Genomic DNA, 144,179 nt, shown 5'->3' on the forward strand with positions numbered 1-144,179 from the left:
GGATCGTTATTTGCGTAGGTTCTTACGGAGAAGAATACCCGGTTGTCTCAAGAGCTGGAGGAGTGCAAAGCTCAGCTACGGGCCGCAGTTGCCGCAATGAAGGAGTCCAAGAAGGCCCCATCTGGTAACACTTGTTCCTATCGAAAATAATGACATATACCAATTAGTATTCGGTATGCATGCAAATCTAACAATAGATTCTGTAGATGATCCCGGAGTGAATCCAAAGGTCGTACGGGGGGATGAGCAGCATGCTCAACAACAGCTAGAGGCTGGCGAGAGCGTGCTTATGCAGGTTAGGCGGGAGAAAAATGATCTCCAAGATGCCAATACTCGGCTGGCCGTTGAACTGAAAGATGTTCGGGCCCAGCTTGCTGACTCCGTGAAGAAGAATAAGAGGCTTCGACGCGGCATTTTTAGTAAGTGCTTGAATGAACTTTTGTAGAGTTCGGCGAAGAAACCGGCTAACAGAGTTATATCTGTAGGTATGCTGACGGGTCGTCCCGCAGAGGAGATGCCCGGATCTGCGGGCGATCTTCTGCAAGAGCTCTCACAACTGCACAAAAAAGTTCGGCAGGTGATGCAGGGCATTGCCTAGGCCTTGTGGCCATCCGCCTCCCTGCCAGGAGGCATGGCGGAGCTCGTAGAGATGCTCAAGGGAGCGCAGCGACGCTTCTGATTATGGAATATATTGGACTGCCGACAAGGTGCAAGCGAAGCCTGGGCCATGGTGAAGACGCGATATACCAAGGCTGACCCGAACCACATGGCCGAGGTCGGACCTGTAGGGTCTGATGGGAAAGAGATTCCCGTTAGTCTGGTATATGACCAGGTAAAATTAGCCGCAAAGTATTCCCAACAGGATTGTAGGCTAGACAGCCTGTTGGATGGTATAGAAGAAGAATTTAGTCAGTCTAAGTGACTGTGTACTTCGAATGACATATTTTGTCCCTAGCCAGATTGTGAATCATTTGTCATGGCGGACCTTTTCGCTTCAACCTCCGGACCCGACAGTCCGGAGTGTATCCGAATACCTGCTCAGTTATGTAAAAACCGGGGTACGCATGGAAACCAGGCGTAGGGGTCATAAGTGCTTGAACAGACAAGTACCCAACTAGCTATGTTATATTACATGGATAGTAAGAAACATCTTTCAGGGAGAATAGTTCCGTTAAGGGTTCCTTTCCCTGGGTACGCATGCATTAATGTGCATGTCCGAACTGTGAAAAGAGACGCAGGATATAAACATCTGGGGGCATGTATTGCAATAAGTAAAAGTCATCTTTTGTTCACCGACCGAATATTCCCTTAAGAACGCTTGCTTTCGGCTTCACCCAGTCTGAGGTACACATCCGGCTGACCCGGCAGTAACAATCGCAGAGGTGCTCCCCTTATGCCCTAGCCGAATTAACGGGAACATAGGGCATAAACACAAGAGCCAGGCAACCCAGCTTGGCCAAAACTTAAGTCACATCGATGCATATAATGGCGAAGAAAAAGGTACATGTGGAAAAGTAACACATGTGCAGGGGACAAAAAGCCCGGAATATAATTATATTAAGCTTCTGTATAAGAAGCCCCCAGGTATAATGAGCATGCATGGCGCGTCAAGATTGTGTAGTCAAGACACATTTTAACCTTTCAAGGCCGTGAAGAAAAAGGGAAGAAAGAAAGAAAGACAGATAGTGGATATATATATATATAAGGGACAGAGGTAAGGAGACGAACACAGAGTCCGGCACTAGGCGTAGAACCTTCAGAGTCTGGCCGCGTTCCATGGGTTTGGATCGAGTCGATTGTCCGATGCATCCCGCAGACGGTACGCTTCACCGGTTAGAACTTTGTCAATAACGAAGGGACCTTCCCATTTGGGCTTGAGCTTGTCCTTTTTCTTCTCTGGTAGGCGTAGAACGAGTTCGCCAACGTTATAAGTTTTGGCCCGTACTTCTCTGCTTTGATACCGTCGAGCCTGTTGCTGATATAATGCGGAGCGGGCTTTTGCCACATCACGCTCCTCCTCCAGGGCGTCCAAACTATCCTACCGATCAAGCTCGGCTTCTTTCTCTTCGTACATGCGCACTCGAGGTGAGTCATGAATAATTTCGCAGGGCAGTACCACCTCTGCGCTGTACACCATAAAAAACGGTGTGTATCCGGTAGTGCGATTCGGCGTGGTCCGCAGCCCCCATAGTACGGAGTCGAGCTCCTCAACCCAGTGCGTATCTGATTCCTTCAAGGATCGCACTAATCTGGGTTTAATGCCGCTCATAATAAGATCATTTGCTCGCTCGACTTGACCGTTTGTTTGGGGTGATAGACGGAGGCATAATCGAGCTTAATGCCCATGTTGCCGCACCAAGTTTTTACCTCGTCGGCTATAAAGTTTGAGCCGTTATCGGTGATGATGCTGTGGGGGACATCATAACGGTGTACAACCTCGGATATGAAGTCTATCACTGGTCTGGACTCGGCCGTTTTAACTGGTTGGCTTCTATCCATTTGGTGAATTTATCCACCATGACCAATAGGTACTTTTTCTTATGGCTTCTGCCTTTAAGGGGTCCGACCATATCAAGCCCCCAGACCGCAAAGGGCCAAGTAATGGGGATTGTTTGGAGAGCGGTAGGTGGCAGATGGCTTTGGTTTGCAAAAAGCTGGCAACCGGTGCAACGTTGGACGAGGTCCTATGCGTCTGCTCGGGCCGTCAGCCAGTAAAAAACCTGTACGGAAGGCCTTGCTTACAAGAGCCCGAGCTGCGGCATGGTGGCCTCCGAGTCCAGCATGATTTTCTGTCAAAAGTTGTCGTCCTTCCTCTTCGGAGATGCACCTTTGAAGTAATCCGGTAGCGCTTTTCTTATAAAGGTCTCCATCGTGGACCTTGTAGGCTTTAGACCGCCGCACAATGCAACGTGCCTCGTTTGGGTCCTCAGGGAGTTCTTGCCTAGTTAGGTAAGCCAAGAAGGGTTCTCTCCACGGGGCGATGATAGCCATAATCACGTGGGCCGAAGGTGTTACTTCGGTGGTAGAGCCTCCGATTACGCCAGAGTGTTCGGGATCTGGCGTTGTGGCCGGATCCGGACTGTTGTTGCCGGTCTCCCCTTTCCACACCACGGATGGCTTAAACAGCCTTTCCAAGAAGATATTAGGTGGGACAGGGTCGCGCTTAGCACCGACGTGGGTGAGGATATCCGCCGCTTGATTGTTTTCTCGGACCACATGGTGGATTTTGATCCCCTCGAACCGAGCTGACATTTTGAGGATGGCGTTGCGGTAAGCCACTATTTTTGGGTCCTTAGCGTCAAAGTCTCCATTTATTTGAGATATTGCGAGGTTCGAATCCCCACGCACCTCTAGGCATTGAATTCCCATGGAGACTGCCATCTGGAGACCATGCAATAGGGCCTCATATTCTGCTGCATTGTTGGAGTCTGTGTATAATATTTGGAGTACGTATTGGACTGTATCTCCGGTGGGGGATGTCAGGACGACGCCTGCCCCCAGACCAGCCAGCATCTTAGAGCCGTCAAAGTGCATGATCCAATTGGAGTACGCGCCGTACTCTTTAGGGAGTTCGACTTCTGTCCATTCGGCGACGAAATCAGCCAGTACTTGTGACTTAATGGCTCGCCGTGGTTTGTATGTTATGTCGAACGGGAGGAGCTCAATAGCCCATTTAGCAATCCGGCCCGTGGCATCGCGGTTATTTATTATGTCGTTGAGTGGTACTTCAGAGGCCACCGTAATTGAACACTCTTGAAAGTAGTGCCATAGTTTCCGGGATGCCATGAAGACCGCGTATGCTATCTTTTGATAATGTGGGTACCGTGATTTGCATGGAGTGAGGACAGTGGATACGTAGTATACCGACTTTTGAAGCGGGAACTTATGTCCGTTTGTCTCTCGTTCAACGACGAGCACTGCGCTTACAACTTGGTGTGTTGCCGCTATATATAACATCATTGGTTCTTCGATATTTGGCGTGTCCAAGATTGGGTTGCTGGCCAAGACGGCTTTCATTTCTTCCAATCCGGCCGTGACCGCATCCGTCCACTCGAAGTGTTCGGTGCGTCGAAGAAGGCGATAAAGAGGTAGTGCCTTTTCTCCCAATCGGGAGATAAAGCGGCTTAAGGCAGCCACGCATCCAGTTAATTTCTGGATTTGCTCGAGGTCTGTTGGGATAGCCAACTGTGACAGAGCTCAGATTTTAGCCGGATTTGCTTCAATTCCTCTATTGGAAACGATGAAGCCCAAGAGCTTTCCGGCGGGCACGCCGAAAACGCATTTTCCGGATTGAGCTTGATGTCATATGTTCAGAGATTGTTGAAGATGAGCCTCAAGTCGTCTATTAATATAAGGATTCGACGTGTCTGGTTTTAATGACCACATCGTCTACGTATGCCTCCACTGTTTTGCCGATTTGTGTTTCCAGGCATGTCTGGATCATGCGTTGATAGGTTGCACCGGCGTTTTTGAGCCCGAAAGGCATGGTGTTAAAACAGAAGGGGCCGTATGGAGTGATGAATGCCGTTGCGGCTTGATCGGATTCCGCCATCTTAATTTGATGGTATCCGGAGTATGCGTCGAGGAAACACAATGAGTCGTGTCCTGCGGTAGCGTCGATAATTTGATCGATGCAGGGGAGGGGGAAGGGATCCTTGGGGCAAGCCTTGTTAAGGTCCTTGAAATCGACACATAGGCGCCGGGATTTGTCCTTATTTGGTACCATTACCAGGTTTGCTAGCCAGTCCGGATGTTTTATTTCTCTAATGAATACGTCCTCGAGTAACTTGGCTAGCTCCTCTCCCATGGCTTGTCGCTTAGGCTCTGAGAAACGCCGAAGAGTCTGCTTGACCGGCTTGTATCCCTTGAGAATGTTTAGGCTATGCTCGGCCAGCCTGTGTGGGATTCCTGGCATGTCTGAAGGATGCCAGGCGAAGATAATTCTCGCGCAAGAACTCCCGCAGTGCGGCGTCTGTTGCGGGGTTCAGCTGTGCCCCGATGGATGCTGTTTTTGTAGGGTCCGTTGGGTGGACCTGGAATTTGACTATTTCGTCTGCTGGTTTAAAAGAGGTGGACTTGGGTCTTTTGTCGAGTATCACGTCGTCCATGTCCACTATGGAGCGCAACACAGTTAGTTCTTAGGCCGCAAGGGCTTCAGATAACGCCTCGAGGGCCAGTGCGGCGGTTTTATTTTCGGCGCGGAGTGCTATGTCCGGATCACTAGCTAGAGTGATGATTCCATTGGGCCCGGGCATTCTGAGCTTCATGTACCCGTAATGGGGTATAGCTTGGAAGATCGTGAATGCCTCCCTCCCTAAAAGGGCGTGGTATCCGCTACTGAACGGGGCCACTTGGAATGTGATTTCTTCGGACCTATAATTCTCCGGCGTGTCAAATACCACATCTAGTGAGATTTTTCCCGGACATCGTGCCTCCCGACTAGGGATGATTCCTCTGAAGGTCGTGCTGCTTTGCTCAATGCGGCTCTTGTCTATTTCCATTTCGCTAAGAGTCTCCTCGTAGATGAGGTTTAATCCGCTGCCACCGTCCATGAGCACTTTAGTAAGACGGAAGCCGTCCACAATTGGACTAAGGACCAAAGCGGCTGGTGCTCGGGCTGTTCAGAATTGAGGTTCGTCACTGGCATTTAAGGTTATGGCCGTATTGTTCCATGGATTTACTACTGCAACGTGGCAAACTTCGGCAAGGCTGCGGAGTGCTCGCTTGCGCCTATTATTTGAGGCGAAGGTTTCGAAGAATGTCAATACTGTATTGTTATTTTCCACGGGATGGTGCTCTGTGGTATTGTTGATGAGGAGATCCTCGCCGCTCTTGGCCACCTGCCGGAGTATCCAACATGCTCTAAGGCTGTGTGTTGGCATGGTATCCGATGTACTGTGAATTTTGCATGGCCCACTGAGCCATCCCTCCAACACATTTCCACGCCCTGTAGGGGCTTTGGTTTCTTTGTAATTGGATCGGGTGACTTACGAGAGTACACCCTTTTAGTTCGGACGGGGGGGTTTAGTGAGAGCCGGAGGATCCCAAAATTTTGTTTGGGTTTTCCAGGCTCTTTCCATCGCACAGTACTTCTGTACTATGGCCGCCAAGTTAGCGAAGTGTGCTATGTCATGGCGACTTATGGCATTGAGGATTCCCTTGTCCGTGCAATTTTTGCAAAAGAATGAAATTGCGTCTTCCTCGCGACAGTCCTTGACCTTGCTCATTACAAGGAGGAATCTGGCCCAATAGTGATGTACTGTCTCTTGGGGCTCTTGTCTAATGTGGGAAAGATCACTTATGTCTGGGTGAGTGGGTAGATTTAGGTCCAAACCCTGATCCGATCTGAGACCCAGGGGCGGAGGAGTTTCCGAGCTTGGCAGTTCGGGCTCCGAGATGTTGCCCAATAGTTCTGGCCCACTGTCTGATTCTAGGTTCGAAGCTTGGGCCATGTCCTCCCGTAGACAGGTATCCGGCTCGGAGAGCTTGGGAATTCGGACATAGTTTGTCCTCAAAATAGAGGAAGAATCGCTACATTGCTCCTCCACCACCGCTATCTGATGGGTGACCGGCGGAGAGTTAATCTCCCTTTGGTCGGGTTTAAGCCCGATCTTATCATAGTCCGTAGCGACTCCCAGGGCGGCGGTGCGATCCAAGAGCTCGTTCAAGGAAGAGAGCTCCATTGGATTCATCTGCTCGGCGAATCCCGAGCCGGCGTGGAGGTTGTTTTTGATGACGCGCGAAGTCATCGTCGGCACGACGGCCGAACGGGCAGTCATGACGAAGCCGCCTAGTCGGAGAGTTTGGCCTACAGCCAGGGCTCCCCCAGAGGTAATGTTGTCCTTGACAACAAGACGAGCCATCAAGCCTTATCGTGACGGCACAGTGGAACTCTCAATGAAAGCACCAATGTCGGTGTCAAAACCGGCGGATCTCGGGTAGGGGGTCCCGAACTGTGCGTCTAAGGTGGATGGTAATAGGAGGCGGGGGACACAATGTTTACCCAGGTTCGAGCCCTCTCGATGGAGGTAATACCCTACTTCCTGCTTGATTGATCTTGATGATATGAGTATTACAAGAGTTGATCTATCACGAGATCGTTGAGGCTAAACCCTAGAAGCTAGCCTATGATTATGATTGTTGTTGTCCTACGGACTAAACCCCCCGGTTTATATAGAACCGGAGGGGGCTAGGGTTACACAGAGTCGGTTACAAGGGAGGAGATCTACATATCCGAATTGCCAAGCTTGCCTTCCACGCAGAGTCTGACACGTCTCCAACGTATCTATAATTTTTGATTGCTCCATGCTATATTATCTACTGTTTTGGACTATATTGGGCTTTATTTTCCACTTCTATATTATTTTTGGGACTAACCTATTAACCGGAGGCCCAGCCCAGAATTGCTGTTTTTTGCCTATTTCAGTGTTTCGAAGAAACGGAATATCAAACGGAGTCCAAATGGAATGAAACCTTTGGGAACGTGATTTTCTCACCGAATATGATCTAGGAGACTTGGACCCCACGTCAAGAAAGAAGGGAGGTGGCCACGAGGGTGGAGGGCGCGCCCCCTACCTTGTGGACCCCCCTTTGCTCCACCGACGTACTCATTCCTCCTATATATACCTACGTACCCCCAAACAATCAGATACGGAGCCAAAAACCTAATTCCACCGCCGCAACTTTCTGTATCCACGAGATCCCATCTTGGGGCCTGTTCCGGAGCTCCGCCAGAAGGGGAATCCAGCATGGAGGGCTTCTACATCAACATCATAGCCCCTCCGATGAAGTGTGAGTAATTTACCTCAGACCTTTGGGTCCATAGTTAGTAGCTAGATGGCTTCTTCTCTCTTTTTGGATCTCAATACAATGTTCTCCCCCTCTCTCGTGGAGATCTATTCAATGTAATCTTCTTTTTGCGGTGTGTTTGTTGAGACCGATGAATTGTGGGTTTATGATCAAGATTATCTATGAACAATATTTGAATCTTCTCTGAATTCTTTTATGTATGATTGGTTATCTTTGCAAGTCTCTTCGAATTATCAGTTTGTTTTGGCCTACTAGATTGGTTTTTCTTGCAATGGGAGAAGTGCTTAGCTTTGGGTTCAATCTTGCAGTGTCCTTTCCCAGCGACAGTAGGGGCAGCAAGACACGTATTGTATTGTTGCCATCGAGGATAACAAGATGGGGTTTTTATCATATTGCATGAATTTATCCCTCTACATCATGTCATCTTGCTTAAGGCGTTACTCTGTTTTCTTGAACTTAATACTCTAGATGCATGCTGGATAGCAGTCGATGAGTGGAGTAATAGTAGTAGATGCCGGCAGGAGTCGGTCTACTTGTCTCGGACGTGATGCCTATATACATGATCATACCTAGATATTATCATAACTATGCTCAATTCTGTCAATTGCTCAACAGTAATTCGTTCACCCACCGTAACATACTTATGCTCTTGAGAGAAGCCACTAGTGAAATCTATGGCCCCCGGGTCTATCTTTATCATATTAATCTCCCAAAACTTTATTATTGCTTTTGCTTTTTTACTTTACCTTTTATTTTACTTTGCATCTCTATACCAAAAATACCAAAAACATTATCTATCATCTCTATCAGATCTCACTCTCGTAAGTGACCGTGAAGGGATTGACAACCCCTAATCGCGTTGGTTGCGTGGAGCTATTTGTTTTGTGTAGGTACGAGGGACTCGCGCGTAGCCTCCTACTGGATTGATACCTTGGTTCTCAAAAACTGAGGGAAATACTTACTCTACTCTGCTGCATCACTCTTTCCTCTTCAAGGAAATCCAACGCAATGCTCAAGAGGTAGCAGAGTCCCACCCGGACACGGGACAAAGTCTTCAATCTTGTATCTTCATAGTCCAACAGTCCGGCTGTCCGAGGACCCCCTAATCCAGGACTCCCTCAGCGGATTCTACTATTAAAAAGCCTATGGGAAGAATTAACGATGTTCTTATTCTTGCAAATAGGAATTATGTGCCCATAGATTTTATTGTTTTTGATATTGATAGTAATCTGTCTTGTCCAATTATTCTTGGTAGACCATTTTTACGTACTATTGGTGGAGTGATTGATATGAAAGAAGGCAATATTCAATTTTAATTTTCACTAAGGAAGGGTATGGAACACTTCCCTAGAACAAGAATTAGGCCACCATATGAATCAATCATGAGGGCATCTTATGGATCTAGAAACAAAGATGACAATACGTAGATCCTTGCTTTATGCCTAGTTAGGGGCGTAACACGATATTGCTTGTTGGGAGGCAACCCAATGAATAAAATTGATTTTGTCTTTTGCTTTCTGTTTTTGAGTGGTTGCCAAATTATGCTACTGTTATGATTGTGTTTTAATTAGTGTTTGTGCCAAGTAAAGCCTTTAGGATCTTGTTGGGTGATAGTTGATTTGATCTTGCTGAAAAATAGAAACTTTTGCGCTCACGAAAATAATTATCATTTTTAACAGGAGCATGATAGAATACCAATTCTTTTTGTAGAAGATTAATATACAAATTGCTCACATGGTCCTAATATTCCAAAATTTTGGAGTTACAGACGTATTCGAAATATCCAGATTGCTACAGACTATTCTGTTTTTGACAGATTCTGTTTTCTTTGCGTTGTGTGCTTGTTTTGATGATTCTATGGTTTTCTTTGAAGAGTTTTGCCATAGAAAGTTGGAATACAGTAGATATAATACAAGAATAAAATATGAATGAGTTTGCAACAGTACTTATAGTAGTGATTTGCTTTCTTATACTAACAGATCTCATGAAGGTTTTGTTGAGTTTTGTGTGATTGAAGTTTTCAAGTTTTGGGTGATGTTACGATGGATGAAGGAATAAGGAGTAAGAAGAGCCTAATCAGCAGAATAAATGCAATTTACATGATATGCGCTTTTCACTTGTGTTTTTTTCAGCAACAGAAATCACAACTTTTGATGATGGAAAGAACGTGAATATCTGACGAAGAGCTTACCAGGAGCAGAAGGCCTATCTTTGGTGTAGTTTATACTTATTTTTTTAGTGAGACCATCTGCAGTGTAGCAAAGTATATGAATGTGGGTTTGTTCGAATCTATTTTTTATGTGTCCTTTTACGCGTTTGTTGTTTGTGTCTTAGCGAGAACCATACTGATACACAAAAGTTGTTTTTTAGCACTCGTGAGTTACTACTACTTCTACCTGCTTCTAAAATGAGTTTTATGTTTTGCTAGTATATGCTTCATGCACAGGAAGTTGCATGAGTTTTAGTACTAGAGTTGCCCTGTTCTTACACCTCATAGAGGCAACTCTAGACTTTTTGCACAGCCACGATGCACAAAGTTGTGGAATGGTCCTGCACATTGTATAGCTCTTTTTTATCTACACAGAGTTGTTTTAATGCATACAATATAGTTGCTTGTTGTTTAGAGAATTAGGTTTTGGGGGACTGCCTGGTTTTTGTACCCTTTGTTTGCTAAACAATACATGAGTTCCCCAATTTTGGTACTAGAGTTGCCCTAGTCTTTACACTGATGTTGCTTTTTGTTTTACTAGAGTTGCACATCAAGGTAAACATTTGCATTGTACCCAGTTGCTCCATGCATACCATATATAGGGTTGGCTCAAAGCAGTCGACCATGCATACCATAGGGTTGCCTTTTTTGTCTGATAAACAGCACATGAGTTGACCAAAACCTAGAGTTGCCCTATTTTTGCACTAGAGTTGCCCTATTTTTGTACTCGTGTTGCTTTTGTTTTACTAGAGTTGCACACGAAGTTAAACTGTACATTATACCAAGTTGCTCCATGGGTACCATGTATAGGGTTGGCTCAAGTTGACAAAGTTGCTCTTGTTTTTCACCAAATCAAAGAACGAACTAAAAACTACTCCCTCTGTCCCAAAATATAAGAACGTTTTTAACACTAGTGTAGTGTTAAAAACATTCTTATATTATGGGACGGAGGGAGTAATTGATGTTCAAACAGGCAGGCTGGGGTGGTTGAGTAGGGAGCAGTTGATCGAACAACAAGGAGGGAGAGAGGGCCGGGGGAGGTGATGCTTACCTTTTTGGGGGGGGGGGGGTAGGTTGTCCTTTGTTCTCCAGATCTGATTTGGAGGAAGAAAGGAGGAGGAAGGGGGGCCCTGCGTGGGCCTGTCTTTCAAGGAAAAGGGAGGAGGGGTTCGCGTGATGTGCGTGAGGGCACTGTGGATAGGAGCGACGAGCTGCGGGGACAGGCAGGGGGGTGGGCGGGGTGGGGGAAGGGGGAGACCGACGATAGGAATGCGTGATCAACTCGATCAGGTGGAGCGACGAGGCGTGGGGCGTGCATTTTCCTTTTTTGATATCCTCTTGTGCGCGGGGTGGTCATTTCTTTATATGGGAGAGCGCTCGCACGAGCGAACGGGCGCTTGGGCGCCAGCTAGTCGGGTCCAGAAATTTTGTCCGGCTTTATGCGGCAGCATTTGAAGCGTGCAAACTGTAAACCGCACTTGGTTCCGATGAGTGGCACCGAATGCCAGGAACGCTTCAACACAGGAGTAGCAAAGCTGTGGTGCTGGCTGTGCCTGGTACATCCGAGGCAGCCTTGGACTGCAACCAAAAATTAAAAGGGGGCCTTTTCTGTTCGTCGGCTAGTGCCTAGTGGCTGCACCAAAGCAAAGACGTTTGAGGAGGCTTGAGGTGTTTGATGGTGTTCTTTTACCATCTTTTTGCGGTGGCAGTTTGAGCAGAGCAGAGCAGGTCGGCCTCGGGGCGGGAGGCACAGGAGCGGTCCAGTCATGGAGATGGGAAAGAGCTGCGCTGTGCCAAAACATCCCGTGATTCACCGGTGGAATGATCACGCAAAGAGATCTCTCGGACAAACGTGTCGATCATGTATTCGCCACAATTCTGCCTTGCTGCAGGTTTTTCAGTCTACTCGATCTTTTTGTTTGACGGCTTGTTACACACCCCAAGGAAAAAAGGTCTACCTCAGAAAAAAGATCGACACAACCTCTCTCCATGCTCCCGCAAAAAAACATGGGTAGGACAGTTGAAAAAACTTTTGTCTTACAACATTATCAAACAAATCACCAGCTGTGGGTAGGACAGTTGAAAAACATGGCATTTTCCCCGCAAAAAAAAACATGGCATGGAAAAAATGAGTCTATATATGATTGTCTTTGATCTTGCCGAGATGGAAAAATACAAATCCCTACATTCTATAGGGTTTAGTGAGCAAATGTTCACATAACTCATGTTTCCGTCGCATACTTCTGCCTGTCACTTGTTCCGCATCAATCATTCAGAGTGTAGTAACAGCACATCGGAAGCAAGTCTTTCAGACCATAAATATTTCATATTTCAGGATGCAGGTGTCAAACTGATACTATATCATCAGTATTAATTCCTACTATATTCAAAAGCTAGTAGCATGGTACCACTAGCAATCCACCCTCCTGGAGTCACTGGGTTAGCCGTTAGCAAAAGATTCTACTCCGTATGTACAGTTGAGCAATGTGCTGCATGCGTTGGGGAATATACTGTATCTAGATTGTCCATCACCAGCGCAGCAGACCGGTAGGCACACAACGACTGCGACAAAAAAGGGCCCATTTACATTTGTGGATCACAACTTCGAATCGGTTCATTTCAACAGCTTGACATGCTTGTCATGGTTTACAGAAGCAGCCAGACCAGGGTGCCGAGGCCAAGGCAGAGATTAGCGCCATGCACAGCGACACAGCTCAACAGACTGCAGCATGTAATACAGAACACTTGTAAGTGTACGGATGTTACAAGCGTCAACCTAGGAGGAAAAATGAATTATCCTGTCTACTCTTAATCATCAATATCAACGGCAGCAATATTTTGAGATAATTTTCCTATCACAAAGTATAATATGTAATGGCGCGTGTATTAAAATATGTGAACTTGGAAATCAGAGCTAAAAAAATTTGAGTTGTGATGACCGTAACCAAATTTATAGATCTTCGCAATTTACTTTTGGGCATAACAGTGATTGTAAACCACCGCTACATGGTAAAAAACACTTGCCATTTACTCGTACAACCAATGATATGCAATGATGGATATGACGGGTGGCAAGCACATGAATGAAACTTGCTCCCGCTGCAGGTTGAGTTCATGCACGCAGTTTTTATTCTCAGAATTCAAAGACCATACCTTTACTGCATCCTCCTCAATGGTAGATACAATACATTCCCAGATGAGTCCCAACACAGTGAACCCTTGGTGTGACCCTGCAAAATTACCAAGAAAAGAGCAATGGTTTAAAATTCTCTTCTCATACGGGTCAAAAAAAAAAAATCTTCTCATAACCTAGGACTTTCTCAATGACTGCTTAGAAAATTTAATCCTAATTACAACAGCCATCTGATAAGTTTATAAAATATTTAGGTACCAGCATTTTTTCATAACTAAAGACGAGCCTCACAAAATTGACTGTAAACAGTTAAACAAATAGGTAAGTACCAAGAGGACACTATATACTAGGAGCTCATATACTAGACCCGTCCCGTACAAACCTCAAATCTCCTCACACAAGCTTGCAGTTTCACATCATTCTCTGAAGCTGCTGCAAGATGTCCACCAGGACGTGGCTGAAATCTCAGATGTCTCGAACCTCCCTACACAGGCATTGGAAGTAAGTAAATTAAGAAACAGATGATCCTACGAGTAATCATCTCATTTGAAACTATCTTCTGATCCATCTACTACTTGTGCTGGTGGCAACTCCCTATTTTTGTAATAAACCAACCATTAGTGGGGTGGGGTAAAGAATTGATTGCATCAATTAAACAAGCAGGGACGATATGATGTATATAATATCTTCAACCGACAGCCATTTAGCATGCACATTATTTTTATATACATATTTTACAGCACGGATATGTGTTCACAACAAAGCAGGGCAATTACAGATTGACAGAATGTTCAATAAGCAAAGTTCAGTAACCTTGAAATTTTGGACAATTCCTCCGTTGTTGATACTCCAGAATATTATCTCACTATACCCATCACAAGAACACATTACGTCAACCTTGATAGCGTAAAAATCCAATGACATAACATATGCTGAGTGCCTGGTGATCGTACAAATTGAATAACCTTGCTGAAAAAAAGAACATTACAGGGATAGAATCTTAACAACGATGCTACTGAAAACAGATAATACAGTCAAACACAGACATACTTTGTTGCATTCAGAACCGCGAGAAAACAAGGATAGACATCTCCAAGCATCCAAATATTTAGAAAATTAGAACTATCATGCATTATCACCTAAAGAATAAACAGGGCCCACTTTCTACACAGAGAATTCATGCCATGTGAAGAAATCTAAGAGCTGACGTTTTGTATGATGGGCCTTTCATGACAGACAGTCTTGCCATGGACATTGCTTACTGCATTCTTCCTAAGTTCACAGCCTAACTAACTACTATTCAATGCAGTTTCAGCACAAAAGGTAACTGACAGGGCACTACTACAGAGTTAAAAGTAAAAATTAGCAATACGATATATATTAATAAATTTTACTTGACAGAGTCATGCGATGCATGCATCATATCCAAAGTAATTTAACTGACAGACGGAAATATCACAGAGGAAAAACAAATGGTAAGGAAAACCTGGAATGTCGACAAATCAAACAGGTTTACATTATCGACGTCCCAAACCCTATTTTATTTTTGTCAAATGGTAACGTAGCAAAATGTAGAATGCTTGGACTGAACCATACATCAGTAATCAGAAGAGAATGCTTATCCAATATTGATCGCTCTCTTAAAGTTTCAGCATGCCACAAATCCGCCTGCATTGAAATATAGTTATGCACCTTTTCTTTTTAACTGATTTATACACTTCAGTATCAACACCAACTTTAGATGCAGGACTCCACAACTCATACAATATCCATTTGACTGGCGTACTCTCAAAAAAAAAAACATCAGGCTGAGTAGTGTAATTCCCCGCAAAAAAAAAAAAAGAGTAGTGTAATTAGTATGAACATGCATGTTTACCTTCTTAGCATGACCCCCAGTAGCAAGTAGCTTTCCATCTGATGAGAACTAAAAGGATGCAAATTTGTTTGCGCTTGCTCGAACTGAAGAAATCTCTCGGAAGACAAATCCTAAGTAAACCACACAAAATTAAATACAGATCAAACTTATGATACAATTTTCCAGTAAATGGTGTAAATATAACACACTGAACCAACATAATTTAACTCGACACATGTTAGGTAATTCCCGTTTGTAAAGGGCTGAAGGTCCACACAACAATTGGTTTTCATGCAAACTTCAACCTAGTTGAGTTTATCCGATTGGGGCATGTTTAATAAACATTGACGCATTATGATACCATACACTGCACCAAAGTATCAAACCTTTAGTAGAAGCCATACAATGACTTCGAGGATCTCTCGAACCTTCAGCATCATCACGTGACAAGAACGAATCCACCTTATCTTCCAAACAGTCATTCTCCAGAAAATTATCCATGTCAACCTACAGAAGTCAAGGCATAATTAGATCAACCAATTTAACGGCGATATTCCCAGCTATCTCACGAACATCAATGTTGACTAATAATAGCTGTTCGTCCAAATACTTTTGAATTAGTAAACAACAACTTACAATGTAGTTTGTTGGCGATTCCCTAGTCCCTAGGGCATCAGCACCAGAAACAGCTAAGTGATACGATATACTGGCATTATGATGCATCAATGACATTGATATGTTGTCTCCTGGAGTATCTGTGGAAGGGGTTGAGGATGCCAAGCTGGGGAAGGGGCCAGTAGTATTCGTAGTATGAAAGCTATTAGCTGGACCAGATGATGATATTTTCTGTTTGTGCTTTCGTCCCTTTTGGTTCTTGGAGACCCGCAAAACCATATTGGAATTGGGGTTTACGAATTTATGAAAACTGGAAGATTTTTCAAAAAGACAGACAAAATGAGATACTAGAAGCATGCACAAGTGGTTGAAATCAAGACAATTGTTATGCCATTTCCAAAATCTTGGGTCAACAGACTTACTATTCGTACAGTAGGATCACATATGCAGAGAGCATACTGTCTTGGATGAACAGCACAAGAGTGAACAGTGGTCTCTGTTCACAAGGGCAGAGTGCAAGTTCTTTATGCTATTTGGGTAAGAAGAACCATCAGCTGTATTGAAGAGAAAATAATCGCATACCAGATGGAACATTATCTGGTGCATCAGCTTGTAAGATTTCCATGTGGTAATTTCTTTGATCAATGATGATCGTTGAAAGCTCCCGCTGAACCATATTATGGTAAGCCTGCATTGTCAAATTCTGTTTAGACTTCCACAAAACGAAGAGTTTTCAAGTAAGTGATATAGCACAACCTTTATAACTTGATTAAGCTTGGCACTCAATACTTGGCTAAATTGAGATCCGCTCACTCCATCCCTGCATATTTATATCATGGAAAGAAAGATGACAAGAGAATTCATCATACTATTAGGTTACTCATTAACACAGAAACATGCAGCTGAAACACATGAAAGAACAAATACAACGTTCTTAGTGATGATATCAACGCATTAGAATGTTTTAACACATAAATGAGCAAATGGCAAGCTAATCTTGGAGTTTGGTATGTTGAGGAAATAATTAGTTTGACGAAGCTGAGTCACTCTATCTGTCCATGCCCACGAGTTAATGAAATTCAGAACTTACAAACCTATATGATTATGTCATCTTGAACGAGCATACATATACAAGAAAAAAACATGAAAGGGAATACTTAATCTTAAAGGCAAAAAGCAACCCCTCTAGAGCAAAGTCAATAGTCAATCCTGCAATGCAAACTGACAGCTTCATCATCTAACATAAACATAGGAGTCGTCGCAGAAATATAGACAATAGTATAGGAGAACTTCAATAAAATGCAAATGGCCCAGTAGCTCCAGATATAGTACATAATCTTGAGAAACCCTTTTTCTGTACCTAGCTAATTTAAAGGGGGCTGGCATTTTCTATGTGGTTTAGGACCGATGAAGCATTGCAGATGATACATCTCTACTTTACCCCCTATTGTTTCTTTTCCCCATTTAAGGAAGTGAATTAGGGCAAAAGGAAACTCCCAACATCTTATTTTTCCGATAATCAGAAATATATCTTGGGGAAAACTAAACAGATCATGAAGGCATCGGTATAACTATCATAATGTATGAAAAGATTCCAAAGCATCCATGAAACAGATAATTTGCTAAACTAGCAAGTAGACAACAATAGACCTGAAAATAAATATTTGTGACGGCTTTCTTTACGGACTAGTTTGGTCGAAATCTAGAAGAACCTTGTAATGCAAAGTAACTAAAAATGGTCAACAGGCTTAGAACACCAAGAGATATAAATAACTAACATGGAGTACGACTAAAGGAACATCAGGTGCAAAACAGAAATAATACAGAGAAGAAGATTAGTTTAGAACACCTTCTGTTTATGATAGCATCATCACTTCCATCACCCAGTTGCTTAAAAACAGAATTGATCCTCTCTACCTTCGGAAACTGAGTCGAGATAGATGCCATGTACCTTGGTATCATTGGCCAACATCTGGACCTAACATGCTGTACCAAAAGCAGATTTTATTAACAGTATCACATTGAAGGAAAATACAAATCTCATATTTCCCAAAATGAAAGAATTTCTATCACACACCCTAAGTAAATAAGATACCAAAAATAGAACCTTGGAACTCATGGAATTTGGTATTTGTTCCTTAGGAGTGGTGCACAGACTACTTGCGCTAGCTATTCAAATGTACTGCACAACTGCTTATAAGAGTACTCAAAGGACATCAAACACTATATCTTAACTTAATGCAAATAATGCAGAGAGAACAAAACACACCACGACACTTGATGGTATATCTGCTCAGCCTGGAGAGCCATGTGATAAATCCTTTCCCAATATCAAATATGTGTATCCCATTGACAACTGGAATCATCTTGCGATGCTCCAGTGCCAGTTTAGAGTTCAATCCACCAAGATAATAAACATAAATAAGCATATTATAAAAGAAAGTAACATGTGTCTGAATAAGACAGTTGGATCAAATTATAAGTGGAACAATTAGATGGAGACATTTATATGTACCTTATCACTGATCTTGAGAAGAACATTGGTAAAATACAGACCATTCATCTTATTACTAGGAACAAAACCCATCTCATGAAGTTTCTTCTTCCTCCATGGCCCTTCAATGCAGATAACAAAGTTGGTTATGTCAAGAATCTATGATGCGCAGAAGACAATACTTGTGTAACATATTTTACCATAAATATCACAGTTCCTCCTCTGTGTTAAAACACAAAAGAGAAATACAGGGAGAGCACCTTTGAGTTCTTTTAACATCCTTTCAGCCTTTACAACAAGTGCACATCTGCCGGTTTGGACATCCTCATTCAGTACCTGGAAATGACAAATCAGAGCAATTGAAAACTCATGTTCATCAAACATAAAAAGGGAAAATTGCATACGAAAGATTAGGTTGGTACCGCTGGTGCAGTTGGAGCCCAACCATCAACACGAGTGACTTGTCTCTCTGTTTCAATGGCACAAGAAGAAGAGACTGGATCATCGTCGTATTTGTTACTTTTGCCAGCCTGTAAATTGCATTTTCAGTAACTGAGAAAATAACTCAAAAAGATAATAGTATCAACAGAACCCAGCAAAACCGCAGTAGAAACTACTGCCATAGCCATTCAAGTGCATCTTGACTAATTGATTTCCATCAGATAAATTCACTCAACCATTTCATTGTTAAAAGACCAACCTGGGACAAACTTTGAGTGGGAGAAGTAGAGCTCTGGGCATTATCGCCATCAGGGGCATTGGAGAAGCTCGGCATGTTGTTGACATCAGAGGCAGTACCAGATGAACCCAGGGTATCATCATTATCACCAGGGCCAGCGACCACAAGGTCTGAACTGCCAGAGGGAAGAGGTGGTGGCGGAGCACGGCACTCTAATGTGTAAAAACACCTGATAAGTTGATCGAAATATACTTTACCGACACCTTTCTTCCCAAAACGGTCTCCCTTGGAGTTCAAGAAAGCTACAAACTCTCTTCCGTCTTTGCTGCCGGTACCAACAAATAAAACCATGTGAAAACCAGCTGGCTGTCTTACTATTGTTAGAGTTATAATATAAGTCATGTACCCCTTTGTATTTATCTCGTTGTATGAGGGGTTTCCTGCATATGTTCCACACCTGTACATGTATATATATATCGGCCTATGGCCTCATGGGAATACAAGTTGCATATTCCTAACATGGTATCAGAGCTAAGGTCTTGTGTTCAAGTCCTGGTTTGCGCAATTTATCTAAAAATTGCCGTTGCCCCCCTTTGTGTCCATGTATTGGCCTCTTGAGTCATACGTGAGTTTCGCGCGCCGTCGCTCTCTTCCGATTGCACGTGTTGACTTGTCTTCCCCGTCACACGTGAGAGGGCCATTGCTCGCAACTCAGCCTCGGCACTCGAACGGGAAACTGCAAGCTGTTTCTTCGTCTTCCAGGCAATGAGAGAACCACCAAGAAAAACACAGTAAGCAGAAAGTGAACGGCGATCGGAAGGATCACTAGCCCACGTAGCATCCGAATAGGCCTGGAGCTGTAAAGAACTGGAGCGAGGAAAGAATAGACGATGAGAGATCGTGCCTCGAAGATATCGAAGAACACGAAGGAGATGACTATAGTGAACCGAGGTGGGGGCAGAGACAAACTGACTCAGAATATGAACCGGATAAGAGATGTCCGGACGAGTGACAGCTAGATAGACAAGACTGCCAACGAGATGACGATAACGCGTCGGATCAGGAAGAGGATCACCATCAGTAGCACGGAGGTGAACATTGAGCTCCATAGGAGTCTCAACAACGCGCTCGTCAGTAAGAGCAGCACGAGCAAGAAGATCCTGGATATACTTTTCCTGGGATATAAAAAAGCCATCAGAGGTAGAAGAGACTTCAATCCCAAGAAAGTAGCGAAGAGGTCCAAGATCAGACATAAGAAACTGCTCACTAAGATGAGCCTTTACAAAGGCAATATACTCGGGGTCATCCCCCGTGATGATCATGTCATCAACATAAAGAAGAAGAAGAGTCCGACCACGAGGAGAAAGGTGAATAAACAATGCGGGATCATGAGCACTTGCTAAAAAACCAGCAGCAGTGATCACAGAGGCAAAGCGCTCAAACCAGGCGCGGGGGGCTTGCTTAAGGCCATAGAGAGAGCGACGAAGACGACATACCATGCCATCAGGAACAGAATACCCAGGTGGTGGCTGCATGTACACCTCCTCACGCAGCTCACCATTAAGAAAGGCATTCTTAACATCAAGCTGAGATATAGACCAGTGGCGTGCAGAGGCAATGGCAAGAAGGGTACGAACAGTGGTCATATGAGCCACAGGAGCAAAAGTCTCATCATAATCACGACCATGCTCCTGCTGAAAACCACGAGCCACAAGACGAGCTTTGTGACGCTCAAGAGAACCATCAGAGCGAGTCTTAACCTTGTAGACCCACTTACAAGTGATCGGACGGACTCCGGGAGGAAGAGAAACAAGATCCCAAGTACCAGTGCGTTCAAGAGCAGCAATCTCCTCTGCCATCGCAAACTGCCATTCAGGATGAACAACAGCCTGACGGTAAGAAGTCGGCTCAAGAACAGCAGCACCAGCGGTGGGAAATCCAAAGCGATCAACAGGCGGACGAGGACGAGAACGCAAGCCATAAGTAGGCTGAGAGGAAGATGACGACCCATCCACAGAGGCATCAACTGGTCGTGGACGACGAGTGTAATGCTGAGGAAGAGATGGAATAATAGAAGGAGGAATCGGCAAGGTAGAATCAGAGGGTGACGACGAAGAAGTCACCGGAGATGAAGGTGTAGAATCCGGTGACAAACTGGGAGAGGAAGTCACCGGAGATGAAGGTGGAGAATCCGGCGACATGCTAGGCGAGGAGACCGGGGAGGATGGTGGCTGCAAGTCAACAAGATGTGGAGAAGGAGAGGAAGTGGAACGGAGAGGTACAGTGTCGGCGGGGGTGATAGGTGAGTCAGGAAAAGTGAGGAAAGAGATATCCTGCACTGAAAAAGTCGAAGATGGGCGTGGGTAGAAGGGACGAGACTCTTCAAAAGTCACATCTCGAGAGATACGTATCCGACGACCAATAGGATCCCAACAACGATAGCCCTTATGCTCATCACTGTAACCTAAGAAAACACACTCAACAGACTGAGCGGTCAGTTTGGTGCGTTCGCAAGGGGCAAGAAGAACATAGCAAACACAACCAAACAAGCGAAACATCGAATAATCGGGAGAACGATCAAAAAGTCGCTCGAAAGGAACACCACCCTGTAGAGCAGCGGAAGGCTGTAGATTGATAAGATAGGTGGACGTGGAGACGGCCTCAGCCCAAAAATGAGGCGGGAGAGAGGCAGCAATCATCAATGCACGAGCCGTCTCAAGAAGATGTCGATGCTTTCGCTCAGCCACACCATTCTGAGCATGAGCACCAGGACAAGAGAATTGAGAGAGAGTCCCGTGCTCAGCAAGAACACCACGCAACATCTTAGAGATATACTCGCCAGTGGAGTCAGCACGAAAAACACGAATGAGTGAAGAGAACTGAGTATGAACCATGGCAGCAAAACGCTTATAAATAGACAACACCTCAGAACGAGAAGTCATGAAATAAAGCCATGTGTAACGAGAGAAATCATCGATGAAAATAATATAGTATTTATGACCACCTTTCGAAGCGAAAGGGGCCGGACCCCATACATCAGAATGGACTAAATCGAAAGGACGCTTAGACACTGACTCACTATGTGAATATGGTAACTGAATCTTCTTGCCAAGACGACAACCCTGACACTCTAAAGAGACATCTCCTGAGACAGACCCCAGAAGGCCTCGACGAACTAAAGAAGACAACCGAGAACCACACGGATGACCAAGTCGATGATGCCACTGCTGGAAGGAACCAGTGACGGAGGCAACAGAAGTGGAAGAACTGGCGATGGTGGTGGCAGCAGAAGGAACATGAAGCCAGTCCAACTCCCAAAGACCCTGAGAATCATGGCGGCGAGGGCCAGCCCCAACCAGAGTGTGCGTGTGACGGTCCTGGACAGAACAAGAGTCAACGTCGAGGATGACGCGACAACCAGAATCCGTAAGTTGACCAGCAGAAAACAAATTCATGGTAAGTCGAGGAATATGAGCAACATCAGGAACAGAATAAGAAGGAGTAGTAAGATTGCCTCTACTAGCAACAGAAAGTGGAGTACCATCAGCAGTGAAGACATGAATAGGAGAATCCAGTGATCGAAGAGAGGACAAAGTGGAGGAATGAGAAGACATATGAAAAGAAGCTCCAGAGTCCAGAACCCATGGGGATGTACCTGACTGTGTAGAGGGTGATTGCTCAGTGCGGGAAGCATCAGTCACAGAACCGGCAGTACCCGTCGAGGAAGAACCTGAAGCCGCGAGCAGACGCTTAAGTCTCAGAATATCCTGCTCAGTCAAAGCAATGGCTGAAGCTATCGAGGTAGATGACGAAGTCCCTGAAGATGATGATCGAGCCTTGCGTAGGTGTTTCTTCTTCGTGTAGCACTGAGACTCAAGATGACCATCATTGTTGCAATAGGCGCAGTGTGGACGGGGGCGACCTGAGCCTCCAGAAGGAGTGGGCAAGAGCGGCGGAGCACTAGAGCGAGAAGTGGTCGATGGAGCACGAGTAGCAAGCACAGAGGGAACCTCCAGCAAACCAGCACCACGTAAGCGAGTCTCCTCTGCACGAATCTCAGAAAGCGCCTCCATGAGAGAAATACGGCCACGAGCAAACAACTGAGCACGCCGGGGCTCAAACTCCTTACGGAGCCGAGACAAGAACTCATAGACGCGATGAAACTCCAAATTGGCCTGGACAGCCTGGCAACAGGGGCAGGTACGACACCCAGCACTACGGAGAGAATCAAGCTGACGCCAGATAGCAGAACTCTGTGCATAGAAGTCATCAACAGTAGAGTCACCCTGCTGAAGAGCATGCTCCTGACGGATCACAGAGAGGTATAGGGCATCACCAGAGGGCTGATAGCGCTCACGAAGATGGGTCCACATCTCAAAGACAGTAGAAAGACCCAGAAATTCAGAAGCAAACTGAGGCAGAACACTAGCAGTGAGAACAGCTGCAGCACGAGCATCATCATCAAGCCACTGGGTGTAAGCAGACAGAGCACCATGATACAACTGAAGAGCCTCCTCATAAGCCAAAACCCTCTCATCATAAGCACGATCAGCAGCCTCATCAGCAACCTTAGCCGCATCCTTGGCGGCCTGATTAGCATCCGTAGGAAGAACCGATGGAGTTGGCGGAGTAGGGGCCACCGGAGGAACTGGACGTGGCGGACAGCAGACCTCGCCAGAAAGAACACCCCAAAGACGAATGCCACACATGTGAATGCGCATGAAGCCAGTGAACTCGGTGTAGTTAGTACCATCAAAGATCACCGGACAGCGAGGGACAACAATGTTAGAGTTATAATATAAGTCATGTACCCCTTTGTATTTATCTCGTTGTATGAGGGGTTTCCTGCATATGTTCCACACCTGTACATGTATATATATATATCGGCCTATGGCCTCATGGGAATACAAGTTGCATATTCCTAACATGGTATTAGAGCTAGGTTAATTTTTTCGCATGCTGCAACTCGTGCGATCGATCCCTCCTCTCCAGATCTTTGCTGCCGCTCTCGATCGAAGCAGAGTACCTAGCCAGATCGAAGCAGCCGGCCGCAGGGGGCGATCTCCCTCCTCTCCCGATCAGACTCCATCGATCTCCCGCGGACGCCCGTCGCTTCCAGCCGACTGGTTCCGCTCGTGACCGAGCCAGCTGCCAAGATCCTGTAGCCGGGTCCCGATCGACGGGCCGGCCTCGATCTCCCAGTGCTTCCTCTCCCGCGGACGCCCGTCGCTCGCGTCCTCTCCAGTGGACGCCCGATCCGGCGCCGGCCCGCCCCGCTCAGTTCGCTGGTGGTCTCGCCTCGCTTGCCCCCGCCCGCCTCTCTCTCCCACTCGAGGCTGCTCCATAGCCAGCGCCTGATCCGCCGGCCTCGATCTCCCAGCAGCGCTGCTCTCCCACTCGAAAGATGCTCCATAGCCAGCGCCTGATCCTGATCTGGTTGTTCTCATCGGATCTACAAAAAAAATGTCTGCTGCATTGGGTTTTGTTGCTGTCCCTCGCTGTCCGGTGATCTTTGATGGTACTAACTACACCGAGTTCACTGGCTTCATGCGCATTCACATGCGTGGCATTCGTCTTTGGGGTGTTCTTTCTGGCGAGGTCTGCTGTCCGCCACGTCCAGTTCCTCCGGTGGCCCCTACTCCGCCAAATCCATCGGTTCTTCCTACGGATGCTAATCAGGCCGCCAAGGATGCGGCTAAGGTTGCTGATGAGGCTGCTGATCGTGCTTATGATGAGAGGGTTTTGGCTTATGAGGAGGCTCTTCAGTTGTATCATGGTGCTCTATCTGCTTACACCTAGTGGCTTGATGATGATGCTCGTGCTGCAGCTGTTCTCACTGCTAGTGTTCTGCCTCAGTTTGCTTCTGAATTTCTGGGTCTTTCTACTGTCTTTGAGATGTGGACCCGTCTTCGTGAGCGCTATCAGCCCTCTGGTGATGCCCTATACCTCTCTGTGATCCGTCAGGAGCATGCTCTTCAGCAGGGTGACTCTACTGTTGATGACTTCTATGCACAGAGTTCTGCTATCTGGCGTCAGCTTGATTCTCTCCGTAGTGCTGGGTGTCGTACCTGCCCCTGTTGCCAAGCTGTCCAGGCCAATTTGGAGTTTCATCGCGTCTATGAGTTCTTGTCTCGGCTCCGTAAGGAGTTTGAGCCCCGGCGTGCTCAGTTGTTTGCTCGTGGCCGTATTTCTCTCATGGAGGCGCTTTCTGAGATTCGTGCAGAGGAGACTCGCTTACGTGGTGCTGGTTTGCTGGAGGTTCCCTCTGTGCTTGCTACTCGTGCTCCATCGACCACTTCTCGCTCTAGTGCTCCGCCGCTCTTGCCCACTCCTTCTGGAGGCTCAGGTCGCCCCCGTCCACACTGCGCCTATTGCAACAATGATGGTCATCTTGAGTCTCAGTGCTACATGAAGAAGAAACACCTACGCAAGGCTCGATCATCATCTTCAGGGACTTCGTCGTCTACCTCGACAGCTTCAGCCATTGCTTTGACTGAGCAGGATATTCTGAGACTTAAGCGTCTGCTCGCGGCTTCAGGTTCTTCCTCGACGGGTACTGCCGGTTCTGTGACTGATGCTTCCCGCACTGAGCAATCACCCTCTACACAGTCAGGTACATCCCCATGGGTTCTGGACTCTGGAGCTTCTTTTCATATGTCTTCTTCTTCTTTATGTTGATGACATGATCATCACGGGGGATGACCCCGAGTATATTGCCTTTGTAAAGGCTCGTCTTAGTGAGCAGTTTCTTATGTCTAATCTTGGACCTCTTCGCTACTTTCTTGGGATTGAAGTCTCTTCTACCTCTGATGGCTTTTTTATATCCCAGGAAAAGTATATCCAGGATCTTCTTGCTCGTGCTGCTCTTACTGACGAGCGCGTTGTTGAGACTCCTATGGAGCTCAATGTTCACCTCCGTGCTACTGATGGTGATCCTCTTCCTGATCCGACGCGTTATCGTCATCTCGTTGGCAGTCTTGTCTATCTAGCTGTCACTCGTCCGGACATCTCTTATCTGGTTCATATTCTGAGTCAGTTTGTCTCCGCCCCCACCTCGGTTCACTATAGTCATCTCCTTCGTGTTCTTCGATATCTTCGAGGCATGATCTCTCACCGTCTATTCTTTCCTCGCTCCAGTTCTTTACAGCTCCAGGCCTATTCGGATGCTACGTGGGCTAGTGATCCTTCCGATCGCCGTTCACTTTCTGCTTACTGTGTTTTTCTTGGTGGTTCTCTCATTGCCTGGAAGACGAAGAAACAGCTTGCAGTTTCCCGTTCGAGTGCCGAGGCTGAGTTGCGAGCAATGGATCTTTTGACGGCAGAGGTGACTTGGTTACGGTGGTTACTTCAGGATTTTGGTGTTTCTATCACTACACCGACTCAGCTTCTATCTGACAGTACAGGTGCTATCAGCATTGCACGTGATCCTGTGAAGGATGAGCTCACCAAGCATATTGGTGTTGATGCTTTCTATGTGCGTGCTGCTGTGCAGGATCAGGTTATTGCTCTTCAGTATGTGCCTTCCGAGTTACAGTTGGTGGATTTCATGACAAAGGCTCAGACTAGAGCACAACATGGCTTTTATCTCTCCAAACTCAGTGTTGTTCATCCACCATGAGTTTGAGGGGGGGTGTTAGAGTTATAATATAAGTCATGTACCCCTTTGTATTTATCTCGTTGTATGAGGGGTTTCCTGCATATGTTCCACACCTGTACATGTATATATATATCGGCCTATGGCCTCATGGAAATACAAGTTGCATATTCCTAACAACTATATGGACTGGGCTGAATTCATAGATTTCTTCCGGGCCTAGATTCTCGAACTCATCACCAATCGGGAAACCACCAACAATTGGACGGCCATTGGCTATAATATTCTCGAAGTCACGAAATGTCAGATATGTATACCACCTGACATTTGAGATCTTAATCATCTTCCCACCAGACCATTCTCTTGACCTGGAGTATGCCCTCACTCCATCTCTCTGGAAGATGTTTAGTAACCGTACCGGCCTGTCTTGTATGCTGGAGAAGGCTTCCCTACCATATTCAGCACCTACATCGATCTCATACTGAACTTGATATGTGTCACAATCAAAATAGATGTTTGGCTGCCGGTCGGGCTCTTCGAGAGCTAAGTTTCTGAGGATGTCTTGCTCGGCAGCACTTAGAATGGCACAGAGAGAACATGTTCTTCGGTATTGAGAGCGAACTGAGGCCATAATGTCAACATTGCGGTTGCTGTCTACGAACAAGCATATATGCCATCCGAACTCGTAATTGGGCAAAAGAAGACCTGCCTGTTACAAATTGAAAAAATGGGTGAGTTTGGTAGAAAATTTTCCAAACAGCAACAAGTAACCAAAATATTAAAAAGAGACACAGTACAAAGTACAGATAGGCCCTGAAAACCAAACAAAACACCGACCGTAGAAACCCCTAGGTAAGATAAAACGACAGTTGCTCGCCATAGCCCATTGACGAGCACCTACTCTAGTCTGTTCAATGACTTGTTGGATAGGATTGAAGACATTGTGAAAAACGCTTCTGTTTCTTTCCTGCCAAGTGGATCAGATCAGATATAATCATCATGGAATCCAAAGCCTCCCTTTTGTGCCTTGTAGTCTATTTCTGGTAGAGATCCACCAATCCCTCAAAGCCAGCTTTAAGGAAGGAACGGCCTAATAATGCTGCAAATTATGTTAACGACCAGGATAATTTTGCTATGTTAACCACCTAATGCTCCAAATTATGCTCAAACCAAACACCGTAAGACATGCCTAAACCCCTAAACCCTACAAAACCCCAATAAAACACCATCAAAGGGCACTAAATCTAGCATATGAAGAAAATGATTCTCACCCAAGATGAAGAACTAGCGACCCCTCGATTTCCCTTCGCTTCAACCGCTTCCGCTGCTTGCTCAGGGTTCGCGTCGGGCGAGGGTGAAGGGGAACCATCTCTGATCATCCCCCTTCGCCTCTTCCCCTCCCTCTCCTCCTCGATCATCTCCCGTCGCCTCTTCCCCTCCCTCTCCTCCTCGCCGTTGCCAGCCATTGGACGCGGGGCGCCTCTTCCGCTCGCTGACCTCGCCGGCGTGTGGTGTGGAGGTGAGGGGAATTCGCTCGGCTTCAAGCAAAATGGTGGCGAGCAGGCGAGGGGGGAAATTGTGGAACGACTAGGGGCCGCAGTGCAAAACAGCTGGAACTAGCCTTTTTACCGCTGCAGTTGCACAGGACTGTTTGACTGGTCACTGTGAGGTACCGGTGCCAGAAAATGTGGAAGCGTGTTTCGAACGTAACATGAACTTGTGCTTGTTTGTTTCGCGCAGGCTGTTTTGCCTCTATGTATGGTTTAAATCGGGGGAGACTTTTAGGTGAGATCTTAGGATCAATCCCAAATTTCACATTTGGAGAACACAAAATTTCTGAATCTTTTTGACAACATTTCTATGGGGTATGTCTACAACTCCATGATCAGGACGATAGGGCGATGTCTGGTGCGTCCCGGGCGGCACCCGCGGCGTCCGCCGCGATCCGACCAGCGGGGTGCATGGACAGCGGAGGTAGGCAGATCGGTGGCCGGTTCTGGATCCTCACGGGGTCGGATGAGGACGACGACGCCGGCGAGGCGCCGGAGGATTACTCGCACACGCCGTCAGATGTGATATGCGAGGCATTTCACCCAGGGTATTCGGAGGAGGAGGTGGCCACGATCGTTGACGGTGTCGTGCCATTGGACGATTCCGCGCGACAAGGACTGCATTCTGAAGAGAGAGTGGAGGTGGTACGCCGGATCATCCACCGGAGGACGACGGCGGTGGCCGCGGGTCGGTCATGGAAAGGCCCCCTTTCGAAGGTATGTCTCAAACCCATTACATTAGCTGATTTTTCGATTCGGATTCGTGGACTCGCGTAGTACGTAAGAAGAAGAAGGGGAAGGGCAGGATCAACGTGCCGCCGCCGGCGCCGGTGACCACCTCCGTGGCTGAGATCCGGGCGCCGAGAGCAGCGTGTTTGAACGTGATCCTGGGCCAGCTTGGGCCGGAGTTGGAGCAGGCTGGTTCTGGACGGGTGGCCCAACATGGGGATGCGCAGGTTGGGCCGACTGCAGCCGTAATTGCTGGGTATGAGGCCCAGGCAATTAGCAATGCGGGTACTGTTGATCCCGTCGAGTGCGTAGCGACGAGTCTACGTGATTCTTCGCTGCCGCCGACTAGGGTTCTTCGTTTTGCCATGCCTGGTTTTCCTTCGTGTGGGATTGGTCAGGCGGTACGCGTTCCTCCTCTTGGCATGGCGGGGGGTCGTGGTGTCGGCCTTCCTGGCCCGAGGCCCTCGGGGGCTGCCGCGGCTGCGCAGGCCGGGCGAGGTGCAGCCCCGCCTGCGGGTCAGCGACCTCCGGTGCCGGCTGGATTGATCGGCCGGGGTGCTGGGGTCGCGCCAGGCCAGCGCCCGACAGGGTTTGGGATAGGGCCGCATTCGGCGTCGGGAGGATCTACTTCGACGGGACCGCGACCGGCGGCGCCCCTCGGGATAGCTATGGCGGGTCGGGAGCTGCACCGGTTGGGCAGCGGCCACCTGCGCCCGGCGCTGCTGTCGGCATGCAGCGCAAGCAGCCTCCGGCGCAAGGGCAATAGCCAAGGGCACCGCCCCCTCATGTGGCTGCTAGGCCACCTCAGATACGTTCCGGGCCGGTGCAGACCACGACGGCGCAGCAAGGGGGAGGTGTTGGCGCGGGACTCAACTGTGCTCATACTGCGGTGCCCCGGGGTTAGTGGGGCGATGATGGCATCGACGCGTATGGTGAGGGTCAGCATCGCGGCTCTTCCTCGGCTGGCGGTGGGCGAGGCTATGCCTGGCAGAGTGATGGAATGGCTGAAAGACCGTTTCTTGGACCTCCAGGTGGCTTCGTCGAGGGCGCTTCTGGCCCGGATCACCGGCCGAGAGGTGGTTTCCGAGGACATCGCGGTGGTCGCGGTGGGAGGAACCGGTTCCGACAACCTCCTCCATCGACGGTCATGGCAGAGCCCACGGCCTCTTCTGAGATGACTGCGACTGGAGAGACGGCTGTTCTGTCCGGTCAGGCTATGGAGGTGGTGACGGCACTGGCCGCTGCTGAGATTCCGGTGTCTGAGCCAGTAGTGGCGACTGCTTCTCATGCTCCTGACCAGTCTGAGGGTGAGAGAGCTTCTAAGTGGGCTCGGAAAAAAGAAAAGATGATGTGTTATCGGTGTGGTGAGCGAGGCCATTTTATTGCTGAGTGTGTTACTGAGCTTTGTGACACTTGCCTCAGACCAGCGCACGGCACGGGAGAGTGCCCGATACTGAGAGATCAGATGCCGAGTATCACAATTTATGGTGTCTGTTGTGCCGAGCTGATGTTCTTTGAGTCTCCCTGTGCGGAGGAGGTCCCTGAGGAGGCTCAGAGCTTGACTACGGGTGTGGTCAAAGCCACGAAAGGTGAAGTTTCTGAGGCTCAGATAATTAAGCGACTCAGGGAGTTGGCTCCGGGGGACTTTCAGTGGGAGCTTATTCGCCTTGAGGACAACAACTATAAGGTTGAGTTTCCGACTACAGAGGACTTGGAGCGTCTTCTCAGTTTTGGGCTATGCAGAGTTCCCAGAACTGAGTGCATTCTTGAGTTTCTTGAGTGGAAGAAGGTGGAGCCGCAGGGAATGCCACTCACTCAGGTTTGGTTGAGGTTCTCGGGAGTCCCATCTAAGTTGATTCGGGATGTTCGGGTTGCTGCAAGTTTGGGGATTCTGGTTGGCAGACCTGAGAGAGTTGATATGCCCTTTACTCGGGCCAACGGGGTGGCTAGGGTGTTGGTGAGTGTGTTGGATATAGAGTTCGTTCCTGATGTCGTCAAGTGGACGCATAAGGGCCTCGTGTATAACATTGATATTGAGTTTGAGGATTCTGAGTTCTTCGCTGAGGCTTTGGCTGGGATGGATGTGGATAGGCATGATAAGAACGATGGCTCAGGTAACTTGGAGGCTCGACAGGGGGATGATGGGCATGAGTTGCCCAATGGCCCGGTGCTGAACCTCAGACGCCCGGAAATGGAGAGGCTCCTTCTATGACTGTACCTATGAGTACCTTGAGATTCAGTTCTTTTCCGTCTGCTTCCGTGCCACTGTAACATCCCAAATTTTCAATTTGGAATGTTATGCATTAGATCATCATTGCATATCATATTCTATTGCATTTTGGTTGATCCTAGAAATTCTAAGCAACTCAAGGACCCACGGAGAGAGTTGGGGATTTCGTTATTTTCATATTTGAGTTTTTCTTGAATTATGAAAAGAGGATCGTTTGATTCATTTTTATTTCTCTGAAATATTTCTATTATTAAAAATAAAAGAGAGGGGATAAAATGACTTCCTCAAAATAAAGAAATATCATAGATTTAATATTAAAATCAAATAATATTTTATTTGGAGTTTTATCGCTATTTTATTTTGAATTAGGAAAAATATGCGTTTTTCAAAATTATTTTAGGCCCGAATAAATGTTCATCTTGTCCGGCTTATTTTTAGAGGACGGGGAAAATTTATTTCAGGATTTTTGGAGTCCGTTTAGTATTTCTTTTCTTTCTTTTTCTGCACGTCCTAATTGTTTAAAAAAACGTGAACCGACCTAACCGGGCCGTGTCCGTCTAGGACTCTCGGCCCGGCCGGCCTTATAAGTCGGGGGAGCCGCCCCTCAGCCCACCCCGAAACCCTAGCCGCCGCACGCCGTCGCCGCTGCCGGTAACCGCCGCCGCCGCTGTCGGTTTTCTACGGAAAAACCGATCGGTTTTTCTTTAGAACCCGTGGTTTTATTTTTTTTAGTAAATTGGATTATTTTTTTCCGGTTTAGTTAATTAGCGGACGTTCATCCGTACGTTCGTTTTTACGAATGGTTTTCACCGTTTAGCCGCAGACAGCGAACGTTCGTTCGTTAGCCTGTTCGTCAGTTTTTCTTTTTCTCGGATTTTCTGTGATTATTTTTGATCGCAATTTCTGATCCGATTTTCGTTTTAGTATAGCTTTTTGCTCGTTTTTCGGAATCAGGCGATTCAAGCACATAGAGTTTCGTCTCGAAACCCTCTTTCCCGTTTAACCAACTTAAAAAAGTTTTTGATACTGTAAAATTTGACTTTAGTCCAGAATAGTAAATGAAGCTTGTTTCTTTCGCCATTTGAGTTTTGTTGCTTCGTTTGATTTGCTTCTTTTTGCAAACCGGAGTTCTTAAGTTGAACTTTCTGGTTAGATCTCTTATTTGATTTTTACCCGTGCCCTTGCTTGATTGCTTATTGTATGCTTGTTTGTTTGCGATAGAGTACCCGGAGTGTGAAGCGTGCTACTACGAGTCTCTAGGTTTCGCGGATCATCAGCAAGGCAAGTAACACTTTGATCATACCTCTTACTACCCAGTTTAATTGCATTAGATCAACCCTCAAACAATTGCATGGTTAGGATCTGAATTAAATTGTGGGTTGGAAGTAGTTGAGGTAGTACCTATTCACCTGTTATTACCAAACCTTGGGAGTTACTTCTACGTTATGCTTATATTGCCATGCTATGCTCGTAGACGTGGATTGGGTTTGAGTGTATTTCATGACAGATGTGAGATTGTTAATTAATGATTCAACTTAAGGTGGCAACTTTAATACACATCTGGGTGGATTGAGGCACCTGGGTTTTCCAGTGATTGCCTGTATTTTTGGAAATCCCGGGGTACCGTGTGATTCTCCTATGGACCGCCACCCAGGCTCAAAGGGATCATAAGATTATTCATACTGGAAACTTCCTTGTGCAGCCACAAGCTATTATGGGCTCTAGCATAGTTGATTAAGTTGTGTGAACTCTTACAATGGTAGACTAGCAGATGTAGGGGAATGTAGGTGTACCGGTCTACCCATCGTAAGGTGCTAACGCTTCTGAAAGACTGTGTCTCGGTCATTCGTTTCTCAAACACCATGTAGTGCGAGAAATCCAACGGAGGAGATCGAGTCTTGTGGGGAAAAGTGCACAAACCTCTGGAGAGTGTACAAACTAATCATGATTAGCCGTGTCCCCGGTTATGGACATCTTGAGTATCTAGTCTTTGGATTATCATGTGGATCTCATCACTCTTAATTTAATTGGATGGGTTATTGTTAATTACTTTTAATTGGGATTGAGAGGGGGTTTACCTTCTCAATGTTTATCAACCACCATGATAGTTAAATAAAACATAGTCCTTTGCAGTAGGGAAAAATTGGCTTTTCGCAAAACATATTAACCCTACAGCCTCCACCAGCCATGTATGCATGTAGTGATAGCATTATTCTGTTCATTACTCTTTCGTGTTACATTGCCAGCATATTCCATGTGCTGACCCATTTTCGGGCTGCAACGTATCATGTTGCAGACTTTTCATACGACGAGTAAGGAGCCTTAGGTCGTGGTCTTTCACTCAGTGATGCTGTTGGAGTTGATGGACTCACTTTATCTTCCAAGCCTTCCGCTGTTATCGTATTAGATGGCCTTAAGCCATATTTATTGTAATAAGTTCTCTTTTGAGACATTCAATGTAATAAGTGTGTGATTGCTACTCTGTTATAAATCTTTCGAGTACTGTGTGTGTCAGCATTACCGATCCAGGGATGACACTTATGCACAGAGATCAGACGGTTTGAGGTCTGGTCGCTACAAAGATGGTATCAGAGCACACGCTGACTGTAGGACACGACCACTAAGCTAAAGTCCTAGACCACTACTCTCTTCTCATTTCTAACTCCTCTCCATTTTCTACCCTTTAGGATGGCGGATCCAAGGATCAAATTCATGCAACCGGATGAAGACACCCCTTTTGGACGCCACTTGAAGGAAGTTACTAGGTACCTGAACATTGGAATACCAAGCTTCACCGGGACCTACAATGCCACCTTACCAGAAGAGGAGCGCTGGATGATTCAAGTTCAAGTTCCAGGAAGGACATTCATGCCAGTCACTGAACCCATAGAGTTTTCTTTTGATGCACCCACCTGGAGTCTAGGAAAGAGTATGGCAGCTCACATCACCATGGACGCATTGGTGAAGTCTACCACAATGATCTTAAGGACACTATCTACCACATTTGTGGGCGCCAAGATGAGCAATGGGAGTTGATCAGCACCAGGAAGGATAGATCGATTGCCTCTTTCATCCAGGACTTAAACCAGCATATTCGTCGCCAGGAGAACCAGATGTGCGCAGGCATGATGGATTTGAAGAAAGCAATGACAAGAATCTCAGAACTGGAGGAAGAACTCAAGGCTACACACGAGGATTATATGGAGGAAATCGTCGCACTAGTGGAGAAGAATGACGACCTGACCAGGAAGCTAGGAGTTTTCATTGGAGACCCTGCGCCAGGAGGAGAAGATGACAGTTCGACTTGCCCGGAGAACTACATCATCATCGACGACACCGACTCAGACCCTGACGATAGCGATGATGATTTTGTTGATGAAGCTGGAGCAGATATCATGGAGTCTTCGACCGAGCAATTTTTCTAGTAGACCACCAGATCAGTAGTAGTATTCCACCATGTATATAGCATAGTCCAAGCACTTTTGTGACGATAGTTCTAGACCGATTGTATGCTTTGTTTGATTGATTGAGTGATATGTTTGTGTTTGTCTCATGTGCATATGGGTAGTGTTTTCCCTCTAGAACTCATTCTATTCTGTCTTCTCATCTTTTCTAAAGACCCAGCAAATGTCTCCGAGACGCGACAATGGATTTGCTTTTTCACCGGAGCTCACTCAGTTGATCGAGCAGCAGAATGCATTGATGCAGATACTAGTCCAGAATCAGAACCAAGGGAACAACAACAACAACCCACCACCACCACCAGTTGACCACTTAGCCCGTTTTCTTAGGCTGAATCCGCTAGTGTTCTCCAGTAGCACCAAGCCGATTGTTGCAGATGATTGGCTCCGCAAGATTGAGAGGGAGTTGACTACTGCAGGATGCACAGATGCTGAGAGAGTGCGTTTTGCCGCACATCAGCTTGATGGACCCGCATCATCTTGGTGGGAGAATTTTATAGTCACTTACACTATTGACACTTTGACATGGGACCAGTTTCAGCAGGCTTTTTGCACTGACCATGTTTCAGCAGGAGCTATGGCCATGAAGAAGCATGAGTTTCGCAACTTACGCCAAGGAGGGCGCACTGTTGGCCAATATGTGGATGAGTTTAGTAAGTTAGCACGTTATGCCCCAGATGATGTTGCTACAGATGCTGCTAAGAAGGAGAAATTTTTGGAGGGACTGAATGATGAGCTGAGCATGCAGTTGATGGTGGCAAATTTCAATAACTACCAGGAGTTGGTAGATAGAGCTCTCATGCTTGAAGGGAAGCAACAGCAGATTGACAACCGCAAGAGGAAGTATGGACAGGGGAAGTATAATTCTGGAGCCCAGCAGAGACCCCGTTATACCCCAAACTCGGGAGGACTTGTTCATAACCATGGAGGCCACACTCATAATGGAGGAAGTTCGCACAACCATAGTGGCCCCAAGAATGGAAATGGTAATGGAGGAAGTAGCGGATAGAACCGTTCCAACCCGGCAACACCTGCCAAGAAGGATCTAAGCCACGTGACTTGCTACAAGTGCTAGAAGACCGGACATTACGCTAATGAATGTCCTGAAGCTAAGAATGGAAATGGCAATGGAAGCTCTGGGAAGAAGCCCAACCCTTTCAACAGGGGATAGGTGAACCACATTAACGTGGAGGAGGTTGAATCACAACCAGATGCAGTAATATGTAAGTTTTTGGTTAAGTCATTTACTGCAGTTGTACTTTTCGATACTGGTGCATCACATTCATACATATCAAGGGGATTCGTGGATAAGTCTAAACTACCAACCCAAGCCCTTAGGTCACCCATGTTAGTAACCTCGCCAGGAGCAGAGTATATGGCTAGCCTATGGTGTGATCGGTTACCATTAAGGATTGGTAACTACTTGTTCCCCTCAGACCTAATAGTATTGGATTCACAAGGATTGGATGTGATATTAGGCATGGATTGGCTATCAAAGTATGAAGGGAACATTGATTGCGCTAGTAAGTCGATTTTGCTCACCACCCCAGAGGGAAGAAGGATCAAGTATGTATCCCGGCATGTGCCGAATAGGACTCAAGTAAATTCCTTATCAGGAGTTGTACAGGAGGAAGTACCGGTGGTAAAGGATTTTCCGGATGTATTTCCAGAAGAGTTTCCTGGCATGCCACCTGATAGAGACATCGAGCTTTTGATTGAGCTTTTGCCAGGCACAGGGCCAATATCTAAGAGACCGTACAGGATGCCTGCAAAGGATTTGGAAGAGATTAAGAAGCAGATGCGTACACCTAGGTGCATTAAGCTCCAATGCCCGTGCCGGCGCTGGAGACACGAATACCGCCTCCGCCAGAGACACCAATGGCGCCACCGCCAGAGACACCAATGGCGTCGCCTGCGCGCTATGCGAGTTGCTGGCCGTGAAGCTGGGAACCGGGGGAGGCCCCTGTTGGCCGCCCGCAATCCACGTCGTCAGCCCATGAATCAACGTAGGCACCATGGCGTTGAGCGTCGTTCCAAGTTGTTGTTGCACTTGCTCTTGGACAAGCTCCGGAATCCGCGCCACTTGTGCCTTGAGTTCTTCAACCTCGCGCGTCTGGCTTTCCGAGCTGGTCTTTTTCTCCTTCCGCACACCAGCGGTATAGTATGACCCCCATTTTGTGGACAAGCCTTTGTCGGCCACACGACCAGCTGACGTCGGCTTAGTGAGCTTATCCTTGTTTTTCATTATGTTCAACGCCCTATTTAAAGGGGTGTCGAAAGGGGAGCTCTTAGACGACCCCACGCTACTGCTTTCAGTGTCCTGCGAAAGGAACGTGAACCATTTAGAAATATTGGGGATTAATTAGAGTGCAACCATATGGAGCTAATTACGCGGGGGTGTATTCCTTACCAGAAGAAGCTCAAGCGCCCTGGTCTTCGGATCCGTGGTAAGCTCCTTTGTTATTAGGTCCTCCTTGTACCGGGCCCTGACATAGTTCCTGGTCTGCTTGTCACCGCTGTATTTCTCAAAGCGGGGCGGTAGGCCTTGCTCGGCACGCTCCGCGTCCTCCTTGTCCCATATAGGCTCCGCCACTCTGTAACCGCCGGGACCGAGTTTGTGTTCCCCTAAGTTCAACTCCCGCATTTCTTTCCCCCACTGACTTGATTCGGAGGTTGCACTGCTCTCGCACTTGATCTTGAACTCCTTGTACTCATCTTCGCCCATCAAAGGATATTTTGCCTTGATCTTCTCATAACTATCACCTTTATCAATCATTCTCTTCACCGCGCTTTTCCAAGTAGACAGGGCCGTGCTCATCTTCGTGAGGGCGGCACTGTTCACTTTATTCCCTGAGAGGCGTGTGTTTTCAAATTCGGCGGGGAACTTGTATCGTTCGTGCAGCTTCGTGAAGAGGAGGTTGTGCAAATTCCCTCGGTCCTTATGCCTAAGGTTCTCGGTGTTGATCGAGATGGTGCTCCGGAGAATGCACCCGAGCTGAACCGAGTACCCCTTGACTATATGTTTGGGCTCCGTTGGATTCCCGTCGGAGTCCACTTGAGTGAATTCCTCCTTGAGGGTGCGGAGCGCATTCGGGCGCCGGTCCTTCCTTTGCTTCTTCGGTTGGCTGCCATCTGTGTGTGCGCCGCCATCATCAGTGGTGGCATCCTCGGCGGCACCATCAGTGGTTTCATCCCCGACGCCACTAGGGGTTGTGTAATCAGGATCGGTGTCTTCCGCGGCGTCCTCATAGCGTTGAGGTTGTTCCTCCATCTCCTGGGACAGCTCCCAGAATTGCTTGCCGCCCGAACCACCGGCCTCATCGTTGTGGGCCATGTTTCGCTCTAAATAGGAAAAAAGTTTGGTCAAAAAGTTGGTTATTGTCAAGGAACAAGATCATGGTCTCATCATTTAGGGTTTGTCGACACCGAGGCACCCTAAAAGCCTAAGCTTTCATCATTTAGGGTTTGTCGACGCCGAGGCACCCTAAAAGCCTAAGCGTACATCATTTAGGTTCTCATCGACACCGAGGCATCCGGGGCAGCCAAGTTAGGTTTCATCATTTAGGGTTTATCGATGCCGAGGCACCCTAGGTTGGGCCTAATCACTTGGCACTAATCAGTTGGCTCTATTGCCACCTATGTTGGGTTTATCATCTAGGGTTTATCGATGCTGAGGAGAATTTCTAAGTTGGGCCTAATCACTTGGCTCTATTGCCACATGTGGTTTAATGCAGCAAGAATAAAGGGGCAGTTGATCCTACTTAATTAAGTACTAAGATACCCCGGCCCATGCATTAGTAGCAAGTACCTCATATGTCCGATTTTTACAAAGTCATGCTAAAATTCACGGAAAATTTCAGCATGACCTTTGCTGAAAATAGGACATATAGAGTACCCGAATTTGCCGGAACGGAAGTTAATCGACATTCCGGCAAACTCAAGGGCCTCTCGGGGTACCTGCAAAATCATCACGACACGAAGGGCCTCTCAAGGGCCTCAAGCAGCAGCGGCGTCTCCCAGGACCCCATTTTTTGCTAAATTTCTTTGAGCAACAATCAGAGCAGAAAATTCAGCATTAGTCAGACAGAGCTGAGCCTTTCACCACTATATAATATTTCCATATAACAACACATGTTCACTGGGTGCCAATATGCCAAAATATAAAAAAGAGGCATACAAGAGACCCATCAAAGACAACACATGACTAATGTTGTACTAAGACCAGTGACATAAACAAAGCACAGCTGATGTGGTGCTAAACCGGATACTAACAAAGTTGCGAGGATGTGATGCTACACTACATTCTAATAAAGTTGGCAAGAGCACAACACTTGTAAGTGATACCCTGCTTCATCACTATGTAAGAAACAAGTACATTGTAAGCATTGTATCAAAGCAATAACCAGAAGATACCACTGATGTATTAGCATTGTAGTTTGTAAGCCAACAAAGTTATATAGGAAGTACAAGTACACAGGGAACTAAATACAAGACTCTCCACAGGCAATGAATAGCATCCTAAAGCACAAACTAGAATGTAAAACAGTGCCAGTTGTAGTGCAGTGAAATGGCCAGCATGAATAAGCTACAATCATTACTGTAAACAGACAAGAAAAATAGTCATAGAATGTCTACATTACTGATCACTAACAAACAAGGCCTAGGAGAATAAACAAGCAAGAACCAGAACACCACCAGAGCTAGATAGATTATACCAAAATCAGTACACTAGCTAGTCGACAGACAGACTAATAGAGATGCGTAATTCACCAACCCTAGAACACGGGGGAAGAGGGCTGTGGTACTCGTGGGAGGTAGCCTAGGGAGGAGGAGGGGAAGGGGGGAGAGGTGAGGAATCACCTGTGGGATAACGGCAGGCTGCCGTAGGAGGGCGCCGGCGTCGAGGAGGCGGCGGGCGGCGGCGCATCGAGGAGGAGGCGGCGCGTCGAGGAGGAGGCGCGTCGAGGAGGAGGCGGCGCGTCGAGGAGGCGGCGTGTCGACCTTGCCACCCACCTTGGAGCCGGAACCCTAGGGCGTGCAGGTGCGGTGGACGGAGGGGACGGAGGGGGCGGCGCTCGCGGGGGAGGCGGGGCTCGGGGGGAGGCGGTGCTCGAGGGGGAGGAAGGGGAGAGGGAGGCGGCGGGGGCGCGTGGGCGGCTGCGGCGGACAGAGGCGGCGGATGGCGGGGGCGCGTGGGCGGCTGCGGCGGTGGCGGATGGCGGTGGTCGATCGAGGGGAATCTGGCGAGGGAGGGAGGGAGGACACAGTGCGAGGGCAGTAGGTGGAGTGGGGGGAGGGTTCTAATGGCGCACCACCCCCTCTTGCGCCATAAGTACGACTATTCTAATGGCGCACCACCCCTCGGTGCGCCATTAGAATTTTGTTTTAATCTAGCCCACTAGCCCTATCTACAACCTAACCCTATCTACAATAGAACCCCCCCACTAGCCCGACTGGTCAGCACGCAACACTCACACACTAGGAGGTCCTGGGTTCGATTCCCAGGCTCCCCAATATTTTTTTATGCATTTTAAATGCTGTTTGATATTTATTTGTGTTTAAATATGTTCAAACTTGTTTAAATCATCACAGTAATATTTTTTTATAAAAACAATAATAATTTTTTTAAAAATATGTTCAAATTTGTTACTTGAAAATATCATCGGCGGCGGCGGTGGAACGGGGGAGGGTGCGGGGGGTGCCCGTTGGCGGCGGTGGAGCGGGGGAGGGTGCGGGGGGCCAGGTGCTCGTCGGCGGCGGTGGAGCGGGGGAGGGTTGCGGTGGGTCGTCGGCGGCGGTGGAGCTAGCGGGGGAGGGTGCGGGTGGGATCGAGATGGAGGGGGATCGAGATCGAGATGGAGGGGAAATCGAGATCGAGATGGAGGGGGATCGAGATCAAGTGTCCTCATGAATTCAAAAAGTGCCCATGAAATTTAAAAATATTCATGATATCAAAAAGTGCCCATGAAATACAATCGAGAAATGAAGACTACGATTTAAATACAATCGATCTTAGCTAGCTATCTGTTCACAATCTTCTTGCCCTTCTTTTTCGCAAATGGAGTTCTTCTATGGAACGGACGTCCTTTAGGTAGGGTGGTCCTGCTTCTTCTTGTGGTGTGTGCTGCTACTTCATCGTCATCGTCATGTTCGATCTTCGGGTCGCCGTACTTGTCGAAGTCTTGCTCATTGGCTACTCCATCCATTCCGATGATCTTCCTTTTGCCTCTCCTCACGACAACACGACTGGGCTTTGACGGGTCGGTAATGAAGAAGCATTGGTCCACTTGGGAAGCCAGTACCCATGGCTCATTTTTCGCGGTGACGTTTGCGCCCGCGGTCTTGGATTTGGCTTCGGGTATAACCATGGTGGTGAAATACCGGTCTTCTTTTAGGACGCTCTTGGCCCATCTGACACGGAACATCGGGACCTTCTCTCCAGCGTAGCTCAGCTCCCAGATCTCCTCGATCCTTCTGTAGTATCTGTCCTTGTCGTTACCGGTGTAGGATTCCGTCGTTACCCCGGATTTCTGATAACCATCGCTCTTCATGTCCTTGTCCTCGGTGTAGAATGTGTAGCCGTTGATATCGTACGCCTCATATGTCATCAGGTTGTGCTCGGCGCCCTGTGACAAGGCGAATATGAGTTGTTCTTCCGCGGAAGAATCCTCATGTAAAGGGTAGGACAGAAGCTTCTGCTTGAACCAACACGTGAAACATGAGTTGTGCTCTTTGAGTATATCTCCATCCGTCCTCTGTTGGCCTCGGTCATTGTATGTCTTCTCAATAAAGGTTTTGTGCTCTACCACCCAAGGATCGACCACGTCTATGTGTTGTAGCGCGACTAGGTTTGCTCTTTCAAAGTCGGTGAGTCGACCCTCGAAGTCGACATGCATTTCGCGGCGACCCTCACGGTGACCCCATCCAGCGAGCCTGCCGAGGTGCCTATTGACGGGCAGACCAACGGGGTTCTCGATGCCTAGATAATTCGTGCAGTAGGAGATGCACTCTTCGGTCAGAAAGCCCCTGGCTATACTTCCCTCTGGACGTGACATGTTGTGAACGTATCCTTTGATGACACCATTCATCCTTTCGAACGGCATCATGCTGTGCAGGAACGTCGGCCCGAGTTGGATGATATCCTCCACGATATGGACTAGCAGATGCACCATAACGTCGAAGAATGCGGGCAGGAAGTACATCTCAAGCTCGCATAGTATCACCACGATCTCTTCCTGTAGCCTTCTGAGTTGCCTCACGCCAATCGACTTCCGAGAGATGACGTCGAAAAAGTTGCATAGGCCAAATAGCGTTTCACGGACGTGGACGTCCATGATCCCACAGATTGCAACTGGAAGTATCTGCGTCATCAGCACGTGACAGTCGTGAGACTTCATCCCGCTGAACTTCTGCTTCGCTGGGTCTAGGTATCTTCTTATCTTCCCCGCGTAACCGTAAGGAAGTTTTACTCCTAGGAGGCAGGTGAAAAACTGCTCGATCTCCTCCTGACTTAGAGTGAAGCACGCGGGAGGGTAGTCATTTCCGGTCTTCTTGGCCTTTTTGCCTTTGCGACGACTTTCTGTGTCCTGCTTCGCCTCATCATCATCATCATCATCATCATCATCATCATCATCATTAGCGTGAAGCTCCTGCATGATGCCCATTGATTTCAAGTCTGCCCTTGCTTTCGGCCCATCTTTGGTCCTCTCTGGCATGTTGAGCAGGGTACCAAGCAGACTCTCGCACACGTTCTTCGTGATATGCATGACATCAAGGCTGTGAGGCACACAGTGGATCTTCCAGTATGGCAAGTCCCAGAAAACAGACCTCGTTTTCCATACCTTCAGCAGCGGCTCTGGCGCCTTTCGCTTCTTTCTCGGCTCTGGCGCCTTTTGCTTCTTTCCCAGCAGTGGGCAGTCTTTCCAATTTTTCAATAGCTCGTCTATTTCCTCGCCGCTCCTCGTACACGGGCGTTTTCGGGGTTCGGTTTCACCATCGAACAGATCCTTGTGTTTCCTCCATGGGTCATCATCGCGAAGCCACCTTCGATGTCCCATGAACACAGTTTTCGAAGACCCGGGATCTCTATCTAGCTAGCGATATGTTGTGTCATCCATGCACCTTACGCATCCAGAAAATCCGTGGACTACCTGCCCCGCGAGATATCCGTAACCGAGATAGTCGTGCACCGTCGTGAGCAGTGCGGCTCTCATAGGGAAATATTCTTTCTCTGCGGCGTCCCATGTATTGGCTGGCGTTTTCCACAGCGTGTCTAGCTCCTCCTTCAGCAGCCCCAGATACAGATTGATGTCGTTCCCTGGTTGTTTCGGCCCTTCAATTAGCATACTCATGTGAATGTACTTCCTCTTCATGCACAACCAGGGGGGAAGGTTGTACATCCACACAAACACAGGCCAGGTGCTATGTGTGCTTCTCTGGCTGCCAAACGGATTGACTCCATCGGTGCTCGCGCCCAGCACGATGTTCCTTGGATCCTTCCCAAATTCTGGGTATTCAAAGTTCAACGCTTGCCACTGGCTCGCATCCTTAGGGTGACTCAGCATCTTGTCTTTTTTATTTATCTCCGGATCATTTCCGTCATCTTCCCGCTTCTTCTCCTCCCTATCTGCGTGCCAATGCAGCAGCTTTGCTACCTTAGGGTCCGCGAAATACCGCTGCAGACGAGGAGTGATCGAAAAGTACCACACCGATTTTCGAGGAGCTTTCTTCCTCTTCTTGTATCGAGTGACGCCGCACACCGGACATATGGTAGACTCCACGTGCTCGTCCCGATAAATGATACAATTGTTCATGCACACATGGTATTTCACGTGCGGTAAATCCAGAGGACACACGATTTTCTTCGCCTCCTTGAAACTGGTCGGGCACTTGTTCCCCTTGGGAAGACGTTCGTGCCAGAATGACATGTTCTCATCGAAGCATGCGTCGGTCATTTTGTGTTTTACCTTCATCTCCAGAGCCATGAGCGTTACTTTCAGGTGGGTATCCTCGGGCCTGCATCCTTCATACAATGGAGTAACCGCGTCTATCTCCAGTTGATCCAGCTTGGCTTTCTCTTGGGCGGCAGCTCTTGCGTTATCCGTCTGCTTGAGAAGCAGCTTTTGAATATGAGGGTCCTGCACCCAGCCTCCATCGTCGTCTGCTCCGGCATCTTCATCTTCATGATCATGCCCTTCGTCTTGATCTTCCTCATCATCATGTACGACATCTTCTACATGATGACTGTGTACAGCATCACCGTCGTGATCATGCCCTAGAGATTCTTCGTCTTCTCGCCCGCCCTCGCCGCGGTGGTACTTGTCTTGTTGCCCTTCCTCATTTCTTGCCCGGCCCCCATGGACGACTTCATAGTCATCTTCATCACCTTGCCACCGATAGCCATCTATGAAACCACGCAAGAGCAGGTGGTCCCGCACCTGCCCGGAATCCGGGTCCGCAATAAGGCTCTTCAGCTTGCATCTTCGACACGGACATCTTATCTCCGTCTCGTTCTTTTGAAGCATCTCGGCCTTCGCGGAGCTCAAAGACCTATTCACGATGCCTTCAGTCATCGTGCGGACCATGGTCGCCTGTAGGGTAGAGCAAAACGATATTTTAGAACCAAGAAAAATTTTGGCATGACCTTCCCTAAAAATAGGACCAAAAAGAATGCATAGTGCCAAAATTCTCGCCGAAACGGAAATGAATCAAAACATTCCGGCAAAATATTGGCAACTATCGCATTTCAAATACCGATACCTTCAAACACAAACATATATGCAACACCACAAACACATGCAACACCACAAACATACATAGATCTAGCTAGGCCACAAAAAATGCATGTGCACGTTGTTGGAGCGAGCTAGGGAGAAAAAAAGTAGATCTACATCATGAAGATAGCTTTCCCCTTACTTACCTATCAAAAAAAAAGGTAATTTCACCACTTAATTTTGATGAATCTATGGTGGAAATGAGGTGAGGAGGAGGAGGCAGCCGAAAGCTTGGAGAAGGAGGTGGAGGGAATGAAGTGGGGAAAGTGAGTGGGTAGGTGTGGGGCTGTCCAAAATATCTTGTTGGGGTCCCAGGTTACTAATGGCGCACCACCAGCAAATGCGCCATTAGTAACCCTGGTTACTAATGGCGCACCTACAGGTGGTGCGCCATTAGTAGTTTTGCAAAAAAGTAAAAATAAATAAATATATATACAAATGGCACACCGGGTAATAGTGCGCCATTACTAGTTTAAACTAGTAATGGCGCACTGTGAAACGGTGCGCCATTAGTAGTTTTGCAAAAAAAGAATAATTTTTTTACAGTAATGGCGCACTGTCTGCCTGGTGCGCCATTACTAGTTAGAACTAGTAATGGCGCACTTCGACCTGATGTGCCATTAGTTTGTATGGAAAAATGGAAAAAAAATTAATACTAGTGGCGCACCCTGTTTCTGGTGCGCCACTAGTGTCTTCCACACTAATGGCGCATCACCAACCGGTGCGCCATTAGTATATAGTAGTGGCGCACTGCTTCCATGGTGCGCCATTAGTATCAATCATATCTATAGCCCTTTTCCTAGTAGTGATTAGATCATTCCTCAAACAATTGCATGGTTAGGATCTGAATTAAATTGTGGGTTAGGAAGTAGTTGAGGTAGTACATATTCACCTGTTATTACCACACCTTGGGAGTTACTTCTATGCTATGCTTATATTGCCATGCTATGCTCGTACACGTGGATTGGGTTTGAGTGTATTCCATGACAGATGTGAGATTGTTAATTAATAGTTCAACTTAAGGTGGCAACTTTAATACACATCTGGGTGGATTGAGGCACCTGGGTTTCCAGTGATTGCCTGTATTTTTGGAAATCCCGGGGTACCGTGTGATTCTCCTATGGACCGCCACCCAGGCTCAAAGGGATCATAAGATTATTCATACTGGAAACTTCCGTGTGCAGCCACAAGCTATTATGGGCTCTAGTATATTTGATTAAGTTGTGTGAACTCTTACAGTGGTAGACTAGCAGATGTAGGGGAAAGTAGGTGTACCGGTCTACCCATCGTAAGGTGCTAACGCTTCTGAAAGACTGTGTCTCGGTCATCCGTTTCTCAAACACCATGTAGCGCGAGAAATCCAACGGAGGAGATTGAGTCTTGTGGGGAAAAGTGCACAAACCTCTGCAGAGTGTACAAACTAATCATGATTAGCCGTGTCCCCGGTTATGGACATCTTGAGTATCTAGTCTTTGGATTATCATGTGGATCTCATCACTCTTAGTTTAATTGGATGGGTTATTGTTAATTACTTTTAATTGGGGTTGAGAGGGGGTTTACCTTCTCAATGTTTATCAACCACCATGATAGTTAAATAAAACATATTCCTTTGCAGTAGGGAAAAAATGGCTTTTCGCAAAATATATTAACCCTACAGCCTCCACCCGCCATATATGCATGTAGTGATAGCATTATTCTGTTCATTACTCTTTTGTGTTACATTGCCAGCATATTCCATGTGCTGACCCGTTTTTGGGCTACAACGTATCATGTTGCAGACTTTTCAGACGATGAGTAAGGAGCCTTAGGTCGTGGTCTTTCACTCAGTGATGCCGTTGGAGTTGATGGACTCACTTTATCTTCCAAGCCTTCCGTTGTTATCGTATTAGATGGCCTTAAGCCATATTTATTGTAATAAGTTCTCTTTTGACACATTCGATGTAATAAGTGTGTGATTGCTACTCTGTTATAAATCCTTCAAGTACTGTGTGTGTCAGCATTACCGATCCAGGGATGACACTTATGCACAGAGATCAGACTGTTTGAGGTCTGGTCGCTACAGCCACCTAGGTTGTGGAGCGACAGGGTTGATTCTGAGGATATGTTTGAGCACACATTGCCTTCTCTGGACTTTGCTGAGGCTATGGGCTCTCCGGTTGGGAGGGACGGTCTTCAGCAGGTGACCTCCCCACTGCTGCTGGCTCGCTGCTTGGGAGGACTCCGTCAGGACTGACCGTTGTGGTGGTGGCGTCGCCCTATGGTGATGGGTCTGCTCTGGGAGGGGGGTTCGGGCAGGAGGCCTCGGCTATCTCCCCCTCTGCGATGGTCAGGATGGCCGGACCTGGGGCGTCATCTGACATGCTGACGCAGGCTGGGTTGACGACTCGCCCCGAGTCGAGTCCGACTGTCTGGTTGGGTGGGGCACGGGGGCAGGCAGCCCCTGCTCTCTCTCCTCTGCGTAGGGCGCCTGGTGTGGAGTCTGGGCAGGCGGCCCAGCCCCCACTGGCCCCGCGCTCGCCGGCGGGGGGCGGCGGCTCTCCGACTGCTTTTACTGGGTCGTCCGTTGGAGGTGGGGCAAGTGGCCTTACCACCAACGGGGCAACCAGAGAGGCGGTCATCGCTTTTGGTGGCATACTGGATCCTGTGTCTGAGGGCAGACGGATGAGCTGTCGCCTTCAGGACAAGGCGTATGTTGATGATATACAGCTGAGGTGCGCCATGCGGGCGGCCAAGCTTCGTGACATGGAGGTCACTACTGGTATGTCAGTCAATATGTCCAATTCTATTTTGCATTTTTCTAATGATGAGATCATCCACATTGCAAATGAGTTAGGAGTTTCACTGGGTAGTAATGATAGTGAAATTTCAAAATCTGTTAATGACATTCTCGACCTAGAAGCGGATCGTCCCTTAGAGTTGATCCGTAATTTAGCTGCGATTAAACCTATGAACGATTCTGATATTGATGCTTTGGGAGTCAGGGTGCTCGATTCTTTGTGTGCGGATGTTGCCCCTTCACTCAATGAGACTGAGGAGGATGATGGCTTGTTACCCCTGGAGGAGAGTGCTCCGGTAGAGGGACAAGAGGTTAGGGCCGCGGAGCTCGGTTGTGAGGACCGGGTGGACGAGTATAACAAGCCTAAGCGAAAGTGGAGGCGTAAGATTTATCCAACATCCGCGGTGCGTAGGAGTGCTAGGGTCCGTACTGCCAAAAAATTCCATGACGAACTATGAGAGGCATTTTCTGGAATAGCAGAGATCTGTTGGACTTGGCTAAACGAAGGTTTCTTGCGGATGCTTCCATTGAACATAAACTGGATTTTATTGCACTTTTCGAGACGGGAAGGGACAATTTCTCTCCTTAGTTTTTGAACACTTTGTCCGGCGGTGTAGATTTTGATTGGCACTACCTTCCTCCAAGAGGTAGATCAGGGGGAATCCTTCTTGGGGTGAAGTGTGAGACGCTGGAAGTCCGAACTGTGGTTATGGGTGACTTTGCCGTCAAATTTCGGGTAAGATCCAAAGTCGATGGCTTTAATTGGGCACTGGTTGCGGTGTATGGGGCAGCGCAGCCGGAACTAAAACCAGACTTTTTGGCGGACCTTGTCCGGATTTGCGGATCTGAACAGCTCCCAACTTTTGTTGGAGGAGATTTCAACATTATTAGAAGGAGAGATGAAAAGAACAATGATAATTTCGATGCTAGGTGGTCGTTTATGTTTAATACCATCATCGAAAGCTTGGATCTTAGAGAGATAGAGCTTTCAGGTTGAAAATTCACGTGGGCTAATACTTTGCAAAACCCGACGTATGAGAAGCTAGATAGAGTCCTAGCAAGCGTTGAGTGGGAACAGAAATTCCCCTTGGTTACAGTCCAAGCATTATCTCGCGGTATCTCAGACCACACACCTCTGCTAGTGGATTCTGGGAAGGCAACACATGTGGGCAACAAAAATACTTTCTCTTTTGAACTTGCGTGGTTTGAAAGAGAAGGGTTCCTGGATCTGATAGCCAGAGAATGGGCGAAAGATGCAGGAGGAAGATCTCCTATTGAGAGATGGCAGAATAAGATTAGGAACTTGAGAAGTTTCTTGCGAGGATGGGCTAAACATCTTAGTGGCATTTATAAGATTGAAAAGGAGAGATTCCTTACACTTATTAAGTCCTTAGATGTGAAAGCCGAGTCCACTATTTTGCATTCCTCAGAGCTTCATGCTAAAGTTGATGCGGAGATGAGATTGAAAGAGCTGTTGAGGGAAGAGGAGTTGAAATGGGCATTGCGAGCCAAGGTTTGTAAAGTTGTCCAAGGGGACGCCAATACTCAATTCTTCCATATGATTGCCAATGGCAAGCACATAAAGAAAAGAATATTTCAGCTTGAGCAAGACGAGGGAACGATCATAGGACAAGAGAACCTAAAAATTTATATTACCAATTATTACAAGCAGCTTTTTGGGCCTCCAGAGGATAACTTTGTGTCCTTGGATGAGTCGAGAATTGAGGATGTGCCTCAGTTGACTGCCGATGAGAATGAGGTATTGATTGCACCATTCTCGGAAAAAGAGGTGTTTGATGCGATTGCACAGATGAAGAACAATAAAGCTCCGGGGCCGGATGGATTTCCGGCGGAGTTTTATAAGAGGTGTTGGCATATTATTAAAGGAGATCTGTTACCGATATTCCATGATCTGTTCTCCGGACAGCTTCAGTTGTTTCATTTAAATTTTGGAACAATAACATTACTCCCGAAGAAAATAGAGGCTGTGAGAATTGAGTAGTTCAGGCCTATTTGTCTTCTTAATGTTAGTTTCAAGATTTTTACCAAGGTTGGGACTAATAGACTCACACAGATTGCGCACTCTGTGGTGCAGCCGACCCAAACTGCTTTCATGCCAGGCAGAAACATCCTGGAAGGGGTTGTAGTCCTGCATGAGACGCTCCATGAACTTCATACGAAAAAACTAGATGGGGTTGTTTTCAAAGTGGATTTCGAAAAGGCGTACGATAAAGTTAAATGTCCGTTTCTACAACAGGCTTTGCGCATGAAAGGTTTCGACCCGGCTTGGAGAAACCATGTTGAATCTTTTACGCAAAAAGGGAGTGTTGGGATCAAAGTGAATGATGACATAGGTCACTATTTCCAGACACATAAAGGCCTGAGACAAGGAGATCCGATGTCACCTATTCTGTTCAACATCGTAGTTGACATGTTGACCATTCTAATAGGTAGGGCAAAGGATGCTGGCCAAGTAGGTACCCTCGTACCTCATCTAGTTGATGGAGGGGTGTCTATCCTACAGTACGCTGATGATACTATCCTTTTCATGGAGCATGACTTGGCTAAAGCGCGAAACATGAAGCTGGTGTTATGCTTATTCGAACAATTGACTGGGTTAAAGATTAACTTTCACAAGAGTGAATTGTTCTGCTTTGGCAGAGCCAAAGAAGAACAAGAGGCCTATAAGCAATTGTTCGGTTGTGAAATTGGAAGTTTACCTTTTACGTATTTGGGTATACCAATTCACCATCGTAAGCTAACAAATAGAGAATGGAGTGTATCGAGGATCGATTTGAGAAGAAACTAAGCTGTTGGAAGGGCAAGCTGATGTCATATGGGCCCCCGTTAATTCTTATTAATTCAGTTCTCACGAGCATGCCTATGTTTCTTTTGTCTTTTTTGAGATACCAGTTGGAGTTAGGAAAATACTGGATTTCTATCGATCCCGTTTCTTCTGGCAGAGTGATGATTTAAAAAGGAAGTATCGACTCACTAAATGGGATATTATTTGCCGACCAAAAGACCAAGGGGGTCTAGGGATCGAAAATCTTGAGGTGAAAAACGGATGTCTTCTCAGCAAGTGGCTGTACAAGTTATCTGTAGAGTCGGAGGCCACATGGGTGTAGATTCTGCGTAACAAGTACCTTCAATCCAAAACTTTGTCACAAGTGACAGTGAGGCTGGCGGACTCACCTTTTTGGAAAGGGCTGATGAGAGTTAAATTAGTCTTTTTCAACATAACAAAGTTTATTATCAAAAACGGTACCTCCACGAGATTCTAGGAGGATACATGGCTAGGGGAAACACCTCTCGCGCTACAGTATCCGTCTCTTTATAGCATCGTGCAACGAAGAGACGCTCTGGTTGCAACCATACTTAGGTCCGCTCCCCTCAATATCCAATTTAGGAGAACACTAGCCGGAGCGCGTTGGGAAGCCTGGCTCCATCTGGTGAGAAGACTGATGGATGTGCAGCTTGCTCAACGGCCGGATTCGTTGAGCTGGAAATTAACCAGGAATGGAGAGTTCACGGTTAAATCAATGTACTTAGATGTCATAAATTCTAGCTCTATTCCCTATTCCAAACATGTTTGGAATATCAAAGTCCCTCTGAGGGTTAAAGTGTTTATGTGGTTTGTACATAAACAAGTCATTTTAACAAAGGACAATTTGACAAAGCGTAGTTGGACTGGCTCTAAGAGATGTAGTTTTTGTGATCAAGACGAGACTATCAAACACCTCTTTCTGGATTGTCCCATGGCGAAGGTTCTTTGGCAGACTGTTCACATTGCTTTTAATATTACTCCTCCAAATAATATCAACACGTTATTTGGGACGTGGCTGGATGGGATAGAGACCCAAACAGCTAAACACATTCGTGTAGGAGTATGTGCTTTACTATGGGCAGTCTGGAACTGCAGGAATGATTTGGTTTTTAACAGAACAACAAATACTCATTTTTTGCAGGTCATCTTCCGAGCTACTACGTTGATCCGTATGTGGTCACTACTCACTCAGACAGAGGCCAGGGAGCATTTGGTTACTGGATCTGCCCGGTGGGAGATGGTAGCTCGGGCTATATTCAGCCGGTTTGGATGGCGGCCATGTAATAGGATAGGCAATTAGTTTTCCTATCTTTATTTTGCATGCCGACTGTGGCTTTTATTATCCACTCTTTGTGAGCTGTTTGGGGACTAGTTTGTAACGGAGTTCATGACCTTTGTTGGACCTATTTGCTTTTAATAAATGTGGCTGTATGCATTTTTCTGATGCAGAGGCTGGGGCGGCGCACCTTTTCCAAAAAAAATGTCTACAACTCCACAAAAAATCATCTGAAACTCGATCGACAGTTAGAGATTAAAAAAAGACTATAAATAGTGATAGGTTAATAGTATTTGACACTATTCACATCAGATTTTTATCTTTTTTGGCTCTGTAGTTATAGTTTGAATTAGGAACTCTAACTTTTTTTTCAAGGATACGCCAAGCAAGATGTATCGTGATCATACATAGAAGATGCCAAGATGGCAGATTGTTTACAACCACATTACCCACGGTTGTACGAGCCAAGACTGTAGAGAATGGTTTGGTGCATCGAGAATAATTGATCGTGCACTAGGCACATATATATAGGTACAAGGGGTGTGATCGGTGTCTTGTCTCCCAAGATAAAAGTACATACAGGGGGAGAGAGACACTACAGGTGCGGCATACAAAACCCAGACCTACGTACATGTACACATGTTCCACACACCGCCCCCCCCGCAGTCGAAGTGTCGCCGGTGACGCAGAGACTGGACCGAAAGCCCTCAAACGTCGAGGTGGGTAGTCCCTTCGTCATGACATTGGCGAACTGCTGATCGGTGGGCACATGGCGAACGCAAACACGACCAAGTGCGACGTGCTCCCTGACGAAGTGAATGTCGAGCTCGATATGCTTCGTCCGTAGGTGATGGACATCCCCTTCATTCGGCGCTCCTCCAACCACAAGTATGCCACGAACTTGGGGAAGGAGGGTTCCGGTATGAGGGAGAGGTTGGAGGCGGCGTTACCGAAGTCCTCGTTGAGGCCGACGGTGAGCGTGCTGAGGAGGAGGTCGTCATCAACCTTGGCACCAATGTCACGGAGCTCATCCGCCAACGTCTTCAGGCGGCGGCAGTAGTCGTCGATAGACTGATCATCGTGATGACACTCAAAAAATTCCTGCTGCAAAAAAACACGGCGCTGAAGCTTGTTTTCGGTGAAGAGGCCGTTGAGCTTAACCCATACGGCACGAGCATCATCACCATCGCTCATGACCGTGTGAAACAGGTCCGTCCAGATGGTGGTGAAGAACCACCGGATGAGCGTGGCGTCGATCGCGGTCCACTTAGAGTCGCCCACCATGGCGCGGGAGTCGACGGAGCTGTCAACGTGATCCACGAGGTTGTTCTCGCGGAAGAGCAGTGAGAAGTACGTCTTCCACGCGAAGTACGTGGCGTCGGTGGCATCAAGGACGACGGGGACGCGGTTGTGGATGTTGATGTCGTGGATGTCAGCGGGGTCCGGCCCGGCGAAGGGGTTGGAGGAGGAGGAGCCGGAGGAAGTCATAGTGGTGCGGGAAGGGAGCGGCGCGGCGGTGCGGCGCGGCGCGAGAATGGCAGCGAGGCGATGCAGCGGGAGACGGGGCTGGCTACGTGCGAGTGGGCAGCAGGCGGGTCAGGCGACGTGCGATGTAGCAGGCGGGTCGGGCATAGCGGGCGGCAGGCGATGCAGTGGGCGAGGCGAGGGACTTGGCGATGCAGTGGGCTGGCGACTGGGCGGGCGTAGCGAGCGGGCGAAGCGTAGTGAGCGGGCGGCAGATCGCGGCAGCTAGCGGGATCATGCAGAGGAGTGGGATCGGGGCAGCTAGCGGGGCACAGCGCGCGCGGGAAGGGAGGCGCAACGCAGGGAGGCGGTGGCGACGTGGGGCGACGGCCCGAGGCGGCGGCGGCTAGGGTTAGGCGGAAGTGGGAGAGGATCGACTTGCGAATTGCGATAGATACCATGTAGAGAATAGTTTGGTGCATCGATAATAATTGATCGTGCATTAGGCACATATATATATGTACAAGGGGTGCGACCGGTGTCTTGTCTCCCAAAATATAAGTACATACAGGAGGAGAGAGACACTACATGTGCGGCATACAAAATCCAGACCTACGTACATATACATATGTTCAACAAAGACACCGCAAGCTTACTACTCGCTACTACTCAACCGATCTATCCTAACTGGGAGTGATCGTGCCTCCCGGAACAGAGCCGTTTCCCTCCAATTTTGTCCCTCTGCGTCGATCTGATCAAGCACCGTGTTCGCAGAGGGCAATGCTCCGTTGAAGACAATGTCGTTTCTGTGTTTCCACAGGGTCCAAGCCACGAGAGTGATCACCGTCCATGTTTCCTTTCTCATCTTTGTGTATGTTCAGAGATGTCCACCAGCTCCAGGCAATCTTGTCTTCAATTCCGTCCACTAGCTCCACGTTTCAAAGTCGATCGACCAATCTGAGGAACTCTTGAATTGCTTGGGAGATAGGATTTTCAGCACCCGGGTGCCCCTACACCCTTTATGAACAGTAAATTCAAAACAAACTAAAAAAAATCAAAAAAAATCTGAAACTTTGAAGAGCACTCAAATTCGAAGAGCACTCAAATAAAGAAAAAGTTTTAGCTAAAAATAACATTCGAAGAGAACTCAAATAAAGAAACAAAACCATTGTTCAAAGTTTAAGTACATTTTTGGGCAGTGATTTTGTTTTGTTTTTGGTGAGGGCTCTACGAAGGTTATTTGTTGCTGAAACTTTGCGGGAACATCAAACCTTTGATAATCTTTGATTCCTGAAAGTTTCAGATTTTTTTGATTTTTTTTCAATTTTATATGAATTTACGTTTCATGAGGGTGTAGGGACACCCGGGAGCTGTTAGACATTTCTCATTGCTTGGGCGGCCATGTTGGGTGTCACATCGCGCCACCATTGTCCTAAGATTTCTTTACTCATGTCCTGAACTTTATTATGGTCTTGTTGACCGCACCAAATAGGTTGGGCATGATATCTTGGATGCGCCCCTCCTGAAGCCACCAATCTGTCCAAAATAGAATTGTGGAGCCGCCTCCGACGGTGCACTTGGTGGCTGCTTTGTAGATGGCCATCGAGTCCTATGAGACTTGTAAGTTGAATTCCGCCCATGATCTGCCTGGGTCTGTCCGTGGAAGCCACGGCCATTGCGATCTGAGAGACGTATTGAGTAGGCGCAGGTTCGGCACTCCCAGTCCGCCGTACTCCTTCGGTGAACAGACTTGGTCCCACCCCACCAAGCAATGCCCTCCGTGTACGTCCCGGCGACCCTTCCACATAAACAGAGCTCAAACTTTTTAAGGTTTTACATCATGGATGTGTGTCTATAAATATTTTCAGAGTTTTCAAACATGCTTTGTATCTTCAAAACGATTAATAAGCATGATCATATACTAGTCTTCCGGATTCCAATCTTAGGACTGTAGCAAAATAGGTGACTTTATAAAGATTGATATCATCGGAATGTAATATATATTTTAAATGCATTAGGGCATCTCCAATGCGTACACCTAAAATGGACACTATATTTGCCTGCAGACGTGTCTCAGACAATGATATAAGAGCTGGCCATCCAACCATGTTCGCATACATTTCAAATCGAATTTGCACACCGGACGTTTTTCGTGCAAAGCGAATGATTTTCATTTTAACCAGACCAAATTCATTACACTTTTGACATATTTCAACTAAACAAGAGTGTTTGACACTATTTAAACCTATTCTAAAATATTCATTGGCCATGGAGGCATTTGTGTTCCACGCCCCATCTTCCCCATGTCCGGCAAGCTCACCAGCCATGAGCCCCAGAAAGTGAAACTGTGGGATGGGAAGAATATGATGTGGGACATGAGATGACGCCACATCCATGTCCCACCTTCTACTCTTCATCGCCGGAGTCCACCGTGTGGACATCGCCGACCGTGGATGGGTTAGCCTCATTGTCGTTGCAGCCATGCGTGAACCGCGCGAGTGGCGCGACCGACGCGACCGCAAAGCTGGCGACGCCCATGATCACATGTGTCTACTCTTCGCCCGCCTCCACGTCGATTTCCATGAACATGGTATTTGAATGTGCAATCTTGACCGTACTTTTCTCCCGCCCCTCCGCCACCATGAAGGCCATGGACCAGAGGGGGAACTCTCCTCCCATCTAGGGGGAGGCCAAGGAAGAAGAAGATGGAGGGGGGCTCTCTCCCTCTCTCTCCCGGTGGCGCCGGAGCGCCGTTGGGGAAATCATTGTGACGACGATCTACACCAACAACTTCGACGCCGTCAACACCAACTCTCCCCCCTCTATGCAGCGTTGTAACCTCTCTTCTACCACCTGTAATCTCTACTTAAACATGGTGCTCAACGCTATATATTATTTCCCAATGATCTATGGCTATCTTATGATGCTTGAGTAGATTCGTTTTGTCCTATGGGCTAATCGTGATCTTGGTTGGTGTGAGTGTGTATTTTATTATGGTGCTGTCCTATGGTGCCCTCCGTGTCGCGCAAACATGAGGGGTCCCCGCTGTAGGGTTCTGCAATACGTTCATGGTTCGCTTATGGTGGGTGGCGTGAGTGATAGAAGCATAGACCCGAGTAAGGGGGTCATTACGTATGGAAGTGAAGAGGAGTTGATACTTAATGTTATGGTTGGGATTTACCTTAATGATATTTGGTAGTTGCGGATGCTTGCTAGAGTTCCAATGATAAATGCATATGATCCAGGTAGAGAAAGAATGTTAGCTCATGCCTCTCCCTCATATAAAATTGCAACAATGATTACCTGTTTAGTTATCGATCACCTAGGGACAAATGACTTTCTAGTGTGACAAAATTTATCTACTTTTATTGTCTTGCAATTTTATTCGTAGTTTTATTCTCGCAAAGTACTTCTAGATTTTTTTTTCTTGTTTTAGGTAAAGCAAACGTTAAGTGTGCGTAGAGTTGTATCGGTGGTCGATAGAACTTGAGGGAATATTTGTTCTACCTTTAGCTCCTCTTTGGGTTCGACACTCTTATTTATAGAAAAAGGCTACAAACAATCCCCTATACTTGTGCGTTATCAAGACCTTTTTCTGGCGCCGTTTCCGGGGAGCAATAACGTGGGGTGAATATTCTGTGCTTGTTTGCTTTATCACTAACTAGTTTTATTTTCTGTTCTAAGTTGTTCTTTATATTTAGTTATGGATATGGAACACGAAACACCAAAATAATTAGTTGTACTTGCTACTCATGGAGATGGGGAACCTCCTAAAACCGTTGATGCTCGTTATGTGAAAAATATTAATCACTACTTTGATAATCCTGAGAAAACCCCATTCAACTTGATAATCGGAGACACATTGGATCAATGTGGATACTTAAGGGATTACCGCTTGACTAAAAAAGGGAACCTGTTATGGGATCAAATTCATATGTTGCATTGCTATGCTCGGGATCTATGCTTGAGGAATGATTATACTTGTTGCTCTAGGATGAAGGCTCCCCACCTTCCCTTTTCATGCAAATTTAAAGAATATGAAACCTTAGCTTCTTATGCTAATGGTAGATATGATTACTATGATGTGGAACGAATAGAAGAATTTGTTGCTTTTAAGGGTGCTTATGAGATTGAATCTTTCTTTGAAAAGTATGAAGATTATGATGATGCTGTTTACAGACCTGAAAATTTGCTATACATAAATATTGCTATGATAATTATGAATATAATGCCGATGTTAATGAGTTCATTGAGAAAATCTTCGCTGTCCAAGAAGAGACTAATATTTTGCAGGAGTCTATGGAAGAAGAAATTGATGAAATTGTGAGCTCATTAGATGAAAAAGATGATGAGGAGAGCGAAGAACAAATGGAGGAAGAACGGATTAGCTATCCATGCCCACCTTCTAATGAGATTAACTCTTCAACTCATACATTGTTTAATGTCCCTTCATGTTTACCGAAGGATGAATGATATGATAATTGTCACGATCCTGTTGATTCATTTGAAATATCCCTTTTTGATGAACTTGATGCTTGCTATGCTTGTGGCCATGATGCCAATATGAATTATGCTTATGGAGATGAACTTGCTATAGTTCCTTATGTTAAGAATGAAATTGTTGCTATTGCACCCGCACATTATAGTCCCATTATCTTTTTGAATTCTCCAAACTACACTATATCGGAGAAGTTTGCACTTATTAAGGATTACATTGATGGGTTGCCTTTTACCATTGCACATGATGATTTTGATGAATATAATATGCATGTGCTTTCTGTTCCTAGTTGCAATTATTATGAAAGAGGAACTACATCTCCATCTCTTTATGTTTCCAACACGATAAAATTGCAAGAAATTGCTTATGCTATGTATTGGCCTTTACTTGATGTGCATGAATTGTTCTTGTATGACATGCCGATGCATAGGAACAGAGTTAGACTTCGTCATTGCATGATATATGTTGCTTTGTGCTCACTACTAAATTCTAAATCATTGTTAATTAAAATTGGCTTTGATATACCTTGGGATCTGGGTGGATTCATTACTTGAGCACTTTATGCCTAGCTTAATGGCTTTAAAGAATGCGCTGCTAGGGAGACAACCCGGAAGTTTTAGAAAGTAACTTTATTCTATTGAGTACTTTTATAAAGTTTAAAAACCAAAAAATATAGCAGGGAACCTAAACCTCACAAAAAGAAAAGTGAAAGTGAGAAAGACGAACACCGTTGAAGTGGGGGACGTCCTTGAACTTTGCTCATGCCCATGGAAACTTTGTGAATCTCAATTACATAAACTTTTCAACAAAAATAATTACCCCCTTGTACAAATCCATTGTATTATAAAAATAATGTGCCAAGATTTGCCTTTAGGATGATTAGATTGCTTATTGGTAGGTGCGGTGCAAAAACATAAACTTTGTCCGTAGTGCGTGATTTTACATTTTTTACTGGAACGTCAAAAGTTTCTGAAATTTATACACATTATTGCTATACAAATTTTTTTATTTTGTCCTAATATTTTAGAATTTTTGGAGTTACAGAAGTATGGCCAAAGTTCAGATTACTACACACACTACAAAAAAAGACACATCCGTGACATTTTGGGCCGAACAATTTTTTTTCTGTCATACATATGACACTTCTATGACGATAATGGTGACAAAACCCGGTATCATCATAGATGTGGTGGGCTGCTACTTCTATGACAAAAAATTATGACAGAAAATGGGCTTTTCGTCCTGGGCGGGCCGGAGACGCAACTGCATGACATTCTTTGGGCCGTCCATGACGTAAAAAACCGTGGTAGAAGCGAGGGGGACGAAAATTTTGGGGATTTCCCGGTTACGGTGGGAGGTCGGGGGCCGAGCAATGCGCATTTCTCTCGTACACGTACGTGTGTGTGTGTGCGAGGCGTTGGCTCTAACTGAACCCGAGCGAGGCGTTGGGCTCTAACTGAACCCGAGCGATTGCACTGCCACTACAAGAAATATGTCAACTTGTGACCACCACTATTGGTCACTGAATGGTCACAAATTTCCATTTGTGACCTTTTTGTGACAAAAAACATAAGGTCAAAAGCTGGCCGTCATAAACTGACTATAGCGACCTTTCTTCTGGAATGGTCGAAGACGTTTACGACCAAAATACGTCTACTGTGGTGTTTTGGTCACTAGCAACCTCCCCAGGCCACGTAGGCATCCAGCGTGGCAATTTGACGTGGCACAAGATTCAGCCCGGTCCAATTCGGCGTTTTACATGGGCCGAGCCCATTAATTCAGCCCATTTAATTTATTTTTTCCTTGTGCTTTGATTAGCTAAATAGGCCTGGCCCAACAATCAAGACTTTTTTTCTTCTGAGATGCAGTCTTTTACAATCCATTTTTTTGGGGCCTCAACCCTTTTAGAATCTGAAATTTATATTGCTCTTTTTAGAAACAAGTCCAACATAGTTTGGGCCATGGCCTTTTTAGAGCCCAAGTATTGAGTGCAATATAAATTCTGGACAAGGCCTTTTTACAATCCAATAGTGGGCCAAGCCCTCTTTTATTTACAGCCAATATTCTCAAATCAGTATAGTAACAGTACTTCTTTCCCACAGTAATAACACAAGTATAGAAAACTTTCTCACACAACTTTATCTCGCATAACATTAGACAGACCAACACATATCAATAACTTATCTCCTATGTTCACAAGTACATAACTTTTATCTCACACAACATTATACAGAACTATATCTTGCAGGTTCAAATCACATAAACTTTATCTAACAGGTTCCCCGCAACAAAAGATGATCACCATAATCTCCTAATCAAGATGCAAATAACCTGCACATTCAAAAAGAAAAAGCAATATGTCAAAGAGAGACAAACAAAAAATAGAACAAACAAAAAATAGAGACTTGCATCAAGTTGACCTGATGATGTACAGATAGTAACCAAACTAGCATCTACTTTGCCCGAGAGATAGCATGAAGCAGTTTTGATGCCATTTATGCATTATTTCTGAGACTAGCAGCAAAAAATACATAGGATGCCAAACAGCCAACAGCAGCTAAGATCGGTTAGTTGTTGGCTACCACCGATGGCGAGAACTAAACGAGCAGGTTAGATTCATTGGGCTGGGTTGGATTGGATTGATGCTGACAAAGTGACAACAGGAAGGTAATGAGCACATACAACTAGCTCTAGTATACCGGCATGCATGAGCACTTGTTAATATTTATATTCATCACAGCAACCTATAACCACCTACGCATACAAATCAGAAAGCACACATATATACTGAACAAAAGCAACGACCATGAATAGATGACTTAACAGTTCATGTTTTTTAACAAAACAAGAGTGGACATCTCATAGTGAGTCTAATACAGCTACACTAAGCAGAGAACCACATCAAGACATGAAGAGTAAGCCATCACAGTATAGGAGGATTGGACTGCATACCTAGTCATCCTTGAGGTAGAGGACCATCTTGGTACCCCTGCCGAGCTGCTCCCCAAACGTATCACGAGTGACGGTGAAGGAGCTACCGGCCTGGGACTCCCACATGTACTGCCCGTCATTGTTGTGCTTCATGGTGACGACGACCCTCTCGGCAACAAGGTAGGCGGAGTAGAAGCCAACACCAAACTGCCCAATCATGGACACATCGGCGCCGGCGGCGAGGGCCTCCATCGGCACCGTACTGATCTTGTCCAAGGCCTGCGAAAATCACACCGGCAAACACACCATGTCAGCCCAGGAACAAATCTCGCAGGCCACGAATCAAACTGCGGGTCAACGGATCTGGCTCGGCAGAATCTAAAGCCTGGCGTAAAATGGCCAGTGTAATTAATGGCCAGTGCTGCCAGTATTGAATGTACCACATCGGCAAACATTATATAGTACTACTATGTAATTGATATGCAAAAGAAGATGCATCTCCCATGTTCAGCAATCAGGATCAACCATGAAGTTTCTACTACTCCTACACCATTTTAGCTAATCATTTAAGATGATCATTTAAGATGCTAATATTTACTTGTCAAGTACAGTTATTGTTACTCTAAGATTTTAGCTAAGTAAATATAAAGATAAGAAGACACTTTGCCACCAATATTTTGTGACATCTGTAGAATTCGTACCTCATAAACATGCATGAAATGTCTATCTCAAACAAGTATACATACTGATCATGTTTAATGAGGCCAGTAGCACAAAACAACCAATTGTATCGCCTTATAAGAAGCTATTTGCATAAAGTAGAGAACTACAAAACAAGCTATTAACCATCCTACTGGTAGCAAGGACATAAAGATAATCACTTAATAAGATAAGAAGCAGACATGAATCACATAACTATGTACTTCAATATCCCAACTGAGAGTGAACATGTATTAAACATTTCCTGCATTTCAATACATGCATGACAGATTCACAACATAACTATATATAGCTGTACAAACATGCATGAACAGGAAAGCAGCCAAACTACAAGAACATATAAGGAAACAGAGGGAATCACTATAACCTATGGAGTGACAAGCACATATATGAACTCAAAGTAATGCCCAACTCGCGCATATATGAGTCGTGCCGTCGAGTCCCGCAGCCACCAACTCGCGCCGCTCGCTGCCGCGGTCACCACCTTCGTCGTCGACACGGCGGTGCTGCCAGACCTGCAAAAAACAGAGGAGGCGTGAATGGACATCACACTTGCCAACTAATTAACTATAGCTTGCTACAGAAACATTTCGTTATCAAATTTGATTCAGGAACTAGCTTATTGAGTATGACAAAAATGCTTAGAATAAAAATCATTTCAAGAAATGCTGCAGTAGCTAAAAAACAAATTAAGCTATACCATTTTAGGAAAATGTGTAAGCTGTTCAACTTTTCTCACATTCACTCTAGCTGCTTCCAAACACTAACTAGGTAACAGAATTACTTAAGACTGTAGCCCGGGAATTCGTTATTCATGCTAATATAAAATTCGCTCAAATGGAACCTTGGAAACACCCTTTCCCAAGTAGTCAGATCTACCGTCCCTCAGTTCCAAAGCTTCATAAAGACCTACAGAAGAGGGATGATTCAGACAAGATTAGTTCAACAAAAATAATAAAATAACATTTGGTAAATAATGATACAAATAAGAGTTTGGAACAGGATACATTTTGGTGAAGTGTCTGTCAGGGAGAAGTGATTCAGAGGTTCAAAGTGAAGTTGTTTCTGAATACTAGTAGTGTAATTACTAATTAGCTAGCTAGATGTGTGCATGAAAGCTACTGTTCCTATTGGGTTGCAGCTTGTACTAGTCAGCTAGCTAGCTAAGGACTTGATAGTATTCTTTTTCCAGATAAAGAGCTGATGCTACTAGTCTAATCACACAGTTTTAACCAGATTAGAGGAAAGACAACACGCCAACGGCAGAACCAAGACCAAGTCTCGGCAATCCAATAGGAATCTCTGGAGCTCCATATATCGCCACACACACGGCCACACACCACCTGGCCGCCCCCATCGCAAGTTTGCAGCACACCACCGCACCCGACATTGCAGCAAGCGCGCGCGCTCACGCACATAGCACCGGTGCAAGGTCATGGGGGGCACGCAGGTCATACCTGTGTGGGCATCGGTACTCGTCGCAATAGAGCACGAGCTGGCGATCAAACATAGTGAGCACGAGCTGGCTGTGTGTCGGTGGAAGACGATGGAGGCGTCCACCACAAGCATCACCGTCGCCTCGCCGGCGCATCACATGGAGATCGTGGAGCGCCGGCACCTGACCTGCTCGATCTGGATGCCCCAACACCGAGGGAGATAGGGTGAGCAGAGGGTGGGGCGGATGGATCTAGGAACGCCAGGTACATGAACCACTCGGTGTTCTTGTTCAGATCCGGCGGGGGCACCGCCTGTACGTACCGGCGCGAGCGTGCTGCGGGGCGGTGGCTCCTCCCGTCCGGCTCGGCGTCGCGGGTATGGAGATAGGGCGAGGGGATAGGGGCGGTGGCGGCAAGGTCGCTGGTGATGGAGCACGGCGGCGGTTGTGGGTAGGGTTTGGGGTGGGGAAGAGAGAGCTGTGGGCATGGCGGATCTGACGGCGCCCGCCTCCTCGATCTAGGGGCCCCTCTGTGGGATAGAAGGTGAGGGGAGTTGGAGAGGATCGGGGGCAGAGGGCGGATGTCGCCGGTGGACTGGAGGTAGGCGGCGGCGGGGGATGGGTGGGTGGGTGCGGCGGATGTGGAGGAGAGGAGAGATCCTGGGGTGGGAAAGGAATGGATAGATTAGGTCACGGTTGGTCTAGGGTCGTGGGGTGGCTGGCTCGGGATGGTTGGATGGACGGGTGGATGGACGGATGTACGCCATGTCATCGATCCATGCCTTAGCTGATTCCACCAATTAGAATTAAGGTATGTAAAAAATATATTGTTTTTTCTTATAGTTTTTATCCTCTTTTTCAGGGCAAACATTCAACATATTAACCACTTAGGCCCCGTTTGATACCTCTGCATTTTCTACGTATTTAAAGAATGCTACGGTTTTTTCAAATACCATGGTTTTAGAGAATACTACGGTTTTTAATACTTTGGTTTTTTAGTACTTTACTATCAAACATAGCGTTATAGTTTATTAAAATGAATCAATATAGTGCACATGTGTGTATCTTGGGATGACAAACAATGTTGATTTGGGGGGTTCCATTTTCTTTGCACAAAAAATTCATTTTTCATTTTCCGAGTGCACAAAAAGGGTTTTTTGTGAAGAACCTAACAAATATTTTTTTCCAAAATTGTACCAAATCATTTTTCTAAAAACGGCTGCCTCGTAGTTTGCTTTTTATTTTTTCCAAAAATCATTTATAGGTACATAAGTATCTATTTAATCAGAGAAACATCAAAAGTTTTCCAAGATTCAACCACTAGCTAGGAACGGTCATGCCCCGCCGTTTTGACCGCATTTTGAAATGGGCATAAAAAATTCAAAAAATTGGAAAACCTTCGCATTGTGTCATGATATGTGACCAAGTTTCCAGGAAAAATAATAGACTTGTAATACGACAATTATTTTAAAAAAGTGTTCTCAAAAATGAGCTATCATGCGTGAAGATTCATGGCTTTCAAGCCAAATGATCAATCTTATGGCCACATTCATGGCATAGTTTATTCAAATAATCTCATATTGTGCACAATGGTGCATCTTCGAATTCCAAACAATGTTTCCTAAGGGAGTTTTCATTTTCTTTGCACGGAAAATTCATTTTCTATTTTTCGAGTGCCCGGAAAGAGGTTTTTTTGTGAAGGACCTACCATATATTTATTGCAAAATTGGACCTAATCAATTTTCTAAAATTCTAGGACATATTTAATGCACAATTGACCAAGTGGTTGGGTGTAAAAAGTTTTGATCCACCTCTCGTGAAAAAGACAAATTTCTGCCGATTCAGTAGGAAGCGGGTAAAATTTCAACTACAGTTGCCTCGTAGTTTGCTTATTATTTTTTCAAAAATCATTTCTAGGTACATGAGTATCCATTTAATCATAGAAACACCAAAAAAATTCCAAGATTCAACCACTAGCTAGGAACGGTCATTCCCTCCGTTTTGACCGCATTTTGAAATGGGCATAAAAAATTCAAAAAAAAACAAAAAATTGGAAAACCTTCGGATTGTGTCATCATATGTGACCAAGTTTCCAGGAAAAATAATAAACTTTTAATAAGGAAATTATTTTAAAAAAGTGTTCTAAAAAATGAGCTATTATGCGTGAAGATTCATGGCTTTCAAGCTAAATGATTAATCTTATGGCCACATTCATGGCATAGTTTGCTCAAATGATCTCATATTGTGCACAAGGGTGCATCTTGGAATTCCAAACAATGTTGCCTAAGGGAGTTTTCATTTTCTTTGCACGGAAAATTCATTTTCCATTTTCTGAGTGCTTGAAACGAGTTTTTTTGTGAAGGACCTACCATATATTTGTTGCAAAATTGGACCAAATCAATTTTCTAAAATACTAGGCCATATTTAATGCACAATTGACAAAATGGTTGGGTGTCAAATTTTTTGATCCACCTTTGGTGAAAAAGACAAATTCCCGCCGATTCAGTAGGAAGCGGGTCAAATTTGAACTGCAGCTGCCTCATAGTTTGCTATTTATTTTTTCCAAAAATCATTTCTAGTTACATAAGTACCTATTTAATCATAGAAACACCAAAAAAATTCCAAGATTCAACCACTAGCTAGGAACGGTCATTCCCGCCGTTTTGACCGCATTTTGAAACAGGCATAAAAAATTCAAGAAAAATCAAAAAATTGGGAAACCTTCGCATTGTGTCATTATATGTGGCCAAGTTCCTAGGAAAAATAATAAACTTGTAATACGACAATTATTTTTAAAAAGTGTTCTCAGAAACGAGCTATCACGTGTGGAGATCAATGGCTTTCAAGCCAAATGATCAATCTTATGGCCACATCCATGGCATAGTTTGTTCAAATGATCTCATATTGTGCACAAGGGTGCATATTGGAATGGCAAAAAATGTTGCCTTAGGAAGTTTTCATTTTCGTTGGACGAAAAAACCATTTTCCATTTTTCGAGTGCCTGAAAGGAGTTTTTTTTGTGAAGGAACTACCAAATAATTGTTGCAAAATTGGACCAAATCATTTTTATAAAATAGTAGGCCATATTTAATGCACAATTGACAAAATGGTTGGGTGTAAATTTTTTTGATCCACCTCTCGTGAAAAAGACAAATTTCTGCCGATTCAGTTGGAAGCGGGTCAAATTTGAACTGCAGCTGCCTCATAGTTTGCTATTTATTTTTTCCAAAAATCATTTATAGTTACATAAGGACCTATTTAATCATAAATACATGGTTTGGTGGCGATACGTCGAGGTTTGGGCGGTGGCCGAGGGCCCCAACTCTAGAGCGCGTAAACTCGCATGCGCGTCGCGTGGTCACCGCGTGACCGTAATGTTGCCATGTGTTCTGGGCGGCCTAGGCATGTCTAGTGGGTTGGGCACTCCCCAGGTTGGTGCTAGGAAGAAAATTACACACATGGGCACTCCCCATGTGTTCTGGGCGGCCTAGGCATGTCTAGTGGGTTGGGCACTCCCCAGGCCTAGCCAAAGAATTTATGAGATTTTTTTGGGAATTTTGGGAATGATAGAAATATAGGTTGCTTCACAACCTAGGGCAAAAACTACCACATATGGACATGACACATAGGCAAAACTGATGAGATGGCGCCTAGTCATCACAACCCACCACAATCTACAAGGCTATGACCATCTATATTGGTCATTAACAACTAGAAATAAGGCAGCGGACTAGCACTGTTTGCTTTGTGACCATTTCGTGTAAGGAAATTACGACCTTTCTGACCAAAATGGTCGCAATGGTTTAGGGTTTGGAGCCCCCTGAACAGCTTTTGACCAATTGGTCTAAAATGGTCATAAATTTATGACCAATTCTTCGAGGGTCACTGACAGAAGGTCATAAGTTGACATATTTCTTGTAGTGTGCAGGCTACGCGTTACTGAACCCGAGCGATCGATTGATGGCTGTTAACTGAACCCGATCGAGCGATTCCTTGGCTACTGCTGCTAACTGAAGCCGATCGATACTGCCTCTGGATGAACAGTGAGCGTTGTGGGGGGGGGGGGGAGGGGGGGTTGGATGAATAGTTCCCGGTGGGGGTGGATGAACAGGACCCCGTGGTGTTGCCTCTGGATGAACAGGACCCCGATCGATCGAGCCGGTTGGGGCTGGATGAACAGGACCCCGTGGAGGGCTGGATGAACAGGACCACCCCGTGGAGGGTAGGATGAACAGTAGACCGTGGAGGGGTGCCCGTGGAGGGGTGGTTGAATAGGACCCCGTGGTGTGGAGGGCTGGATGAACAGTAGACGGTGGAGGGGTGGTTGAACAGTAGCGGTGGAGTAGCGCGCGGTGGAGGCTGGATGAACAGGAGCCCGTGGAGGCTGGAGGAGGTCGACGGTGGATGAACAGTAGCTCGTGGAGGCTGGAGGGGGTCGACGGTGGAGATGAACAGTATCCCGTGGAGTCCCGTTTTACGATACGCCACACCCCTCCCGATGAACAGGATCCCAGTTTCGACCGTAGCGCTCCAACACAAGTCCGTTTCCTCCGTTTTGCGGTACGCCACACCCCTCCCGATCAACAGGACCCCCGTTTCGACCGTAGGAGGTTCGTTTCCTCCGTTTTGCGGTACACCACACCCCTCCCGATCAACAGGACCCCCGTTTCGATCGTAGGAGGTCCGTTTCCTCCGTTTTCGGTACGCCACACCCCTCGCAATCAACAGGACCCCCGTTTCGACCGTAGGAGGTCCGTTTCCTCCATTTTGCGGTACGCCACACCCCTCCCGATCAACAGGACCCCCGTTTCAACCGTAGGAGGTCCGTTTCCTCCGTTGTGCGGTACGCCAGGCCTCGTTTCCATCGCCTCTTCTGTCCAAGCCCTCCCGATGAACACGACCACGAATTCTGTTCTGACCCATGAACACGATGATGACGCTGTTTCTCCGTTCTGAACCAGCCATGTACACGAGCCCTCGCCGTACGTATGCGCGAGTAGGCGTTCGAGACCCCACCCGTATGTACACATACGTGGCCGTATTTTCTTTCTTGCACCCTGGCCGCCTCTACTACGACAAGTGCGCACCTCTACATCCACCAGTATATATGTACGTACACGTTCGCGACCAGAATGACAACGCTACATACGCTTCGACCAGGTGGGTCCCGATTGTCAGGCACTTCCTTGCCTGTGAAGATGTAGCTGGTGGGTCGCAGCAGCCAGGGGGCTAAATACGGTGGCCCGTCCGGTGGGTCCCTGCTGTCAGGTGGAGGAATAATTATTTTGCACGTAATAAGGAGGCACTTCCTTGCTGTGGCTGTGGACCCAACTGTCAGCCTCTCCATGTATAGTCCACGTCCGATGGAAGTCGTTCCTTGACCATGTTTACCACGCCGCGCCGAGAGCACCAGGGCGGTGGACGATGGCGAGGCCTAGGAAGGGGACGACGGGGAGCCGGGGAAGACGCGACAGTGGAAGCCCGCGCGCGCGAAGAGGAGTACGAGGGTTCACTGGTTCGGCTGTGGTGTGAGGCTGCCGTCGCCGCAGGGCCTGGCTAGCGGTGGGAATAGTAGGGGGCGGTGAGGCCTCCGTGGCAGCACAGCCGGCCACGGGAGGCAGGAGCATGCGGCACGACCGGCGCTGCTTTGGGCGGCTAGAGCAAGAAGACCAGAGGTTGAAGAAGCACTACGGCCGTTGGATGGATATCGTACGATCAATGGAGCTAGAATCGTGCATATTGACTAAGTTGACAAAGCCCTCCGTCCCCGTCAACTTAGTAGGCCCACAAGTCAGCCTCCCACCAAGGTGGGTCCTAGCTAGCAAGGGGTATTCATTTTTTTGTGCGTAATAAGGAGGCACTTCCGGTGGGTCCGAGCTGACAGCAGGGGGAGTGTTTTTTTCGCGAAATACGGTTGCCCGTCGGGTGGGTCCCAGCAGTCACGGGCAAACGTTTTTTTCGCGATATACTGGTGGGCGTCCGGTGGGTCCCTGCTGTCAGGTGGAGGAATAATTATTTTCCGCGTAATAAGGAGGCACTTCCTTGCGGCTGCCGTGGACCCAGCTGTCAGCCTCTCCATGTACAGTATTCTTCCGATGGAATTCGGTGTTTGACCACATTGACCACGCCGCGCCGACAGCACCACGGCGGTGGACGACGGTGAGGCCTAGGAAGGGGACGATGCGGAGCCGGGGAAGACGCGGCAGTGGATGCCCACGCGGAGAGGAGTAGGAGGGTTCATTGGTTTGGCTGCACTATCGTCGCCGCAGAATAACAGGGGGTGTGGGTGAGTGGAGTGGAGGGATGGCCTGGCCAGCGGTGGGAGTAGTATGGGGGCAGTGAGGCCTCCGCGGCAGCACAGCCGGCCACGGGAGGCAGGAGCAGGCGGCACGACCGGCGCTACTTTGGGCCCCTGGAGCAAGAAGATCAGAGGTTGAAGAAGCACTACGGCCGTTGGATGGACATCGTACGGTCAGTCGAGCTAGAATCGTGCATATTGACTAAGTTGACAAAGCCCTTCATCCCCGTCAACTTAGTAGGCCCACTATACTAGGTCCCAGCTAGCAGGGGAGTATTCATTTTTTTTGTGCGTAATAAGGAGGCACTTCCTTGCATGCGAAGATATAGCTGGTGGGTCCAAGCTGTCAGCGGCGGTAACATTTTTTTCACGAAATACAGAGGCCGTTTCGGTGGGTCCCAGATGTCAGGTGGAGGAAATCATTATTTTGCGTGTAATAAGGAGGCATTTCCTTGCGTGCGGCCGTGGACCCAGCTGTCAGCCTCTCCATGTACAGTCCACTTCAGATGCATGTCGGTTGTTGACCACGCTGACCACGCCACACCGAGAGCACCAGGGCGGTGGACGACGGCAAGGCCTAGGAAGGGAACGACACAGAGGCAGGGAAGACTCGGCCGTTGTTTTTGTTTCCCACGCGGAGGGGAGTACGACTGTACGAGGGTTTACTGGTTCGTCTGCCGTCGCCAGAGAATAATAGCAGGTGTGAGTGAGTAGAGGGATGGCTAGGCCAGCGATGGGAGTACGGTGGGGCGGTGAGGCCTGCGCAGCAGTAGAGCCTGCCGCGGGGAGGAGGGAGCAGGCGGTCCCGCCGGCGCCTGTTTGAGCGGCTGGAGCAGGAAGAGCAGAGATTGAAGAAGCACGACAGCCGTTGGATGGCCACCCAACAGTCACTGCTTGTGCGTCAACCTTTTTTTAGGAAAGCCTCAAATCTATGGAAAACAGCATACGACCCATCTGCCATTATTTCTAATAATTTACAGCCCATTTGCTAATTATTAAGGTTTTTTTGAGCCCATATTCTTTTTGTTAGCATTACAGCCCATATTGTGGCCACGGTTAAAAAATTATACGAAATTTTGCATATTTCGGTGCGGTCCGAACTATTTTTAATCCCGAAATTTCGACTCACATTCAAACTGATTTTAAAAATAAATGTGTATCAATATAAAATCCAACAAATTCTCCATGCATAAAAATTAATGTAATTTCAAATCTCAAAATGAAAAAAAGATATTTGAAACTAATTGCCGGTTTGATGTGTTTTAAAAATGTACAACCCATTTCTCATTACTAATGGGCCATTTTCTCGGCCAGCCAAATGAAAGCTCTCCTCGTCTTGAAAGATTTGCAGACCAACATGCCTGACAAAGCGACTTACTTGGCAAACCACAAAAAAATTGGGCTGTGGCCGTGGACCCAGCTGTCAGCCTCTCCACGTACAGTACTCTTCCAATGGAATGTCGTTAACCATGTTGACCACACCGCGCTGAGAGCACCAAGGCGGTGGACGACGGCGAGGCCTAGGAAGGGGACGACGCGGAGCCGGGGAAGACGCGGCAGTGGATGCCCACGCGGAGAGGAGTACGAGGGTTCACTGGTTCGGCTGCGGTGTGAGGCTGCCGTCGCCGCAGAATAATAGGGGGAGTGGGTGAGTGGAGGGATGGCCTGGCCAGCGGTGGGAGCAGTATGGGGACGGTGAGGCCTCTGCGGCAACACAGCCGGCCATGGGAGGCAGGAGCATGCGGCACGACCGGCGCTGCTTTGGGCGGCTGGGGCAAGAAGACCAGAGGTTGAAGAAGCACTACGGCCGTTGGATGGACATCGTTGACCACGCCGCGCCGAGAGCACCAGGGCGGTGGACGACGGCGAGGCCTATGAAGGGAACGACACGGAGCCAGGGAAGACACGCAGTGGCTGCCCAAGCGGTGGAGAGTACGAGGGTTGACTGGTTCGGCTGCCGTCGCCGGAAAATAACAGGAGGTGTGGGTGAGTAGAGAGATAGACAGGCCAGGGATGCGAGTATGATGGGGCCGTGAGGCCTTCCCGGCAGCACTTCCAGCCATGGGAGGCGGAGCAGGCGGTTCCGACGGCGCTGGTTTGGGCGGCTGGGGCAGGAGGATCAGAAACTAAAGAAGCACGATTGTCATTAGATTGACATCTAGCGGTCTGACGCTGGTAGAGTCGATTGTTGACTAAGTTTCTTTTTTGAGAAACCTTGTGTACGCATGAACTTAGTAGGCCCACAAGTCAGCCTCCAAATCTGTGGCAGACAACATAAAGCCCATTTGCTATTTTCTATAATTTGCAGCCCATTTGCTAATTCTTAAGTAATTTATTACAGCCCATTTTCTGCCTAGGACCACGGTCAAAAAGTCCAACCTTATTCTGCATATTTCGGTGGAGTCCGAACTGTTGTAATCCCGAAATGATAAACATTTTTTAAGAACTTATTGATTTGCCAAAAAATCGTTTTGTTTTTGTAAGCAAATAAGACGTGGGACAAATTTAGTTGGTTTAAGGGAAAACCAGTGGTAAAAAAATTAGCGCTGGGTGGGAAAAAACAACAAAAATAAGGATGTAAATATGAAAAGGGAATTTTATGTGTTTTCAATATAATGATACGTGTATATGAACTAGTAAAACTATAGGTAGAGCTTAGAAAACGGATGTAGGACATGCGTTTCAAGAGGAAAATAGAACTGGGCCGTGTGTTTGATTCGGTAAAAAAAACTGTCTGCGGATGTTGTAAGACAAAATATAACTAACGCTGGCGGGCCAGAGGCCAGTAGATACCTGCTGGATCTTTGTGCCCCGTTTTCATCATGGGCTGGGCCTGTTAAAAACAAAACAACCCTGGGCAATCTACAGCCCAGTTGAAACTTGCTCGACCTGAAAAAACAATATACGTGCTCAATGAACGAGAGAATTCTGCAAGTACATACTGATAACTGGGATGCAGCACGGATATTGTTTTTTTATTGTGATAATAAGTGCATGCACTTGTTTCAAAAAAATTGGAGAACTGGGAATTCGAATGGCGGGTGCTTATGCTACCCATCAAATAAAAATCAGGTGCCTGAAAATTCGTTTTGAAATAAATGATTCACCTTTATATCCACGTCGACCCTCGGCATGATGGTTGGAAGCAAATGCAAGTTCATACCAAAAGATCATTAACAACAATACCTACTTGCGGACGACAAGGTAGTACAACTACCAATACCAAACTAATTTATAATCTTTTTACTCCTGGCCCTAGTGTTCGTCTGGTAGAAAATCTTGCAGAGGACCAGCTCCCGCTCCTTCTCTTGCTCCAGGTCCCCGAGGTGGTACTGGTGCATCACCCAGTTGGTCCTCTGCTGGTCGAAGTTCTTGTTGGTGTGCAGCACCAGAACCTTTTTTGCTGCCCGTCTGCCGGCCATTGACCATCACTGGCAAGGTATTGCCGGTCTTGTGCCACATCGCGTGCATGCCGCACTCCGACTGTATCTTGCGACGCGTCCACGCGCCCCTTTTGAACGCCCTGGAATTGCGCTGGAAGAAATGCTTCCAGCCACTTAGTGTGATACCTGCAGTATTGTGGAATACAGGTTTTAGTGTACCTAGTTGGCATTTTCATAACATCTTTGGCATGTTGCAGTCACTTGTTTCACTTTTTATTAACTGTCAAATTGTAATTGCTTCACCAGGTCTGCGTGTAAAAAGAAACATAGAGCTATAAACAAAGGAATATGTTTGTGCAAGTAGACGGCCGATCGGTGTCTTACCTGGAAGTTTCTCAGGTTGGGTGTAACATATGCCGTGCTCACTGTCGATGGTTGGTATGAACAAATCGACGAGAGACTGAAATCTCGTGCTGTCAGCACTCACTTTGGCCTCAAGGTGCTCGATCACCTCCAGATCCGTGGGATCGAACTTGACGCCAGCCGGCAGCACGGGCCAATCCTTCTTCGACTTGCATCGATAATTCCAGTTATATGGTACTGAATGTATGATCAATCGACTATTTTAAGTGAATGATGAAAGATTTCGACAGATAAGTGCTACTCCAAATCTGAAGTCCAGAGTACCCGAACACGCCGCCGGGATTCTTGTGTCACCTCACGTGCAGCGTGTTGTCACGTCAATTCAATGTGTGGACATGATGAATAATTTGACCGACGTATACTAGTACTGCTACTGTACTACTTACTAGTCGTATTTAGTGTCACAATTTATACATAGGTTTAACTAACAAAGTACGCACTTGAAGCCTAACTGATATATATATATATATATATGGCGTCTACTGCAACAATTCAAATTGGAGACCAAAAGGACAAAAATAAACGATCATGTTTAGAGTATGTGTGGAATTAAGATTATTATAACAGTGACACATATCATAGACAGAGAATTGCAATGCCGTGGTCATAATCATATCCAAGTTAAAAAATAAGCCAATGGCTTTCATATTCTAGCAATATGTCATGGTTTAAACATCATGTAACAATGAGAGGAAAACAGCTATGACAGCGCCTACTCATATTCTACCATAGCACTTACTACTAATGTTCTCATATCAACTCTAAGCAATAACATGCGTTGTTATAAAAATCTTGTAAACAAGAGTAACATATAGCAATCATGATGTTATGCTCATAATATGTATTCTAACAATCATTAGATGCCAATTCTTCTCATATCAACTCTAACAATAACATGTGTGGTCATAAAAATCTAGGAAATGAGAGGAACATATAGCAATGATGTGGTTATAGACATGCTATGCATTATAAATTTGTAACAAATGAACATGCAGTCGTATTCATAAGGTAAAGATGAGATGAGATAGAACAATTACACGACGATAGATTCCACCAGTATAGGTAGCCAATCTGTGCGTTGACCGCGTAAACGATGCCATCGTGCACTATAGCATCAGACAGAAATGTTTCCTCAACAGGATTGATGATGAGCCATAACCATGTATGGCGACCGGATTCTAGATAGACTAATCCCTTGTTGAAAAAGGCAATGAGCTTGTAATCCATGTAGTCTTCTGATGGTGTGGGCACTTCGCAGATTACAACTTTCTGCAAACAGAGGTCGAGCCAAAAGCTTGACGCGTCTCGTGCATAGTAGGCAGGAGTGTCCGGCGGGCCACGAGGCTCGATGGCGGCAGTATCCAAAGATGGAAGGGTGATCTCTCGCTGGGTGTAGATATCCACGAGACGCCATGGACTACCAGATTGGTGGATGAGGACGACCCAGTTGGCCTTCATGCCCGCCAAGTAGTGGCCGCGCATGAAGGGCAGGTGGACGGGTAGTGGTAGCATGTCGAGGGGCACCACGGCAACCCCCGTAGGATCATCAAGTCGGTGTCTGGGCCACCTGCGAGGATCGGGCATCAGCAAGCAGGGTGTCTTGAAAAGAGCCGGCCGGTTGCAGACGAGTAGACGGTACAAAGACACCGAGCATGCGGCCAGACGGACGGTGCTGAGTAGGTCCATATGACTACAGATCTGCTCCAAGAGAACATCGGGGAGGGAATTCCAATCGCGGCTCTACGTGTCAGTCGGTTCTGCCATTGGGGTTTTCGGTGCCTGCGAGCCAGCGGGGAAGTGGATTCGGGCGGGCGAGCGAAGAAGCTTCTCCTCGTGTGGCCGAGCAGTGAGCGGGGGGATATGGTACGCGCGAGCTACCAAGGAAGATGGCGCGGGCGGGCGAGAAGTGAGCGGGGGTAAATGGTGTGCGACCGACGATGGGGAAGAGAGGAGGAAGAAGAAGAGAAGAGGAAGAAGAGTGGAAGACGGGGAAGAAAGTGCATTCAATCTCAATTCTACTAGTACTACTACCAGGATATACCGTCCTTCGGAGTGTAAATAGTTACACCGATGACATGTGGGTCTACCACAACAGGGCCCATATGTCAGTTAATGGAGGACAGAGGTGCGTAGGCGTATTTGCGGAAGCGTGCTCTACTGGCAAACATGATGGCAGTACTGGGTAAGGCCGATTCTTCCCTAAAAAAGGCTGATTTAGTAACACCAACACGCTGGTTCAGCTTATTAATTACGTGTCCCATCTGCTGCAGCGTGTCTTGTCACTTCACTGCGAAGACTAGTTGAATAGTTCTCTCTGACCGAGATGGGGAATAAATGGATCGCGAGGACTTCCTTTCTACAGTATCCCTATGCCTCTACGCTCACTTCACTCATTTTGCTCCGTACCTAGTCACTTGTTGAAATCTGTAGAAAGACAAATACTCCGTATTTGAGAACAGAGGGAGGCTTTTACTCCGTACTACTCCCTCCATTCCAAAATAGATGACCCAACTTTGTACTATATTTGGGAACAGAGGGAGTATCACCATATGGAGGGAACAGAGGAAGCTTGAAATATGAACATGTCAATGGGAGGGAGTAAGCCCCATGCATGCATGCATGCAACATGCAACACTCACACGTACACATGGACGCACGCAACACTCACACACCCATGCGGCACACAGCACACAACGCAACACACACGCTCACGCTCAAGTGCTCAACCTACTCCCTACGTCCGTGAAAGACTGTACATTTAGAGATTTACACCATGACCAGGGCATAATTAACGCCCAGAACTAGCAGACTTATGTGTGCATGCGACCATTGAGATAAGAAGATTAAATGAAGGCCGTTGCATGCTGTAATTAAGGATAGACATGTAGCCATACCTACAACAGAAGTTGGTGCATTAGTCAATCAATATCGATTTAGTAGATTAAAGGCTAAATGCATTGGAAGTGTAGATGTACATCATGTAGTACACTCTTTGTTGGAAGACCGAGGGAGGACACGTGCATGCACTCACATACACAGCCAGGGCGGTCCGCGTGCAAGGGTTGGACTCGTGCCACGCCTGCGTAAAGTTTTGTTTAACTGATTTCTTTGCTCTGCCAACTGACAGGTGGGACCCAGAAACCAGGTGACAATTTAACCAGTCAACAAAGTGCCACGTCGACTATGTGGCCGGTCAGTAGGGTGCAATACGGTGCTCTACGATGAGCTAGTGATCGCATAAGGGCATGTACAATGGTTCTATCTTAGGACTGCCACGTAGGATAAATGATGAGGTGGAGGAGAGAGAAATGATAAGAAAAGGCTTGTCTTCTCTTATTTAACAGAAGACAAGAGATAATCTCTTAGCACAATCTGTATCACCACATTTTTAGGAATAGCTAGTTATTGGAGATAAGGCTAAGAGATGACCCATTATAGACATGTTTTTTGTCATCTCTAAACTACATGCAAGACTTAAGATAAGACTATCTCATTAACCATTGTACATGCCCTAATCGCTGCAAAACTATATATAGTGACCGTAAAGAGCGTACTGTTACATACGTTGACCGCCAGTGTATTTTCTCATTTCAAATTAAGCCATATTATTCGGAAAGGACGCAGTATGGACTACTACTACTAGTACTAGTACTGCTTTGATGTGTCCCGTCAACTCGCCGAACGAGGAGAAGCTTGCTTACTACGCCTCTCCCTCGCCCACGCATGCGGTGGTTCGTAGGACGAGGAGAGGGTTTTGACTATAGCACCCTCTCCCTCTCCCTCGTCCTCGCCGTCGCGGTGGACGTGCAGCAGTTCAATCGGTGTCAGATTGCCAGAAGCATATTGTACTGTAGTATCATCATTGTTGGACCTTCCGAAGAGGCGAAGAGCCAAGTGCAAGGTTCACATGAGTACGGACTGTTGAACCTCCCGAAGAGGCAAAGAGCCAAGCGCAAGGTTTTATAGGAGTTGTTGTCCTAGTAGGAGTGTACTAGTACAACTATAGCGAACGATGCTACTGTATGATGCCGCCACGTCACGTATATCCAAAGCTGTGCCACCTTTTTTCTCAAAGAGCGTGTTGGAGCCCATGCAACAACCACACAAGTTGCACGTAGACATAACACATTTACTAGTAATAAATTCTAAAGGACAAATGCAAGTATGCCACACAAGTTCATCTCCAACTCATGTGATAAATTTGTGCACGACTAGTCTACATATATTCATAGTGCTACCGTTCACAATTACCGTACTCCACTTACACGTTATAGATGGGCTACATGTCCTCCTCCAGGTTCCAGTCCCAGGTGTTCTTCATGGATGGCACGATCCATAGCGGTGGGCAACGGGAATCATTGTCGCAGCTTTCTAGTCCGGTTCCACACGATGGAGACTCATCCAAGCTGAAGCGGCATAAATCAGGGATAGCGTGTCCCAGCATGTCATTCATTCGGCGGTGCGCACTGAAGACACAACCATGCTTCATGAACGGCAGGCCTTCCGTGTCGTGCACGGAAGGTGGCATCCGCTTCACAATGGGGTAGCTGTCCCCGATGAAAAGCGTGTACTCTCCAAGAGTGTTCCTCGGCACCCATGTAGCATCACGGGGGTCGAACTCAGCGCCGTTCATCTGGTACACGCGGCATCCCAGATCTGGACACATGGTCACGTACATAGTCAAGGTCCATGCATAATAATGTTGTGCTCAAATGTGGCGGTCAGTAATACTGTGTAGCAAATAGTACTACTCCAGTATAGAGGAAGTAAAATAACCGGCTTATTATATATAGCAACTCTTGGCTACATGGATGAGATAGTAAGACATGGAAAAACAAAAATGGTGGCAGCTAGTGGGTTCAAGCCTTCAAGGGCCTAGCTAGCTATACGCGTCCTCCAAGGTAAAAAGTACTCCTACTAGTACTATAAAGTATACTACTAGTACAACAATGAAAGAGAAGGCAAGAGGGTTAAAAAATGGAATACCTGGGTAGATGGTGACGGTCCGATCATGGTAGATTATGTGACCATGTTGCACATCAGTGGTACCATGGGTAACGACTACTAAGATAGTTGATCCCAATATGCCAAAGTCAGCTACAAGGTTCCAAGTTAGACCGAATCGCGGATGCAAATGCACATCCAGGATCGACGATCTTATTTTGATCGGGGGATGACTGGTCCCTGCAAAATAATGGAGTACCGTTAGGGATGCAAATGATGGTTTGTGCATTCCGTTTGTAATCTCTCGTACCATAGGATGTCAACCAGATGAAACAAGTCCCCTGGCTTGTCACCGCGAAGATGCGGCCTAGATGGTGCACCGCGTCTTTGAACGTGTAGGGGTACAAATCTGCCGCCGCGAACATGCGCCAGCCTCTGCCGTTACTGCCTCCTGCATTGATGGCAATCCTTATGTCGAACACCGCGATGAGATAGTAATCATCGTAGCCGTGTCGCTTTGTCGGCGGGTCCACAATTGCTATCTTCTTCAATCTCATGTAGGCATCATCATACGTATTCTTGCCCAGCCAGTCCGGAAGGCCGATCCCAATGGTGGAGAAGGGGTCTACCGGAACGGCCACACTGATGTGGATGTTGTGCAAAATCATGGTGGTATCCAGCCGGAGGTATGCAAGCCAATCTTCGTTGGCACCGACCCAGACCTATATATAAGACGTGGGCAGTAGAGAAATTACGGGATGGAAATGGAATAACTAAGTACTGCATGATCAAACTCCATTACTGACCTGCTCATCGGACAAAATCCGACTACCTCTCAACGTCGTCAACTCTAGCAGAGTCAACGTGCAACCATGGCCAGGGAGCGGTGGACTGTTCGAAGAATTGTCCCATAGAAGAACCTTCTCCTTGAGGACGCATGGAAGAACAACAAGCATGGCCTTTTCCCAAGCCTGTTTAAGTAGCGTCTTGAAAAAGTTGGTGCAGGAAGCACCGAGTCTTGCGGCAGTGAGGACGTCGGAGCGGCGTGCGATTTCTCCTAGAGAATCGTCGTCCAAGGTCTCCCAGCCCCGACGAGGAGGAGAACCGCCTGGCGAATCCATGGGAGCAGCGACGAACTGCCTTCTCTTCGAGGGGAGGGGAACTGGCGAGGAGGAGATAAGAGCGTAGTAACCGCAGGGCCTCGTCCCTTCCAACTGTAGATCGTTCCTCAGCGAAGGGGTGAGGCTATTATTTACTACTCTAAATAATAGCACTAGTAAATAATAGCACTAGTAAGAAATTTTTGGCACTAGGTAGTAGTTTTTGGTACCATGGAGTACTAGTACTAGCATTATGGAACGTTATGGGATTGCATTATACTGTAAATAATAGCACTAGTAAGAAATTTTTGGCACTAGGTAGTAGTTTTTGGCATGGATTAAGAAATTTTTGGTATGTTCTTGCCATTTTTTGTACACGCCAACTAGTGTCAAAAAACGTCGTACATTATGTGACGGAGGAGTACGTACTCGTACTGTAGCAGTACTATTACTACTTTTCTCAACTACTCCTCAAAAAAGCACCCAATTAATGCTCTTGTTTTCCTAAAAAAAGTATGTTTACCAATGCATTAATTGCAATGCATGCATGCATAAATTACATTCATTGGTCAATTTTCTCTTAATACTTGCATGCAATGATTTAATGCACCTTGGAATCTGAACATGTGATGGGAAACAACCAAATTGAGCCTTATAAAATGGAAAAACTAAAATTTTGAGATGAGCCCTATAAACCGGAAAGGAGGGAGTACTGTACTTCTAGTCTAGTCTTGTATAGTGCACCGGTTATGAACTCTTGAATCTCAGGGCCAAGGAGCTACAGTTGGAAGTGGAGGGTACTACTGTTCTCTAGAACCATCGCTGTACTATCAATGCAGGGGAAGTACACCTGCGCAGTGGCCTAGTGGGTACTCTCGGTGCTCTATTCAGCCGCTCCTCTCACGTAGCTGGCCTACTCAGCCGCTCCTCTCACGCACACACTAGCAGCTTGTTTATCAGCGATGGTTACTGCGGGGGCAGAACATTTGAGTTATTTGATACAGCGAGACTAGGCTTTTCGCTTCCATTTGTGGAGGTGTAATGGATCTCGTCGAACTTTGTTAGTAGTTCCTTCTTTATGAATGAGATGAAGCAAAGCTTTTGCCTCCGTTTAAAAAAAACACGTCAAGAGGAATTTCTTTTATAGTAGAGCCGATAATGGAGTGAATTCCATGCATGCAACGCCACAAGCTACAGAGTAGTAGTAGAGCACTTTACGTACAGAGCCATATTGCATAGTTCCCAATCCCCCGCCAGGCTTTTCCGGCTCCTCGGGCTTAATTGGGAGGCGCTATTTGAAATATGCTACTAGCTGGAAGCTGCAAGCGAGGTGCGGCTAGGGCGAGCACGCGAGCCACGGGATGCTGGGAAGGAAAACCCGTTCACGTGGCTAGGCTGTCCAGTGCACCCAGATTGTGGGGCCGCATGTCCGTTTGACTTCAAAACTCAAACTACCCGTGTAAAATATTGGCTCGCAGCGAAGTGTAGTAGTATACTATTTTTTTTAAAAAGGCCGCCGTGCGTTCGGCCGGATCAAACCCACAAAACGAGGTATACATTCCCGCGACCACTAGTAGTACTCGTTGGAGTACAACGGAACCTAGAATCGCCTTTTGTCGCTAGTAGTACATACATTGTTCCTTACAAGAGAACCCTAAGAGCATGGTTAATAGTATAGCCAGCTACTGGCTATAAGTCAGTGCCATGTCATCTACAGCCCATCTTATAGCCAACATGTAGTAGTAGTTTATTTCTTATAGCCCGCCGACTCAGCTCTATTGTACTTGCTCTAATAATGCAAGAAACCACTAAAATGCCAAGAAACTACTACCACTTGCATACGTGGTAGACTTAAGATAAGACTACCTTATCAACCATTGTACATGCTCTTACCAACAAAAATCCTCGACTGACCTCCTACCTCCGGCCCGTCCACCTAGTCATCCTCGGCCATGGGACGCAGCTACCGCCACCGGCAGAACGCGAGGTCAAAACCGCCGGCGGTGCGGAGCCCATGTTGCAGCAGCCCGGATGCCAGCTCCGTCCGGTGCTCACGGCCGCTAGCTAGCCAAGATAGCTTCGTCCAGCTGCTTGTCTGCAAGGTTTGCTAGCTAGATTGGCACGGTAGTGCGGCGGCTTGCTCGCGCGCGCCGCGCTTAGGCCAGCCGTCTGGCTCGAGCGAAGGCCAGCGCGGTGGCTTGCTCGCTCGTGAGTCACGCTCGGGCCAGCCTGCCAACCCGCGCGGAGGCCAGCGCGGCGTCCGGCCTGTCCGGCGGAGCGGCGGCCAACTCGCTCATCACCGGCACTACCGACGAACACGCATCAGTATTGTTTGAAGTAATGTTCAGGAAAAATAATGATTTGAGGGGGAATAACAGGATAGAAGGTCAGATGTGGGTTCCTCGTGTCAACGGTCAAACAAAATGTGTTGGTTTAAGCTGCCTCATCAGCACGGACATGTGGGCCAACCCTGTCATAAATGGGTTAAAACGAACCTAATCGGTAGGAGTACTAGGTAGTTTTTGGCGTGGATTAAGAAATTTTGGGTATGTTTTTGCTATTTTTTGTACAATAGATTCCTCCTAGGGCTGGTTGAAAGTGGTAGTTTTTTGTTAAATAATCTACATATTGTAAGTAGGAGTGAAAGTTAAGCTTTGGAAGCCAATAAGCAAGGCTAGTCACATAGTGCATATGTGTACATGATTGAAAGTAAATATCATCCATGAGTGACTAATATCTTGATGGAAAACTTGAAACTATGGATTACTAGGAAAAGAAATGCATGGTTAGAAATACTAGCAATGTTCATGTCCGTTGCAACGAATCATAATTAGAATAATACTTATTCACAAACTTGGTACAAAACACTCTAATTTTGATATACATATGTCACTAGAGATATATTATGTTTCAGTTAGAATATATTCCTTGGGCTGTTTTGGTGAGGTCAGGGAGGGATGTGGTTGGTTTTAAGATACTAATTATGGGTTTTTCTGCAAATTGGTAGACAAGTGGGATGTTGGTGAGAAAAGGCAACAACTTACCTCATAGTCGTTATATGTAGATCTAATGGTCAGAAATGACGGATGGCAGACACACCAGCATCACCAACTTAGTCTTGTGTAGGAGCACTAGCAAGATCCGTGCATTGCACGGAACATCAAGATGCATTTTTTTTTATAAAACATTGTTGTGATTGACCCTTGCGGGAGTAATCCCATGTGTAAAAACTAATGATATCTCGAGAAATATGAGATAAGGTGAAGAGGAGTGGGGTGTGGTGGTGGTTGGTGGTCGGACTGAGCGGAGGCATGGGGATTGACGACGCCGGCAGCGGCCACCACGCCAGTTTGTTCTAGAGGCTCCTTTATTAATTGCTCAACAATGAGGTTTGTTGGAGATAAGGATGAACGAGGGAAGGCCTTGTCTGCCAATGTGGAGAGGGGTGCGGGTATCTTTTAGTTTAATTTCCATCCGTCAAATATAGATCGGACGGTCTATATTGCAAGATGGCACACGTACCATCATCACCAACTCGGTTTTTTATAAGAGAATAAATATAAGTATGGAGATACAAATGTATTATCGATACTTGCTTCCGTAAACTAGCATCTACATTCTATTCAACGCCTCGGCATGTGGGGCCTTAGCACAATGACTTCTCGACTGTGTAAAACGAAGATTTTCCCGTCGCCGACAAGGATGGGGTGACGACGGCGCACTTTTTGGCTTGCTCTAGTTATAGTAGTCATACTAGGTGGTCTAAGCACGTGTAGATTTATTCTTTTTCACGTCTCATGTTCGCCGTACTGCCACGACTGTTCATGAATAGACGGTAAGTTATTCACGGGGAAACCCTTGTTGAGCGTGTTTGCGAGAGAGAGAGAGTGTGCATGTGTGATATGTTAGAGATTGAGGCAATGATAACAGATTCTTTGTGTCTATGTGTGTGGAGGATAGAGAGAGACATGTACATGGGGCTTTGTGTTGTCTAACATGGAGACACATATACATAATTAGAGAGTGAGTGTGTGAGATACACATGCGGACATGAGGAGAGATGAGGATCCAGGTAAATGGGTGTTTGTGCGTGTCTGTGTGTGTTTGTGGACGCATTTGTGTGTGAGAGACAGAGAGTGTATGTGGAGTAGAGAGACCACTGATGATGTAAACCTAGTATAAGGGAAGGGGGGATGGTGTGACATGTGTAGTAGCGAGATAGCACAGGTGCGGGCGGGGGGAGCAGACTATTTGGAAGAGACATCAAGTGTGTGTGTGTGTGGGAGAGGGGTGTGAGAGCGAGAGAAAGAGAGAGCTAGCGATGGAGAGAGAGAGAGGAAGAGAGGGGGCGAGAGGGGTCGTTTGTGTCCATAAATGGCATATAGATAGGGAGACAATGTTGATGTTGTCCGAAATTGGCCTATGAACGGAGACACAATGGAAGCAAGTCATCGTGTGTGTGATAGGGACTTCATGAGAGATCTAGAATAGATGGTGTAGAGAACAATGTGTGAAATCGAGAACGATTATACATTAGGGAGCTATGCAAAGAATCACGACATATATGTATACAGGGAAAGAGCTGGGGCGGGTCCGCATGTGGGAGAGATAGAAAGAGGAGAGTGGTGCACAAGGAGACAAAGTGTGCTTGTTTGCAGTGGGGGTGGTGTGTGAGGCGAGTGCGCGAGAACCACATAACTAGGGAGATAGACGTTTGGGGGTGACGTTTTGTGTGTATGGGAAATATACACTCTACATAGTGCGTGTGCTTGGGTAAGAGAGATAGCGGGAGACCTAGAGAGTGAGGGAAGAGATGTGTGCATGCCCGAGAGACAAAGTGATAGAGACCTATGTTGGGGTCCGTACTTTACAAGAGAGAGGGATGTTAATGTGCTCGTGTGTTGGTGTTTGGGGGAGAGAACGACTTCTCTCTGTGTGTGTGTGTGTGTCTGGTGGGGGGGTTGACTTCAGATAAAGAGTGAGGTGTCTATATTTGAGGGACTTTAGCGTAATTGAGATATTGTGCACTCATGGTTGATCAATTTGTTTCATAGTTTGTACTATGAGATAACAATACTTTTGAACATGCGTGATATACCTTGATGTACTAGAATTACAAACCAAAGATTGGAATTTTGGAATTCGACTCCATCATTAGCTTTTGTAATTCATTTAAACGGAGGTACATTTTTTAAGCCGGGATTTTGTGATTTAAACGGAGGGCCTACGCTATGGTGGACGGGCCGCAGCGGTGGACCTCACACCCCGCCGGATCTACCTTCCGCACCTTGGAACCCCCAACTGCCAACTCACCACTTCACCGGAGCCGCTTTAGCGACTGGCTTGTCCACCGCTGCAGATCTCCTTGACCGCCATCATGGTCCACCGCACTGGATCTGCTTAACCGATGCCCTCGTCCACCATAGCGTAGGCCCTTCATTGACTCCCTCGTCCGCCCCTTCGCTGGCCCTTCATACAAGCCCTCGTCCGCCGCAACAGATCCGGCTCACCGAAAGCACTGTACAACGCGCCCGCCGAAGCCTTCGTCCACTGCACCGGACCCGCTCCACGGACGCCATATTCAACTCCACCGGCCCTGCTTTACCGACGCCGCAACCTCATCAGGTTATTTCAATTTGTACTCCTTCGGTTTTTCTCTTTATCGTGCAACTGTTCACTTACCACAGATGAGCTTTCTTCTATGTCGACAGGCGCCGCAACCGTAGCACCGGAGCCACTTCAGCGACGGCGACAGCCGGCCCAAACTCAACCGCAACACGAGCACCATCGACGATCCTTAGCTATCAAGTATGACAATGATACCCATACGCCGCCGAGAATCAGTTACTATTATCCAATGGCCGGCGCCTACGTTCACTTTTCTAGCATAAGCAGCGCACCTTTGAATTTCTTCAGGGCATCATTCAGTTTTTCATGAGACGCGTTATTCTACTTGCATCTGTAGGGCCATACTTCTGGCAGTGAACATGTTACATGTGCTAAATTACATACCAGTGCACATATAGTTAATATGCTTTAGTTGTCTTCTGATGCCACCTGTTGGTTCCATCAGACTGCTTAATGTTCTCTATGCTTAATTACACATCAGCAAACTAGCATGTGGTTCTGCTGCTTTTTGTTCATTTTACCCTACATTTTCTGATGCTAGCTATTACATCACTGCTCCGAGCCTCTGTTCATTACTTGTTTGTGTGTTCTTGATCTTCCCAAGTTGCATGACTAATTTGATGCTTCTATTAATTATGGAGCTGCCAACCCCATCAAGCAAAATATTTGTTCTTTTGGGGCTGGCACCTCGAACAAGCATAAAAATAGAGGGAAGCAGATATACTCCCTCCGATTCTATTTACTCTGCGCATAACTCTTGACCCACATACCAAGGAGGGCACTGGTTTAATTTTTCTGGACTAATTTGCCAATTAATTAGGGCAGAGGCGGATGGGGCGGGGCACAAAAGGAAACCAGCGCTAGGAATCGGCAATGCGCAGACTAATATGAGAAAACTGAGAAAAAGTTATACGCAAAGTAAAAAGAATCGGAGGGAGTATTGTCGTGTATGCACACACCCTTCTTTCATTAGTTTAGATGAACCATTGATGATCAATTCGGACCAGTGCATGCGATTAAAATTAATTTTACCTAAATAGATGGTGCATAATAAACTACAACAACTAGATTTGCAACCACGGGATGCTGACGATATCTTCAAAGAACATTGAAACAGCAGCTAGGCTTCACAACAACATATGGTAAGCCAGTGTGTTTTAGTACATGTGAAATGTAATGCGAGTGGGCTGCTTTCTTGGCTTGTGCCCTCAACGTGTAATCCTACCGAATTACAAATAGTTCAGTTGTCTGCTTTGCTGTATTGCTTGATTCGAATGCTTATTTGTTGTTACGCTATACCTGAGTTGGCCAATATGTCAGCAGTGCCTACTGTACTATCGTAAAGAAATGCATGCCTATTTCATTTGAGTCCTTAACTTTTCCTCTCAACTTCATCACAAGACTGTCTTCGTAGTTTATATGAGGCCACACTGTTAAGTGCGTTCTCAGATTATTTCAACTGCTTAGATGTCGTGGCAACTTAAATATAGCGGCTGTACACTCCCTTTCAACTAGGGATGTCAACTGGGTCCGGTTTAATCCCGATTAAAGTCCACTAGTGGTATGATAGTTCAAAAGAGTTTTTGTTTTTTTTGAGGAAAATGAACTAGGGAGGTAGCAAAAACTAACTAGATGGACTGGCGGATTTCGTTTATATGCCACTTACATCCCTAGTTTCATCTTACCATTTTAATTTATTTTTAGCTGATGCTGCTTCAAACCATTTAAATATAGTTTGCCATGCTCGGCAATAATTCGTCCGTCGTTTACCATGTAAGCTTACTGCCTGGATCGTACGATAACTATCTCTTACTGATGTCCAGCGGAAACCTTTCAGGATGCCGTTCACACTAGGACACAATGTACAACCCCAGAATCTATTTGTGGAAGCAGTGCGCCATCCATGTTACCAGATGGTAGCAGTTCAGAGGCAACACCACGGGAGAGCAGTCTGAGCACAGATATTATAGTGCTTGAGGCTCTACTAGAGGCAGAAAGAGATGGTGTGGCTGCCATGAATCAGGTAATCTTTATCTTGAGGCTGGAAATTATGGAATTAGCGGCACGCATTATGCAAGCAACCTAAGAATTGGAGGAAGTAATAATGTTGCATTTGAAGACGGCGGAGGTCCTGTTGTTTCTGCTATCTGAAGCCCAAGATAATCCCGGTTCTTCTTTAGATACCAGTTGAAATTTTCATTAGATTATTGTACTTGCATGTTGTGTCATGTCTCTGAATGGATTATGTTGCAAGACCCTCTATGTTGTCCATGTGTTGTAATGATCCGAATTTTTTAGGCGAGGTAATCCTCAGTACTTGTATGATTGACATAAGGTGAACTGTTTTTCGTGTGAGCATATTGTATTGGATGAAATAACTGTTTGACTCAGAGTGTATCCAACCTACTGAATTCGAAGATCACGGCATTTCTAAATCATAATCATATATAAAGGTGGAATAAATCTTTGTTGTGGTTTTGAAGAAATAAATAACAAAACATATAATTATCTGTGGATATTCGTAATCGAATACAAATTGGATTTGAATTTAGTTTGCCAGGTCCCAGGGCAAACGTGAATGCTAATTCTCCCAAGTTTTGAACGAAGCGGCCAAACACCCACTATAATTTGTGGGCTGCCCGAAGCAAGTGTTTGCGAGATGGAAATTACTGTCTACCCCTGACACTTGACATGCTTATCGACAGGATTTACACTGCTGTCGATAGGGGTAGACTAGTTACTTCAATCAGACGTGACACGATGGCCTCTGAGCCCATTCAGACACGGTGGGCGCCAAACGTGGGCGGCAAAACACATTTGATTCAAGCTCGTCCGAAAGACATGTGTCTCTTCCTCCATTTCCCCTTTCATACACGGTGGGCGGCAAAACAAACTCTCCTCGCCGAAATCGATGTAGGCTTATATTTTAAATAGGGGAAGATGTGTAACTTCCATCAGACGTGACACAACCGCCCTACCTGTCAGCCCCGTTTATACATCATGGGCGCCAACCGTGGGCGGCAAAACACCCTCTCCTCGCCCGAAATAGTTACCGGCAAATATTTGGGAGATGCGAGATTACCGTCCTATCCCCAACCGACGCGATGTCCGAAATTTTAAATGGGGGATAAGTTCGTAACTTTCCCCCATTTCAGAGAAGCGCATCCCAAAGTTTGAGAACCCCCCCTCCATTTCCCCATTCATACACCATCGGCGGCACGACAACCTCCGTACTGCGGCCAGCCTCCTCCGTCCGCCACCCCATCCTCCACCTTGCCGGAGCCGCTACCCCTACCCTGTCGTCCACTGCAAGAGATGGACGTCTCTCATCCACGGCGCTGGACCAGGATCCTTTCATCGCCTCCTCTCGCTTCATCGGCACCGTCGTCCACCTTGCCGTTGCCGCTCCTATGACCGCCTCGTCCACGGGAACAGGATATATCCCCCGACCCGGCCGTCTGCCATCTAAAGTCTTCTTCCCCGCCACTGACATCCATCTCACCCGTAGCACCCTCAACGTATCAGCATAGGCCTACACGGCATCGCAAGAGAGCTGGTACTCTTATATATGTGCTTAAGTTATTGATCTCACCCGGAAAATAGATCGTAATTTGTTTACTGTACTTTTCTTGCCGTACCAAATCGTAGTGGCTAGTTGAAAGCAAACATTGGTTGCGAAGTAGCTTTGTCCGGTTTGCACCTTCAGATCCGCCATGGCACGGGCAATATACTCGTAAAGCTTATGGTTTCCCCCCTTTATATTCACTACCATCATCGTAGGTGCTTCGTGTCGTGCTAGCACTGCTCCTCAAGACCTCAACCCAAAGCTTACGTGTTGAAATACAAATCTGATATGATGCTCATATCACTAAAATAGAGAACGTTTAATTGGTCACCTAATGTTCCTATATTCATTTCGAAAAGCATGTGCGCCACCCACTGGTCCAGCTAGTTCCACATTCCTGATTTTTCTCTTGATGCTTAGGGTTTTCCCCTTTTATCTACTCTACTATGATCTGCGTAGGTGCTTTCTGTTGTACTAGCATTACTCCACCCTTCAAGCTAAACAACACAACACTCAGAATTCGAAAGCTTAGTTGTTCAAATATGATTGTGATATGATACTGATATTAGTTAACCGACACATTTAATTGGTTAGCTAAAGGTCCCACTTGAGTTTCCAAATGCATGTCGCGACATATAGAGAGACAGCATAATTGCATTTCTTTGTCACTTGTTGACCGTACTCTCTTGTCCATACCAAATCTTAGTTGTTATTTCAAAGCAAACATCGGTTGCTAACTACCCTTTGCGTGGTTTGCAGCTTCAGATCTGCCATCCCACTGCCACGGTCAACACTGTACTCATCATGCTTATGTTTTCCCCATTTTATGATGACCACAATCAGCCTACGTGGTTCGTGTCGTAATAGCATTGCTCCACCCATCGAGCTAAACAAGCTTAGTTGTACAAATTCATATATGATATTATTGCTGATATTAGTAAAACTGAGAGATGTTTAATTGGTTAGCTAAATGTTCCTACTTTAGTTTCAAAATGCATGTGAGCCACATATGGAGAGACCAGAAAGAATAGTATTTCTCTGTGCGCTTTGGTTCATCATAGGTGGCCAACCGACATTGTATTAAAAGACTTGTAAATCTTCAATCTGCTTGCTCTTCTGCTCTTCTTTAAGATGATACTCTTCTCTTGCGGTCGACTGGTCATGTCAAGTTGTTCTCCCTTAGTATATTTTGAATCTGTCAGGTCAGGTCGACTTGTTCTTCTTTACTATATGTTGAAGCTATCATCTGCGAAGTGTCATCACTTCTGGAGCTCTCATATTTTGAGTAGTAGGCCACATTATATTAATGCACACAACAAATTACAGCATGCATGGCATCTTTTAAAAGAATTGCAGAGATAGCACAAAGGGGTTTACAGGGAGGCAGTATTGGATTAGAATCACTTCTGCATTACAAAGAAAATCTCACTTGTTTTTATGTTTTCATGCATGTCAGATATTGAACATTATCAAAATGAATATGAGAATGGGCGCACGAGAGGAATATTGCAGAACGATCCACTGGCTATCAAACTTGGCATGGAGGAGGATGGCCTATCTTATTCACCCATCAAGGTGCTTGCTCTAACTTTGCAAAGTTGTATTGGTCGCACATATTTTGCATCTGACCTCTTGCATTACTTCTACTTTGTTACACTATCTGCTTAGTTTAAGAATCATATATGAGTATATGCCATACCTATCCATTTTCTGTACCCATTCCATGTGTCGTCACACTATGTTTTTCCAATCAGATGTTGTTCTTTCATAATAGGTGTCCAAAAGGAAGAGGGTGAGTGCAGGTCGTCAAGGAGTACAAACTAGGTATTTGGAAAAGGTAGTGATACCTGTTAAATCAGATAGATCAGCAGCCACAGAAAACACAGGCCCAACTGTACCACACTTTACCCCTACTCTAGTGGCCAAACCCCTATTAGAACTGTTGGGAGCCCAGCGTCAGGTACTGTCTATGTTATCAATTCAAAATTTGAACTCCTAAATTTCTGCTTGTGCCTTACCTTCTCTCTTGTATGAAAACTAATTTCAGATGAATCTCCTTGCTCAAACGATCATACGATCTCAAAACAATAATGGGCTCTGCATTGCTCTTGTCAGTACCTCTCTCCCTTTTGCCTTGTAACGCTGTACTTAATTAATTGCTATTTGATTATGTATCATCAGTCTGCACCTGAGCTTCATTATCCTCTGTTTCTTCCAATATTGTTTGATCTATATTTACTCTTTGCAAAATGTAGAATAATGTCAACGCTTATAAAGAATTTTCTTTGGGGAATTTATCGAATTATCCTTCCATCAACATGGAGAAGGGCTTTGTCCAGCCCGTGTTAACATGTAATGTAAGTTCATCCTTCTCAAGCCTTCATACTTTGTTCTAGTATAGATTATGATAGGCATCATTTCCTCCACTACTGTTTGCTTTGCTGTTTACATCTGATTGGATGTTTGCAACAACTACCAGTTTCAAATTGTAGTTGAAAAACATGTTCCTTATGCAGAACAGATCCATTTATTTGCTTATATAATTGTGAAACCTGTTACGTGTCTCCTTGTTTCTCTTTCAGACTCGTATCTCTTATTCCAGGCAGAACTTTAGGGAAGATAGGAAGCCAAACCATTTTGAGGACAGCGAGATGACCCCAAGGTCCTGTCTTGATGAAGACAATGAGTTGAAGCTACTCACCAGCAGGTGTGAGACAACCTCTGTGCAGTCGCTGCCTCAATCAGTTCGACTTCTTCAGTCTCAACTTAAAGCGGAAAGGCTTGCTTCAGCTCAGCTCCAACTTGAAGTCAAAGATGCAATGAAGATGTCAGAGGACTGCCGTGCGCACCATGATGCCTTAAATCTAGTGTTGATGCATCTATCGTTGACACAACTGAGGTCTACTCAGCTTCTTCAGCTCTTGGGGGGGGGGGACCTGGCCAGGCCTAGTGCCTTCTAAAGTGCTCTCAGTTTTGTATGTTCTTTTGTCGGCGCGTTTATTTGCACTGGTGGTGAACTTTGATGCCCAGTGGATGTAATATGTGTGATAGCCGTGATAGCCTAGCGTAAGTTGCTTGCTTATTTATTTCCTTGTTGTCTTGTTTATTTGTTTGCTTCTAGTCATTGCAGTTCTTTTTCCGCGGTTTGCTAGTGGCTGCATTAACCTATTTTTTAAAACTAGGCCACAATAACCATGGGCTAATATTTACTGTAGTGACACTAGGCCTCCTACGGGCCATAGAAACAGTGGGCCTCCTACGGGCCGTAGAAACAGTGGGCCTTCTACGGGCCGTAGAAAACAATGGGCCTTCTACGGGCCGTATCATCAATGGGCCTTATACGGGCAGTATGATCGATGGCCAAACATGGGCCAATAACAGGCCGCATTATGGCCGTAAACGAGCTAGAGTTGGAATCGTCCGTTCATGGGCCGACCATAACGGGCCATCGTTAATAGGCCGTATTTGATGACGCATTGAAAACGGCCCAACGTATTAACGGACCACAAACGGGCCGACTGTAACCACGGGCTGAATTTGGCCCACAAGCAGAAAATGACAGTAACGGGCCGTAAGTAAACGAATGCTGGAAATGAGCCCAAGAATAAATGGGCTCTGAGAAGGCCGAAAGATAACATGGGCTGGAAACGGCCCAACGGAATAACGGGCCGTTAATGGGTATAAAGTGATACACTGTTCATCACGGACCAGTTTCACCACGGGCCGTTAATGAGTGTAAAGTGATACACTGTTCATTACGGGCCAGTTTCACCACGGGCCGTTAGTAGGCCAAGAGTTACATAGGGCCTCATATGGGCCGAATGATGTCATGGGCCATACATGGGCCAGAAGTGAAACGGGCTGGAATCATATTGGATGGCCCAGATGACGCTACTGGGCCTAATTTGGATAGGGCGTAACTGGCCTTGGGTTAGTGGGCTGTAAATGGGCTATATTCGAACAGGTCGTTAACAGGCTTTCCATGGGCCGGCCCGCCAGCTTTTGACCAAGTAAAATGGGCCGTCCTTTACACAGGAATGGGCCTCTATTGGGCCGTGCCACGTGTCGAAGTATCATAGGCGCCTATCTGACCCACTGACGAGCTGACACATATTTCGTCTAGCGAATAAGAATTTTACACATGGAAATTTCCCATTGGTCGGGGCTGTTAACGGGTTATCGGATCCAAAACCCGACCCGATAGCTTAACGGCGTTCCTTTACGGTGGATGCCACGTGTCGGTCACCCTTGACGAAAGCACTTCTGTGACGCGCGATTTATCGTCATGGAAGTGGACACTTCCGTGATGATAATTTTGGTAATGTCATGGAACACTTCTACGACAGCACAGGTATGACTATCTTGATTCTGTCATAAATTTGTCATGGATGTACATGCATGACAAAAAAAACGACCTACTGTGTCAAACACGTATCATCACGGAAGTGTATTTTTTTGTAGTGAGACTGTCCTGTTTAAGACAGATTCTGTTTTTGATGCATTGTTTTGCTTGTTTTGATGAAACTATCAATTTTATCGGTGGTATACGCCATGGAGGAGTTATAATGCAGCAAGGAAAATGCAAAAACAAAATATGAATGTGTTTGCAACAGTACTTAAAGTAGTGATTTGCTTTATTATACTAACGGATCTCACCCGTTTTTTGTTAAGTTTTGTGTGGATGAAGTGATCAAAGATTGAGGAGGTCTCGATATGAGGAGAAAGAAGAGAGGCAAGAGTTCAAGCTTGGGGATTCCCAAGGCAACCCAAGTAAATATTCAAGGAGACTCAAGAGTCTAAGCTTGGGGATGCCCCGAAAGGCATCCCATCTTTCTTCGACAAGTATCTGTATGTTTTCGTCTTCGTTTCGTTCATGTGATATGTGTAAATCTTGGAGTGTCTTTTGTGTTTAGATTTCACTCTTTTGTTATGCACCATGCTGGTATGAGATAGTCCATGGTTTGTTTATAGAATGCTCATTGCACTTCACTTATATCTTTTGAGTATGACTTTATAGAATGTTTCATGTGCTTCACTTATATCATTTGAAGTCTGCATTGCCTGTTTCTCTTCACATGGAAAACTGTTTTTGGTAGAATGCTCTTTTGCTTCACTTATTTTTATTAAAGCATGGTCTTTTGTAGAAAGAATTAAACTCTCTTGCTTCACTTATATCTATTTAGAGAGTCAACAGGAATTGATCAATTGCATGGTTAGTCATGAAATCCTATGTAAAAGTTATGGATCACTGAATATGTTATGTTTGATTCCTTGCAATACTTTTGCGATATAGAGATGATAATATGTGGGAGGTACTAGTAAATGGTTGTGGTTAGTAGGAATATTGGTGTTAAGGCTTTTGATTCCCGAAGCATGCATGTATAGTCTCTCGTTATGCTATGAAGTTGGAGCATGATTTATTGTTGGTTGTCTTCCTTATGAGTGGCGGTCGGGGACGAGCGATGGTCTTTTCCTACCAATCTATCCCCCTAGGGGCATGTGTAGTAGTACTTTGCTTTGAGGGCTAATAAAATTTTTCAATAAGTATATGAGTTCTTTATGACTAATGTGAGTCCATGGATTATACGCACTCTTACCTTTCCGCAATTTGCTAGCCTCTACGGTACCGTGCATTGCCCTTTCTCACCTCGAGAGTCAGTGCAAACTTTGCTGGTGCATCCAAACCCCGTTATATGATACGCTCTATCACACATAAGCCTTATTATATCTTCGTCAAAATAGCCACCATACCTACCTATTATGGCCTTTCCATAGCCATTCCGAGATATATTGCCATGCAACTTCCACCGCTTCTGTTTTGATGACTTGAGCATTCATTGTCATATTGCTTTGCATGATCGTAAGATAGCTAGCATGATATTTCCATGGCTTGTCTGTTTTTTGATATAACCGCTACGCTAGATCATTACACATCCTGGTACACTGCCAGAGGCATTCATATAGAGTCCTATTTTGTTCTAGGTATCGAGTTGTAATATTTATTTCTTTTGAGTTGTAAGTAAATAGAAGTGTGATGATCATCATTACTCATTATTAGAGCATGTCCCAATGAGGAAAGATGATGGAGACTATGATTCCCCCACTGAGACTCTGGACAAAGAGAGAAAAAAAATAAAAATAAAAAAAGAAGAAAAAAACAAAAAGAAAAGAAAAAAGGACAAAGAGAGAAGGGGCATGCTAATTCCACACTTGTGCTTCAAAGTAGCACCATGTTTTTCATATAGAGAGTCTCCTATGTTGTCACTTTCATATACTAGTGGGAAATTTTCATTATAGAGTTAGATGAACGCCCACTTAGTTTTCATGTTGAGCTTTCATACACTTATAGCTCTTAGTGCATTCGTTGCATGGCAATCCCTACTCCTCGCATTGATATCAATTGATGGGTATCTTCATAGCCCGTTGGTTAGCCGCGTTGATGTGAGACTTTCTTACTTTTTTATCTTCTCTATATTTACCCCTATCATCATACTCTTTTCCACCCATAGTGCTATATCCATGGCTTGAGCTGATGTATTGCATGAGGGTTGAAAAAGCTAAAGCGCGTTAAAAAGTATGAACCAATTGCTCGGCTTGTCAACGGGTTGTGCATGATAAATACTTTGTGTTAAGAAGACAGAGCATGACAACACTATATGATTTTGTAGGGATAGCTCTCTTTAGCATTGATATTTTGAAAGACATGATTGCTTGTTGGGATGCCTGAGTATTGATGTCTTTATGTCTAATTATAGACTATTGCTTTGATCACTTATGTCTTAATATGCATGCCATGATTAGATATATGATTAAGATTATGCTAGGTAGCATTCCACATCAAAAATTATCTTTTTTTATCATTTACGTACTCGAGGATGAGCAGGAATTAAGCTTGGGGATGCTGATACGTCTCCATTGTATCTATAATTTTGATTGTTTCATGCCAATATTATACAACTTTCACATATTTTTGGCAACATTTTATACGATTTATTGGACGAACATATTGATCCAGTGCCCAGTGTCAGTTCCTGTTCGTTGCATGTTTTTTGTTTCGCAGAATGTCCATATCAAACGAAGTCCAAACGCGATAAAAATTTATAGAGAATTATTTTGGAATATATGTGATTTTTGGGAGGTGGAATCAACGCAAACAGAGGCCCACGGCCTCCACAACCCATAAAGGTGCGCCGGGCACCGCCTGGTGCGCCCAAGTGTCATGTGCCCTCCTCGTAAGTCGGTTGGGGCCCTTATTCGGGCACAAGAAAGATAATTTATGGAAACAATCGTGTAAAAACACTAGTAGAAAACAGAGCTTTAAAGCCGGTTCGTAAGGGCCTTTAGTGCGGGTTCCATAACCGGCACTAAAGGGTGGGCACTAAAGCCCCCCCTTTAGTACTGGTTCGGCACGAACCGGCGCTAAAGTGCCACCACGTGGCGTGAGCTCGTGCCCTGGTATGGGGGGCCTTTAGTACCGGTTGGTGTTACCAACCGGTACTAAAGGTTTTTTTTGAAAATTTTGAAAATTTTATTTGATTTTTATTTTTTTTATTTTTTCTGAATTATTTGATGATTTAGTCTCTAATCACCTCTCTTAACTGCTCAAGTGTGGATCACTCATTCCAAATCGCCTAACTTCCCAGCCGGTCACCCATCCTCTCACTCCCCCAGCCTAAGCACGCTTAACTTCGGAGTTCTATTCCCCCTACATTCCAAGTCTGCACTTGTTGTTTTCCTGACAAATGTAAGCTGTCAATCTTATTAAAACCCTCAGCAGTTTAGCTTGCGCATTAAGTCACACATTTCACCGTTTGAGTTTGAAACTATTATTCTAAAAAACAGTAATTATTTAGTAACACTAATATTTCTTGAATAACTTTGACCATAGTTTGACCATATTTGACCAAAATTCAAAAAATTGAAATAATTATTTAGTAACACTAATATTCTTGAATAATTATGTAGTAACATTAATACTTCTTGAATAAGTAGTTTGACCAGATTTAACCAAATTTTTTTAAAAAACTGAAATTTGACCATATCTTTTTTTCCTTTTGGAATTTGAGGATTCTAAAAAATTGCAAACAAGCTGTAGGTGGTCTCCATCAGATGCGGATTTTCGTGCTGAATTTTTTGATATATTTTACGTTTTTGCCGACATCGTATGCAAACGTTATAGCCGTTTTACATTTCCCTACACTTTTTGCAAAACATGTCCAAATTTAAGTTTTCAAATTTTCCTAACTAGTAGGTGTAGTAATATAACTACCTCTTGAAGGATTTTATTTTTAGAAGTTTTTATCATTTTCTTTTGATTTTTTCAAAACTGAAATGGAGATACACAGGGGGGGTAGAGTTTGAAAATTGCCCCCTTTAGTGTGGGTTCGTGGCACGAACCCACACTAAAGGCTTGTCCCCTTTAGTGTGTGTTCGTGGCATGAACCGGTACTATAGGTTAGACCTTTAGTACCGGTTTGTGTCACAAACCGGTACTAAAGGGGCTCGTGGGGACCCGGCCTAACGCCAGCCTGCCACTACCCCTTTAGTACCGGTTCGTGGTACGAATCGGTACTAAAGGCTCAACACGAACTGATACTAATGCATATGGTGCCTTTAGTGCCGGGCCAACTTCAAACCCACACTAATGTGTCTCACATTAGACCCTTTTTCTACTAGTGAAATTTCAGCACAATGGGAGTTACGGATCTCCGGGAATTTAAGAAACGGTGAAGGGCCAGAAAACAGGAACGCGAAACCGAAGGAACAGAGAGGGAGATCCAATCTCGGAGCGGCTCCTGCCCCTCCGCCACCATGGAGGCCATGGACCAAAGGGGGAACTCTCCTCCCATCTAGGGGAAAGCCAAGGAAGAAGAAGAAGGAGAGGACTCTCTCCCCCTCTCTCCCGGTGGCGCCGGAGCGCCGCCGGGGCAATCATCATGACGACGATCTACACCAACAACTTCGCCGCCATCAACACCAACCCTCTCTCCCTCTATGCAGTGGTGTAACCTCTCTTCTACCAGCCGTAATATCTACTTAAACATGGTGCTCAATGCTATATATTATTTCCCAATGATCTATGGACTATGGCTATCTTATGATGCTTGAGTAGATTCGTTTTGTCCTATGGGTTAATCGTGATCTTGGTTTGTATGAGTGTATATTTTATTATGGTGCTATCCTATGGTGCCCTCCGTGTCACGCAAACGTGAGGGATCCTCGCTGTAGAGTGTTGCAATACATTCATGGTTCGCTTATGGTTGGTGGCGTGAGTGACAGAAGCACATACCCGAGTAAGGGGGTCATTGCGTATGGGAGTAAAGATGACTTGATACTTAATGCTATGGTTGGGTTTTACCTGAATGATCTTTGGTTGTTGTGGATGCTTGCTAGAGTTCCAATCATAAGTGCATATGATCGAAGTAGAGCAAGTATGTTAGCTCATGCATCTCCCGCATATAAAATTGCAACATTGATTACCGGTTTAGTTATTGATCACCTAGGGACAAATGAATTTCTTGTGTGACAAAAGCTATCTACTTTTATTGTCTTGCAATTTTATTCATAGTTTTATTCTCGCAAAGTACTTCTAGATTTATTCTTGTTTTAGGTAAAGCAAATGTTAAGTGTGCGTAGAGTTGTATCGGTGGTCGATAGAACTTGAGGGAATATTTGTTCTACCTTTAGCTCCTCGTTGTGTTCGACACTCTTATTTATCAAAAAAGGCTACGAACGATCCCCTATACTTGTGGGTTATCAAGGGGGGCCACCTGGTGAGCACAAGACACCAGGGTCCGCCAGGCCACCCAGGCGCGCCCTGGTGGGTTGTGCTCAGCCCAGGCCACCTCCGGTGCCCATGTTATCGTATACAAGTCATTTTGACATAGAAAAAATAAGGGGAGGACTTTGGGATGGAGCGTCGCTGTCTCGAGGTGGAACTTGGGCAGGAGCACTTTTGCCCTCTAGCGGAGCGACTCCGCCAGGGGAACTTCCCTCCCGGAGGGGGAAATTGAAGCCATCGTCATCACCAACAACCCTCTCATCTTTGGCAGGCCAATCTTCATCAAGTCGACAGCACCATCTCCTCTCAAACCCTAGTTCATCTCTTGTGTTCAATCTTTGTACCGGAACCTCAGATTGGTACCTATGGGTGACTAGCAGTGTTGATTACATCTTGTAGTTGATTACTATATGGTTTATTTGGTGCAAGATTATATGTTCAGATCCACTATGATATTTCATAACCCTCTGATCTTGAGCACGAATATCATTTGTGAGTAGTTACTTTTGTTCTTGAGGTCACGGGAGAAGTCATGTTGCAAGTAATCATGTGAAGTTGATATGTGTTCGATATTTTGATGATATGTATGTTGTGATTCCCTTAGTGGTGTCATCTGAACGTCAACTACATGGCACTTCACCATCTTTGGGCCTAAGGGAATTGATACGTCTCCAACGTATCTATAATTTATGAAGTATTCATGCTATTATATTATCAACCTTGGATGTTTATATGCATTTATATACTATTTTATATGGTTTTTGGGACTAACCTCTTAACCTAGAGCCGAGTGCCAGTTTCTGTTTTTTTCCTTGTTTTAGAGTATGGCAGAAAAGGAAAACCAAACGGAGTCCAATTGACCTGAAACTTGACGGAGCTTATTTTTGGACCAAAAGAAGGCCATGGAGTAAAAGAGTTGGGCCAGAAGAGTCCCGGGCTGCCCACGAGGGTGGGAGGCGTGCCCACCCCCTGGGCGCGCCCCAATACCTCGTGGACAGCTCGGAGACCGCCCCTGACTTGTTCTCGACGCCAAAACCTCTTATATATACACAAACCACCAGAAATTAACCTAGATCGGATGTTCCGCCGCCGCAAGCCTCTGTAGCCACGAGAAATCAATCTAGGCCCTCTCCGGCACCCTGCCGGAGGGGGCTATCATCACCGGAGGCCATGGAGGAGGATCCCGGAGGGGCCATCATCGTCATGAAGGCCAAGGACCAGAGGGAGAACCTCTCCCCATCTAGGGGGAGGCCATGGAGGAGGAAGCACAAGGGGGAGAACCTCTCCTCCTCTCTCTCGGTGGCGCCGGAGTGCCATCTGGAGGGGAATCATCGCCGCGGTGATCGTCTTGATCAACATCACCTCCATCATCACCATCCTCATATCTTTTACGCGGTCCACTCTCCCGCACCCCGCTGTAATCCCTACTTGAACATGGTGCTTTATGCCACATATCATGATCCAATGATGTGTTGCCATCCTATGATGTTTTGAGTAGATATTCTTTGTCTTTGGGTTGATTGATGATCTAGATTGGTATGAGTTGTATGTTTTATTTTGGTGCTGTCCTATGGTGCCCTCCGTGTCGCGGAAGCGTGAGGGATTCCTGCTGTAGGGTGTTGCAATACATTCATGATTTGCTTATAGTGGGTTGGTGAGTGACTGAAACACAAACCCGAGTAAGGGGGTTGTTGCGTATGGGAATAAAGAGGACTTGATGCTTTAATGCTATGGTTGGGTTTTACCTTAATGATCTTTAGTAGTTGCGGATGCTTGCTAGAGTTCCAATCATAAGTGCATATGATCCAAGTAGAGAAAGTATGTTAGCTTATGCCTCTCCCTCATATGAAATTGCAATAGTGATTACCGGTCTTGTTAACAATTGTCTAGGACAATTCTGCACACCGACCCATCATTATTCCGCACTAGCTATTTGTAATATTTAGTAATATATTCTAACTTTATGATAACAACACCTACTTTTATATTTTAGCTCTCCGATATCATGCAAAGTTATCCTGTTCATACCCACAACGTAGTTTTATTTCTCGTTTCTAGTTGGAAGCAAACGTTCGGTGTACGTAGAGTCGTATCAGTGGCAGATAGGACTTGAGAGAATATTGATCTTACCTTTAGCTCCTTGTGGGTTCGACACTCCATACTTATCACTTCCACCTTTGGAAATTGCTACGATGATTCCCTGCACTTGGGGATTATCAAGCTCTTTTCTGGCACCATTGCCGGGGAGCAATAGCGTGGGGTTGATATTCTCGTGCATGCTTGTTTGGTTTCTTCACTAAGTAGATTTTGTTTTTACTTTTTGTTTCTGTTTAGTTCTGGGTGAAACATACAAAAAAATTAAAAGAATGAAAATACCATTTTTTTACTTGCTTCTCATGCCTAAAAAGTTTTTCAAAAAGAGAAGTGATTGGAATGTTTTGCATTGAAGAAGTGAGGGTCGACCTTGAGCACTTGGGTTCATGCTCACGGAAACAATGTAGAATTTTTCATGGAATTTTCTCTGTAAATAATTATCCTCTTGTATATATCCATTGTATTATAAAAATAATGTGCCAAGCTTTGGTTTTAGGATGATTAGATTGCTTGTTTACTATGGGCAGAAAAAAAAACGGAAACTTTGGCTGTAGCGCGTGATTTTAATTTTTTTACTGGAAAGTCAAATGGGTCTGAAACTTTTTGCACATTACTTCTGTACAAATTGTTCAAATTATCAAATTTATTTCATAATTTTTGGAGTTACAGAATTTTTCTAAACCTCCAGATTACTACAGACTGTCCTGTTTTTCACAGATTCTGTTTTGCGTGTGTTGTTTGCTTATTTTGATCAATCTATGGCTAGTATCGGGGGGTATGAACCATAGAGAAGTTGGAATACAGTAGGTTTAACATCAATATAAATAAATAATGAGTTCATTACAGTACCTTAATGTGGTAGTTTGCTTTGATATACTAACGGATCTCACAAAGTTTTTGTGGATGAAGTGTTCGAAGAACGAGGAGTTACCAATGTGAGAAGAATAAAGAGAGGCAAGAGTTCAAGCTTGGGGATTCCCAAGGCACCCCAAGTAAATATTTCAAGGATACTCAAGAATCTAAGCTTGGGGATGCCCTGGTTGGCATCCCATCTTTCTTCTTCAACAATTATCGGTATACCTCAGTTTTTGTTTTGTTCACATGATTTGTGTCATTTTTGTTTTTCTTTTCCTTTTTATTTTTCTTTAAGAACCATGCTAATATGAGATAGAATTTCATTGATTTATAGAATACTTCATGTGCTTCACTTATATCTTTTAAGTACGATCTTATAGAATTGCTCTTTGTGCTTCACTTAAATCTTTTGAGTATGGTTTTATAGAATGCTTCGTGTGCTTCACTTATACATTTTGAGCTTGGATATTGGTTAGTCTATATTATTTATAGAATACTCCATGAACTTCACTTATATCTTTTGGAGTATGAATAATACTATCATCTAAAGTGGGTTTCGAAGAGTGTCAACTTTAGGAATTAGTGATCCCACTATTCCGAATAAGAAGAATTTTTCTTATGTGGAGAGTAGAAAAATTTCTATGCTTGTAGATCATGAAAAGAATGCTTTATGTGATGGTTATATTGTTGAATTCATTCATGATGCTACTGACAATTATTATGAGGGAGGAATATATGCTTGTAGGAGTTGCAATAATATCAAGTTTCCTCTCTATGTGCTTAAAGTTTTGAAGTTATACTTGTTTTGCCTTCCTATGCTAGTTGATTCTTGTTCCTATAAATTATGTGTTCACAAAATCCCTAGGCATAGGAAGTTGGTTAGACTCGTATGTGCTAGTCATACTATTCATGATGCTCTCTTTATGTTTCAATTATTATCTTTTATATGAGCATCATTGAAATCATCATGCCTAGCTAAAAGGCATTAAAGAAAAGCGCTTGTTGGGAGACAACCCAATATTTACCCTTACTGTTTTTGTGTGTTTACATGATTAAGATACTGTAGTAATCACGTTTTATAGCTTTTTTTCAATAAAGTGCCAAGTAAGACCTTTGGGAAGACTTGGGTGAAAGTTAATGTGATCTTGCTGTAGAAAACAGAAACTTTGCGCTCACGAGATTAGCTACCATTTTTTACAGAAGAGTGATTTTGAGTTGATTCTTTTTGAATAAGATTAATAGAAAAATTCCTCACTTCGGAAAATATATTTCATAATTTTTGGAGTAGCATAAGTATGGTTGCTGTTCAGATCATTACAGACTGTTCTGTTTCTGACAGATTCTGTTTTCATTGCATAGTTTGCTTGTTTTCTAGTTTCTATGGATTATATTTCTCAATATAAATTGTAGAAATGATATGTTACAGTAGGCATTGTGTGAGAACAATTATTAACCTTGTCTTTGACAGTACCAAAGTGAATGGTTTACTCTTTATCATACTAACCTATCTCACGAAGTTTCGTTAAGTTTTGTGTGATTGAAGTTTTCAAGCTTTGGGTGAGATATCGATATGAGGAGAATAAGGAGTGGAAAGACCCTAATCTTGGGGATGCCCAAGGCATCCCAAGGTAATATTCAAGGAAGACTCAAGCGCCTAAGCTTGGGGACGCCCCGAAAGGCATCCCCTCTTTCGTCTTCAAAACTATCGATATACCTTACTCGGAGCTATATTATTATTCGTCACATGATATGTGTTTGCTTGGAGCGTGTTTTCAATTTTACTTGCTGTTTGAATAAAATCATTGGATCTGAAATATTGAATGAAAAAGAATCCTCCCATGGCTAGTTAATTATTTGACTACTCAGTGTTCTTCACTTATATCTTTTGGAGTAGTTTGTCATTTACTCATGTGCTTCACGTATATCCTACGAGTAAATGGTTGAATGAATTGAATGTCATAAATCTGAATTTATATATGTTTCATATGCTTATAACATGGGGAGTAATGACTTCACACATAATAAGTATAGGTAGTAACTTTGAAAGTTAGCAAACATAGAATTGGTCACTTGAACAATTCATGAAAGAATATTGAAGGAAGAGAGATTTCACATATAAATATACCATCTTGGACATCTTTTGCAATTGTGATCACTCATTAAAATATGACATGCTAAAAGGTTGATGTTGGACAAGGAAGACAACATAATGGGTTATGTTTTCTTATATCTGAAATAAAGTATATTGTCATGGATTATCCAACATGCTGAGCTTGCCTTTCCCCCTCATGCTAGCCAAATTCTTTGCACCAAGTAGAGATACTACTTGTGCTTCCGAATATCCCTTAAAACGAGTTTTTCCATGAGAGTCCATCATACCTACCTATGGATTGAGTAAGATCCTTCAAGTAAGTTGTCATCGGTACTTGCAATAAAAATTGCTCTCTAAATATGTATGATCTATTAGTGTGGAGAAAATAAGCTTTATATGATCTTATGATATGGAAGCAATAAAAGCGACGGACTGCATAATAAAGGTCCCTATCACAAGTGGCAATATAAAGTGACGTTCTTTTGCATTAAGATTTTGTGCATCCAACCTTAAAATCGCATGACATCCTCTGCTTCCCTCTGCGAAGGGCCTATCTTTTACTTTTATCTTCTACCTTATACAAGAGTCATGGTGATCTTCACCTTTCCTTTTTACATTTTATCCTTTGACAAGCGCATTTGTGTTGGAAAGATCCCGATATATATATCCAATTGGATGTAAGTTATCTTGAACCATTATTGTTGACTTTACCCTTGAGGTAAAAGGTTGGGAAGCGAATCTACAAGCCCCTATCTTTCTCTGTGTCAAATTAAAACTTTGAACCCATAAATATCATGTGAGTGTTAGCAATTGTGAAAGATTAAATGAAAGTTGAGTATATGGAGTTTTCTAAATCAAAGCTCTGAGATAGACCCTTCCTGAAAATAAGATGAATTGCAATTGTTTGATGACTGAGAATATAGTTTGTTAGTTTCAAGAAAGTTTATGATCTATACTTTAACATGTGAATAGCTTGTTACTTGATCATGAAAAGTTTTATGAGATGATCTACTATTATGACATATAATGATGCTAGAAAAAGAGACTAGAACTATCATTGATGAAACTTATGCACTTGCTAGCATTCACACTTCATAAATCATTTATTTTATCATTTACCTGCTCGAGGACGAGCAGGAATTAAGCTTGGGGATGCTGATCCGTCTCCAACGTATCTATAATTTATGAAGTATTCATGCTATTATATTATCAACCTTGGATGTTTTATATGCATTTATATGCTATTTTATATGGTTTTTGGGACTAACCTATTAACTAGAGCCCAGTGCCAGTTTCTGTTTTTTTCCTTGTTTTAGAGTATGGCAGAAAAGGAAAACCAAACGGAGTCCAATTGACCTGAAACTTGACGGAGCTTATTTTTGGACCAGAAGAAGGCCATGGAGTAAAAGAGTTGGGCCAGAAGAGTCCCAGGCTGCCCACGAGGGTGGGAGGCGCGCCCACCCCCTGGGCGCGCCCCCTACCTCGTGGACAGCCCGGAGACCCCCCGACTTGTTCTCGACACCAAAACCTCTTATATATACAGAAACCTCCAGAAATTAACCTAGATCAGAAGTTCCTCCGCCACAAGCCTCTGTAGCCATGAGAAATCAATATAGGCCCTCTCCGGCACCCTGCCGGAGGGGGCCATCATCACCGGAGGCCATGTAGGAGGGTCCCGAAGGGGTCATCATCGCCATGAAGGCCAAGGACCAGAGGGAGAACCTCTCCCCATCTAGGGGGGAGGCCATGGAGGAGGAAGCACAAGGGGGAGAACCTCTCCTCCTCTCTCTCGGTGGCGCCAGAGTGCCATCGGGAGGGGAATCATCACCTCGGTGATGGTCTTCATCAACATCACCTCCATCATCACCATCCTCATCTCTTTTACGCGGTCCACTCTCCCGCACCCCGCTGTAATCCCTACTTGAACATGGTCCTTTATGCCACATATTATGATCCAATGATGTGTTGCCATCCTATGATGTTTTGAGTAGATATCCTTTGTCTTTGGGTTGATTGATGATCTAGATTGGTACGAGTTGTATGTTTTATTTTGGTGTTGTCCTATGGTGCCCTCCGTGTCGCGCAAGCGTGAGGGATTCCCGCTGCAGGGTGTTGCAATACATTCATGATTCGCTTATAGTGGGTTGGTGAGTGACTGAAACACAAACCCGAGTAAGGGGGTTGTTGCGTGTGGGAATAAAGAGGACTTGATGCTTTAATGCTATGGTTGGGTTTTACCTTAATGATCTTTAGTAGTTGCAGACGCTTGCTAGAGTTCCAATCATAAGTGCATATGATCCAAGTAGAGAAAGTATGTTAGCTTATGCCTCTCCCTCATATGAAATTGCAGTCTTGTTAACAATTGTCTAGGACAATTCCGCACACGGACCCATCATTATTCCACACTCGCTATTTATAATATTTAGTAATATATTCTAACTTTATGATAACAACACCTACTTTTATATTTTAGCTCTCCAATATCATGCAAAGTTATCCTATTCATACCCACAACGTAGTTTTATTTCTCGTTTCTAGTTGGAAGCAAACGTTCGGTGTACGTAGAGTCGTATCAGTGGCAGATAGGACTTGAGAGAATATTGATCTTACCTCTAGCTCCTTATGGGTTTGACACTCCATACTTATCACTTCCACCTTTGGAAATTGCTACGATGATTCCCTGCACTTGGGGATTATCAGGAATGCATTGTGGAGTAGTTATTAGATGATGGGTTGCTAGAGTGACAGAAGCTTAAACCCTAGTTTATGCGCTACTTCGTAAGGGACTGATTTGGATCCATATGTTTAATGCCATGGTTAGATTTTATCTTAGTAATTTTCTCATAGTTGCGGATGCTTGCGAGGGGGTTAATCATAAGTAGGAGGTTTGTTCAAGTAAGAACAACACCTAAACACCGGTCCACCCACATATCAAATTATCAAAGTAGCGAACACGAATCAAACCAACATGATGAAAGTGACATGGTGAAATTCCCGTGTGTCCTCAAGAACGTTTTGCTTATTATAAGAGACCATTTTGGCATGTACTTTTCCAAAAAAGGATTGGGCTAGCTTGCTGCACTTTATTTACCGTTACCGTTACTTGCTCGTTCCAAATTATCTTTCTATCAAACTACCTGTTACCGACAATTTCTGTGCTTGCAGAAATTACCTTGCAGAAAACCACTTGTCATTTCCTTCTGCTCCTCGTCGGCTTTGACACTCTTACTTATCGAAAGGACTACGATTGATCCTCTATACTTGTGGGTCATCAAGACTCTTTTTTGGCGCTGTTTCCGGGGAGTGATGTCTACTATGCAACCTTCTTCTTGTAGACGTTGTTGGGCCTCCAAGTGCAGAGGTTTGTAGGACAGTAGCAAATTTCCCTCAAGTGGATGACCTAAGGTTTATCTATCCGTGGGATGTGTAGGATGAAGATGGTCTCTCTCAAACAACCCTGCAACCAAATAACAAAGAGTCTCTTGTGTCCCCAACACACCCAATACAATGGTAAATTGTATAGGTGCACTAGTTCGGCGAAGAGATGGTGATACAAGTGCAATATGGATGGTAGATATAGGTTTTTGTAATATGAAATTATAAAAACAGCAAGGTAGCAAGTGGTAAAAGTGAGCGTAAACGGTATTTCAATGCTAGGAAACAAGGCCTAGGGTTCATACTTTCACTAGTGCAAGTTCTCTCAGCAATAATAACATAATTGTATCATATAACTATCCCTCAACATGCAACAAAGAGTCACTCCAAAGTCACTAATAGCAGAGAACAAACGAAGAGATTATTGTAGGGTATGAAACCACCTCAAAGTTATCCTTTCTGATCGATCTATTCAAGAGTCCGTAGTAAAATAACATGAAGCTATTCTTTCCGTTCGATCTATCATAGAGTTCATACTAGAATAACACCTTAAGACACAAATCAACCAAAACCCTAATGTCACCTAGATACTCCAATGTCACCTCAAGTATCCGTGGGTATGATTATATGATATGCATCACACAATCTCAGATTCATCTATTCAAACCAACACAAAGAACTTCAAAGAGTGCCCCAAAGTTTCTACCGGAGAGTCAAGACGAAAACGTGTGCCAAGCCCTATACATAGATTCCCAAGGTCACAGAACCCGCAAGTTGATCACCAAAACATACATCAAGTGAATCAATAAAATACCCCATTGTCACCACGGGTATCCCACGTAAGACATACATCAAGTGTTCTCAAATCCATAAAGACTCAATCCGATAAGATAACTTCAAAGGGAAAACTCAATCCATTACAAGAGAGTAGAGGGGGGAGAAACATCGTAAGATCCAACTATAATAGCAAAGCTCGCGATACATCAAGATCGTGCCGAATCAAGAACACGAGAGAGAGAGAGAGAGATAAAACACATAGCTACTAGTACATACCCTCAGCCCCGAGGGTGAACTACTCCCTCCTCGTCATGGAGAACGCCGGGATGATGAAGATGGCCACCGGTGAGGGATCCCCCCTCCGGCAGGGTGCCGGAACAGGGTCCCGATTGGGTTTTGGTGGCTACAGAGGCTTGCGGCGGCGGAACGCCTGATCTAGGTTATGTTCTGGAAGTTTGGGTATATATAAGAGGTGTTGACATCGGGAACAAGTAAGGGGGTTCTCCGAGGCGGCCACGAGGTAGGGGGCGCGCCCAGGGGAGTAGGGCGCGCCCCCCACCCTTGTGGGTGCCTCAGGACTCTTCTGGCCCATCTCCGATGCTCCGTGGGCTTCTTCTGGTCCAAAAATAATCTCCGTGAAATTTCAGGTCAATTGGACTCCGTTTGGTTTTCGTTTTCTGCGATACTCAAAAACAAGGAAAAAACAGAAACTGGCACTGGGCTCTAGGTTAATAGGGTAGTCCCAAAAATAATATAAAATAGCATATAAAACATCCTAGATGGATAATATAATAGCATGGAACAATAAAAAATTATAAATACGTTGGAGATGTATCAAGCATCCCCAAGCTTAATTCCTGCTCGTCCTCGAGTAGGTAAATGATAAAAACAGATTTTTTGATGTGGAATGCTACCTAACATATTTATCAATGTAATCTTATTTATTGTGACAAGAATATTCAGATCCATAAGATTCAAGAAAAAAGTTTAATATTGACATAAAAATAACAATTATTCAAGCATACTAACATAGTAATCATGTCTTCTCAAAATAACATGGTCAAAGAAAGTTCATCCCTACAAAATCATATAGTTTGGCTATGCTCCATCTTCGTCACACAAAATATTCAAATCATGCACAACCCCGGTTTCAGCCAAGCAATTGTTTCATACTTTAGTATTCTCAAACATTTTCAACTTTCACGCAATACATGAGCATGAGCCATGGACATAGCACTATGGGTGAAATAGAATATGATGATGGAGGTTGTGTGGAGAAGACAAAAAGGATAAAGTCTCATATCGACGCGGCTAATCAACGGGCTATGGAGATGCCCATCAATTGATGTCAATGCAAGGAGTAGAGATTGCCATGCAACGGATGCACTAGAGCTATAAATGTATGAAAACTCAACAAAAGAAACTAAGTGGGTGTGTATCCAACTTGCTTGCTCACGAGACCTAGGGCATTTGAGGAAGCCCATTGTTGGAATATACAAGCCAAGTTCTATAATAAAAAATTCCCACTAGTATATGAAAGTGACAAAATAAGAGACTCTCTATCATAAAGATCATGGTGCTACTTTGAAGCACAAGTGTGGAAAAAGGATAGTAGCATTGTCCCTTTTTTCTTTTTCTTTTTTTGGGCCTTCCTTTTTTATTTGGCCTTTCTCATATTTTTTTGCCTTTCCTTTTTTTTATTTGGCCTTTTTTTCAAGGGACAATGCTCTAATAATGATGATCATCACACTTCTATTTATTTACAACTCATGGATTACAAGTCGATACTAGAACAAAATATGACTCTATATGAGTGCCTCCGGCGGTGTACCGGGATGGGCAATGAATCAAGAGTGACATGTATGAAAAATTATGCATGGTGGCTTTGCCACAAAATATGATGTCAACTAGATGATCATGCAAGGCAATATGACAATGATGAAACGTGTCATAATAAATGAAACGGTGGAAAGTTTCATGGCAATATATCCCGGAATGGCTATTGGAATGCCATAATAGGTAGGTATGGTGGCTGTTTTGAGGAAGATATAAGGAGGTTTATTTGTGATAGAGCGTATCATATCACGGGGTTTGGATGCACCGGCGAAGTTTGCACCAACTCTCAAGGTGAAAAGGGCAACGCACTGTACCGAAGAGGCTAGCAATGATGGAAGGGTGAGAGTGCGTATAATCCATGGACTCAACATTAGTCATAAAGAACTCACATAATTATTGCAAAAATCTACAATTCATCAAAACAATGTACTACACACATGCTCCTAGGGGAAGGGTTGGTAGGAGTTAACCATCGCGCGATCCCGACCTCCACACAACGGTTACCATACGTGCATGCTATGAGACTTGCAAACTTCAACACAAGTATTTCTCAAATTCACAATTACTCAACTAGCACGACTCTAATATTACCATCTTCATATCTCAAAACAATCATCAAGCATCAAACTTCTCATAGTATTCAATGCACTCTATATGAAAGTTTTTATTATACCCATCTTGGATGCCCATCATATTAGGACTAATTTTATAACCAAAGCAAATTACCATGCTGTTTAAGACTCTCAAAATAATATAAGTGAAGCATGAGAGTTCAACTATTTCTTCAAAATAAAACCACCGCCGTGCTCTAAAAGGATATAAGTGAAGCACTAGAGCAAGTGACAAACTACTCCGAAAGATATAAGTGAAGATCGATGAGTAGTTGAATAATTATGCAACTATGTGAAGAATCTCTAACATTTAAGAATTTCAGATCTTGTTATATTATTCAAACAGCAAGCAAAACAAAATAAAACAACATTTGAAGGATAGCACAACTCATGTGAAGAAGCAAAAACTTAGGCTAACCGATAATTGTTGATGAAGAAAGGTGGGATGCCTACCGGGGCATCCCCAAGATTAGATTCTTGAGACTTCTTTAAATATTATCTTGGGGTGCCTTGGGCATCCCCAATCTTGAGATTTTGTGTCTCCTTAATTCCTCTCATATCACGGTTTCCTAAATCTCGAAAGCTTCATCCACACCAAACTCAACAAGAAATCATGAGATAAGTTAGTATAAACCAATGCAAAGACCTTATCATTTTCTACTGTAACAAATCAATAAAATTATTATTCAACATTGCATACTAAATGCCTCTGCATATTTAATACTCCTATCCTCAAATAGAATCATTAAACAAGCAAACATATGCAAACAATGCAAACATAACAGCAATCTGCCAAAACAGTATAGTCTGTAAAGAATGCAAGATTCATCATACTTACCTAACTCTAAACATTATGAAATTCTACCACACTATATAAAATTTATTAGATCTTGTTATGAAAAAGTTTCAACATTTTATCATATTCTGGCTTTTCTAGGGAATTTTTGCAACAGCGATAAACTTTCTGTTTTGAAACAGCAACATGTATACTTGCAAAATAAGCATGGTAAAGGCTATACTTGACATTTTTATTGAAAATAGAGATGCAAAACATTATTCTAAATAACATCAAGCAAATACTAACAAAATAAAATGACGCTCCAAGCAAAACACATATCATGTGGTGAATAAAAATATAGCTCCAAGTAAAGTTACCGATGAACGAAGACGAAAGAGGGGATGCCATCCGAGGCATCCCCAAGCTTAGGCTCTTGGTTGTCCTTTAATATTACCTTTGGGTGCCTTGGGCATCCCCAAGCTTAGGCTCTTGCCACTCCTTATTCCATAGTCCATCGAATCTTTACCCAAAACTTGAAAACTTCACAACACAAAACTCAACAGAAAACTCGCAAGCTCCGTTAGTATAAGAAAATAAATCACCACTTAGGTACTGTTGTGAACTCATTCTAAATTCATATTGGTGTAATATCTACTGTATTCCAACTTCTCTATGGTTCATACCCTCCGATACTACTCATAGATTCAAAAAAATAAGCAAACAACACATAGAAAACATAATCTGTCAAAAACAGAACAGTATGTAGTAATCTGTATCATTCGAATACTTCCGGAACTTTAAAAATCCTACCAAATTAGGAAAACCTGACCAATTTGTTGTGTAACAATCCAGAGCAAAAAGAATCAGATAAAAAGCACATTTATGTGAATTATCAAAACTAATTTACTGGGCGCAAAAGTTTCTGATTTTCAGCAGGATCAACACAACTATCACCGTAAGCTATCCTAAAGGTCTTACTTGGCACTTTATTGAAACAAAATCTATAAAACATGATTACTATAGTAGCATAATCATGTGGGCACACAAAAACAGTAAGGGTAAATATTGGGTTGTCTCCCAACAAGCGCTTTTCTTTAATGCCTTTTAGATAGGCATGATGATTTCAATGATGCTCACATAAAAGATAAGACTTGAAACACAAAGAGAGCATCATGAAGAATATGACTAACACATTTAAGTCTAACCCACTTCCTATGCATATGGATTTTGTGAGAAAACAACTTATGGGAATAATAATCAACTAGCATAGGAAGGCAAAACAAACATAACTTTAAAACTTTAAGCATATAGAGAGGAAACTTGATATCATTGCAACTCCTACAAGCATATATTCCTCCCTCATAATAATTTTCAGTAGCATCATGAAAGAATTCAACCATATAACCAGCACATAAAGCATTCTTTTCATGATCTACTTGCATATAAATTTTACTACTCTCCACATAAGCAAATTTATTCTCATCAATAGTAGTGGGAGCATACTCAACAAAATAACTATCATGTGAAGCATAATCCAATTGAAAATTAAAATCATGATGACAAGTTTCATGGTTATCTTTATTCTTTAGAGCATACGTGTCATCACAATAATCATCATAAATAGGAGGCATGCTTTCATCATAATAAATTTTCTCATCAAAACTTGGGGGACTAAACACATCATCTTCATCAAACATGGCATCCCCAAGCTTGTGGCTTTGCATATCATTAGCATCATGGGTATTCAAATAATTCATACTAACAACATTGCAATCATGCTCATCATTCACATATTTTATGCCAAGCATTCTATGGAATTCCTCTTCTAGTACTTGAGCACAATTTTCCTTCCCATCATTTTCACGAAGCACAATTTTCCTTCCCATCATTTTCACGAAAGATATTAAAAAGATGAAGCATATGAGGCACCCTTAATTTCAATTTTTTTGTAGTTTTCTTTTATAGACTAAAATAGTGATAAAACAAGAAACTAAAAGATTCGATTGCAAGATCTAAAGATATACCTTCAAGCACTCACCTCCCCGGCAACGGTGCCAGAAGCATATGGTAAGACATACATCAAGTGTTCTCAAATCCATAAAGACTCAATCCGATAAGATAACTTCAAAGGGAAAACTCAATCCATTACAAGAGAGTAGAGGGGGAGAAACATCATAAGATCCAACTATAATAGCAAAGCTCGTGATACATCAAGATCGTGCCGAATCAAGAACACGAGAGAGAGAGAGAGAGATCAAACACATAGCTACTGGTACATACCCTCAGCCCCGAGGGTGAACTACTCCCTCCTCGTCATGGAGAGCGCCGGGATGATGAAGATTGCCACCGGTGAGGGATCCCCCTCCGGCAGGGTGTCGGAACAGGGTCTCGATTGGTTTTTGGTGGCTACAGAGGCTTGCGGCGGGGGAACTCCCGATCTAGGTTATGTTTTGGAAGTTTGGGTATATATAAGAGGTGTTGGCGTTGGGAACAAGTTAGGGGGGTCTCCGAGGCGGCCACGAGGTAGGGGGGGTGCGCCCAGGGGGGTAGGGAACGCCCCCACCCTCGTGGGTGCCTCGGGACTCTTCTGGCCCATCTCCGATACTCCATGGGCTTCTTCTGGTCCAAAAATAATCTCCGTGAAATTTCAGGTCAATTGGACTCCGTTTGGTTTTCCTTTTCTGCGATACTCAAAAACAAGGAAAAAAAGAAATTGGCACTGGGCTCTAGGTTAGTAGGTTAGTCCAAAAAATCATATAAAATAGCATATAAATGCATATAAAACATCCTAGATGGATAATATAATAGCATGGAAAAATAAAAAATTATAGATACGTTGGAGACGTATCAGGGAGTGAAGCGCTCTTGGTAAGTGGATATTGGTATAAGGAAAAAATTATATAGTGTGCTGAAATTTATAGTCACTTGTTACTATGGAAAACAATCCTTTAAGGGGTTTGTTCGGGGTATCTTCACCTCGACCGGAAACTCAATTAGTTGCCCCTCAACCTACTTCACCTACTGAAAATATTGGTTATGAAATTCCTTCGGGTATGATAGAACAACTGCTAGTTAATCCTTATGCAGGAGACGGAACTGAACATCCTGATATGCATTTGATATATGCGGATGAAATTTGTGGATTATTTAAGCTTGCAGGTTTACCCGGAGATGAAGCTAAGAAGAAGGTATTCCCTTTATCTTTAAAGGGAAAGGCATTGACATGGTATAGGCTATGTGATGGTGTTGGATCTTGGAATTGGAATCGATTGAAATTGGAATTTCACCAAAAAAATTAGCTTATGCATCTTGTTCACCGTGATCGGAATTACATATATAATTTTTGGCCTCATGAAGGATAAAGTATCGCTCTAGCTTGGGGGAGGCTTAATTCAATGTTATATTGATGCCCCAATCATGAGTTCTTTAGAGAAATTATTATTCAGAATTTTATGCTCGGCTTTCTCACAATGATCGATCCATGCTCGATACTTCTTGTACTGGTTCCTTTATGAAGAAGACTATTGGTTTCAAGTGGGATCTTTTAGAAAGAATTAAACACAACTCTGAAGATTGGGAACTCGAAGAAGGTAAAGAGTCAGGTATGAAGCTCGGGTTTGGTTGTGTTAAATCTTTTATGAATATTGATGCTTTTCAAAAGTTTAGCACCAAATATGGACTTGACTCTGAGATAGTAGCCTCTTTCTGTGAATCATTTGCTACTCATGTTGATCTCCCTAAGGAGAAGTGGTTTAGATATCATTTCCCTATTAAAGAAGAAATTAAAGAACCTGTTTTAGCTAAAGATGAAAGTATCATTTACATTGTTGATCCAGTTGTGCCAACTGCTTATACTGAAAAACCAACTTTCCCTGTTAGGATACAGGAACATGCTAAGGTATCAACTGTGGTTGGCAAAAGTAATATTAAAGCACCTAAATCCTCTGAACAAATTAAAGTAGAACCTAGTGTTGCTATGGTTAAAGATCTCTTGGTAGAAACTATTGATGGGCATGTTATTTACTTATGTGATGAAGGTGCTAGAATTACCAAACCCGTTGAAAAAGATAAACATAGACCCGTAGTTGGTATGCCTGTTGTCTCAGTTAAAATTGGAGATCATTGCTATCATGGTTTATGTGACTTGGGTGCTAGTGTGAGTGCTATTCCTTTTACTCTTTACCAAGAAATTATGAATGACATAGCACCCGCTGAAATGGAAGACATAGTTGTTACTTTTAAACTTGCTAATAGAGACACCATCACACCACTTGGGATAGTTAGAGATGTTGAAGTTTTGTGTGGGAAAATAAAATACCCTACTCATTTTCTAGTTCTTGGTTCCCCACAAGATGATTTTTGTCCCATTATCTATGGTAGTCCCTTCTTGAACACCGTTAATGCTAAGATAGATTGTGAAAAACAAATTGTTGGTGTCAGTTTTGGTGATGAGTCTCACGAGTTTAATTTCTCTAAGTTTAGTAGACAACCTCGTAATGAAGAATTACCTAGTAAGGATGAAATAATTGGTCTTTCTTATATTTTCATGCCTCCTACTGATCCTCTAGAACAATATTTGCTAGACCATGAAAATGATATGCACTTGCGTGAAAGAAATGAAATAGATAAAATATTCTTTGAACAACAACCTATCCTAAAACACAATTTGCCTATTGAAACTCTAGGGGGTCCTCCTCCACCTAAAGGTGATCCTATGTTTGAATTGAAACAATTGCCTGACACTTTGAAGTATGCTTATCTTAATGAGAAAAAGATATATCATGTTATTGTTAGTGCTAACCTTCCAGAGCATGAAGAAGAAACATTATTGAAAATTCTGAGGAAGCACCATGCTGCTATTGGATATACTCTTGATGATCTTAAGGGAATTAGTCCCACTCTATATCAACACAAGATTAATATGGAATCTTATGCTAAACCCGTTGTTGATCACCAACGAAGGTCGAATCCTAAAATGAAAGAAGCGGTAAGAGCTAAAATATTAAAGCTTCTAGAAGCAGGTATAATCTATGCCATAGCCGATAGTAGATGGGTAAGTCTTGTTCATTGTGTCCCTAAGAAGGGAGGTATTACTTTTGTTCCTAATGATAAAAATGAGCTTAGCCCACAAAGAATTGTTACTGGCTATAGAATGGTAATTGATTTTAGAAAATTCAATAAAGCTACTAGAAAAGATCATTACCCTCTGCCTTTTATTGATCAAATGTTAGAAAAGATCATCTAAGCACACACACTTTTGTTTCCTTGATGGATATTCTGGTTTCTCTCACATACCTGTTTCACAACCTGATCAAGAGAAAACCACCTCTACTTGTCCCTTTGGAACTTATGCTTATAGACGTATGCCTATTGGTTTATGCAATGCACCTGCTACCTTTCAAAGATGTATGACTGCTATATTCTCTGATTTTTGTGAAAAGATTGTTGAGGTTTTCATGGATGATTTTTCCGTTTACGGAACTTCTTTTGATGATTGCTTAAGCAACCTAGATCGAGTTTTGCAGAGATGTGAACAAACTAATCTTGTCTTGAATTGGGAGAGAAGTGTCACTTTATGGTTAATGAAGGTATTGTCTTGGGCCATGAAATTTCTGAACGAGGTATTGAGGTGGATAAAGCTAAAGTTGATGCAATTGAGAAAATGCCATGTCCTAAATATAAAAAAGCTATTCGTAGTTTCCTTGGTCATGCTGGTTTCTATAGGAGGTTTATTAATGACTTCTCTAAAATTTCTAGACCTCTGACTAATCTTTTACAAAAGGATGTTCCATTTGTTTTTATGATGATTGTGTAGAAGCCTTTGAAACACTTAAGAAAGCTTTAACTTCTGCACCTATTGTCCAACCACCTGATTGGAACTTGCCTTTTGAAATTATGTGTGATGCTAGTGATTATGTTGTTGGTGCTGTTCAGGGACAAAGAGTTGGTAAGAAATTAAATGTTATCCATTATGCTAGCAAAACTCTAGACAATGCCCAAAGAAATTATGCTACTACTGAAAAATAATTTTTAGTAGTTGTGTTTGCTTGTGATAAATTCAGATCTTACATTGTTGATTCCAAAGTAATTGTTCACACTGATTCATACAAAAACAACAACAACAACAACAAAGCCTTTAGTACCAAACAAGTTGGGGTAGGCTAGAGGTGAAACCCATCAGATCTCACGACCAACTCATGGCTTTGGCACCTGGATAGCAAGATTCCACGCACCCTTGTCCATAGCTAGTTCTTTGGTGATACTCCAATCCTTCTGGTCTCTCTTAACAGACTCTTCCCATGTCAGATTTGGTCTACCCCGACCTCTCTTGACATTCTCTGCATGCTTTAGCCATCCGCTATGCACTTGAGCTTCTGGAGGCCTACGCTGAATATGCCCAAACCATCTCAGACGATGTTGGACAAGCTTCTCTTCAATTGGTGCTACCCCAACTCTATCTCGTATAGCATCATTCCAGACTTGATCCTTCCTCATGTGGCCACACATCCATCTCAACATACACATCTCCACCACTCCTAACTGTTAAGCATGTCACCTTTTAGTCGGCCAACACTCAGCGCCATACAACATTGCAGGGTGAACTGTCGTCTTGTAGAACTTGCCTTTTAGATTTTGTGGCACTCTCTTGACCCAGAGAATGCCAGAAGCTTGGCGCCACTTCATCCATCCGGCTTTGATTCGGTGGTTCACATCCTCATCAATACCCACATCCTCCTGCAGCATTGACCCCAAATATTGAAAGGTGTCCTTCTAAGGTACCAGCTGCCCATCAAGGCTAACCTCCTCGTCCTCCTCACACCCAGTAGTACTGAAACCGCATATCATGTATTCGGTTTTAGTTCTACTAAGCCTAAACCCTTTCGATTCCAAAGTTTGTTTCCATAACTCTAACTTCCTATTTACCCCCGTCCGACTATTGTCAACTAGCACCACATCATCTGCAAAGAGCATATACCATGGAATATCTCCCTGTATATCCCTTGTGACCTCATCCATCACCAAGGCAAAAAGATAAGGGCTCAAAGCTGACCCCTGATGCAGTCCTATCTTAATCGGGAAGTCATCAGTGTCGACATCACTTGTTCGAACACTTGTCACAACATTATCGTACATGTCCTTGATGAGGGTAATGTACTTTACTGGGACTTTGCGTTTCTCCAAGGCCCATCGCATGACATTCTGTGGTATCTTACCATATGCCTTCTCCAAGTCAATGAACACCATATGCAAGTCCTTCTTTTGCTCCCTGTATCTCTCCATAAGTTGTTGTACCAAGAAAGTGGCTTCCATGGTCGACCTCCCAGGCATGAAACCAAACTGATTTTTGGTCATGCTTGTCATTCTCCTTAAGCGGTGCTCAATGACTCTCTCCCATAGCTTCATTGTATGGCTCATCAGCTTAATTCCATGGTAATTAGTACAACTCTAAACATCCCCCTTGTTCTTGAAGATTGGTACTAATATACTCTATCTCCATTCTTGTGGCATCTTGTTTGCCTGAAAATTAAGGTTGAAAAGCTTGGTTAGCCATACTATCGCTATGTCCCCGAGGCCTTTCCACACCTCAATGGGATACAATCAGGTCCCATTGCCTTGCCTCCTTTCATCCTTTTTAAAGCCTCCTTAACCTCAGACTCCTGGATTCGCCACACAAAACGCATGGTGGTCTCATCAAAGGAGTCGTCCAGTTCAATGGTAGAAGTCTCATTCTCCCCATTCAACAGCTTGTCGAAGTACTCCCGCTATCTATGCTTAATCTCCTCGTCCTTCACCAAGAGTTGGTATGCTCCGTCCTTGATGCATTTGACTTGGCCAATATCCCTCGTCTTCCTCTCTCGGATCTTGGCCAAACTTATAGATGTCCCTTTCACCTTCCTTCGCGCCTAACCGTTGGTAGAGGTTCTCATATGCCCGACCCCTTGCTTCACTGATAGCTCGCTTTGCGGCATTCTTCTCCATCTTGTACTTCTCTATGTTGTCTGCACTCCTATCCAGGTATAGGCGTCTGAAGCAATCTTTCTTCTCTTTAATCGCCTTCTGGACATCATCATTCTACCACCAGGTATCCTTATCTTCACCTCTCCTTCCCCCGGACACTCCGAACTCCTCCGAGGCCACCTTATGAATGCAAATGGCCATCTTCATCCACACATTGTCTGCATCCCCTCCTTTCTCCCAAGGGACCTCCTTAATGACCCTCTCCTTGAACGCCTGAGCTACCTCCCCCTTGAGCTTCCACCACTTTGTTCTAGCGACTTTGGCATGCTTATCCCGCTGGACACAAATCCGAAAGCGGAAGTCAGCAACCACCAGCTTATGCTGAGGTACAACACTCTCTCCAGGTATCATCTTACAGTCGAGGCATGCCTATCTTCTCTTCTCGAGAGGATGAAATCAATCTGGCTAGAGTGTTGGCCACTACTAAAAGTCACTAGATGTGATTCTCTCTTTCTAAAGAGGGTGTTGGCTACAATCATGTCGTAAGCTAGAGCAAAGCTTAAGACAGCTTCTCCTTCTTGATTCCTGATGCTATAGCCAAAGCCCCCATGCGCCCCTTCAAAACCTGTGTTAGATGTACCCACGTGGCCATTGAGGTCTCCTCCTATGAAGAGCTTCTCGGCAATCGTACACTCCTAACCATGTCTTCTAGGCCTTCCTAGAACTCCCTCTTGGTGTTCTCATTGTGGCCTACTTGCGGGGCATACGCGCTGATAACATTGAGAACTAAGTCCCCAACTACCAGCTTGACCAAGATAATCCGATGCCCATGTCTCTTGACGTCTACCACTCCATACTTTAGGCTCTTGTCGATCAAGATGCCTACACCATTTCTGTTTGTAGCCGTCCCCGTGTACCACAACTTGAAGCCGGTATCCTCCACCTCCTTCGCCTTCTGTCCCCTCCATTTGGTTTCTTGGACACAAAGGATGTCAACACCTCTCGTCACCGCTGCATCAACTAGCTCCCTAAGCTTCCCTGTCAGAGACCCTATGTTCCAGCTAGCTAAGCGAATCCTCCTAGGCTCGGCTAGCTTCCTTACCCTTCGCACTCGTCGAGTCAAATGCGAAGACCCTTGCTCATTTTCCACTACATCCGGGTGCCGATGTAGCGCGCCACTAAGGATGTGACGACCCGATCCTCGCTCACTTGCCACCGTATCCAGATAAGATATAGTGCGCCACCAGGGGGGTGACGGCCTGGCCCTTGCCCATTTTCCACCACACCTGGGTTTCGATGTGGCACGTCGCTGAGAGGGCTACGCCCCAATGCAAATCTTTTGGGTTTCATCTCCATAAGAGTGGCTGATTTTTTTACATTGGCTCGCCAAGCCTATCACAACCCTCCTCCTTTACCCGGGCTTGGGACCGGCTAGGTTGAGACAACATATGCGAAGTAAATTGTTCACACTGATCATGCTGCCATAAAATATCTTATGTAAAAGAAAGATGCTAAACCTAGACTCATTAGGTGGGTTTTCTTGCTACAAGAATTTTATTTACATATCACTGATAGGAAAGGAGCTGAGAACCCCGTAGTTGATAACTTGTCTAGGTTAGAAAATATTCTTGATGACCCACTACCTATTGATGATAGCTTTCTTGATGAAGAACTAGTTGCAATAAATGTTTCTCATAATACTCCTTGGTATGCTGACTATGCTAATTACATTGTTGCTAAATTTATACCACCTGGTTTCACATACCAACAAAAGAAAAAAAAATTCTTCTATGCTTTAAGACATTACTTTTGGGATGAGCCACATCTTTATAAGGAGGGAGTAGATGGTATTATTAGATGTTGTGTACCTGAGCATGAATAGGAACAAATCTTACGGAAATGTCACTCCGAAGCTTATGGAGGACATCATGCAGAGATAGAACTGCTCACAAGGTATTACAATCTAGTTTTTATTGGCCTACTCTTTTCAAGGATGCCCATAAGTTTGTCTTGTCTTGTGATGAATACTGAAGAATTGGTAATATTCGTAAGCGTCGGGAAATGCCTATGAATTACTCACTTGTTGTTGAACCATTTGATGTTTGGGGTATTGAGTATATGGGACCTTTTCCTTCCTCTAATGGGTATACTCATATTTTGGTTGATGTTGATTATGTTACTAAGTGGGTAGAAGCTATTCCAACTAGTAGTGCTGATCATAACACTTCCATTAAAATTCTTAAAGAAGTTATTTTCCCAAGGTTTGGAGTTCCTAGGTATTTAATGACTGATGGTGGTTCACACTTTATTCATGGTGCTTTCCGTAAAATGCTTGCTAAATATGATGTTAACCATAGAATTGCATCACCCTATCATCCTCAATCTAGTGGTCAAGTTGAACTTAGCAATAGAGAAATAAAATTAATGTTACAAAAGACTATCAATAGGTCCCGAAAGAATTGGTCTAAGAAATTGGATGATGCACTTTGGGCCTACTGAACAGCTTATAAAAATCCTATGGGTATGTAACCTTATAAAATGGTCTACGGAAAAGCTTGTCATTTGCTTATTGAGATAGAACATAAAGCATATTGGGCAATCAAAGAACATAATTATGATTTCAAACTTGCCGATGAAAAGAGGTTATTTGATATTATCTCACTAGATGAATGGAGAACCCAAGCCTATGAAAATGCCAAACTATTCAAAGAAAAAGTTAAAAGATGGCATGATAAAAGAATCCAAAAGCGGGAATTTAGAGTTGAAGAATATGTTCTTCTGTACAACTCTCATTTTAGCTTGTTTGCAGGAAAACTTCTCTCCAAATGGGAAGGACCATATATTATCGAAGAGGTGTATCGCTCTGGATCTATCAAGATTAATAATGCCGAAGGTACTAACTCGAAGGTGGTCAATGGACAAAGAATTAAACACTACATCTCAGGTACGCCTATTAATGTTGAAAGAAATATTATTCAAACCATGACACCAAAGGAACACATAAAATAAACCTTCCAGAACACTCCAGAACCCTGAAAAATAGGAGGTACGTGATACAGTAAGTAAACGGACTCCAAAAAATCCGCAAACATATTTTCTATCAGTTTTGAAATAATTCAACAATTAGGAAAATAAGAAATAACCATGAAGGGAACCAAGGAGGGCACAAGACACCAGGGCGCGCCTGCCTTGCCTGGCACGCCCAGGTGGGTTCTGCCCACCTCGGGAACCTTCCCGACTCCGTTTTCCTTCCATATTATTGTTTCTCAAGATAAATCTCTCTCTCTCTCTCTCTCTATATATATATATATATATATATATATATATATTCCAAAATGATCTAACCACCGCATCATAGAAAACTCCTCTGTTCTTGTTTCGTACTATTTTCCTAACAGATCTGAAAATATGTTGTCTCAAGATTCGGAGGGAGAGATCCTTGTTTCTCACGTACTTTTGGTTCAGGGATGAGGAGGAGGACACTAATCTAGAGGATGCATCCTTAGATGAAGATGAAGTTCCACTGCCTCAACCTGGAGATACGCACATGGGGTTCAAGAAGTCAAGCCTCCCCAGCAAAACTAAAACCCAATCTATCCCTTCTAGTTGTCTGCAGGATAGCAAGTCCGCACTATGCAAGAATATATTAAAGATTGAATTACAGAATGAGGATGTTAGGGAGGATAATTTCAGCCTCCGACGCAAGCTGGAGAAACATGACTATATCACCACCACCTTCGTCATCTTCCCCACCAAAGGAGACTTGAGTACACGGGTATGGACACTCCCTTTGGCTTGTGCCAAGCTTGGGGGAGGTGCCCCGGTATCATATCGCCATCATTTTTATTACCTTTACCTATCCTAGTTCGATCCCTAGTTATTTTGTGCTTTAGTTGAATAAAGTTTAGCATGATCTATCTTCGAGTTTTAGTTTCGTGATCTATTGATACGTCCATTTTGCATCATGATTTTCTACTGTTATTTATAATGTTTTTCTGCATAATAATGCTTTATGGAGTAATTCTAATGTCTTTTTTCTCATAATATGCAAGGTTTACACAAAGAGAGAATACCGGCAGCTGGAATTCTGGACCTGAAAAAGCTACGTCAGAGATACCTATTCTGCACATGTCCAAATGAGCTAAAAATTTACGGAGAATTATTTTGGGACATATAAAAATACTGGAGCAAATAACTACCGGAGGGGGCCTACCTGGTGAGCACAAGACACCAGGGCGCGCCAGGCCCCCTAGGCGCGCCCTGGTGGGTTGTGCTCAGCCCATCCCACCTCCGGTTCCCATCTTCTGGTATATAGGTAATTTTGACCTAGAAAAAAAATGAAGAGAGGACTTTCGGGATCGATCGCCGCCTTCTCGAGGCGGAACTCGAGAAGGAGCACTTTTGCCATCAGCGGAGCGATTCTGCTAGGGGAACTTCCCTCCCGGAGGTGGAAATCGAAGCCATCGTCATCACCAACAACCATCTCATCTTTGGGAGGCCAATATTCATCAACATCTTCAACAACACCATCTCCTCTCAAACTCTAGTTCATCTCTTGTGTTCAATCTTTGTACCGGAACCTCAGATTGGTACCTGTGGTTGACTAATATCTACTACACAACTTGTTCTTGTAGACTTGTGTTGGGCCTCCAAGCGCAGAGTTTTGTAGGACAGTAGCAATTTTCCCTCAAGTGGATGACCTAAGGTTTATCAATCCGTGGGAGGTGTAGGATGAAGATGGTCTCTCTCAAACAACCTTGCAACCAAATAATAAAAAGTCTCTTGTGTCCCCAACACACCAAATACAATGGCAAATTGTATAGGTGCACTAGTTCGGCGAAGAGATGGTGATAAAAGTGTAATATGGATAGTAGATATTGGTTTTTGTAATAGGAATAATAAAAAGCAGCAAGGTAACAAGTAACAAAAGTGAGCACAAATGGTATTGTAATGCTTGAAAACAAGGCCTAGGGTCCGTACTTTCGCTAGTGCAATCTCTCAACAATGCTAATATAATTGGATCACATAACCATCCCTCAACGTGCGATGAAGAATCACCCCAAAGTTCTTATCGAGCGGACAACATAAGAAGAAATTGTTTGTAGGGTATGAAACCACCTCAAATCTATTCTTTATGTTCGATCTATCCTAGAGTTCGTACTAAAATAACACAAGCTATTCTTTCCGATCGATCTAATCAAGAGTTCGTACTAAAATAACACCATATGACACACATCAACCAACTCTAATGTCACCTAGATACTCCAATGTCACCACGAGTATCCGTGAGTTAATTGTACGATATGCATCAAGCAATTTCAGATTCATAATACTCAATCCAACACAAGGAACTTCAAAGAGTGCCCCAAGATTTCTACCGGAGAAACAAAGACGAGAACGTGCATCAACCCCTATGAATAGATTACCCCAATGTCACTTCGGGAATCCGCCAGTTGAGTGCCAAAACACCTATCAAGTGAATCAATATGATAGCCCATTGTTACCACAAGTATTCATATGCAAGACAAATATCAAGTGCTCTCAAATCCATCAAAGTATTCAATCCGATAAAACGAAATCTCAAAGGGAAAACTCAATTCGTCACAACAATATAGAGAGGGGAAAGCACTATATGATCCAACTATAGTAACAAAGCAAGAGATACATCAAGATCATGACATCTCAAGAACACGAGATAGAGATAGAGAGAGATTAAACACATAGCTACTGGTACAAACCCTCAACCCCGAGGGTGGACTACTCCCTCCTCATCCGGGTGGCCACCAGGATGATTAAGATGGCCACCGGTGATGATTCCCACCTCCGGCAGGGTGCCGAAACGGGGTCTAGATTGGTTTCTTGTGGATACAGAGCCTTGCGGCGGTAGAACTTCTGATCTAGGGTAACCCCCAGGGGTTTTGTAATATTTGGCAATTTATAGTGCAAAGAGGGGGTGCGGGAGGCCACCGAGGTGGGCACAACCCACTTGGGCGCGCCTGGGGGCCCAGGCGCGCCTTGGTGAGTTGTGCCCCCCTCGGTGCACCCCCAGGTGCTGCTCTGGCCCATCCCGTGTGTTGGACTCCGTTTGATATTGATTTTCTGTGATGTAAAAAACAAGCAAAAACAGCGACTGGCACTTGGCACTATGTCAATAAGTTAGTACCAAAAAATGATATAAAATGATTGTAAAACATCCAAGAATGATAATATAACAGCATGGAATAGTAAAACATTATAGATACGTTGGATACGTATCAGCATCCCCAAGCTTAATTCTTGCTCGTCCTCGAGTAGGTAAATGATAAAAACAGAATTTTTGATGTGGACTGCTGCCTAACATGTTCATCACATAATATTTTCTTTTGTAGCATGGAGATTTGGACTGTTTATAAGGTTCAAAGCAATACTCTTGTTTTGGCATGAGGATTTCAATACTCAAGCATATCAACATGCAACCATGTGTTTCAAAATATCAACACTAAAATAAGTTGTCCCTAGCCCATCATGCTCAATCATTGATCCATTGATGAAACACATTCGCATATTAGCTACACCCAATACCCACTTACGATCATAGTGCCCCATAGTTGGTGCTTTATAAGAGAAGATGGAGACTCAAATTAAAAATAAAAATTGCATAGAGTAAAAGAGAGGCCCTTCGTGGAGGGAAGTAGAGATTTGTAGAGGTGCCAGAGCTCAAAGCGAAAAACTTAGAGATAAAAACATTTTGAGAGGCATACTTTTCCCACCAATGAAAACGACTTAGAGCTCCCAACACTTTCCATGCTAGATATATCATAGGCTGTTCCCAAACAGAAAATAAAGTTTATTCCTTTTCCTCCATTCTTTCACAATCCATGGTTAGACGTATCCACGGGTGCCCTCCGTACCAACACTTTCTAAGGAATTTATTATTTGACAACATAAAGTAAATTTCTTTTTCATTTCGGGACTGGGCATCCCTAATACCTTTGCTGTACTCTTGTGCAGTGACAAGTGAATAAACACTCATCTTGAGAATAAAACATCTAGCATGGAATATATTGGCCACCCCCTGTCGCTTCATGAGCGATACGAGCACACAAAAAGGAAATTTATTTTGAAAATTAGAGACGGCACATACAAATTTGCTTAGAACGGCACGGGAATACCACATATAGGTAGGTATGGTGGAATCATGTGGCAAAACTGGGTTTAAGGATTTTGGATGCACAAGTAGTATTCCCACTTAGTACAAATGGAGGCTAGAAAATAGATTGAGAAGCAACCAACCAAGAAACAAAAATTCACATAAGCGAGCATTGAGCATAACTAACACCGAATAATGCACCACAAGTAGGATATAATTTCATTGCATAACTATTGACTTTCATGCTTGCATAGGGAATCACAAATCTTAACGTCAATATTCTTACTAAAGCCTAATTACTCACCAACACGACTCACATATTATTATCTCCATATCACAAAACTATTTCAAGGAATCAAACTTATCATATCCAATGATCTACATGAGAGTTTTTATTATATCCTTCTTGGATATTCATTATATTGGGACCAATTTCAAAGCTTGTGCAAATTTTCATCACTATTATCAACTCTCGAAATAATATAAGTGAAGCATGAGAGTGTTCGACAAACTACTCCAAAAAGACATAAGTGAAGATCAAATGAGTAGTTAAGTAAATAGGTAGGTATGTGAGGACTCTCTTTTATTTGAAAACTTTCAAATCTAAGTGTCTTATTAAAACAACAAGCAACAAGCAAAAAAAAATAAAATGAAATTCTAAGAATAGCACATCTCATGTGAAGAAGCAAAAACTTAGGCTCAACCGATACTAATCGATAATTGTTGATGAAGAAAGGTGGGATGCCTATCGGGGCATCCCCAAGCTTAGACGCTTGATACTTCTTCAAATATTACCTTGGGATGCCTTGGGCATCCCCAAGCTTGAGCTTTTGCATCTCCTTAATTCCTCTCATATCACCGTTTTCCTAAATCTCAAAAGCTTTATCCACACAGAACTCAACAAGAACTCGTGAGATAAGTTAGTATAAATCAATGCAATAACCTTATTATTCTCTACTATAGCAAATCACTAAAATTATTATTCAACATTGCATAATAAATGCCTCTGCATATTTAATACTCCTATCCTCAAATAGAATCATTAAACAAGCCAACATATGCAAACAATGCAAACATAACAACAATCTGCCAAAACAGTACAATCTATAAATTATGTAAGACTATAAATACTTCTTAAACTCCAAATATTATGAACATTTACCTCACTGTTAAAAAATTATCAGAGCTTATTTTGCAAAAAGTTTCAACATTCTATGACATTATAACTTTTCTAGGGAATTTTTGCAACAGCGGTAAACTTTTTGTTTTCAAACAGCAACATGTAGACTTGTAAAATAAGCATAGTAAAGGCTATCAATGCCACTTTCATTGAAATAAAAGATGCAAAACATTATTCTAAATAACAAAAATCAAATCCTAACAAAATAAAATCACGCTCCAAGCAAAACTCATATCATGTGACGAATAAAAATATAGCTCCAAGTGAGGTTACCGATAATGTTGGAGACGAAAGAGGGGGTGCCTTCCGGGGCATCCCCAAGCTTAGTTGCTTGGATCTTCCTTGAATGTTACCTTGGGGTGCCTTGGGAATCCCCAAGCTTAGGGTCTTGTCACTCCTTATTCTCCTATATCGACATCTCACCCAAAACTTAACAGAACTTCAATCACACAAAACTTAACGGAACTTCGTGAGATAGGTTAGTATGATAAAGAGCAAACCACTTCACTTTGATACTGTCAAAGACAAGATTCATAATTGTTCTCACACAATGCCTACTGTATCCTATCATTTCCACAATTTATATTGAGCAATATAAACCATAGAAACTAGAAAACAAGCAATCTATGCATTGAAAATAGAATCAGAACAGTTTGTAGTAATCTGTACTCCAACCATACTTCTGCAAGTCAAAAAATTCTCAAAAATTAGGACAACATAGATAATTTTTATATCTATCACATGTAAAAATTTAAGATCAAAAGCACGTTCCAGTGAATTTACAAAATTTCTGGAATGAGCACCAAAGTTTCTGTTTTTGCACAGATTCAAGTCAACTATCATCCATACTATCCCAAAGGCTTTACTTGGCACTTTATTAAAAATAAAGAAATAAAACATGATTACTACAGTAGCATAATCATGTGAACACACAAAAACAGTAGGTAAAAGTGTTGGGTTGTCTCCCAACAAGCGCTTTTCTTTAATGCCTTTTAGCTAGGCATGATGAGTTCAATGATGCTCACATAAAAGATAAGAATTGAAACATGAAAAAGAGAATTATGAACCATATGACTAGCACATTTAAGTATAACCCACTTACTATGCATAGGGATTTTGTGAGCAAACAATTCATGGGAACAATAATCAACTAGCATAGGAAGGCAAAACATGCATAACTTCAAAACTTTCAACACATAGAGAGGAAACTTGATATTATTGAGATATGTAAAAGCACATGTTCCTCTCTCATAGTAATTTTTAGTAGCGTCATGAATGAATTCAAAAATATAGCTATCACATAAAGCACTCTTTTCATGATGCATAAGCATAGAAATTTTATTACTCTCCACATAAGCAAATTTATTCTCAAGAATAGTAGTGGGAGCAAATTCAACAAAATAACTATCATGTGATACTTGATCCACATAATCAATTTGAGCATTAAAATCATGATGACAAGTTTCTTGGATATCATTACTCTCTATAGCATACATGTCATCATCATAAATAGGAGGCATACTACCATTATAACAAATTTGCATATCAAATCTTGGGGGACTAAAAATATCATCTTCATCAAACATAGCATCCCCAAGCTTATGGCTTTGCATATCATTAGCATCATGGATGTTCATAGCATTCATACTAACAACATTGCAATCATGCTCATCATATATGCCAAACATTTTATTGAATTTTTCTTCTATCAATTGAGCACGATGTTCCGTTCCATCAATTTCAAGAAAGACATTATAAAGATGATCAATAATATGATGCAACCTCAATTCCATTTTTATGTAGTTTTATTTTATAAACCAAACTAGTGATAAAACAAGAAAATAAAAGATTCAATTGCAAGATTTAAAGATATACCTTCATGCACTCACCTCCCCGGCAACGGCGCCAGAAAAGAGGTTTGTTGACGGGGTGTGAGTGTCACTTACCTAACCTCCCCGGCAACAGCGCCAGAAAAGAGCTTGATGTCTTCTACGCAACTTGTTCTTGTAGACTTGTGTTGGGCCTCCAAGCGCAGAGTTTTGTAGGACAATAGCAATTTTCCCTCAAGTGGATGACCTAAGGTTTATCAATCCGTGGTAGGTGTAGGATGAAGATGGTCTCTCTCAAACAACCCTGCAACCAAATAATAAAAAGTCTCTTGTGTCCCCAACACACCAAATACAATGGCAAATTGTATAGGTGCACTAGTTCGGTGAAGATATGGTGATAAAAGTGTAATATTGATGGTAGATATTGGTTTTTGTAATAGGAACATTAAAAAACAGCAAGGTAACAAGTAACAAAAGTGAGCACAAACGGTATTGCAATGCTTGAAAAAAAGGCCTAGGGTTCGTACTTTCACTAATGCAATCTCTCAACAATGCTAATATAATTGGATCACATAACCATCCATCAGCGTGCGATGAAGAATCACCCCAAAGTTCTTATCTAGCGGAGAACATAAGAAGAAATTGTTTGTAGGGTACGAAACCACCTCAAAGCTATTCTTTCCATTCGATCTATCCTAGAGTTTGTACTAAAATAACAAAAGCTATTCTTTCCGATCAATCTAATCAAGAGTTTGTACTAAAATAACACCATATGACACACACCAACCAACTCTAATGTCACCTAGATACTCCAATGTCACCATGAGTATGCGTGAGTTAATTATACGATATGCATCAAACAATTTCAGATTCATAATACCCAATCCAACACAAAGAACTTCAAAGAGTGCCCCAAGATTTCTACCGGAGAAACAAAGACGAGAACATGCATCAACCCCTATGCATAGATTAACCTAATGTCACCTTGGGAATCCGCGAGTTGAGTGCCAAAACACATATCAAGTGAATCAATATGATACCCCATTGTCACCATGAGTATTAATATGCAAGACATATATCAACTGCTCTCAAATCCATAAAAGTATTCAATCGGAAATCTCAAAGGGAAAACTCAATTCATCACAACAAGATAGAGAGGGGAAAACACCATATGATCCGACTATAGTAACAAAGCCCGCGATACATCAAGATCATGAAATCTCAAGAACACGAGAGAGAGAGAGAGAGATTAAACACATAGCTACTGGTACAAACCCTCAGCCCCGAGGGTGGACTATTCCCTCCTCATCGGGGTGGCCGCAGGGATGATGAAGATGGCCACCGGTGATGATTCCCCCCTCCGGCAGGGTGCCGAAACGGGGTCTAGATTGGTTTCTTGTGACGCCCCCGATTCAATCATACACTAATCATACACGCAAACGTGTACGATCAAGATCAGGGACTCACGGGAAGATATCACAACACAACTCTAAAAGCAATGCAAGACACCATATGCATCATATGAGAAATATAAACATTGCAACTTAGAGCATACACCTCAGGTGGGATATAGGACTGGTCATCTGTCTCTGAATCCTCCTCTGAGGAGCTCCCTGTAACCATCGAGATATATGCTTCAACAGGTACCATTGCCTGCTCTGAAGACCTTGTTTTCACTCCAGATTTTTCCATAACCGGCTCAAATGGCTGATACACATGAAGAGTAGTTCAATATACACAGATTGTCGACAAATGGAATACGTAATGAATGAAAAGATGGCATGAGATCATTCACATATATGATGTCTGGCTCCATGGCGGTGCATAATTCACATATATGATAACTGGCTGAAAAACATGGCATTGCATAATTCACATATCTGATATAGAAAGCAAACAGGAGGCATTCACACAAAGCATGTCTAATCTAAGCAGATGGCATGGCAATGCAAGACACCATATGCATGATATGAGCAATATAACACAGCCAAGTTAGAGCATGCATCTCGGGGGGGGGGATACGACTGGTCATCTCTCTCTGAATCCTCCTCTGAGGAGCTATCTATAACTAGCAAGAAATCTGCATCGACAGGTAGCACTGACTGCTCAGAAGACCTTGTTTTTACTCCAGATTTTCCCATGACCGACTCAAATGGCTGATGCACAGGAAGAGTAGATGAATGTATAAACATTGTTGACAAATGGAATACGTTATGGAAAAAAATATGACACGATACAATGGATGGCATTGCATGATTCACGTATATGATTCCTGGCTAAAGAAGATGGCATTGCATAATTCCCATATACTCCCTCCATTCCTAAATATTTGTCTTTTTAGATATTTCAAATGGACTACCACATACGGATGTATATAGACATATTTTAGAGTGTAGATTCACTCATTTTGTTCCGTATGTAGTCACTTGTTGAAATATCTAAAAAGACAAATATTTAGGAATGGTGGGAGTATGATATAGAAACCAAACATGTGGCATTCACACAAAGCAAATCTAAACTAAGCTGATGACATATAAGATGTATAATGTAAGCAATGCAAGGCGCCATATGCATGATATGACCAACATCAGCATGCCAGGTTAGAGCAAACACCTCAGGTGGTTAACAGGCGTGGTCGGCTCCTTCTGAATCTCCATCTGAACAATTATCTTCCTTTGAAATACAATCTAGAAATGCAGGAGGGGGGCACTTCTCCCACCATGGAGCGACGTCTGCATGACATTATATTCGCACGCAACGGTCTTCTCTTTTTCTCTACATGTTCAGTACGATTGTGCACAATATCTGACATGCATAATAAAAAAAATAGTTAGATTTTGTAAGGCCTAAGGGGTGCATGCAAAAATCAAGACTGATGGTAGCAAACGAGTGGATGGATCCAAAACTAATGATAGCAGGTAGATTATAGCTTCAGTTTAAAAAGATAGACAAAGGATCATCTATTGTTTGTTGCCACCCAACATGAACCACATAGAAGACCCCAGATGAACCAGATAGTAGACAAATACTATTCGTTGTTGGCTCAATATGAGACCCATGGGCAATTCAAAACTCAAGATTGAACGATAAAGTAGCAGGTAATAATAACCGATGTATAACGTAAGCAAACACGAAAGACTGCGACCTCTCTTTCAGAACTGTGTAGTCCTCAGGTTCATCTGCTCAGTCGATGATGGTAATGCAGTTGACGTGGCTGCTGGCAACGGGGAAGATGATCTGAGGCGGCGAAAGGAAGTCTGCAGGGGGATCTCTGCTGCAGTGAACACTTCTGTCGATGGTGCACCTCAGGTGGGGTGGATGACGACATGGCAGGAGCAGGACATAACACACAGAGTTTTCTTTGACGCCTATCTGAAAATGAAGTAAATCTGTAAGGGCTCCTTAGAATTGGAGGATTCTATAAACGCAGGGACAGGAAAAACACAGGAATAGGATATGAATGCACGTGCAAAACAGAGCATTTGGAAACATAGGATTTCAGTCAACCTGGGTGTTTGGCTCACATGAATTGGAAGACCAGAGGAATGGAGAAACAAAGTGATGCGATGAGTGTACAACCTCTTTGGCATAGCCTTGTGGACCTCGACATCATTGGGTTGGACGTGGAGGATGGTGATGATGCTGGTGTGACTGTCGGAGGCGGGGAAGAAGATCCGAGGCCTCTAGAAACGGCGCCGAGGGTACTGCTCCGCTGTGATGGACGGTTCCGTCGTTGGAGCAGCTCCGCTAAGGTGTACGGCGATGAGGCTGAAGCATGACAAGACATACAATGTTAATATGAAGTGGGACCCTAATATCATCTGCAATAGATGATGTAAAATACATCACCAAAAAGTGCTAGATGTAAAACGCATCAGCCGCGCCACGGCTGCTCCGACAGATGCTATAAGTACTGTTCACTCTGAACTTAACTGAAGAAAATGAACTTCACAGTCGAAACTGAATTTTACTATCGAAACTGATTGAACTAGTAACAGAGCATTGCAATAGATGTTTAGGGCGTTCGAGCACTAGTAGCGGAGATGCAGTGATCTAAATCAGCAGACACTCGAGCAGGGAACGCACTAGCAGAGAGCAAGTCATGCAGTAGCACCGCGAGCGAGTGCTAAAGCAGCAACTCCTGTAGCTGCCGGAGGTCGTGCAGGAGCAGCAGCAGCAGCACAAGCGAGAGCAAGAGTAGAGCAGCAGCACGAACGAAAGCAGGAGCAGTGCAGCAGCGCGACTGACAGCAAGAACAGAGCCACAGCGCGAGGGAGAGCCAGAGCAGCTGCATCTAGTGCCGTTGTGGAAGTCGCCGCCGCGGAAGCAACGACATGTGGGAGAGACGTCATGGATGATGTGGCCGGCGACGGCGCCGTCGATGGAGACACGCCATGTCTGCTCGGTATCGAGCACCGGCAGCCCCGTGAGATTGAATAAAAGATAAAATGCAGCAGTGAGTGCAGAACCTCCTTGGTGGCGCCAAGTTGGCCTCGGCTTCATCGGAGGAATTAGTGAGGGTGCTACGGTTCCTGTGGGGCAGGTCAAGACGGCGCTGTGGGGATTGAGGTGGCGCGATATACGAGGCGAATGTCGCGACAACTCCTTGGAGGTGGAGGACGGGGTGGCTGATCCGGCGGGACGACGAGATCGACAACGGATCCTCATCCGGTGCGGTGGATGAGGGATGGCGAGCTGTTGCGGTGGAAAACATAGTCGGGGAAGAGTCTTCGGCTGGGCGGCGGTCGGGAGGCCGACAGAGGAGCGTGGGGTTTCGTGGATTTTGGCGGCCTCGGTGTACGAATGGGGGGGATGAAGGGGGAGGGGGAGCCAAGCTTAGGGACGCGCGTGTCCGAAATGTAGGGTAAGTTACCAGCGTACCCCCACCGGTTTTGACACCGCAACATGGATCTTCATTTCCGGCTGAGGGGTAGAAGGGGGATTTCGCGTGTCTGGGCTGCGGGAGCGATTTCGGATGAGGAGGGAGTTCTCGCGCGCGTCCAAATTTTGGGATAACAAGGCGCGGCGCGGGTTGAAGAAGCGGGAGTTTCAAAGCAGGTGAGACAAAAGATACTCGAGCTTGAAAATTTCGGGATAACAAGGTGCGGATTCCTTGTTCGGCAGAACAAACTTAACGTGTAAAAAACAATTCATATAAGACACAAGAGAGTCATGTCCCCTTTTACTATATTGCTATAGATGCCATTGAAAAAACTACAAGAAAAATGTAAAAAAATCGGGAGAACAAGATTACCCTGCACAGTACCAAATCGATTCGCACTTCCCTCAACAACAACAAAAAACAAATCAATTCCCACCAAAGAAAGAGTAATGTCCCTTTTTATATGATTACAGATGCCATGATCTCAAATTTCAATTTTTGAATCCATGTTATGTTGAATTCGAATATATCGTTAGGTGACCTTGCGGTTTATAATTGATGTAGTCATACATTTTGATCTTCCATCATATATGAACATTTTACTCCACCATGTGAACATATATATTGTCGTCTACCATATGGAATAAATTTGAATCAATTTTCCTTATTTGAATACGATTGTTGTCAAGTTATACAATAATTTAAATATTATCTTGATAACAAAAAACATACATATAGCAGTAATCATATTTCACTATGAACTACATGTACCATACGCTCTCCAATTCAAATATTTGTATCCATTTTATGTTGAACTCAAATCATAGTACATTATTGGTCTAGGTAGCGAGATGTTTGGATAATATAAACCCTGTTTTCATACGTATAATTTTTGGCTGAATTGGGACAAGTTTTGGTATAAGCCTCTTGCAAAACTGGAGATTCTCTCAACAAGCCTTGTGGTTCCGAGAGGGAACATGTCACCTTTGTGTGCGAAACGATATACGCTGCCTCCCCCCTGGTTTTATTTACAGAGGCAACATAGAACTATATGAGTGCCCTGTTAAATTCTGGAATTATTTCGGGTTCATTTGGCCTTTTTATACACTAATTGAGTTTTTGGACTTTTAATTTGCCTAATCTAAATATGAATTGCATGCACATGCTCTGGTGCACCAAACTAGGTTGAAAAATCACATGTGTGTCCTTGGTTGAATTTCTAGGTCCCATAGAAGAAATGAGAATGAAATTCAAACATCTGGGCGTCATGACTCGACCGAGAACATCGAGAAACTTTGATTTTAAATTCATGTAAATCCAAAACTCGCTTGGAAATCATGAAATTTGGCATGGTGTCATGTCATGGCACTAACATGTTGTGGTAAAAAATTGGGCCGATTTGGAAGCTCGTGCTTCTAAGAGGGAACGTGCCACCTTTGAGTGTGAAACGATATACGCTACCCCCCTTGAGTTTCTTAACAAAGGCAACATAGGACTACATTAGTGCCCTGTTAAATTTTCGAATTATTCCGGGTTCGTTTGTCATTTTTTATACATTAATTGAGTTTCTGGTCATTTAATGTGCATAAGTCAAATTTGAACTACAAGCACATGCTCTCGTGCACCAAAGTTGGTTGAAAAATCACATTTGTGTCCTCGGGTGAATTTCTAGGTCCCATGCAAGAAATGAGAATAAAATTAAAACATCTGGGCATCATTGCTCGGACGAGAACATTGAGAAACTTGGTTTTAAAATTCTTGTAAATCCAAAACACGTCTGAAAATCATGAAACTTGGCATGGATGTCATGTCATGGTACTACCATGTTGTGGTAAAAAAATTGGCCGAATAGGAACAGATTTTGGTATAAGCTTCTTGCAAACCGAAGCTTCTCACAAGAAGGCTCGTGGTTCTGAGAGGGAACGTGCCACCTTTGAGTGAGAAACGATATACGTTGCCCCCTTGAGTTTATTTACAAAGGCAACATAGAACTACATGAGTGCCCTATTAAATTTTGGAATTATTCCGGCTTCGTTTGGCCTTATTTACACATTAATTGAGTTTTTGGCCATTTAATGTGCATAATTCAAATTTGAACTACAAGCACATGCTCCCATGCAACAAAGTTGGTTGAAAAATCACATTTGTGTCCTCGGGTGAATTTCTACTCCCTCCTTCCATCTATATAGGTCCTAATGCGTTTTTCGAGGCTAACTTTGACCAAACGTTAGAGCAATAATATATGACATGCAACTTACACAAAGCATACCTTCAAATTTGTATGTAAAAGGAGCTTCCAATAATATAATTTTGATAGTATACATCTCATGTGCTATTAATCTTGTCAATAGTCAAAGGCTGTCTTGAAAAACACATTAGGCCCTATATAGATGGAAGGAGGGAGTAGGTCCCATGCAAAAAATGAGAATAAAATTCAAACATCTGGGCATCGTGGCTCGGTCGAGAACATTGAGAAACTTGGTTTTAAAATCATGAAACTTGGCATGGTGTCATGTCATGACAGTACCATGCCGTGGTAAAAAACTTGGCCGAATAGGAACAAATTTTGGTATAAGCTTCTTGCAAATCGGAGCTTCTCTCAAGAAGGCTCGTGGTTCTGGGAGGGAACGTGTCACCTTTGTGTGCATAATTTAAATTTGAAATACAAGCACATGTTCCGGTGCACCAAAGTTGGTTGAAAAATCACATGTGTGTCCTCGGGTAAATTTCTAGGTTCCATGCAAGAAATGGGAATGAAATTCAAAATTATGGGCGTCGTGGCTGGGTTGGAAACATTGAGAAACTTAGTTTTTTAATTCCTGTAAATCCAAAATACGCATGAAAATAATGAAATTTGGCTTGGTGCCATGACATGGCACCAACATGCTATGGTAAATTTGCAGTCCGATTTGCGAAGGCGCACACATTAACAATCAACAAAGTCATTTTGGAACAAGTGCTGTCACGTTACAATCGGAAACACAAGTATTATTGAAACCGTGGGCGTTCTTCTTACTAGTACCATTTACCTGCTGCCACGCGTCCCCATTTTTTATTAGCTAGGAGGCACCGTGCATGGTAGCTATTTGAGTACGAGAGGCGTGCGATCAGACCCCTGTGCGTGCTTATCGGGAAGAGAGCCCTTTGACCTCCATCTGCCGTCCACCTCCCTCCCAAGGTCTCCATTAATGGAGCCCGAGCCTCTGTTTAATGGCGTGGCTATGTCTCACTCGACTGAGATTTAAGAGAGAAAAAAGAAAATCTGAAAGCACGAATCTTGATGTAAGATCCGACGGACCTATATAGCATCTACTGCGACTTATAGCAAGACTTATGAATATATAAGGACGATTAATTTTTTTTATCAAAGAAGGGCTTGCCCCTTCCGATTTTCATTACTGAAAACCACCACAATTCACAAGAAGTTCAGCACAACTCCAACCTAACACGAAGGACTAAAAGCTACCAGATTGAAATCGCAACATCCCAAGAGGCCAACAAAGGCCAAACATCCGCACTAGAACCCAACATTTCACAACCGACGACACAATCCACATCCTAAACCGATTATTACATCAAAAGAAACTAGGAAACTGAAGGATAAAAAGGGATGTATCTAGAACTAAAATACGTCTACATACATCTCCTTTTATCCATTTTGATGACAAGTAGTACTTCTTACCCAAAGGAACTTTATATCCAACAGACACAAAATATTCGTTCGACTGTTGGAAATTACTGATCTGATGTCGAAGTAATTGCTGCATCGCCACCAAAACCCACCATTTCTTAAGCTAAAGTAGACCAGGTAATCCCTATATTAGCATATTACTAAGATAAACAATAGGCACTGTAGAAACATTTAGGACGTGAGCTTGTCAATCTGAATGTGGAGGGACACAAGCTTAGCCCTAGCCAGCATCTTGGGCAGAACTGTCAAGAAGGTCAGCTCCTGCACGTCGACGTCGCCGGGATACTTGCTGCTTGTCACCTCCATTTCCACCTTGACGGCGTCGGTCGTGCCTTTGGGCTCCCCCGGCGGGCCGTTCGCCCACAGCTTGGCCACGTAGTGCGGCAGTGGGGACGCCCCCGCTCTGATGCAGACGACCGACATGGCGATAGGCGCGCCGATGTCGAGCACGCCGCCGACCAACAAAAACGCGCGGCGGTCCTCCTTCGCGAACAGCAAGAGCCGTGGCTCCGATAGTGGCACTTGCAGCTGGAGCACCTTGCCATACTGGATCCTCTGCACGGGCATGCGATGTGCGTTGCTGATGTGGTGGTAGAGTGCCAGCGGCGGGCCTTCGTAGCCGCAGATGGGCACGGGGCATTTGCAGGGCACGAGCGGACACACGCTCTGGTGATCGGCGAGCTTGTGGTAAGTGACGTAGAGCCCATAGCCTTCATGCAGGCACTCCACCCTCACCGACGAAAGGACGGAGTCCACCGCCGTGTTCCGCACGTCGAAGCCACCGCCGCGCTCGCACTTCTAGCACTACTGCCGGTTCCCGGGGTGCTCGACGCGGCAGTCCGCGCAGGCCAGGTGCCCTCCCTTGCACTGCAGAAATCAATCGAACAACACATCAATTAAGAAACCTGCACCTTGCTCAATCAGCCGAACAGACGAGGTGTATTCGAACCTCATACACTGGAGCCGTCAAGGGGCGGAGGCACAAGGGGCAGTGGAGCACGGTGAGGTCCATCGAGACCTTAGAGAGCTCCATCGTCGGGTCCTGTTCGGTCTGCGTGATCTCGCCCTCGTCGTGCACAACCATCTCTCGACTTGGGCCGGGGTATTACAAAGTTTTATCGTCACATATTTTATACTACTTCAAGGTGCATTAAATCAACACATGCAAGTATCAAAAGGAGAGTCACGACATGAATACATGCATTGTAATTAATGCATCGGTAAACGCAAATTATTGAAATATATCGAGTGCAGTGCTTTGATGTGTCGCGCCAACTCGTACATCAATGAGAAGTTTGATTACCCTCTCCCTCGCGGACTTAACTGCACCTGCCTTTGGCTGTATGACAGGTTGGCCACACACCTGTCGGGCCCACCTGCCATACACGCAAAGGCAGGAGCGTCCCTCCCTCGCCCATTGATACGTCTCCGTCGTATCTACTTTTCCAAACACTTTTGCCCTTGTTTTGGACTCTAACTTGCATGATTTGAATGGAACTAACCTGGACTGACGCTGTTTTCAGCAGAATTGCCATGATGTTGTTTTATGTGCAGGAAAAAAAGTTCTCGGAATGACCTAAAACTCTACGGAATATCTTATAATAAATAATAAAAAATCCTCGCCAAAGATGAAGACCAGGGGGCCCACACCCTGTCCACGAGGGTGGGGGGCGCGCCCCCCCTAGGGCGCCACCTACCTTGTGGGCCCCCTGGAGACCTTCCGACGCCAACTCCAACTCTATATATTTGCTTTTGGGGAGAAAAAAATAGAGAAGAAGAAATCATCGCGTTTTACGATACGGAGCCGCCGCCAAGCCCTAAAACCTCTCGGGAGGGCTGATCCGGAGTCTGTTCGGGGCTTCGGAGAGGGGGATTCATCGCCGTCGTCATCATCAACCATCCTCCATCACCAATTTCATGATGCTCACCGCCATGCGTGAGTAATTCCATCGTAGGCTTGCTGGACGGTGATGGGTTGGATGAGATCTATCATGTAATCGAGTTAGTTTTGTTAGGGTTTGATCCCTAGTATCCATTATGTTCTGAGATTGATGTTGCTATGACTTTGCTATGCTTAATGCTTGTCATTAGGGCCCGAGTGCCATGATTTCAGATCTGAACCTATTATGTTTTCATGAATATATGTGAGTTCGTGATCCTATCTTGCAAGTCTATAGTCACGTACTATGTGTTATGATCCGGCAACCACGAAGTGAAAATAATCGGGACCACTCCCGGTGATGACCATAGTTTGAGGAGTTCATGTATTCACTATGTACTAATGCTTTGTTCTGGTTCTCTATTAAAAGGAGGCCTTAATATCCCTTAGTTTCCATTAGGACCCCGCTGCCACGGGAGGGTAGGACAAAAGATGTCATGCAAGTTCTTTTCCATAAGCACGTATGACTATATTCGGAATACATGCCTACATTATATTGATGAATTGGAGCTAGTTCTATGTCACACTATGTTATGACTGTTACATGATGAACCGCATCCGGCATAATTATCCATCACCGATCCAATGCCTACGAGCTTTCCATATACTGGTTTACGCTTATTTACTTTCCCATTGCTGTTGTTACAATCACTACAAAATACCAAAAATATTACTTTTGCTTTCTTTACTTTTGTTACCGTTACCACCACTATCATATTACTTTGCTACTAAACACTTTGCTGCAGATACTAAGTTTCCATGTGTGGTTGAATTGACAACTCATCTGCTAATACTTGAGAATATTCTTTGGCTCCCCTTGTGTCGAATCAATAAATTTGGGTTGAATACTCTACCCTCGGAAACTGTTGCGATCCCCTATACTTGTGGGTTATCAAGACCTTTTTCTAGCGCCGTTGCCGGGGATCATAACTCTGTTCTTTGAGTCACTTGGGATTTATATCTATTGGACACTATGAAGAACTTGAAAGACGAGAAAACAAAAATTTATCCCTCAACTACGAGGGGAGGTAAGGAACTGCCATCTAGCTCTGCACTTGATTCACCTTCTGTTATGAGTAAGCTTGCGACACCTAAACCCGCTTTTGCTATTCGTTCTGATATGTCGCATGTTATTGATGATGCCACTTTTGCTATGCATGATACTTATGATGAAACTACTTCTATGCTTGATACTACTGTGCCCCTTAGTGAATTTTTTGATGAACAAATTGCTAGGGCTAGAGAGAAAGAAATTATTGAATCTGATAACATTGATGAAAATGATTATGAGGATAGGCCTGTTATTCCTGAAGGTTATATTTTTGATAAAGAGGCTTCTGCTGCTATTTTAGCTTGCAATGATAACGACGAGCTTAGAAGGTTAATAGCTAAATGGAACAAAGAATCACTTAGAGATAAAATGAGGCCCGATCCTGCTTTTGCTACTTCACCTATTTGTGTTCCCGATAAGGATTATGAATTCTCTGTTGATCCTGATATAATTACTTTGGTTGAATCTGATCCTTTCCATGGTTATGAATCTAAAACTATTGTGGCACATCTCACTAAATTAAATGATATAGCCACCCCGTTCACTAATGATGAGAGATCTCGCTACTTCTATATCCTCAAAATATTTCCGTTCTCATTAAAGGGTGATGCTAAGATATGGTTTAATTCTCTTGATCCCGGTTGTGTGCGTAGTCCCCAGGATATGATTTACTACTTCTCTGCTAAATATTTCCCTGCTCATAAGAAACAAGCTGCTTTAAAGGAAATATACAACTTTCTGCAAATTAAAGAAGAGAGTCTCCCACAAGCTTGGGGGAGGCTTCTCAAGTTACTTAATGCTTTGCCTGATCATCCTCTTAAGAAAAATGAAATACTTGATATCTTTTATAATGGACTAACCGATACTTCCAGATATTACCTAGATAGTGGTGCTGGTTCTCTTCTCAGGGAAAGAACACCGGATGAAGCTGAACTTCTATTGAATAATATGTTGACAAATGAAAATAATTGGGCACCTCCTGAGCCAGCTCCTGAGCCAGCTCCCGCTCCAATTACTGAGCCTGTTCCTAAACCAACTCTGAAGAAGAGAGGTGTTCTATTTCTCAGTCCCGAAGATATGCAAGAGGCAAAGAAATCTATGAAAGAAAAAGGTATTAAAGCTGAAGATGTTAAGAATTTACCTCCTATTGAAGAAATACATGGTCTTAATTTACCGCCTGTTGAAGAAAGATATGATCTTAATCCTTTATTTATTGAAGAACCTCCTGATCCCGATAACCCGACACAGGTAGTAAAGGTAAATTCTCTCTATAGATATGATAAGGCTGAAATCCCTCCTACTAAAATTGCTAGTCAGCGCTTGGATGAGTTTGATAACTTTATGTTTAAGCAAGAAGACTTCAATGCTTATTTTGGTAGACAATTAAAACAAAATGCTTATATGATTAAACACTTGGGTGACTATATGGCTAATATTAAAGGTGAATTTAAACTTGTTAGCAAAAATGCTTCTATGGTTACCACTCAAGTAGAACAAGTACTTAAAGCTCAAAACGAATTGCTCGATGAAATGAATAGTAAGAAAAATGATTATGCTGTTAGAGTGGCTACTAGAACTGGTAGAATGACTCAGGAACCTTTGTATCCTAAAGGACACCCTAAGAGAATCGAGCAATATTCTCAGAGAAATAATATTGATGCACCTAGTTCTTCTAAAAGGAAGAAAAAGAAAAATGATAGGACTTTGCAAACTTCTAGTGAACCTATTGCTGAAACACCTAATAATCCAAATGATATATCTATGTCTGATGCTAAAACACAATCTGGTAATGAACATGAACCTAGTGAAAATGTTAATGATGATGTTCATGATGATGCTCAACCTAGTAATGATAATGATGTAGAAATTGAACCTGTTGTTTATCTTGATAACCCACAATCAAAGAATCAACGTTATGATAAGAGAGATTTTGTTGCTAGGAAACATGGTAAAGAAAGAGAACCTTGGGTTCAGAAACCCATGCCTTTTCCTCCCAAACCATCCAAGAAAAAGGATGATGAGGATTTTGAGCGCTTTGCTGAAATGATTAGACCTATCTTTTTACGTATGCGATTGACTGATATGCTCAAAACTAATCCTTATGCTAAGTATATGAAGGATATCATTACTAATAAAAGAAAGATACCTGAAGCTGAAATTTCCACCATGCTTGCTAATTATACTTTTAAAGGTGGAATACCAAAGAAACTTGGAGATCCAGGAGTACCCACTATACCATGCTCCATTAAAAGAAACTATGTTAAAACTGCTTTATGTGATCTTGGAGCCGGTGTTAGTGTTATGCCTCTCTCTTTATATCATAGACTTGATTTGAATAAGTTCACACCTACTGAAATATCTTTGCAAATGGCTAATAAATCAACTGCTATACCTGTCGGTATTTGTGAGGATGTGCCTGTTGTGGTTGCAAATGTTACTATTTTAACGGACTTTGTTATTCTTGATATTCCCGAGGACGATAGTATGTCTATTACTCTTGGAAGACCTTTTCTGAATACTGCAGGGGCTGTTATTGATTGCAACAAAGGCAATGTCACTTTTCATGTTAATGGTAATGAGCATACGGTACACTTTCCAAGGAAACAACCTCAAGTTAATAGTATCAACTCTATCGGAAAATTCCATCGATTATATTTGGAGGTTTTGAATTTCCTCTTCCTACTATCAAGAAGAAATATGATATTCTTATTATTGGGGATGTGCATATCCCTGTTGAGGTAACATAGTGTTATTCGAAATTTCTCCGGTTCCATGTTAATCGGAATGAGTTTGTTAACAAGACCTGATCAACCTTGTTAGTGGATTCCTTTTGATGAGCATGAGATGGATGAAACTAGAAGCACAACCTTATGTACCCTCTTTATACTTTCTGTTATTTAGTTGAAATAAAGTAAAAATAGTATTTTTCTGTCTGTTGCCTGATTTATCTGTGCAATATAAAAATACCCCGAAAATAAAAGTCCTCAGAATGCCATGCCAATTTAATATGATTTTTTCGGGAATATTTGAGGATTTATGGTGCAAAAATCACCGCCGGGGGAGCTGCCACCTGACCACGAGGGTGGAGGGCGCGCCCTACCCCCCTGGGCGCGCTCCCCTGCCTCGTGGGCCCACGGTGGCCCTCCTCCACTTATTCCTGCACCCATCCTCTTCTTCTCCCCCCCACAAACACGAAAAACCAGCTCAAGCACGAGCTCTAGCCCTCCTTGCTATAATTTTCGATCTCCTTGCTCAAAGCACCTCTCGCTAAACTGCTTGGGGAGATTGTTCCTTGGTATGTGACTCCTCCATTGGCCCAATTAGTTTTTGTTCTAGTGCTTTATTCATTGCAAATTTGTGCTGCATAGGTGACCATGTTCTTGAGCTTGCATGTCAAATTTATATGGTTCCAAGTAGTTCTAATGCTTGATATAGGTTCTAGGCATTTGTAGGAGTAGTTGCTATCAATTTTATTGAAGTTGGTTCACTTTTGTTTGAAGTTACTAAAAATTTTAGAAATTTTTCAGAGAAAAGCAATATGCTTAGGAAGATGTTCGAAGGTGGTTATTCTAAGAAGCAAGGACCCAGGCTTGCTATGCGCGATGCTGATGAGGAGCCACCAAGAGACGCTCTAGTGCGGCCTTGCGAATGGTCGTCGGAAAATTTTATAGATCGTGCAGGAATTAAAAAAGAATTTAACGCATATTTGCGTAATGCCGGTCTTGAGGACTTTGAGGCAGACAAATGCCCCCAGTATCATGATCTCACAAGCTCATTTGTGAGGAGGTTTGAGTATTCATCTTCGCGTAATTCTCCTTCAGTCATGTGTGATCTTTATGACAAATCTTATACCATGGACTTAAAGGATTTCACTAGGGGAATCTAGAGATATAACGCAAGCTACCATAGGGAGCATTCACTTTCCTGCTATACATTATTTTGCTCTCTTCATAGGTAGATGCATAAATGCTAAGGATGAAGCATGTCACATGTGTGTCCCTGACCTTAGCATTCTCAGGAGTGCTGTGTTAGGAGACCAATCTTATCATATGGGAGCCATTGTAGCTCGTAGGTTGCATCATAATAGATATAATGGAGATTTCTTTGGAGGAATTTATGCAACCCACTTAGCTAATTTTCTTGAGATAGACGTTCGTGAAGGAGACATGGAGTTGCCTCCTGCTTATTTAGATTTTGATTCTATGGTTTCTCACCAGTTTGTTGAGAGGACTGAGTCACCTCTCCAATATCGGTTAATCTTCAACAAACGGCATGTTGTCCATATTACTCTCCCTGCTCCTGCCTTCTTTGATTACCAAGCAAACGGAAGATATACTATTACCAGGGAGGAGGCAGATGAGTACGAGAGGAGAGCGGAGGCAGCCCGACTCCACGCTGCAGCTCAGGAGGCGATAGCCGCTGCATCAGAGTACAACCCCAACTATTCTTCGTCGCAGTACGACCCCAGCTACACCTACGGGTATCCGCCAGGCTATCACTGGCAATAAACCAACTTAGGCCAAAAGCCTAAGCTTGGGGGAGTACGTATTTCTCACCGACATTACATTTATGTTCACACACACTCATTGCTAGATGTCGGTGCTCATACTCTTTAACTGTAATATCCATGTTAGTTTATTTTCTTGTTCCTGCTTTCTTCTTATGTGTTTGATAAACCTTAAGAAAAAAACCAAAAAATTAGTAGTAGTTTACTTTTCTGCTGTAGTAGTAATTAAAAAGAAAACCCAAAAACATTTCCCATTCTTCTTTTGCTTGTTGGGAGCTTTCCCGTGTAAATAGTTTTATTTCTTTTCTTTTCTTTGGGGGTCGATAGGAGAAGACTATGATTAAATTGTTGAAGTGGCTCTTATATGCATTATTGTTGATTTAACCAAGAGCCCATATTGCCTTGTCTTCTCCT

General features: G+C 44.3%; 4 protein-coding genes and 1 pseudogene across 4 annotated transcripts; 1 reads left to right on the forward strand and 4 right to left on the reverse strand.

The window, feature by feature from the left end:
• Nucleotides 1–11,916: 11,916 nt before the first annotated feature.
• Nucleotides 11,917–15,000, reverse strand: LOC147978540 (transcriptional corepressor LEUNIG-like). Its single transcript, XM_087546368.1, has 5 exons — nt 14,748–15,000; nt 13,965–14,120; nt 13,534–13,635; nt 13,172–13,248; nt 11,917–12,740 (listed from the first exon to the last, which is right to left on the reverse strand). The coding sequence occupies exons 1-4, from the start codon at nt 14,823–14,825 to the stop codon at nt 13,174–13,176; spliced, it is 411 nt and encodes a 136-aa protein (XP_087402494.1). The 5' UTR covers nt 14,826–15,000; the 3' UTR covers nt 11,917–12,740; nt 13,172–13,173.
• Nucleotides 14,085–20,805, reverse strand: LOC125546649 (uncharacterized). Its single transcript, XM_087514791.1, has 15 exons — nt 20,572–20,805; nt 20,291–20,380; nt 19,870–19,969; nt 18,816–19,234; nt 18,538–18,645; nt 18,316–18,451; nt 18,137–18,237; nt 17,471–17,607; nt 16,378–16,441; nt 16,204–16,309; nt 16,044–16,117; nt 15,643–15,931; nt 15,393–15,513; nt 15,028–15,137; nt 14,085–14,819 (listed from the first exon to the last, which is right to left on the reverse strand). Exons 1-12 carry the CDS (start codon nt 20,803–20,805, stop codon nt 15,923–15,925), a joined length of 1,578 nt encoding a protein of 525 aa, XP_087370917.1. The 3' UTR covers nt 14,085–14,819; nt 15,028–15,137; nt 15,393–15,513; nt 15,643–15,922.
• A 191-nt stretch (nt 20,806–20,996) lies between these two features.
• Nucleotides 20,997–23,553, reverse strand: LOC147978541 (uncharacterized). Its single transcript, XM_087514792.1, has 2 exons — nt 22,033–23,553; nt 20,997–21,025 (listed from the first exon to the last, which is right to left on the reverse strand). The coding sequence occupies exons 1-2, from the start codon at nt 23,513–23,515 to the stop codon at nt 20,997–20,999; spliced, it is 1,512 nt and encodes a 503-aa protein (XP_087370918.1). The 5' UTR covers nt 23,516–23,553.
• A 704-nt stretch (nt 23,554–24,257) lies between these two features.
• LOC125520370 (uncharacterized) lies at nt 24,258–25,451 on the forward strand (annotated as a pseudogene).
• Nucleotides 25,452–51,745: 26,294 nt separating this feature from the next.
• Nucleotides 51,746–52,498, reverse strand: LOC147978542 (uncharacterized). Its single transcript, XM_087514794.1, has one exon. The coding sequence runs from the start codon at nt 52,496–52,498 to the stop codon at nt 51,746–51,748; it is 753 nt and encodes a 250-aa protein (XP_087370920.1).
• Nucleotides 52,499–144,179: the final 91,681 nt, after the last annotated feature.

Source organism: Triticum urartu, chromosome 3A (genome assembly GCF_056163025.1).
Source record: "Triticum urartu cultivar PI428250 chromosome 3A, HENAU_Tu73, whole genome shotgun sequence".
Taxonomy (NCBI): Eukaryota; Viridiplantae; Streptophyta; class Magnoliopsida; order Poales; family Poaceae; genus Triticum; species Triticum urartu.

What these genes read in the sequence shown, in the direction of transcription:
- LOC147978541 (XM_087514792.1), bottom strand. Translation starts at nt 23,515, where the DNA reads ATGCGCATTCACATGTGTGGCATTCGTCTTTGGGGTGTTCTTTCTGGC. An exon ending in TTCTGTTGCCTCCGTCACTG is followed by an intron (nt 21,026 to 22,032) that starts GTTCCTTCCAGC and finishes GTTGACTTGCAG; the next exon opens with CCACCATCCTCCCCGGTCTC.
- LOC147978542 (XM_087514794.1), bottom strand. Translation starts at nt 52,498, where the DNA reads ATGACTTCCTCCGGCTCCTCCTCCTCCAACCCCTTCGCCGGGCCGGAC.
- LOC125546649 (XM_087514791.1), bottom strand. Translation starts at nt 20,805, where the DNA reads ATGGGTCGTCATCTTCCTCTCAGCCTACTTATGGCTTGCGTTCTCGTC. An exon ending in ATTCTGTTCCTGATGGCATG is followed by an intron (nt 19,970 to 20,290) that starts GTATGTCGTCTT and finishes TTTATATCCCAG; the next exon opens with GAAAAGTATATCCAGGATCT. An exon ending in TCACCTCCGTGCTACTGATG is followed by an intron (nt 19,235 to 19,869) that starts GTGATCCTCTTC and finishes GAACATATGCAG; the next exon opens with GAAACCCCTCATACAACGAG.
- LOC147978540 (XM_087546368.1), bottom strand. Translation starts at nt 14,825, where the DNA reads ATGCAGGCGGATTTGTGGCATGCTGAAACTTTAAGAGAGCGATCAATA. An exon ending in GAATTGTCCAAAATTTCAAG is followed by an intron (nt 13,636 to 13,964) that starts GTTACTGAACTT and finishes ATGCCTGTGTAG; the next exon opens with GGAGGTTCGAGACATCTGAG. An exon ending in CTTGTGTGAGGAGATTTGAG is followed by an intron (nt 13,249 to 13,533) that starts GTTTGTACGGGA and finishes GTAATTTTGCAG; the next exon opens with GGTCACACCAAGGGTTCACT.